Source organism: Spermophilus citellus (genome assembly GCF_964194105.1).
Source record: "Spermophilus citellus genome assembly, chromosome: X".
Classification (NCBI taxonomy): domain Eukaryota; kingdom Metazoa; phylum Chordata; class Mammalia; order Rodentia; family Sciuridae; genus Spermophilus; species Spermophilus citellus.
This window is the reverse complement of record NC_138190.1, coordinates 129,414,038-129,558,216: the sequence shown is the minus strand read 5'-3', so window position 1 is coordinate 129,558,216 and position 144,179 is coordinate 129,414,038. Positions and strand designations below refer to the sequence as shown.

Sequence of the window (144,179 nt, the reverse complement as noted above, 5' to 3'; positions counted from 1 at the left end):
GTTGTGTCCACTGAAAACTAAAAAATAAATATTAAAAAATTCTCTCTCTCTCTCTCTCTCTCTCTCTCTCTCTCTCTCTTAAAAAAAAAAAAGAAGAGTTTATAATAAGCTGGGCACGTTAGTGCACACCTGTAATCCCAGCTACTTAAAGGCTGAGGCAGGAGGATCACAAGTTCAAGGCCAGCCTCAGCAATTTAGCCAAACCCTGTCTCAAATATGGCTGGTGATGGAGCTTAGTAGTAGAGTGCCCCAGGGTTCAATCTTCAGACACACATACAGCAAGGTACAAAAAAAGTGTGTGTGTGTGTCTACATACTGAGAAAGAACTGAGAAAAAAGTTACCAAAATCCTACCAGCTTCTGTGTTTAAGAGATGTGAGCATGAATAGGGAGGTTTTTAGTCCTCTACTTTTCAAAATTTGTGTAATGTGGTTATATTACTTTTATAAATATATAAAATTAAATATGTTCCTTTTATAAACATATATCTGAAGTCTCCCTGGAATTCAGGAGTTCTGACAAGGAGTTCATTTCCCAAAGCAGGGCTACCAACTAGCAGCCCTCTACCCATGCCGCATTAGTTAAGCCACCCAGAAACCTCAACTTCCAAAGTGATCCTAGCTTTTATTTATATTTTTGCTATTTTTTTATTATTTACTTAGTTATTTTGCTGAGCGGAAAAGAAACCCAGGGCTTTTCACATGCTGAGCAATTGCTCTACCACTGAGTCACATCCCCAGACTGGGACTCTTGGTTTTGAATACACTAATCCCCAAGCCAGAGAATGGGAAATGGGCAAAGGCTGTGGCTGTCAGACCTAGTAAACATATGCTAAATCTGGGGTTTACAGCAAAACACCTGGAGGGGTGGAAATGGGAAACTCAGAGGAATCCTGTCTCCTGGGTGGTGCCCTTGCCTGTGACAGCCTGCAAAGGGAAAGAACTGGCAGTCCCTTTTGCCCTAAACTTTGCTCAGCTGCAGCTTTGGAGGAGGGAAGTTCAAGTAGAGTTGGGGAAGAAAAAGCCCTGTTGATCAGCTTTTTAAGAGATGATGAACTGGGGCAAATACTTCCCAGGAACAAAGTTTTAGTGGCAATTTGGAAAACTGAAAGAGGTAATTCAGGTGTGTGTGTTTTGCAGAGATTGAGAATTGGGGATTTCTCTAAGATGTGGACTGGATTTAGCAGATGAAGGAATTGGATCGGGTCCTTGTTTTTTTTCAGACCTTGAAAGGCTAAAAAAAGAAAGCCCCCCCCTCTTAAAAAAAAAAAAAAGAGAAAGCCAGAAAGAAATCAAAATTTTCCTGAGTGTTGCCTATTCATTGCCAGACACTTTAACACATTGTTCTTTTTCTTTTTCTTTTTATATTTTTCAGTTGTAGATGGGCACAAGACCTTTGTTTATTTTAGTTTCTTTAAGTGGTGTTTCTTTAAGTGCTCTGCCACTGAGCCACAACCCCAGCCCAAAACATTGTTTTTTTTTAATCCTCAGGGTAACAGAGGCAGGAAGGTATTACTATTTTGATTTATAGAGGAGGAAACTGAGGCTCAGAGAATAACTATCTACTCTGGCCAGTGGCAGAGCCAGGAGGCAGCTCTCAAACTGCCAGACTCCAGAGCCTGTGCCCATTCTCCTAGTCTAGGCCAACCTCTTTCTCTTGAATTTGAAAGGCTGAGTACAGAAAGAGGGTAGTATGAGAAGCCAAGTCCTCCAATCCTCAGCCTGGTGCTTTTTCCACTACCTAACAGGGCTAATCACCCACCTTTGCCCAGAAACCTCTATCTTACCTGCTCCTTCTGTGGAGTTCTCCTTTCTGGAGTAACTTCTGACTGATAGGAAAGCCTAGATTTATGCTTTTCTGAGTTGTTTGTAATTTGGGACTTATTGTTATTAGCATCACTATTATTTTTATTTCACTTGATTGTTGATTTCTGTATTTACTCTCAAGCTGAGAGTATTTGTTGAAAAACATTATCTGTGAAATAAAGAACATGTAACTGAATATATAAAAGCTGTTTGCCCTGGGGCTTTATGTTTAAAACTGAAGTAGGCACGACCATTGAGTGTATTGTCTGGATGATATCTAATATCACCACTTCAGAGTGTGAGAATGAACCCTTTTCTTTTTTTAATATATTTTTTTAGTTGTAGATGAACACAATACCTTTATTTTATTTGTTTTATTTTTATATGGTGCCAGGGCTCAAACCCAGTGCCTCACACATAGACAAGAACTCTACCACTGAGCCACAACCCTGGCCTGAACCCTTTTCTTAAAAGAAAAAAAAATCAGAAAAGAATATTGACCTTCCTAATGTTTCCCAGCACAAAGAAATCCATCTACTGTAGATTCCAAGACACACCAGACCAATATGTTGACATGCTGAGCTCAGATTTCATTCCTGAAAATCTGGAACCTTATGCTGTATAAATAACATGCTCTTTTCCTTCGTTGGAAGCAAGGGGAGAAACAATTGCTGGCAGATTTCAGAGTTTGCCCTCCCCTAACTGTCCCCACAAGTCCTAACTCACTACCCACAAGTCATGACTCGCATATTTTCATTTGAAGAGTTTTGAAATGTTCTGGAAATCATAGGGGAAAGAGAACCAAATCCTCCTGAGAAATAGAGTAAGGGGAAAATTTTTAAAAAAAGATAGAGAACATACAGGGAAATGTCTTGCATACATAAGTTTATATTGAAATGTTTAATAAGATTGGATAGTAAGTTTTCTAGCACAGTCTCCTCAGTATGGAAGCACTGCTAGATCTGTCCCTATATTTTAGAAGAACAAGCTATTGACAGAGAAGGTGTGTTCAGGATCTTAGAGGAAATAGGCCAACTTTAACTTCTTGTAACATTCTCATTTTGTTGGTCCAGTCGCAGATCTAAGTACCATATTTTAATATTGGTAGAACAAATTTTTACCTAAATTCATATCATTTCCTTGTGAAAGCATTCAGAAGACCAAAGTTATTATTAGAAGTCATTATAATTTTAAACATACATAGATGTCTTACAATAGCATTGCTTTTGCTATTATTTAAATTACAGTCAAACCCTCTGATGTTTTCCTAGAATATTCAAAAAGCAGGAGAAATGAGAACAGTGGCTAAAACTTATTCTTCTTTACATTTCTCAAATTGCTTAGCACTATGCTTTGCACCCAGTGTCATTCATATATTTGGATTAAATTAATGGAAATTAGGTTATTGGCTAATTCCTGGGCCATTACTCTTTTTTTTGGTGGGGGGGGGGGTTTACTGGGGATTGAACCCAGGGGTGCCTAACCACTGAGCAACATCCGCAGCCCTTTTTAATATTTTAGTTAGAGAGAGTCTCACAGAGTTGCTTAGGGCCTCACTAAATTGCTAAGGCTGGCTTTGAACTCATGATCCTCCTTCTTCAGCCTCCTGAGCCACTGGGATTACAGGAATGTGCCGCTGTGCTTAGGTAGGCCATCGCTTTCTGAGAGACAATGGAATGTAGAACTGGGTTGAAGGCTGAGTAACCGTGAAATAAGTGACTTCAGGAAGCGAATTGAGAGAAGCCAGGCCCCTGGCTCTCCACTGATTTTTTTCCAGTCAGACTTACTCCTCTCCAGTCCACCCTGGCCAGTATAAGTTCTAGTTTGCTCTCATTGTCAGGATCAAGTCCAAATCTTCCCAGAGATCTCTGTGATCCTTCCTGCCAACCCCATATTCCAGGTGTCCCCCACTCGTGCCAGCCACCACCCTGTATTATATCCACAGAAAACTGTTTGGGGTCTGGGCTTTTCCCACAAAGGACATGAACCACTACTGCACGGCTCCATGCTTTTTTCTGGAACACCCTACTCCCACTCTTTGGCTGGTGAACTTCTGTTTATCTTTTTATTTAGATTTTATGCCTCCTTCAAGAATCTCCCCTTGTTTCTGCAGCCAGAATGCAGCTTTCGTGTGTTTTTTTTCCTATTCTCCCATGACACCCTGTACATGTCTGTGCATAACGCTTACCACATTGGGTTGAAATAAATTGCTTAGATGATTGGGGGTGTGGCTCAGTGCTACAGCATTTGCCTAGCATGTGAGAGGCCCTGGTTTCCATACCCAGCACTGCAAAACAGTTGAAATTTTAAATTCATTGCATATATGCCTGTGCTCTGCTAAAATGTGAACTTCTTGAGGGCAGGGACTGGACTGGGTATTGCTCATTTCTGAATGTATGGTGCCTAGCACAGGGCCTGGCCAGAGTAGCCTAATCCATTAAATGTTTACGTGCCCTCAGGGGGTTTAACAGGTGAGACCACAGCACCATGCCAGTAAGGGTTATCTCTTTTAGTTGAAAAGTGCTCAAAGAGACTAGGAGAGCTGTAGACTTCCAATTTCGTTTTATTTTAAATTTATTTGTTCTAATCAATTATACATGACAGCAGAATGTTCTTCATTGTACACAAATGGAGCACAGTTTTTCACTTCTCTGGTTGTACACCCAATTTCCTTTTAAGGAAATTGTTTTTCATTTTCCAGAAGCATTAGCATATTCATCAAACAAATGCCACTATTGCCTGGGTTTCTACTGGTTGGCCACCACCTCACTCCACTTCCATTCCATCCCATACCACCACTCCACACTTATAAGGCCAGATTTTTGTGAGTATGGTATGTAAGCAACAACAAACTTTGTGATCCTATCAGGCATTTCAAAATCTACCCACATGTCCCACACAATATGCCAAATAGTGACTTCTCATATGGGTCAGTTTTCTTACAGAGTGATAAGGAAAGCTGGGATTCAGAAAGATGAGCCCAGGTCAGTTGCAGCCTTAGAAGTAGGAGTCAGGCTTTCAAGAAATAAAATTTTATTACTTTCAATCATGCAATCACAGTAAAAACTAATGCATTATTGTCCAAAGAGGTTGGGTTTACCTCTTTAAATGGATATCAGAAAATAATGTTACTGGGCTGAGGATGTGGCTCAAGCGGTAGCGCGCTCGTCTGGCATGCGTGCGGCCCGGGTTCAATCCTCAGCACCACATACAAATAAAGATGTTGTGTCCGCCGAGAAACTAAGAAAAAATAAATAAATATTAAAAAAAAGAAAATAATGTTACTATAAGCAAAGGATTCCAAGAAAGTGTTTTAAAGATATTTGGTCTCTTTAATAAGGATAGTGCACTGTCAGCACACTTTTTTAAAAAAATATTTATTTTTTAGTTTTAGGTGGATACAATATCTTTATTTTACTTTTATGTGGTGCTGCGGATATAACCCAGTGCCTCACACATGCCAGATGAGCATGCTACCACTTGAACCACATCCCCAGCCTGAGCACACATTTAATATAATTTCACCTTTGAAACTATTCTCACAGATGTTTCAAAGAGATTCTGTCTAGTTGAACTTCATGAAATAATGGAAATATTCTGTACCTGTGCTGTCCAATATGGCAGCCATTGACCACATGTAGCTGCTAAACACTTGAAATGCAAATGAAGAAGTAAATTTTAATAAGTTTTGTTTGATTTTAATTAATTTCAATTGAAAGAGCCACATGGAGTTGGTGGTTAGCCTATTGGACAGACCAATTCTAAAGTAACTCTCAGCTCAAACCCTAGTCACCTTGCCACCTAGAAAACTTCCTTTTAGCAAAGCAATTTTTAGAAAAATCAATAGAACTGCTTTCCTAAAAAGTCGGGAACTAAGGGGAAATGGAGGGGGGAAATCCATCATGCTTAATCACAGGATTATAACAACGACTGAAGCATGTTGATACATTTCCCCCCACTTTACTTAATTTGCTCACTAGGATCTTGGGCCTTTGTCAGTCAAAAGGTCTTTTCAAAGCAACAACATAGACATGTGCTCTTCATTGGGCTTCAGGGTCCCTCAGAGGCAGATGTTTCCTCACGCATGCTTCAGGAAGGTTAGGCTGTGGGCATTCACCATGGTGTTCCATTTGTGATTCACCAGAGGCAAAGGTCCTCTGTGTGTTCCAGTCTTACATGCTTCTAAATTTCCAGAAGCTTTCCTCAGGAGATAAGTTCTGGAATAAGGGAAATGGAAAGCTCCCCAGCAACTCATTTATTACAGATGAAGATCCAAGGCCAGAGCCTGAAAGAGATTGGCTTCCTGGCTTTTTACTCCCTATTCAGTGTTCCTCCTGCTCCATCAGGGATCCTTTAGGCAGCCTCCCAGTTCCAGTGACCAACGTCCTCAGTCTCCTTCTACTGGTACTGCCACACCACCACAGCTGAGGAGCTGCAGGAGACAGGTATAATGTAATATGGTGTCATGTAATGTAATGTCCTTATTCTCTCCCAGATGTTCTTCCTGTACCATTTGCTCAGCAAAGTAGGAGCCAGTGCTTCATGGCTATACTCAGCCTACCTTCTTTAGGAAGCCCCAGCCAGGTAGCAAGGCCACCATTGCATTTACTCCCCACTTGCCGCCATTACGAAAGGCCCTGGTTGCCTGTGTCCCATTCCCTTCTTTCTGGGCTTTCTGGGAATATCCAAGTAGCAACTTGAACCCAGTTCTTTCCTACACAGGAAAGAAAGTCTTCCACCATTGGAGGTACATAGTGGGAGGGCCACACTCCTCCAGGAGGCTGGCTCTGGTCCTAGGGCCAGTTTGCCCATACTCTCCTGCCCCCTTGGAGGATCCCTCTAGCTGGGGCACACATACACCCCTTTCCTGTCGGTGCCCTCCTGATTTCTCTAAAAGAACTAGTTTCCAGTCATTTGGAAGTCGGGACCCTATTGCTACCTCCCAAATCCCCTAGCCCCATTTGCTACCAGTAAATTTAAACAGCTGCCTGAGTGGGTCTAAACTCCCCTTTGTGCTATAATTAGGCTGGAACAAGGCTCACCCCAGGACAGAAATACTGTAAGGGGCGGGTTATAGACTGCTGCCGGTCCCCACAGTAGGGAAGTAGCGACCTTTTGAATAGGAGGATTAACACATTAGCACATAGATTCTTGCTTCCGGGGAGGGTTGAATTCTAGGATAAGAGCTCCATCTTGGATGTGAGGGGGGAGGGAAGGGGCAGCCACACACACTAAAAACTTTGTATATTCCTGGGAGATAAATACTAGAAGAGCTGACAGGCACCAATCAGAGGAGCAGGGTAGCTCAAGACCCTCCCAGGCTCAATGTGTGCATGGCAACAACCAGATCCCAGGAATGAGAAGCATCTCCTGGGGTCTCCTTCCCTGTCAGGCAGTGGTGGGTAAGCCAGAGGACATAGGCATTCAAGTTAGAAAAACAGGAGCACCTGGAGAATCAGCTACATCATCTCAGGCAGTGCTTCCTCTTCATTGGGAGGATTAAATGAGATAGCATAAGAAAGCATCTAAGAACAAGTAACAACAAATGGAAATGCCTCATTCTCAAAACTCTCTCTCTCTCTCTCTCTCTCTCTCTCTCTCTCTCTCTCTCTCTCTCTCTCTGTACTTGGGCTCAAACCCAGATTCTTGTGTGTATGGTAGACAAGTGCTCTACCACTGAGCTACATCCCCAGCCCCTGAAAGTCTTATTTTAATTCATTTTGAGTTTATCAGTTATTAGATGAGACAGAGTAGGAGTGGCTGTGGCAGCCAGGCTTGGTGGCACATGCCTGTAATCCAGGTGATTCAGGAGGTTGAAGCAGGAGGATCGCATATTCAAGGCCAGCCTCAGGTACTTAGGATAACCTGCCTCAAAAAATAAAAAGGAGGGGCTGAGGTTGTGGCTTAGTGGTAGAGCGCTCACCTAGCACATGTGGGGTGCTGGGTTTGATCATCGGCACACATAAAAATAAAATAAAGGTATTGTGTCCAACTACAACTAAAAATATTTTTTTAAAAAAAGGAATGGGGATGTAGCTCAGTGGTAGAATGCCCCTGGGTTCAATCTGCAGTACTGAAAGGGTAAAAAACAAACAAACAAACAAAAAAAAAAAACTTAAAAACCTCTGGAAACCAAAAAGAACCTGAAAATATTAAAATCTGTCTCAAATTGAACAAAAACAGCAGACTCAAGAAAATCACCAGTTCCTATGCAGCTGATTTGGCAGTGGAAGAAGACATCTCAGACCCCTAGACAGCCACACCTCTGTGGCTTAGAGATCAGGCAGGGTGTAAAGCCATATGAAAAAAATTGGGATGAAGCCTCCCTCCCCCCATAACAGAATCTGCCTTACACATTAGCACGCAGAAGAGGTCAGTTCATCTTCATAGCTTTTGCTTTCTCTGTTAAGCTTAAGATTGGCAGATGAATCTGGACATGGTGGCACATGCCTGTAATTCCAACTACTGTGGATGCTACAGTGGGGGTTGGAGGCCAGCCTGGGCAGTTTATGGAGACCCTGTCTCAAAATGAAAAATGAAACAGGCGGGGAATGTAGCACGGTAGTAGAGCACCCCTGGGTCAACCTCCACTACTGTGTGCACGTGGGGCTGTGATATCTGAAATTTCTATTGAAATCTTAACATTCGTTGAACACACGATCCAGGAGTGCATGGAGTCTTTGTGACTCTAAGTCCAGGTTCTGGAAATTTTGCTTTGGGAATTGTAAATAGATGACCCCTCCCCACTGATGTAAAATATTATTATTGAAAGTAGGATTCAAAAGTCTTAAACACAGCTGGGCATGGTGGTCTATGCCTGTAATCCCAGCAGCTCAGGAGGCTGAGGCAGGAGGATGGAGAGTTCAAAGCCAGCCTCAGCAAAAGTGAGACACTTAGCAACTCAGTGAGACCCTGTCTCTAAATAAAATACAAAATAGGGCTGGGGATGTGGCTCAGTGGTGGACTGTCCCTGAGTTCAATTCCCAGTAACAACAACAACAAAAAAAGTCTTAAACTCTTTCTTTCTAATGAATGCATATTTGAGGGCCAAGATACATTTAAAATTTAGACAGAACTCAGGAGGACTCTAAAACTGCTTCTTAAAAATGGTTGTGTCTATCAAGCCAGAAATGCTAAAATCTGCTTTGTGACTAGCCACTCTTTCAGGAGAATGATGATTTGTGTGGGGTCAAAGGTTAAGAATGCTAATTTCATGTCTTTTACTCTTAGAGTACCTTTAGGGGACTGGAAAGCTAGTGAAAAATGATTTGGAGTTTGTAAACATCTTGTATTTCCTTGCCAAGCTTGCCTGGTGGAAGCTCTCCCTTGGGGGCAGGGGAAGGGATTTGCCTAAGAGAATAGCTGAACAGCTGGGCTGCAGGGTCCTCCTGTCACCTGGAAAGCACCTACAACAGAAGTTGTAGGCCAACACCTGGAGTGACTTCCTGAGGGTCAATGCAGCAGCATCCAGGAAGCACTGGGTCTGGAGCTCTGCCCACACCAACCAGGACACCTGCTTGGGGGCCCCTCCTTTGATTTCTAGGGGAAGAAATTCTCATTGTGCCAACAAGGTTTGGAACCAAGTTTAGGGATCTGGGGTCTCATACCTATTTTGAATCATGGGTATTTAGGGCTTTGGTTTTGCAAATTTGGGCAGGGAAGCAGGATGTGTGGTTAGGAGGAGTAAATCAGAAACTTAAACACCTCCCTGCAAGGAGAGCTCATTACCTTAGCAGGCAGCTTATTTACACTTTAACAAGCTTTAATGGGTTAGAAAGCTCTTTCTGATATAGAGTTGAAATGTGCCTCCTTGTAACTTCTTCCTTTTGTTCTCAGCTTGACCTTTATGAACCTTCTGGATGAAATCTACTCTCTCTTCCTCCAAGAGGCTTCAGCAACATTGTTTCTGAACTCCCAGATTTGGCTGAGCACTTAATATGGTGATATTTAACTTGATTGCATACCTCTTGGTTTTTATATTAGGTGGGAAAGAAATTGATCCTAAGCAAGGATATGACTGCCCACCAAGCCACACAGTATCCCTGTCTTTCCATTAGGACTCCCTCCTGTCTCCAGGTAGCTTTCTTCTACCTCCTGCAAATGAGGCCACCCTGAATTTCCATTATCTACCAGAAGGCTCTGCTTTGAAAGGAATCCTTAGCATACAGAAGCAAATATCATGTCAAAGCCCACAGAGTTCGTGCCTTTGCTGTGGTGGTAGCAGTCGCATCCAAAAGATGTTTTCAGGATTAAATGCAGCTTCAAAGGTCAGGCTTTTCAAAATAGGGCCCCAACCACCTCACCCCCACTCCCTTTGGCTTCTGTCACTTTTTAACAGGCGGTTTACTGTCAAAGGCTCAATTTCACAGAAGGTAATCTGGGCACATGTTGTAGAAGTAATTACATCCAATCTATTGAGGGAGATGACTAAGCCACCCCCTGTGCCACCTCCCCCACCCCCCATCTGCTCACATCCTGGCTTTTCCTACTGAACTGTCCTTGGCAGGCTTGGACTTTGTGGTCCCCTTGGCTCTGTCTGTACCAACCAGCCACAGTCATCAGTAAATGCCACTTAACACAACTTAAGCTGGGGCTTCTAACAAGCTTGTTGACCAAGTCCCCAAGGTCACACAGTCAGCAACTTCAATTGAGGCCTTGGGTTGTGCTGAGTACCTTTCTAGTTGCTGTGAGAGGGAGAGCAGAAACAAAAGGAATAAAAGCCCAGGGCCCTTGTCCCAGTGGATTTACAGGCCTAATTAGGATCTCCCTGCAGCTCTCAAGGACACTTAAAATACAACATCCAAGTGGGTCTAATCAGGAGGGGAGTGAGCCCAGGAGAGATTTTAAGTTCGTTGAGGGGAGGGCCCTGCCTTTGTGTCTCCTGAGGAAGGGCCTCTCCATATTGTCTTTAACTTTTGTTGGCACCAATTAGTAGGAACTTTAGGCTGCCCAGTCTCCTCTTTCTCTCTGGTCTCTGGCTCAAGGACTGAATTGACGAATCTGGAGATGTCAATAACTTCAGATGGGAGAATTTTCAAACCCGACTGAGATAACCAAATAGGCCTTTGATGTTGTACATATCCATTTGGAGCTCAGCCTTCTGTACAGGGACAGGAATGACAAGGTTCTCATATGAGTGTCTTCCCCCTTTACCTCCTACTTCTTATTAATGATAGAAGTAATAATAGCAGCTAATTATTGAATATTCTCTGTGTCAGGCACTTTACCCGTAGTATCTCATTTAACACAGCTTTATATAAGTCATCCAATGGAAATGATTCTTTTTAAGTTAAATGAAGACAATTAGGACTCTCAGTTTTATAAAAAAAAATTGTAGTTGTAGATGGACACATGCCTTTATTTTATCGGCTTTTTTTTTTCAGTTTTCAGTGGACACAACATCTTTATTTTATGTGCTGCTGAGGATCGAACCCAGCACCCCGCACATGCCAGGGAAGCACAGTACTGCTTGAGCCACATCCCCAGCCCCTTATTGGCTTATTTTTGTGTGTGGCCCTAAGGATCTAACCCAGTGCCTTGCATGTGCTAGGCAAGTGCTCTGCTACTGAGCTCCAGTCCCAGCCTGACTATCATTTTTTTTATGTGCTCAAAAACATTTATCAGCAAAAATAAGAAGTCATTCCTCCACTTGATGTGGTAACGATGAAAACTTACCCAGAGTTGTTGATCCTACTTGTAGCTATTCTGCAGGTTTATGCAAATGAATCTAAAGAGGGTCATAAGTAAAATCACTAAAGATATGAAAAGTTCTTAATATACAGGTCAGATCCTGCTATAAGAACTGCCATCACAACTGCATGTCTCTGTGGCAGATAGCCGGCAGAATGCCTACGTAGTGTCACATTTATTTAAAGCATTGTTTAGATCAACAGAAATTGAGACAGACCCACCATGCTTTTTCAAATGCTGTTTGGTTTGGTACTGGGGATCAAACTCAGAAGCACTCTGCCACTGAGCTACTTCCCCAGCCCTTTTCCTTTATTATTTTTATTTTGAGTCAGGGTCTCACTAAGTTGCCCAGGCTGGCCTTCAATTTGTGATCCTCCTGCCTCAACCTCCCAAGTTGCTGGAATTACAAGCATGCATCACCATGCACTGGGGAAAAAAATATTTTTAAGCTGTATAACACATCCAGACAAAGAAATAAAGGGAGCTAATACTTAAATCATCTCCAGACCATGTTTAAGGTACCTTTATTTATTTTTATGTACTAGGGATAAAACCCAGTGCCTTGAACATCCTAGTCAATGGTTCTACCACTGAGTGACTCATTTTTTAGAAAAATTATTTTGAGACAGAGTCTTGCTAAGTTTCTAAGGTGACCTCCAACTTGTGATTCCCCTAAACTAACCTCCATAGTCACTGTGATTATAGGCATGTGCCACCATGCCCAGCTAGTTTAAGGTACCTTCAGTCTTCACAATCACCTTTTGAGAAGGGTCCTATTTTTATTACCATTTTATACCCAGGGAAACTGAAAACTCAAAAACTTAAATTACGGGGCTGGGGTTGTGGCTCAGTGGTAGAGTGCTTGCCTAGCATGTGTGATTCTCAGTACCATGTACAAATAAATAAAGGTCTATCAACAACTAAAAAATATTAAAAAAAAAACTTAAGTTACTTTCCCAAGGCCACATAAGAACAAAATGATAGACCAATGATTCAAACATGAGTTTGTCCAATGAAAGAGCAAGGGATTGTCCAGACTCAGGTCAGCACTGAAATGGCAGCCCTGTCCCAGGGAAGATGCCCAGGCTCACCTTGGCCTCAATGTGGGCAAAGTGTGCTTTTTCTCCAGTCCTTCTGTAGTTTTTGGCCACTACCTCCAGGCCACAAAGAGGGTCAGGAGCCTGCTCCTTCCATGGGAATTGGGGAAACACTTCCTTCCTGGCAGGCTGGGTCAACCCTGGGCTAGATGCCCAGCACAGCTGGTGGCCTCTCCCTCTCTTGACACATTTAGCCTTGTCTGGGAGGTCTCCTCCTGGACCTGCCTGGTAGCAGGGGATTGGATCTGGAGACTCTCTGAAGCCCATACCAGTGCATGGGGTCTGGGCTCCCAGAAAGTTCTATGGCTCAGGGGGTAGGCATACCCACTGGGACTGGGACAGGACAGGAAGTTGAGTCTGGAGGCAGCTATGCAAGATGGTGCAGCCAGAACAGAGGACACCTGTCTGCATTGCTTCTCCTTATGCATAATGGATCATAATTATAATACTTGGAATGTATATTAGGGCCTGCTTTCCAGAAGCTCAAAGCTCAATAGAGTACTTTAGTTTTTTAGTCTCACACACACAGAGGCGCACACATACACTTTAAAGAGCAGGCCAAAAAGTGTTATAAATAAAATTCTAGAACATGAGTGGGAGGAATAAACAGAAAGAGATGAAAATGCACGAACTCCTTGTGGATGGCTTCACTCTGACAAGCCACAGTTGTGCTATTAATCAGAAATGGGGCCAGATATTTTATTGCTTTGCTTAGGCTTTCTCTTCTCCTTGTCAGTACAAGTAAAAGGGCTGTATGGTAAATAGGGCTGGGGGTATGGCTCAGTGGTAGAGTGCTTGCAGAGCATGTGTGAGGCCCTGGGTTCCATCCCCAGAACCACATATATACGTGAAAAGTTGGTATGTTGACACCAAATTCACATTTTCATACATGTATTTTGTATAATGATGAGGGTCTCCTTTCACCATCCACATGTATGAAAATGTGAATTTGGTGTCAACATACCTTATATATAATCAGAGATATGATAAATTATGGTATAATGGTGAATTAAGAAATGTAATGCAAAAATAAATAAATAAAAAAGATCACTTACCAAAAAAATGATGGTATAAATGCTGTTGGTTTTCATAATAAGGCTAATAGTAAGAGAAAGAAGATAGTCTTCATTGGCAGAGCAAGGCCATGACCAGATGGGGTGTAAATTGCTGTAATTGCTGTTCATCCTTTCCTTCCTGCCAGATAGGACTCTATGCTGGTGACCCATAGGTTCAGAGTGTGCGCTTGTGCGCTCTCTCTCTCTCTCTCTCTCTCTCTCTCTCTCTCTCTCTCTCTCTACCAGGGATTGAACCCAGGGGTAGTTAACCACTAAGCTACGTCCCCAGACCTTTTTTTTTTTTTTGGTACTGGGGATTGAACCAAGGGCACTCAACTACTGAGCCACATCTCCAGCCCTATTTTGTATTTATTTAAAGACAGGGTCTCACTGAGTTGCTTAGCATCTCGCTTTTTGAAGCTGGCTTTGAATTCTAGATTCTCCTGTCTCAGCCTCCCAAGCTGCTGGGATTACAGGCATACACACACACACACACACACACACACACACACACACACACACACACAGTTGTAGTTGGACACAATACGTTTATTTGTTTATAGGTAATGCTGAGGATTGAACCCAGTGTCTTGCATGTGCTAGGCGAGAGCTCTACCACTGAGCCACAACCCCAGCCCTCCCTCTTCAGACCTTTTTTAAATATTTTAAAATATAGAGACAGGGACTCAACAAGTTGCTGAGGCTGGATTTGAACTTGCCAAACTCCTGCCTCAGCCTCCCAAGCCTCTGGGATTACAGGCATGTGCCACCACTCCCTGCAGGCTCAGCTCTCTTGCTTCTCTGTTTCCACTCTTTCTTCAAGCTGAAATGTCTCCACTCTTCTCCTTTTGCCCATCTCCAAATGTTCCTTATTCTTTATGCCTTGGGTTTGGATTTAGTTGTTGTTGTTGTTGTTGTTTGATGCTGGAGATGAACCCAGGGGTGCTCTACCACTGAGCTACATCTCCAGCCCTTTAATTTTTTAAATTTTAAAACAGGATCTTGCTAAGTAGCTGAAGCTGGACTTGAATTTATGATCCTCCTGCCTTCAGTTTAGGCCTTTGTGTAAGGCATCTGTTTATGTGGCATGTCCTCAACCCCCCATGCACCCTTTGAGGCTTCCCGGGTGTGAATACCTGCCCTTGCCTGGACCTACCTACAGCAGTGCCAGTGAACTCAACCCTCCTCTGATCACAAAGACCACTTGCTATCAGTATCTAACTCACAGTGCCTGCCTTGCAAGTTAATGTTCAGGTTTTCACCAACTGTGGATGCTCTTAGAGGAAAGGTCGAGACTGTGGTTTATTTTCTGTTCATAATATATGCTTGACATATGACTTATTTCAAAACTTCAATAGCAGGGGAGTTGTCCAGGAGGTAGTTCTAGTTTTGATGACTTTCACTGAAGCATCATTTACTAAGTGTCTGTGAACATGAATCATAACTCCTGTGACAATTCCTGTATCAATTCATTCCACTTTTATTTCTTTCTTCCTTTCCCTGTAGATTTTTGGCTTAGAATTTGTGTTGGGCTAAAAGATATTTTTCAGGCCAAGGTGACATTTTCTCTTCTTACTTTGTGGTACTGGTGCTCTACCACTGAGCCACATTTTTTTTATGTTTATTTTGAGACAGGGTCTTGGTAAATTTCTGAGGCTGGCATTGACCTTGCCATCCTCCTGCCTCAGCCTCCGAGTAGTTGGGATTACAGGCATGCACCACCATGCCCAGCCAAGGCAACATTTTCTAAAATAACACAAGAGCCAACTCCATAGCTCTAGAACAGCTTTCAGCTTTCAAATTCTAGAAGCCAAGAAAATACACAGATATGTTGTTAGGAAGTTGAGAGACTTTTTAGTTGGATGCCCACAAATTAGAAATAAAAGAACCCATGGCAAAAGACTGATTCTGGAAGGTTCTTAGAGAATCTGCTAAATAATATTTTTGTCTGCTGTTTGTAAATGTGACTCGCTTTGAAACCATCTGTCATGCAGCCCTTTGGAGAGAACTGAGAAGTATTTAAATCTGTGAAAATGAGTATATTTTTGTATCTACCAAAGCAATGTTTTAATGGGTCCCTGCTGCATGTTGTCCAGCACATTCTTCCAATTGTCAAGTAATGTTGAAATGGAATTCAAAGAGGGGACGTGGCAGGGCACAGAGAGGCTATGGCACAGGTTGTGGTGGAGTGTGTCTCCATGGAATGAACACAGGGGCTGCAAGGCAGGTGGCCAGGCAGTGTTTCTTCAAGGGGGTAGGCTGGGGTCAGATTTGGGGCTGCTGTTCCTTCAGTTTAGGGAAGCAGCCATTCTCCAGATGGGGGAAGACAGCTGCTCCTCATTTCCTAGGAAAGAGCTAACTTTGTGCAGCCAGAATTGGGCATCGCTGACAGCTCAGCAATTCAACCTTTATAACGTTTCTGTTTTCATAGCTGCCCTCAGTCCCTATGGGTAATATCACAGGCTTAGCAGTGCCCAAGATGTCTAAATTATTGGTGGCAGCAGGAGCTGTTACAGTAAGAAATTTGAAAATCATGTAAAAAGGCTTCCTCATGTTGCCTGCAGAAGGCAGACTCAGAAAAAAACTTCTTTCCCCCAACACCTGTAAGACTAATTACTGCTGTGGCGGCTGTGGGTCACTAATTGTGTCTTGGGGGACATGTCTTCTCTGCTCAGTAAAATTGTAAGTTTCTTGAAGTCCAGGTTAATTAATGTTTAGTGCAAAAATTGAGTGATGGAGCTGGAAGGAACTCTGGAGCTCAAAAATCTGGAAATGAGAAAATTGGGGACAAGAAAGGCGTAAGTGACAGAGTTGAACTCAATCAGAACCTTTGAACTCAGAGCCCAGTGACTTCTTACCATGTCATTCTCCAAAGTCAGTCACAGATGGACTACTCAAGTACTGCCCCTCAGGGCTGGGGATGTGGCTCAAGCGGTAGCGCGCTCGCCTGGCATGCGTGCGGCCCGGGTTCGATCCTCAGCACCACATACAAACAAAGATGTTGTGTCCGCCGAGAACTAAAAAATAAATATTAAAAATTCTCTCTCACTCTCTCTCTTCTCTCATTCTCTCTTTAAAAAAAAAAATTTAAAAAAAAACTGTTTAAAAAAAAAAAAAAAGTACTGCCCCTCAGAGGGAAATGGCAAAGGATTTTGTCTTACATTACCCAGACCCATACAATCCAAATAAAAGAAAGTCAGTACAGCAAAGAACTGAGAATTGGTGCTCAAATACATGTGCACACGTGTTCACTGCACTATTATTTATAATAACCAAAAGATAGAAACAGTCTAAATGTTTATTTCTGGATGGCTGCATAAACATAGTGTAGTATATAATACAACAGAATATTATTCAGCCATAAAGAGGAGCAAAGCTTATATATGTTACCTATGGGAGGATCTTAAAAACATTATGCTAGCTGGGTTGGGGATGGAGTTCAGTGGTAGATCACTTGCCTAACATGTGTGAGGCCCAGAGTTCCATCCCCAGCAGCACATACAAAGACATATGAAATGGAAATAATTAATAAGTTTTAAATTAGATATAGTTTTCTTGATTACATGAACACAAGCTCCACAATACTGCAACCATTGATCTGATAACCTAGACGGCTTCTGAGTGACTGACAGGAAGGTAGCAAATATAGCTGGAATGATGGACGAAGGGATAATTCATGTCCAGGGTGGGATGGAGCAGGACAGTGAGACATTTTATTATGCTACTCAGAATAGCTTCCTGGAGCTAGATAGAGAAGGTAAACAGTAGCCTAAGGTTACAGCACAATGCCAGTCACCTCACTCACCTCACACCACCAAAAGAAGGGTAAGTATAATACTATTAGGTATTTTGAGAGAGAGAGATTGAGAGTGCATTCACAAGACTTTTATGGCAGTATATTGGTATAGTTTTACTATTTTCTTATTAGTTGTTAATCTCTTACTGTGCCTTATGTATCAATTATACTTTTGAATTTATGTATAGGAATCAACAGTAAGGGCTGGGAATGTAGCAAGTGGTTGAGCACTTACCTAGCATACCCAGACCCTGGGTTCCATCCTCAGCACTGCAAAAACAAAACAAAAGAAAACAACAAAAATGAAAACAATACCACCTAGTATGTGTAGGGTGGGGTACTATCCAGTTCCACACATCCACTGGGTGACTTGGAATGTGTCCCCCCAACAGGGTATACAGCAAGTATGTTGGTTAGAGTTAGGCTTTAGAATCAGAACTGGACACAACTCTTGGCTCTGTCAATGACCATATGGGTGTGCTTGGGCAACTGATTTAACCATTTTATCCTCAGTTTCCTCATCTATGAAATGTGGATGACTCTAAAACCTACTCATGGATTGAATAAAATGTAAAGAGTGCTCAAAAGGTGATAAATAGTAGTTTTAGGGAGGTGCATAGGTGACAAGAGCTTATAGGGTTGGACAACTACCTTTTCCACCAGCCTGAAAGGAGCACTAAATGAGCCAAACCAGTAGGGGCCTTGAAAACGCAACAGCATGCAGTACTCAGCTCAAAGTAGATGACCATCTCAACTTATTATCTGTAGGCAGTCTGCTAGCCAGGCACCCAGATTCTCCTGACTAGTGAAGAAGGGATAGGCCCCTCAACAGAGTTTATATGTGTCTTTCACTGACTTTCCTCACTAGTTTCTCACCATGTTTTATACTTATCTGATTTCCACCTGGTTCTCTACTATTGGATCTACAGCTGGTTATGTCCTTTAGTAGGCTGCCATGATGTCTGTGTTCTAGTCACTTCTTCTTCTCAGTTCTCCCTTCTTGACTTGAATCCATTCACTTTTCCAGCTTTTCCAGCTCCTTAGCTCACTGAGCAGGCGCTGATAACTAAGCTCTTGATTCTAATCATTTTCCATACTCAAGGCCACCCTAGAGCCCCAAGACCATGGCTTTGGAGAGTAGCTGCTTGGTAAATAAATGAAGATAATGCAAAAAGGAAGAAGGTTTTTTGAGATGAGATATAAGTAAAAGACAGGAAACATCAGATAGGTAAGAAAAAAGCAAGTAGCTGAGCACAGTGGCATACTTCTGTAATCCCAGCTACTCAGGAAGCTGAGGCAGGAGGATCACAAGTTTGAGGCCGGCCTCAGCAACGTAGCAAGACCCCATCTCAAAATAAAAATAGTTGAGGATGTGGTTCAGTGGTAAGATACTTGTAGCATGTATGATGTTCTGGGTTTAATCCGTAATACTAAAAAAAAAAAAAAAAAAGGGAAGTAAGAAAAATGGGAACTTTTCTTCAACAGGACAGTGATATTAATCTAAATTTATATATATATATATATATATATATATATATACACACATATATATACACACATACATGCATATGCATATGAACACATATATGCATATATAGTTTACATATATACACATATATGTATATAAATATATCATTTTATTTATTTATATTTTTTGAAATGAAACCTTACTCACTATGCCTAGGCTGGTTTTGAACTCCTGAGATCAAGCAATCCTCTGCTTCAGCCTCTAAAGTAGCTGTGATTATAAGCCTTCACCACTGTGCCTGACTCAAATATATAGTTTTAGATGGTAAAACATATATAATTACCATAGAATGCAGAAAAGTCCCCAAATTATCAAATTATATAATCAATAAATTATATGTTTATGTGCATGTGTAGATGCCACCTCTTGCCCATCTACTAAAAAACAATCATAATATGGTTTGTTATATTTTACCCAACTTAGAATTCCAGTATACCATATATACAGTAAAATGAAGACATGACTTTTTATATATGTATATACCCATGTAACCACAACCTAGATCAAAGATACAGAACACTTTTAGAACCAACCCCAGAAGGTTTTCTGGAATTTCTTTCTTCACAGTAACTCAAATATCACCTAATAAAAAAAATTTCATTTCTACATATTTGTTAAAGGCAAGCAGACTCATGAACTCACACTAAAGGAAATAAAGGCGAGAGTCAGAAATCAGACTAGATTATTTAACATTGGAAATTTGAGTATGAAAAGAATTTTTTGTGAACACATTTTTTAGTTACCTCCTTTGCTTGGCTCTGGGAAGTCAAAGGAAGAAAAACTGGGATTCTTTGGAGGTGGTAAAAGGAAGCGCCTCTTCCTCATTTCTGCCCATTTTTGTGTTTTCTCCTCTCTTTCCTCAAACATGCTGGAATAAGGTACCACATACTCAGAAATACTAAGAAAATGCTGGTTAGAATTATCATCAAATGTCAGCCTGGGTGAGGGAAGCTTGCATATGTTAGCAGAGAGGGACATGGGAAAAGCCACCCACCCCCTGCACTGTATTGTACAGCCTGGATTCAGCCCCACGCTCGGACTGTCTGTCCAGGTTTCATAGTTTATGTGCTCATTTGAATGTGTTATTGTTATAGCAGCAGTAACAGCAGCAGTTCCGCAGACATTGCCCATCAGTGGTTAGAAAATGACAAATGTCAAACTATGTCTGACCCGTTCTCCAACCCTTTTTATCTGTGGTATCTCTTTGGAATAAAAATGCCTGCTCCCTGCTGGGTCTTCTTAAAAATGCATATTGTCTCTCCATATAAAGCCTGAGGTTGACGGTGCTATGGAAAAAAAATGAGAAGAAAAAGAAGAAGAGAAGAAAAAAAGAAGGAATTCATTCCAACTTCTCAGGTTTGAAGTTCAAGTCCGAAAACATGTCAGATTAAATAGGCTCTTCAGTAAGAACTTTCTCATGTCCATTAAAAACACTCTGTTGCTTTCTAACTTGAGCTTTGTTTTTGTAGCTCAGCTTCCTGATCCTCAATGCAGAGGAGCAGGTTTCATAAAGTTCAGGGCCAGAGTTGGGGGGAGGGTGCCCTTCAGCTCCTTGGAGGCTTGGGAGAGTGAAGCTGACAGCAAATTACTTATCTTGGGGCCTGGAGCTGTGGCCTACATCTATAATCCCATTGGCTCAGGAGGCTGAGACAGGATGATTGCAAGTTCAAGGCCGGCCTCAGCAACTTAGTGAGAGACTGCTTCAAAATAAATAAAACAAGTCAAAACAAAAATGGCTGAGGATGTAGCTCAGTGGCAGAGCACCCCTGGGTTCAATCTACAGTATCAAAAAAAGTATTACTTGTTTAGGATAGAGAATAAAAATGTAATTGGGGGAGCTGGGGTTGTGGCTCAGTAGTAGAGCACTTGTCTAGCGTGTGTGAGGCACTGGGATGGATTCTCAGCACCACATATAAATAAATAAAATAAAGGTCCATCAACAACTAAAAAATATTTTTTAAAAATGTAATGTGCGTTGGGGTGGAGCTCAGTGGCAGAACACTTGTCCAGCATAAACAAGGTCATGATTTCCATCACCAACATCATACATACAGGCACAAATGCAATGTGCTGTATCACACATCACCTGATGTCCTTTGAAATCTTGAGCCAAAATGTATCTGAATCCTGGGAGCTCTTTTTTCTCAGATAAAATGGCAATTAGAAGACACCATGTTGGAAAATGCCATTACTGCCACAACTACTCTTGTCAGCCCCTGAGCATGGCCTCTGACAACCTTTCATAGGCTTGAAATTTTGAACAAAAAAAGCAAAGAAAGGTCAAGATTGAGGGGTATTGACTAGATGAATGCCAAAGTCCCTTGCAGATCTTTTTTTTTTAAATGTTTATTTCTTAGTTTTTTGGCGGACACAACATCTTTGTTTGTACGTGGTGCTGAGGATCGAACCCGGGCCGCACGCATGCCAGGCAAGCGCGCTACCGCTTGAGCCACATCCCCAGCCCACCTTGCATATCTTACATTCCAGTTGCTTCTGCTACTGAGTTCCCTGCCTTTTGCCTGTGCAATTTTCTCATCAGCTGGGTGAGATGTGGAAGAGTAATATAAATATGTTGGAAAAATGAGTGTTCCAGAAGTGCCTTCACAATCTAAGTGCCAAACTCACAGTGCGAGTGTTTTATTTAATCAAAAGTCTATGGGCTGGGGATGTGGCTCAAGTGGTAGTGCTCTCGCCTTGCATGCGTGCGGCCCGGGTTCGATCCTCAGCACCACATACCAACAAAGATGTTGTGTCCACCGAGAACTAAAAAATAAATATTAAAAATTCTCTCTCTCTCGGGCTGGGGATGTGGCTCAAGTGGTAGCGCGCTCGCCTGGCATGTGTGCGGCCCGGGTTCGATCCTCAGCACCACATACAAACAAGGATGTTGTGTCCACCGAGAACTAAAGAATAAATATTAAAAATTCTCTCTCTCTCTCTCTCTCTCACCTCTCACTCTATCTTTAAAAAAAAAATTCTCTCTCTCTCTCTCTCTCTCTCTCTCTCTCTCTCTCTCTCCCCCTCCTTTTACTCTCTCTTAAAAAAAAAAGTCTATGAAGAAACAATTTTCTTTCCATGAATGAACCATTTATGTCCAGTGGGCAAATTAGAAAAGGAATTCTCTCCCAATTACATTGAAATGCACATTTGACTTCTAAAGTTGTAGATCAAATTGTATGCAATAAGCTAGAATAATGAATATCTACGGCAAACATTTTGCCATCATATAGAAGTGTATTCACTGAAAAGTGGATTTTTTGTCAATAATTAGAAATGTTAATAGGATGCTGTGGCACATGCCTGTAATCCCAGCCACTTGGGAGCTGAGGCAGGAGGATTGTTAGTTCAAAGCCAGCCTCAACAACTTAGTGAGGCCCTAAGCAATATAGTACTCTTTAAATAAAATACAAAAAAGGGCTGGGGATGTGGTTCAGTGGTTAAATGCCCCTGGGTTCAATCCCCACTACAAAAAAATAAATTAATTAATTAAAATTAAAATTAGAAGGGCTAGGGATGTGGCTAACTAGTTGAGTATCTTAGGTTCAATCCCAAGTACCTCCCCAAAATGTTTCCTATAATTCAGACTATAAATAAAAACTTAGGTGCTAAGAAGACTAACCAGTTCTCTTCCTATAGCACCTTTGGTCTTTGTTCTTCTATGAACATGGACATGATATGTGATTTTTGTGAAAGAGATGAAATTCATGCAACCTTCGCCTCAGTTGTAAAGCATGAGAAAATATTGATAGCAGTAGATATGTGGGTATTGTCTAAGGATAGTCATGTTACTCTTTGGGCCTCATTTATGTCATCAAGGAAGTGGAGAAAAAAATACCTTCCTGGTAGTGAGAATCATACTATATGAAAGTAACTCAGTTCAAAGTTAGGCTCACTGGCACATACCTATAACCCCAGGGACTCAGGAGGCTGATGTAGGAGGATAGCAAATTTGAAGACAGCCTCAGCAATTCAGTGAGACCCTAAGTAACTTAGTGTGACTCTGTCTGAAAACAAAAAAATAAAAAGGGCAGGGGACGTGGTTCAGTGTTAAAGTGCCTGGGGTTTAATCCCCAGTACCAAATAAAAAAGTAACTCAGATACCTTTCATCAATACAAATTATGGATCAATAAAGATATGATTTATGTATCCCAGTACCCCAATACAAAATTATTAGACCAATATACTATCATACAAAATAGAATTTTAGTGCTGGCAGAGGTGGGTCTGAGTAAATTCTAAAGTAGGTAGAATTTATAATAATCATAATAGTGATAATGACAACTTCTGTTTATTGAGCCTACTTTTAGGCCCCCTTGAGAGAAGGGATTTTTTTTATTAAAGCATTATAGTTATACACAGTACTTGGGTTCATTTTGATGAAATCATACATGCATGAAATTTGATTTACTCCATTTCAGTCCCTGTCCCCCCTTCCCTCCTCTCCTCCCTCTCCCTATTCTCCTTCTTCTACTCCTAGTGAATTTCATTTTTCTCATTTATTTATTTTTTATTGCTGCTTTCTACATATACATAAAGGTGAAATTCCCTATGGTATATTTATATATGTACATAGCATGATTTTGTTATATTCATTCTTTATTTCCTCCCATTTCCTGTCTTTTCTCCCTTCTTCTGGATCTCCTTCTCCTCTACTGATCTGCCCTATATCATTGTTATCTGATCCAGCCCCAACACACATTTTTCCCTTATTTTGTTCTAGAAGCCTTTTTAAAGAAATCATAAGGGTATCTCCAAAGATTAAAAGAGTGCTGGCCCTCAATGAACAGTTGCTTGTTTGTTTTTTTAATCTTTTTTTTTTTGTCTCTTTTTTGGTCTTGGGGATTCAACCCAGGGATTCTCTATACTCCCAGTCCCCCACCCCACCTTTTTCTTTAAATTTTTTTTTTGTAGTTGTAGATAGATAGAATGCCTTTATTTTATTTATTTATTTATATGTGGTGCTGAGGATTGAATCCAGTGCCTCACACATGCTAGGCAAGCACTTTACCACTGAGCTATAGTCCTAGCCACACCCCGTATTTTTTTTTTTTTTTAATTTTGAGATAGGGTCTCACTAATTGCCCAGGCTGGGCTTGAACTTGTGATCCTCCTGCCTCAGCCTCCTGAGTCACTGGGCTTACAGGTGTGTGCTAAGTTGCCCAGCAACAGACACTTGTTGAATAAAAGAAAGAGTAATGGATAAATGAATGAATGCTTTGTACCCTGTAATGTGCGAAATGCTTTCCCATTACTTTAAGGTATATGCATATTCTACTCCATGCCTGGTGCCAAGGACACAATAATGATAGACAAGTGCTAGGCCAAGAGGAACACCTGTTTTTTCCCCCTGTGATGCTGGGGGTTGAACTCAGGGCCTGGCATATGCAAGGAAAGGGCTCTACTGCTCAGCTACATCCACAGTCCAGAATGCTTTTCATATATTTTCTTTTTAAATACAGTGTAAGTGTGACACAGGAGAAAAAGTGAGGCTCAGGGAGAATAAGTTACTTATCTAAGGTCACACAGAGAGTAAGTAGCAGAACCAGGATTTATCTCTCTGCCTAACTCCATAGTCTTTTACTCAGTGTGACACTGCCTTTCTTCTTTCTTTGTTTTAATTGCTTTTATTTTTGCCTTCAGACAGAACCCCTGGATGAAGAAATGTTGGGACTTTATCACTTTGTTGAGAAGATTGCAATTACCTGACTTGTGTCTCTTCACTGCATCCAGTGCCTCCCCACATCATTCTTTCCAAAACACTACTTCAATCTTCTCACTGTCTGCTTATAAAAATTTTTTTTGTTGTTGTTGCTGTTGTTCTGTTTTGTGTTTTGGTGCTGGGGATGGAGCCCAGGGTCTCACAGATGCTAAGCACTCACTCTACCACTGAGTTATACCTCCAGCCCTCACTCTCTGCTTATATATCTTCAGTGTTGATAGGATCAAGATGGCTTTGTGACCCCAGGTTCATGTGCTCCCATTATGTGGCAACTGATTTCATAATAGTCTCCTGGATGGACCTGTATACAGTCAAGATAATGTCTTCATTGGCCTCTAGTGGCCTCTTGTCCTCACCCTCTCTGTCTACCTATGGGACTCCTTCCCATCTTGTATGATCTAAAGGAGGTCCACTGTATTTACCACCCGCCTCGTACTGCTTTCAAAGTTTATTGGGCAAGTTTTGAGTTTAGGGCATAGTGAAAAGTGATTGTCATTGAACTGGAACTTTGATTGCTTCAGTTTAAATTTTGGAATGCATTTTCTCATCCATAATCTGGGGGAAATAATATTTTGCAGATAATAGTATATGAAAGCAATTCCTAAACTCCATATTACTAAATAAATATCAGTTATTATTGTGTGATACTTAAATATGATGCTGCAAGAAGATTTTGTGACCATCACTGGATGGTTCGATGAAGAGAGTTTTAGATGCTAAGGGACCTGGTAGGTGGTTAGCTTTGCAGTTCAGAGAAGAGGTAATAGAATAATCTTGAGAAGGGTTAATGACTATAGAAGGAAAAGGAGACATAAAGGATCCAGTGATTAATGAAAATTCAACATATCCTGGTGATTAATGAAGAGAAAACAAATGGGACAATTCTGACATTTGGTGAACAGTGGACAACACTGGAACATATTGGACAAGATAGTGATGGGGATCTGGAACTGGTGGCTACATCTGTAAACATGGATGAGCTCTCTACAGGGAAAAAAAAGTAGGCAAACTTCAGAAGTACAGAAAGAATACTGGAGGGAGATCATGGAATTTTGCAGATAGAAACAGACTACACACTTTAGTTCTTGGGAGGTGGCTGATCCTTTAATAACTGGTACAGTCAGCCCTCCATATTTGTGCATTCCCCATCCAGGAATTCAACCAACCACAGATCAAAAATATTTTTAAAAAGTCTCTACTAAACTTGTACAGACTTTTTTCTTGTTATTATTCCCTAAGCAGTATACTATAATAACTATTTACATAGCATTTACATTGTATTAGGTATTATAAGTAATCTCAAGATGATTGAAAGTTTACAGGAGGGAGCTGGAGATATTATTCAATGATAGGCACTTACCTAGCGTGGCTTGCCTAGCATGCATGAGACACTGGGTTCCAATCCCCAGCATGGCCCAGAACAAAAACAGAACACCACAAATATTCTGACATTTTAAATCTGTTGTTTTATAGTAGTGGGGATTGAACCTAGAGCCTTTCACATGCTAGACAAGTGCTCTATCACTGAGCCACATCCCTAGCCCTAGAACCAACCTTTGTCCAGCGCAAGTAGTCAGAAGATACAGCTTGCTTAGTTGCCTGAAAAAGTGAGGTATGGGCAAAAAAAGGAAAGCTAGTGGATGAAATCTGTGCTGAAGACATGCTAAGTTTGTCCAGCACAACTTTAAGCATTCTGAAGTAGTTGCTAAATTTTAAAAATCAGGAGATTTCAAATACAAATATAGGTTTTTATTCCCCTGGGAAAATGCCCATCTGGTAAACTGGTACTGTTGCAGGCAATAGTTATGCAAATAAAAATAGAGCCTAAAGGATCTCTTGGAGGCTGGGGGTGGAGGAAACCTCAAAGAAAGTATGGTTTCTGTTGAGGATCAAGTGTGGTAGTCACTTTGAAGACTGCTTTGAAGGCCTAGAAGCAGGAACCACTAACACTGCAGGAAAGCTTTCCGGAAGAGGTGACATCTCAGCTGAGTCTTGAAGGATGAATATGAAAGAATTGTCTAAGAAATAGAGGGGAATAAAAGAGCATTCCTAGAAGACATAGGGTAAGGGTGCCAGTAACTGTGCCATGATAGACAAGCACATGTTCTTATGTGGCCAAGCCAACAATGTATCCTAATTAAGGAGGGGATGCCATTATCTACTCCCCATGCTCATATTTGACAATAAGGGAACTTCCCCAGTAGGTCAGCAAAAGTGCCCCAAAAGTTGAGAGAGAGAGAGAGAGAGAGAGAGAGAGAGAGAGAGAGAGAGAGAGAGAGAGATCTGACTCTTTTTTCTCTTGGCTTTAAGGACAGCCACATGCAAGTGTGACCTTCTTTTTCTTCTCCTTTTTTTTTTTTTTTTTTTTTTTTGGATTGAACCCAGGGCCTTGTGCATGCAAGGCAAGCACTCTACCAACTGAGCTATATCCCCAGCTCCTGCAAGTGTGTTCTTTATTCCCTCTGCCCACCAGCAAATGTACCCCCTGACTCCATGCCACACCAGGAGAAATCCCTCACCTGGGAAAACTGAATCTACCATAACATTTTATCTAAGTGAGCCTTTACATATAGTATATGAACCTGTAAACTCCTTTTTGCTTATACACCCTCCCTCCCTCTAAGACTGAGCACTCTGGCGTGTAGTATGTGCTCAATGGACATTTATAAATATGAAGCAGGGACACTTCTGCAGGATCTGGGAAGTTGCACATCTACAGTTGACCCTAAATGAGAAGTAGAGCACTGTGCTTTCTGACCAAAAATAGCATGGGATTTAGTCAGAGACCTTAGATTTCAGTCTTAGTTCAGTCAGTCAAGAGCTCTGTGGCTGTAGATGAGCCACATAACCTTGCTTATCTATTTTTTTTAAATTCCAAATTTTATTTTGGGGGGATACGGGGGATTGAACCAGAGTATACTAAGCACATGCTCTATCAATGAGCTATACCCCCAGCTTCCCCCCAAATACACAAGTTTTCTGAATTACATGGGTGTACCTGGAAAAACTACAAAAAATGGAACAATAGTCATTTATAAAAAGGAATGAATTACTGATATATGCTACCACACTGATGAACTTTGGAAGGCATGATAATAAGTGAAAGAAGCCAGACATATTTATGATTTCACTTGTATGGAATGACCAGAATAGGCAAATCCATAGTCAGAAAGCAGATAGGTAGTTTCCAGGGGCTGGAGGGTACATGGTTTTGTTTTGGGATAATGAAAATGTTCTGAAGCTAGACATGGTGTATGGCTGTACAACATTAATTGTATTAAGTGCCACCTTACAATGGCACTTTAAAATGGTTACAATGGCCTGAGAACTCATTCAGTCTTGCATTCTACACACAGCCTCCAATCCAGAGAATTTATAAGGAGTAGATGCCTTTCCACTGAGAAGCCTCATAGGAAGAGAAAAGTTGAGTAGGCAGAGAGGGGAGGCAGACTAAGCGAGGGACACCTGAACAGCTTCCCTTCTGGATGATAGATATTTGTTTCCTTGATTGCCAGTTGTTCACCCTGTTTGTATTTAAATGAAAGGAGGCTTTGAAGTGGGAGCCACCTCTGAACAAGGCTTGGGGTTTCTGGCTCTGATGGTAAAGTTCAGACTTGTTGAGATCTGTTTGTAGTCACAGGTTACTGTTTCTGGTGGAAAAGCCTCAAGTTTTGGTTAATAATAAATTAGGAGGCATAGAGGGAGTAAATTTGAGGGAGGGGCAAGGAAAGAGTTCCTCCTAGACTTGATGTGAGAGGCAGTTTTCTAATTTGGCCCTGTGGTTTAGGAGAATCCTTTTTCTCTTATAGTCACTGGGTTTTATTTTATTATTAATGTTGGTTGCATCTCAGATCATATTCTCCTTGGTGAAGAACCTTTAACTTATCTTTAAATAAGCGCATCAATAAAAGTTAAAAGTGCTGGGCTAAGCCCTAGCAATGCCTTGAGGACCTCATGATTATCAGTTTAAGGAAAACTTGGATTATTTGAAAGTTCCTTGAAGATGGCTGGCGACTCAATGATAGTTTAGTTTGTGTATTCAGAAAAATTGCTCTCTTCAGAGTTACATGTTCTGCCAACCCACAGAAATTAGAAGTCCCAGTTACAGACTTCACAATCTGTTTATGCTGATGATCTCCAAGAGTTAACACAATGCAGAGGAGCCTGCAGCGGGCATTCAAAACAACAGCTAAGCTGATATCTACAACTCCTCATAGCCAACCATGTCAACGTGGTTTACAAACAACAGTGGAGGACTTCTCAACAAACCTTCTGAAGGCGATAATTGTAATGACGGTTCATATCTTCACCCTATGTAATTTTATGGGAATTGAGAGTCTAGCCAAATAATAAGTTCCAGCCCTTTTTATCTGCCCAGTTCCCAGCACACTCCCGAGGTGTCTGAGGCACTTCTCACCCTAACCTCTTAAAGCAGATTGTAATAATAACAACAGTAATGACAAGTTCCCAATCTGCACAGTTCCCTTCATTAAAGGAGCCCTGGGAGCTTCAAAAACACTCATTAATGGAATCTGTCAAAACTTGGAAGGTACTAGCTCATTCCCAGTTTTCTGGTGGCTAAGTGGTGTGAGGGGGAAGAAGGTTTAGGGGGTCTTCTGCTCCATTAGTCTCTGTGACCCTGCAGTCAAGAGTCTTGGGTTCTGGACTCACCTCCCCTAAGTGCTACTATCAAATTGCTTTCTTTTTCTGGGGTTGCAGTTCCCTTACATATGCAAGATGGGGTTGGACCTGAAGGTCTCCAAGTTTTCCAGAATTAACCCTAACTTTGTCCCCTTGGCTTGAGGTTCAGGAGTTGGGTGTTTTTCACGCTTCAGGGTTTGATTAGACTTTTTGCCGAACCAGGAGCGGGGTGAGGGTGACATGGGGTGGGGTGAGAGTGGAGAATGCCTGCCAGCGTCAGGGACATGTCAGAGATTCCTGAGCCCTTTTGATGGGAAGCAGGTCTGATGTGGTAAGGTGAGGTTCTAGGGCCATTTCGGCTTTCCAGGACCCTCTGGTGCCCGCAGCGAAACAATGAGAGAAACGTGGACGCCTTCCTCCCCCAGCCCAGGAGTTGGACGGCTTCGGGGTGGCAGCGGGGAGGCAGGTATCCCAGCGGGAGGGCTCCTCGCGGCTTTGGCTTGCGGAAGGCTGGTCAGGTGGCCTCTCAAAAAAGGCCTATGGCTCAGAAGTGGGTTTAGGGACAAATCCCAAGCCTCCCGGTTCCCCAGAACTTGGGCCCGTCATCCGGGAGAAATTGGATTTTCCTCTATGGGTGGGGGGCGGCAAACAGGCTCCCCGCCTCCGAGGAGGAGGGGAGGAGGGAGGAGTCCGACGGGGCTTGTCGCGCGAAGGAGCGCCGCGCGCCCGGTGCGGCCCCCTAGGAAGTGGATTTGGCTGCTCCGGATCCAACCCCGCTTCCAGGTTTTCTCCCGGCCCGGCCCTGCGTGCTCCCGCCTGTCTCCGGCCCCCCCCCCCCACCCAACGCCGCCCGCCCCCTCCCCCTTAGTGCCGCCCGCTTGGCCAAGTTTGCCGAGCGTCGCTGAGCAAGCCGGCCAGTCAATCAGCGGCAGAGCTGAGAAGGGCACAGCGGTGCGGCCGAGGGCAGAGTGAGCCGAGCTGACTCGAGCCAGGCGAGCGGACCAGCGCCAGGCAGCCGGAGCCGCGCTCAGGGAGCGCCAGCCGACGCTGCCCACACCCTCCGCGGTCCTGCGGCGTCTGCCACCTTCCCTTCCTTCTTCGCGCCCCTGTCCCTGCTCCGCCACCCGGTCAGCTTACCGGGTTCCCTGCCCCGCGGAGCCCTCGAGGTCACTAGCCAGTGCCTCCTTTCCCTTGGGCCGCGCACCGTCTCCACACCCTCCTCCTTCTCCTCCTTCTTCTCCCCCAGCCAGGAGCCTGGCACCGGGGACCGTTGCCTGAAACGAGGCCCAGCTCTACTTTTCGCCCCGCGTCTCCTCCTCCTGCTCTCCTCCTCCTCTTCCCCTTCACCAACTCTAACTCCTTTGCTCTTTTGCTCCATTTGGGAGCCACCGACTCCGCGCCCCTCGGCCCGCTCCCGCAGCGCCCTTTCCCGTCCCGTCGCATCCAGTTCCAAAGGTGGGGGAGCGTGCCTGTCCCTGCCCGCATCATGGCACGGCTCGGCTTGCCCGCACTTCTTTGCACCCTGGTGGTGCTTAGCGCCGCGCTGCTGGCTGCTGAGCTCAAGTCGAAAAGTTGCTCGGAAGTGCGACGTCTCTATGTGTCCAAAGGCTTCAACAAGAATGATGCCCCGCTCCACGAGATAAACGGTAAGTGGGAACCCCCCGGGCGGGTGCAGAGGCAGGCACCCTGAGAAAGGGCTGCGGACGCCCTCCCACGCTGGTGCCCGCGCGGAACCCAGGACCCAGGTAGTGGAGAGGGAGAAATGGGCAGGCGAGAGAAAGTGAGCGAGCCAGCCCCAGCGAAGAAGAATATGCCTCGCGAAGAAGAATATGCCTCGCGGGCACGGTGGCCCCCATGCAATGCGAGTGTAGGGGCGCCACCAGTTTGCCCAGTGCCACTCCCGCGCACTGCTTCTAACTCCCCTCGCGGTCTTTCCAGTATTGGGAAGCCACTCTGGCCCTCAGAGTGCGTGTCACGGCTCTCTCGCCTTTTCCGGGTTGCAGTCTTTACTGGCTCCCCGCTTTGTTGTGTGGGTGACTAGAGGCCAGGTGGGGGTGGGGGAACCTCCTAGAACTTGCAGATGCCGGGGGCGCAAGACGTGGAACTTGGTGTTTCATTGATGTTCTTTTAAAACCCCTCTCCCCGCCTCTCTTCCACTGCTGACACGGATTAGGAGTTTTAGTAGCTGCAAAGGCTTTAGAAGCCGCCTTTAAAAAGCGAGCGACTCTCCCCCGACTCTCTACCCCTCCAAACCCTGACTTTTCCAAACTCTCCTGCTTTCCGGAAGGTGCTGGACAAGAAGGGTATTTTCCCCCCTTTCTTTTTTTTTTTTTTTTTCCTCACCTCATTTTAAGGGTTAATTGCACATTCAATTACAGACCTTTGAAAGGACTGATTACAGGAAACCTGAATCTCAGTTTGGAGATGGTTATGCAAATGAAGACGGCTTAGCCTCTGAAAAAGTTCACCGGATTTCAGCGCTGGGGGCTGCAAGGGTGTTTGTGAAAGCCCTTTTCCAAGCGCTGTGGAGGCAGCGTTCCGGGGGGCGCCCTCGCCCTTCGTGGTGAGGCTGGCGGCGATGCCGGGGTGGGTCCTCTCCCGGTCACATTCGCACATTCGCCGCAGCCAACTGTTGCGCTCAGCCCCGCGGGCTGCGCTGGGGCTGGTGACGGCAGCGGCGGCGCAGGTAGCCTGTTCGCCCTGGGGGCTCAGAAAGAGCCACGAATCTAGCTGGCTGGTGGCCAGCACATCCTAACGGAGGAGTGAGCGATTCTTGCCCCAGGGGCCGAGCCTCCATTCCGAACCTTTCATGGAAGTGAGCACAGCCCGCCTTAGCCTCGCCTGCTGGTTGCCCGGGTGGGGCAGGCAGGGGGCCGGCAGCCAGCAAAGGAAATACTGTAATTTTAACTAGGCGCTTCCAAAGGCTTAGGAAGACTTGGGGGCCATTTTTTGGAAGGGCTATTAATAACCCTGGAGATTAAGTGCAGTCATCAATTACATATAAATTACAAAGGTAATTGAGGGAAGTTGCTGGGCACTTTCGGAGTGTAACCGGCATATGTCTAGAAATAGAACCGAAGAAATTGTTGGAGTAGCCCAGGCACCCACTGCACCTTGGCAGTTATCAAATAACTAGCACACTACTGATTAAAGACTGTTTGCCCTTCAGCTGCCTGTCTTTTTGGGAGCTCAAGTATGTCCTCAGAGCTGCACGATTTTATTGGTTGTAGAGCCCTGAAAAGCCCTCTTTCTTTCCCCTCTTCCTCCCGCCCAGCCAGAAAAAGTGACGTGAACCAGCAGCCACTGAAGCTTGGGGGCTCTGCAGGTCAGACCTGGGGTCTTTGTGCCCTGCACAGTTTGGGCCTGGGTGCAGTGGAGATGATTGGCGTGAAGGTTACAGTTGTCATTCCCACGTTTTGAAGGGACAGATGCAGCTATTAACTTAATGGGAAAGTGACAAGTTTTCATCTTCTGCTCATGCAAACAATATAAGCCTTTGAGATAGACTGGAGGCATTCAGGGAGTGGGCTGTGAAATCCCCCTCCCCAGTTTCTCCAACTTTGCTCTGTGCAGTCTAAAAATGGCAGGGCATCTTTCCTAGCCAGCATCTCAGGAAAAAGGAAGCTTGAAAGGTGCTCAGGGACACCCATGCTCTAGGTGTTCCCTTTGATTGTTGTGGTCCCTGTGACACACCTGAAGAGTATTTTTGCATAAATGTCTATCTGAACCCACCACCCCAGATAGGGGAGTTATTAGTGACCAGCAGCAGGAAATGGAAGCTAATGTGCTCCCACCCAAAACATTTTATTCTTTTTGTCTTGTCCTTCATCTCCCTCCCAGGGCTGCTGCTTTTATTTCCCCTTTTGAATGACCTACTGGACTGCATTCTCCTGAGGAACAAAGGAAGTGCCTTTTTAGCTGGAATCCTTGGAAGACCACCAAGGACTTTAGCTCATGCAGTGCAATTTCGCACCACTTTCAACAATAACAAAAATGCATGACTGAATGGCTCAAAAATGTGGAGTGTTAGAAGCATTCGTTTGAGTCTAGGACACTGTCACAACACAGACAGACCCAAGTAAATACCTTTAGAAGGCCAGTATAGAAACAGGGGTAATCTTCACCATTGCCTTGGCCTCTCTAGATGCATATATTAGCTTTATCTCCTTTTATTACTAATCTCATTTGGGTCATTTTGGGGGGGATAGTCAATATAGTGACCTGTATTAGGCCTAGGTGTGATATATATTTTTTCAATGCAAAACATCCAGGACTGCTTTCTAGGCAAAGGTCACAATGTCTGGGTGCCTGGCTCATTGAGTCCAAGTTTAAGGTTTTATTCTCAGTGGTCTTGCACTTGCCTTCTACAGGTTTGAACAGACTTTAAGAATACTCCATGTTGTGAAGGAGCCTCAGTCATAGATCATAATTAGGGTAATCTGATGTGTTCTCAAGGGTGTCAGGGAGTATATCATGCTGACAGGGCTTCTAACTGAGGTCCTGCATTGCCTGTTGACTTGACCCCTGTACTTCTCAAACCACGAGGAGCTCAGATACCAAGACTAAAAGGGATCATTAACAAAAAAGATGCATTTTTGTTCAGCTTTCATTGGCCATATCTTTTTTAGAGTGCCTACTATGTGTAGTATTCTGTGCTCAGCATCATGGAGGCAGCAAGAAGTGAAGGAGGGGCCTCTGCCACCAGGATCTTGCCTGGTAGTAGGGAGATAAGCCATGCACATACATCACTGGAAGACACCATGGGGTGTGACAAGTGCTATGAGTGATACAGATGAGAAGTGGGGGCTGGGGGTATGCTCAATGGTAAAGCACATGCCTAGCATGTGCGAGGCCCTTGGTTCAATCCCCAGCAACAAGGGAAAAAGATAAGAGGTGGGGCTAGGGCTGTGGCTCAGTGGTAGAGTGCCTTCCTTGCACATGTGAGGCACTGGGTTCGATCCTCAGCTCCCATAAAAATAATTAAATAAATAAACAAATAAATAAAATTTAAAAAGGGATTTGGGGTTAGGGTTATCAGTTAGATGATGCTAGTTCATTTGTTAAAAAAAAGTTTAAAAAAATAACCATTTGGGCTGGGGATGTGGCTCAAGCGGTAGCGCGCTCGCCTGGCATGCGTGCGGCCCGGGTTCGATCCTCAGCACCACATACAAACAAGGATGTTGTGTCCGCCGAGAACTAAAAAATAAATATTAAAAATTCTCTCTCTCTCTCTCTCTCCTCTCTCACTCTCTCTTTAAAAAAAAAAAAACCATTTTATTGTGACTTCCTTCATAATGACAGAGGATAAAGCATTTTTTTTAACTAATGTAACCTTTGTTGAAATTATGTTTTTGAGAGAGGAAATTGGTTACAAATCTTCTTGAGCTTGCCAAAAGTCACTTTTATATTGGTAGTGGTTGATACCAAGTAATATTTTGTGTCATTGTTGAGATTTTGGAGTTTTCACTTCCTATTCCTATTTATGTTCATGAGCTTGCACCTTTGAGTGGGTGTCTGCATATGCATACGCATACACACATCTCTATATCCCAGAGAAAGTGAGAATCTGTGTGTGTGTGTGTGTGTGTGTGTGTATACATGCATACACACTGAAGGGATAGCAATAATTTCTGATATTGATTTGATTATTGTATGTATGATCTTCAAGATTTCTACTCCCCCTTCCCCAATTCAAATAGCTTGTATTGGATTTTGCAATGAACTTGTTATATCTAGTTCTTTTGGAATCAGTTTTGCTTCCATGTTTCTCTTGAGGAGAGGGTCTAATTGAGCCATAGGACCCTTCACTTTAGAAATTGTTCCATGTGTTATAGAAACTATCTCAACATGCTCAAAAAAGAATTTAGTCAAAAGTTCTGGCTTACACAGCTCAATCTGTAGTTAGAACATACAAATATAAAATGTTTGATTCAGCATAATTACTATTTTCATTTTTTATTTGATTCACATTGGGTTGCATGCAATTTCAGGATTAGCTGGAGACTAGACTGAGGAATTTGAAAAAGGAAGTTTTTTGTTATCTGTACAAGGGAAACAACATCGGTGTTAATCTGAGTCAGTTGGAAGTGTGTCTTTCTGGCTCCCCAGTAACATTAACTGTTTTAGCACTGAGGTTTGTTCCCATATATGTTTATAAAAAATGCATTTTGGCCTTATGATACAAGCTAGTAGCTGTTGAGGGCTTTCTCTGGGTCTTGCCCCATACTGAAGACCTTACGTGACTGTCTCATCTGAAGGCCACAGCCACCATTTGAAGTCAGAATTATCATCATCCCCATTTTACAGAAAGGCAAGGAAACTGAAATTCATAGGGATTAAAAAATATATTCATAGTCTTATAGCTAGTGAGTAGCAGAGGTGGGCTTTGAACCCATGTCTTATTTGACATAGAATATAATCTGTGCTATGGTGTATAAATGGTGAGACAAGAAAGTACCTTTTCTACTTATAGAGGAGTGATACAGATGTAAGTTATGGGATGACCTTCAACTGACTGGTAGAAGATTATAACAGCACCATCCTCACACTGTAGTACAGAGGATCCAGACATATCTTCTGCAGGCAAAAATGCCAAAGCTAGACATAGACAATGTAGTGTTAAGAGCAAAAGGAATATGAATGGGCCAAGGGGAGCCAGAGAGGATTTCTGATGTCATAAGTCATTGTTTTAGGTAGATAACTAATGGCACTTGAAATTGATGAGGCAAGAAATAAAGACAGGGGGATCTATTAACAGACTGTTTTAAGTAGTTTTTAACTGGTCTACCTGCCTCCTGTCGTGTCCCTGCTCCATTCCTAACATTGCCAGCTTAGTTTCCTTATGATGCCTCTTTGAATGGAGCCATTCCCTTGGTTTGAGCTTCAGTGGCTCCAGGTGTCTCAAGTGATCCTTCTTTCATTGGCTTACTTAGCTTTCTGTACCCTCTTCCTCCAAATTCTCTGCTTGAACCTGCTGCATGTTCTGTCTTCTAGTTAACCATGTATGCAGGCATATGTGTGTCTTCTCTCCTCAACCCAAAGCAACCTAAGGGCAGAGATGGCAACCTCTCTGCCCACCAGTTCTAAGTGTGGTAGCTCAGTGCAGTAGTGTTAAACAAATGAGAGGATGACATAGACAGTTTTCTCAGTTTCTTTGTCAGAACTCCAGTGATGTAATGGATTATATGGCTTTCATGATAGAGTTTGAGCCCATGATCTGTTGATCTCCCAGGAATCACTGGATCTAAACACTTGGGAAGTGAAATAAATTGAGAGTAAATCTCCATGATATGTTGGTATAACTGTGACAGCATTTTTATTTGAAGGGAGTGCTTGTCTTTTTTTGCTGCTTCATTAATAACTGAGTGCTATAAGAATTTTTCGGAAAGATTCAGAATTCTGTTTTTCTTCATACTTTGAGATAACCTTCTTTAGCAACAATTGAGATGGTTGTGATTAAGCAATTTATAGCACATTTAGGAGAGTATTTTACCACATTAGATTCAGAGTATGGAGCTTATTCAATGCACATCAGATACCAAAAAAAAAAATTCTCAGTTTATCATTTTACCAAGTAGAACACAGGCTTAAGAGTATCAGAATATTTTATATAAATAAGCAGACACACTAAAATACAGGTAAGAGCTAGCATTTTCAGTTCCACTTGGTTAAACATCTGTTGCTTGCTATAGAGACATGAAAGTGCAAAAAATTCATGAAGTGATTCCATCCTGGAGGTAATTTGAAATATTATATTTAAGTTCTGATGCATTTAATTTAGCAATCTGGTGGGAGAGAAAAATCAAAGAGATCCATCAGCCAGGTATTCAACTTTTGAAAAAGAAACTCTAACAAATGTTAGAAATTAGGAAAAAAAAATTGAATGGAAGAGTTAAAAAAAAAAAAAGTCAATAACCTCCAGGAAGCCTGGAAACGATGTAAAAACATCTTATTGGAAGCCCAGATAAATGTGTGCCAGACATCAAAAAGACCAGCTGCTTGGGGGAAGAAAAAAAGAACCCGGCATGACTAACTGGCAGAGCAAAAGAGGCTGCTTCAGGGAAAAAGACATCTTTTACAAAATGGAAAGAGTTTAGGCTGATAGGGAAGTCCACTAGGTATGGTAAGGAAGGTACAAAGTTGAGATTAAGTGGTCTGAAAGAGAATTGGAAGTGAACCTTGTGAGGGGTCTGAAACAAGCTCAATGAAGGTGATGATGATGATGATGATGATGGTTAAAGGATAGGCTGAGTCCAGCCTATCAGAGGAAAAGCAGTATGGCTGTTGCTTTTTTTTAAAATTTTTTTTGGTACTAGGGAGTAAACCCAGGAGCACTTTACCACTGAATTACATCCCCAGCCTTTTTTTTTTTTTTTTAGTTTTTGATAGACCTTTATTATTTTATTCATTTATTTATATGTGGTGCTGAGAATCGAACCCAGTGCCTCACACATGCTAGGCAAGCACTCTACCATTGAGCCACAACCACAGCCCTTGATTTAGTTTTGAGATATGGTCTTTCTGAATTGCCCAGGCCTGCCTCCAACTTGTCATCCTCCTGACTCAGCTTCCTGAGTTGCTGAAATTAACAGGTGTATGCTACTGTTCCTGGCACCATATGGCTTCCTTAAGGGGAAACCATGCATGATTAATCTCCTAGAATTCTTTGCAAGGGTAGCATGTAGCCAGGGCTGGGAGTGTAGCTCAGTGGTAGAGTGCATGCTTAGCATCCATGAAGCCCTGAATTTCATGTACACACACTCATACACACAGGAACAGACATAAATATTTTTTTTTTCAAAATTTATGCAGTGGGATTCCAAGACAAAGAATATTTAGGGCTGGGGTTGTGGCTCAGCAGTGGAGCACTTGCCTAGCATGTGCAGGGCCCTGGGTTTGATCCTCAGCACCACATAAAAATAAATAAATAAGGGTATTGTGTCCAGCTACAACAAAAATAAAATGTTGAAAAAAATATTTAGAGTCCATTTACTTTGGGGTTGGTAGGGGTGTTGGTGTATGGAGTTACTGAGGGCAGAAAAGTAATTGAGAGAAAGAAGAGCTCTCTTGCAATGAGTAGTTCTAGCCTAGCTCTGTGACACTTAGTTGTTTGATACCTTTGAAATTCTACCCTCTTTGAAAAATGGGATGGCAGAGTGCTATAATGCTGAATTGGACCAATGGTTCTCAGCCCTGGTTGTCCATTAGAACTACTTGAGTAGCTTTTAAAATATACTCATGCCTGAATACCACTCCACACCAATTATGTCTTACCTTCTGAGAGTGGAGTTAAGTAATGGTATTTTTAAAACCTTGGTGGTTCTAATGATTTTGCACAGTTGATAACCATTGTCCTAGATGATGTCTAAGGGTCTTTTCCTCTCTGAGATTCTGAACTTTGCAATGAAATTCATCATAAAGTGTTGGCTCAGGTGAGAGCTTGAATTTTAGACTCTGTGCATGCTTATTTTAATTTTGGCTTACTTGGATTTAAAAGAAGGTCTGTTAAATTTGGGGATAGATATTTTAAAATCAAGATACAAGTACAAACCATAACCATTGATGCTTTGCTGCAGGTAGAGACCTAAGACAAGGACATTGAGAGTACTTTGGAGAGAATTAGAAAGGAATTCAGCTGTGCTGTCATTTATTGATTAAATGTCAGTATGCTAGGTGATATTTTTTCCCTTTCTCTTTATTGGTAAAATAAAAAAAAATCTCTTTATCCCTTACTTTAATGCCCTCTTTGCCATGTGTTTATTCTCTTCAAGTATCTTATCAAGAAATAGAAGTACAGTAAATCCCTAGGCTTCTGCCCGGCACAACCATCCAGAACACAGCTGGGAATGTGGAAGTAAGTTGAAAAGCTAAATGATGGAAACAGCTGTTATAAAACCCATGCATTCTACTTGGAGAAAAGGCCTTCATAAATGTATCATCAGCAAGAGGTGTAAAACAGGATTTAAGCTTTTGAGGAGTTTACATTCAAATTAGGTAGATAGGGTTTATATGGTAGAAGATAAAGCACTTTGGTTATCTGGTTTCCCAATCCATGGCTGATAAGTAGTAAGTGGTACTGGGGGGATGGAGGAGTTACAGGAAGGGATAATTTTAGAGACAGGTGAGACTTGCTATCTGGGTGAAATAAGGGAGGACAGTGTGAAATGGGGTGAGGTGGTGGTGCCCAGAAGTTGCACACAGTACCCCTGAACTTGCTGATTCATCTTGGGAGTGTGAGACCCTTTAGTATCGAGTGAATTCTCAGAGGCATCTTTGTAACCCTTGAGCACTAGTATATTTCAGGGAAGTAGTAAAGAATTATATTTCATATATTCTGATTTATAATTTCAGAAAGTATATTTTAGAAAGAATTCTGTTGGAAATATTAAAAATATAAAAACTACTCTTAAAAGGGGGAAAGTTCAGTTACTTCACACTTTTATCTATTTAGAGTATGAGTTTCCCAACAGTGCTGAATCAATGAGGAGCCATTGTGTGTGTGTCACTTTGTCTTTTTATTAAAAATATAGGTTCAGGGCTGGGATTGTGGCTCAGCGGTAGAGTGCTCACCTCACACGGGTGGGACCTGGGTTTGATCCTCAGCACCACATAAAAATAAAGGCACTGTGTTGTGTCCATCTTCACCTAAAAAATAAATACTTAAAAAATATATATATATAGGTTCAAGGGCTGGGGATGCCACTCAGTGGTAGAGTGCTTGCCTAGCATGGCTAATGCCCTGAGCTCTATCCCTAGTATTGACAAAACAAAAATGAAAAAAGTTAGACTGTATATCATTAATTTGGTGGCTTATCCACTTGAAAGCCTTTGATTTATGATTTTGTTCTTCTTTACCTTTCTTTCAAGCCTTCTGGAACACCTAAGTTAGATGAACTGCCTGCTGTGTTCACCTTGGAAAATTCACATTCTGACCTGAAGTCACAAGAGGCAAGAGAGTTGGTTCTTAGTTAGGGGTGACAGGTTTTAAATATTTGAATATTGGTTTCCTTTTTAAACATTTACCAAACTAAGTGAATGTATAATCATAAGAAAAGGAACAGGAGAAGTTAAGGATACTGTCTGACCAGGTAGCAATTTGAACATTAAAAAAAAAGAAGCAGCCTCCTTGCCTTGATATACCTAATCTCAGAGAAATCCTTAATTTCTGTCACACTGCATGACAGGTGGCAGGTCCTTCCTTGAGAAATGTTTTTGTGGTTCAAAAACAAGTTCAAGAATTATTTTCTATTTTTGTATTCTAAGAATATAGATTTGTGTTCATCCCTGTTATAGTGTGGATATTGGTATCCCATGCCCCTCCCCCCAATTCATATGTTGAAGTACTTACTTCTGGGCACTGATGGTATTAGGAAGTCTACTTTGGAAGGTGATTCCTCATGAATGTCATTAGTGACCTTATAAAAGATCCAAGAGCCTTGATCCTTCACCATGTGAAGTTACAGTGAAAAGATGACTATCTCTGAACTATGAAGGAGGCCTTCATCAGACACGGCATCTGCCAGCACCATGATCTTGGACTTCCAGGCTCCAGAACTGTGAGAAATACATTTGTGTCATTTATAAGCCACCCAATCTGTGCTATAATTTTTTTAAAATAGTAGCCCGGACAGACTAAGACAATGCTTTTTAAAGTTAATGAATTTAAGCTATTTATTTTTGAATTTCTAGTAAACTTTGACCTAGATGCCTAAGTTTAAAAAAGGGAAATGGAAAGTATCATTTTGTTCCCCTTAACCTAGAACACAGTGCTTGGAGGAGAGAGCTCAGTGTTTCATGTGGTTTGTTTTAAACTGGGTAGAAGTCTGAAATTGGTCTGTTTCAGCTGTTAGGCTGTGCCTGCCTAGGTATTTAGAAACTTTGCTCCTGCCTCTTCCCTAGGATCCTTGGTCTCAGGTCCTGGTGTCCACTTCATCTTGGTCATTCTTTTCTTGCCAGTCCTTCTCACAGCTACTTTGTCAGCTTGTCTTTTGCAAGCCTCTTAAAGCCTGGCTTCATTCTTAAACATCCAGTCTCTGTCTACAGGAGCTGGCTGCAAGTGGTTTCTTTTGGACTACAGAGCTTTTCTTAGTTCACTAAACCCTTGATGTCTGCATCCCAGCAAGCATTAAGCTCTGGAATATTTTTTTCTCCTTAAGTTATTGTTTTTATTCTACCACACATTTGACTCCATTGAGTTTTCAGTCTGGTGTTTGGTTAGAGATGAAAACAAAGCACTGTGTCCTTGCAAACTGTAGTGTAAAGCATGTGGTTAGCAGTTACTACTTGCAGTGGTCCAGTCTGAGTGGGAGTATCATTTTTCTTGGCAGTCACTTCACAGAAAGTCCTGTTTTTTTTGGTGCCAGAATAAGCAGTCATTACATTCCTTCCAATTTATAGTCAAATTATTATCTACTATTGTTAAAATTGCCTTAATTATAGAATATTTCCCCATATTAAGATTTTTTTTTGGGGGTACTGGGGATTGAACTCAGGGGTGTGGCACCACTGAGCTATACCCCCAGACCCCATTTTTAAAAAAATTTGAGACAGGGCCTTACTAAGTTGCTGAAGCTGGCCTTGAACTTGCCATCTGCCAAGACTGGCCTTGAACTTATAGTCTTTCTGCCTCAGCCTCCTGAATAGCTGTAATTATAGGTTGGCCCCATGCTAAGATTTTTTTTTTCTTTTTTTGCTACTGAGGATTGAATGTAGGGGTGCTTTACCATTGAGGTACATCTCCAGCACTTTTTATTCTTTATTTTGAGATGGGGTCTCACTAAGTTTCTGAGGCTGGCCTTGAACTTGGGATCCTCCTATCTCAGCTTTCTGAGTTGCTGGGATTACAGGTGTGGGCCATTGTGCCTGGTCCAAGCTAAGAGTTTTTAAAAAGCCAAATAAGATGACTTTTTACCAGAGTACTTTTAAAAATAGTCCTTAAAAGTCACCCACTCATCAGGATGTCAGATGCTATGGTTAGGATTATAGTTCTTTGTGTTAATGGGGAGATTTTTTTTTAAGGGAAGAAGGAAATTAGTTCCCTTTAAACTGAATTTGAATAAAATGCCCCCAGCTGGCCTACTGGTTAATATTCTGCTTTGTTGTTTACTCAGTTGGGAACTCTACCCCCCAGGTCTGATGGGCCGGGAAGCTCTTCTGATGGGAGGTCAATTGATCATTAAGCAGTGTGGCAATCTTAGACAACATTTTTGTGTTCTTTAGGTTCGAGGGCAAAGGAAGAAATGACAACCTTTCAAAAGAAGGGACTCCATCTGTTTTCTTGTATTCTGAACAAAGATTGAGATAGCTGGATGAGCAGTGTTTCAGCTTAGATGGCCTTTCATAAACTCATACGATTGGTTCATGCTCTTGAGGTGGGTCCAGAATTTGCTGTCTTCTTATTGTCTCAGCAACTACCATCACAATTTCAGTGCCCATTGTCTCTTGCTGGATGCTCACAGTTGCCTCTACTAGTCTCTCTGCACTGGCTCTTAGTGCAGCAGTCATTGTGATCATCTTCTCTTAAACTTAAATCAGATCACATCACATCACTGCCCTTCTCAAAAGGCTCCAGTAGCTTCCCTTGCCACCAAGAGTTCATTCATGCAGCCTTAAAGGATGTGACCAGCAGCTCTCTCACTGTAGCCATGTTGGTTTCTTTTCCTCCAAGTGTACCAGGTGCAGTTGGGGTCTTTGCACTTTCCTTTCCTTTCCTTTCTTTCATGCTGGGCTCCGATTTCAGGCTGTAAAACCAAGTATGTTAGGCAAGGGCTGTACCACTGGGACATATTCTCAGCATATTCACAACACCTGGGACACCCTGCTTCCAGATAGCAGCATGGCTCCCTCCTTCATATTTCAGGGTTTTGATTACCTATCACCTTGGTAGAGAAGCCTTGTTTGTTCCTCTCCCTCACCACTTTCTTTTCTGGAGTTATCACCATCTAACTTGGAGTCTGAGACTTTGTCTTCTTTATTCACTGCCCTATACTCCATGTCTAGCATATTGTCTGGCACTCAGAAATATTTGTTGAGTTGCATGAATTGAGTACTCCTTGCAAGTAGTATGCTCTTAGGAAAAAGCCTGCAGAAGGCATAGTTGATTTCCTCAGGACTTGTATGAGACTATACATCTGAACTCCCATCTGTAGAAAGGGGGTGTCTAGGCTGAAGATTCATTCATTCAGAAAATATTGAATGACTGTTCTTTGGTAGGCACCTGGGGTAAATCAATGAAAAGGGAAGACTTAAGCCAGGCCTCACACTCATGGAGCTCACAGACTAAATGGTGAGATGGATATTGACTCAATAATTCTACAAATCAGTATTTAGTTAGTTGTGGTAACTGCTTCTATGGAGAAGCCCTTGGAATTGAGTATGGGGTTGGTGGAAGGGGATCAGGCCAAAGTATAGTTTTTTTCTCCTTCTTCTTCTCCTTCTCCTCCTTCTCCTCCTTCTCCTCCTTTTCTTTCTTTCTTTTTTTTTTTTTGGTGGTCCTGGGGATGAACCCAGGGCCTTGTGCATGCGAGGCAAGCACTCTACCAACTGAGCTATATCCCCAGCCCAGAATGAATTGTCTTGTGGTGGAACCCTTGCACGTGCCAGGCAAGTGCTGTACCACTGAGGTATGCCCCTAGCAGCAGAGGAAGCTCTTCTTTTTTCTAGGAGCAGTGCCTTTATACCATCACAAGCCCCTGTCCCTCTAGTGATTGGTCACAGTTCTTGTTTCTGGCAGTGCATCCTGAGGTAGATTCTAAAGTACATGTTAGAGCAATGCAAGGGAGATAAACCTATTTCAAGGCTTATAAGAAGCAGTTTTTTTTTTCTGGTTTTATACTCTGGCCAGTTTTATAAATGTTGGCTTTGCATGGGAACTGGAAAACACAAAAGTTAACTGTTAGGCCACTTTGTACTGTTTTCTGCTATGGTCTGCAGAGGAACTAGAATTTAAAAACTAGAATATAAATATGTGTTTTTTTGTGTGTGTGTGTGAAAGGGCAGCGTCCACTTTCATTACTATAGAGACCACAGAAATACTGATCATTTGAATGGTGAGGTATTAAAAAAGATGCCCTGTGGTCCAGCAATGATTGTTAACAGTAGAACTCTGGCTCATGTAAATATGGATGGAATATTTCTTGGCAACTGGTAATAAGATTCCTTTCCTTCTCAAGCCTTTGTTAATGGTGACCCACTGTGCAGGTTGCCTCTAGAAGAGATGGGGACCCTGGCCACCAAGAGCGAGTATAGAGACTGGTCAGAGAGATTAGGCTTGCAAACAAATGCAGCCCAAGTGATAAGCATTCTAGCACTTGCTGTAACAGGATGGGAAGGAGCATTCCTTGCCACATGGTCCTGCCATGAGAATAGGACTTTCCCTATTTCAAGAGAGATTGCTTTTCAGAATTTTATTTGACTTTATTATTAACTCCTTTCTTCTTTTGAAGCTGGGGATTGAATCTAGGGCCTCTAGCACTGAGGTATACCCCCAAGTCCGATTTCCAGAATATTAGATGAATATTGTGGGTAAAATATGTTCCTGTTTGTTAGTTTGTCCAGAAATTCAGTTGTAATGAGGAATTCTTAAGCTTATGTACAAACACCAGCTCACATGCCTGGCCCTTGTACATAGGGGTACATGAATACCCTTGAGATCCCTGTATTCCCAGTGTTTCCTGGTTACAAGCAAGGGTTTTTGGCTTTCTGCTCATCCAGATCTTTCCCCTTTGAAAGGTTGCACTGTGTCACAATGGCACAGGTTAGAGCTCCGAGCCTTCCATTTAATGTCATGATGAGTCTGTGTAGTAGTAAATTGGATGCACAAGTTTGTCTGGAAGGACTGTCTTGCTTAACTATGAAGATTGAGGTGTGTGCTCTTCTAAATATGCATTTAAATATGATTATAGCATATGCCCTATTTATAATACTATAAGCTTGTACATCCACAAGAATGGGGTTCTAATTAGAATAAGATATATTCTATTCTCATATAATTATATCAAAATGGATTCTACTGTCATATATAAGTAAAAAAATCAACAAAAATAACAAACTAAAAAAAAAGAATAAGTTGTTCAGTTGAGAATAAAAGTGTTTTGTTTCTTTGAATTGAACCATTCAGATGGTCTGTAGGTTATGAAGCACTCATGAGATGGACTAAGCTGAATTGAGTTATTGATAGGGAAGGAGATTCATGGTATCTGCTTTATTTTTAAACATACATTTACCACTTTCATCAGTAATCTCTTAGTGTTTCTTTTGGATTTCTGAGATTTTCTTGGTTGCATCTAAGCTCAGGAATGAGATAAAATACAGTAAGATTCTGAAGACAAGCATCTCTGCTAGGTGTGCAGTAAAAGGGTTTACTAAGCAAATGAGTCATGTAAATTCGAAGACGTTTAACACCTAGACTGAGTAAAAGACTATTCCTGTACACCCCAGGAACCATCATTTGAATCAAAACCATTGTGTTCATTACAACAATATCTCTGTTTATTAAAGCAGGTCTCTAAGTTGCTGTAGCTGCAATACTTCCTGGAGCCACTTTGCATTTCTTTAAAAATACTGTATAATTCAGCCCATATTCCTTCAAATTAGTCAAATCTATGGACAGCTTTTCTGTAATTGACCATATTAACATGAGAGACTAATGGCAGTTCTGCTGTTAGGACAGGATATTTGTTTTCTTTCTTGAAGTCCTAGCAGCTGTTGTACCTCATATTTTGCAGAGAGGAAAAACAACTAAAATATTGAGATGTGTTTTTAATGTGAGGGGAATGCAAGCTGATCACGAAGAATAAAGGGAAATGATTGCATTTGGCACAGTTATTAATTTCAGAAATGTCTTTGAATCTGTGCTATATGCTTGAGTATTATGCCAGTGCTTTGTGGCTTCCTAGGGTGACATTTAAGAAATGTAGATTTGTATTTGGCAAAATGCAGGATCTAAATTGCCTGAAGTTTAAGTATTTTTCTTAATTGAACATAAAGGGATTTTTTCACCATTTTCAACAGTTACTAGATATGTGATCAGAGAGTTGTGTCAAACCTTGAATTTTAATAATACTGTATGTTTAGTAGTATAAGCTCTTATTGAAGAAAGTATTATCTGAACTGCAGGCAATTTCCAAGGGGGCATTAATTTGTTCTTTAAGTATTTCAATTGTGATAGTCATTTCTTGAAGTGAAGGAATATTTTGATTATTTAATTAAAAAAAGAATAGCAGCATGTTTTACTACTAGTAAATGTAAAAATGTTGGAGATTTCTTCAAGTACCACAAAGTTAGGTTTCTTGTACTGGACTTGTTCACTGAAGAAGTTGCCTTTGTGCTCATGTTCCTTTTTAAGCATTTTATTGTAACCTTGACCTTGCCCTTCTCATTTGCTATCTTTCTCCCCTTCCTTCCCTAATATTTGTTTTCTTTTAATCAGTCAACATTGATCATTTTTTCCATTAAAATAAAACAAGAAGAGACTAACATGATTTCATCAACCTTCTAATTGCTTTACTAATGGAAATCTGTTAGTTCCTCAAACATCAGGGGTGCAGTTTTAAAAGGAAACTGGTAACTGATTCTTGAACCATATGTCTTTAATTTTTAAAAATCTGGCAGGGCCTGAAACTTTTTTTAAAAAAAATCACATCATTTTCTTCCAAGGCTTAAAAAATTTTAATTGTAACATAAACTCTATATACTTAAAATTATTTTATCCATGTTCAGAATTCCTATAATCATAGCGAGAACTTACTTTTTTTTTAACAGCAGTGATTTAAATAGCAATAGATAACATTTACTGAGCACTCACTCTGCTCTTATTTTGAACACATTATGCGGATTAACCCATTTAATGTAAGGAGAAAATAAAAAGAGGGAGAATGAAGTAGAGAATTTAAAATGGAATAAAACCTTTTAAAACCAAGGTTGTTGTAGCAAATAAGCTGTGGGCTTCCAGGTAGCTGAGGTAAAACAGGACACCCAATTGGTTATGCATTTTTTTCCTTATCTGATGGAAAGAAGCATAACAGTTCTCCAGGCAAGATATTTTTTTGGTGTTGCTAAATCTAGAAATAATTTATTATGGTAGGTTCTTTTTATAAAAGATATTAAAAAGGGTAATCATCAGTGTTGTCAACATGATTTCACGTGGCCATTTCTTTCTTCTGATCTTCCTAAAAGCCCAAAGAAGCAACATTTTAGAAATTCAGTCAGGCTGTCAGGTCCATGGTGTTGTCTTGAGTCTTTAGACTAAACAATCAAGTTCTTCATGTCTTTACTGGTAGCTGTGTCCTTTGTGTGTATGAATGCATATCTTTTGGTGTCTGAGTCAGAGTTCTCCTCATAAGTAGTTATAAAACACTGTGATAACTGCAAATACAGCCACCTGCAATGGCCAGAAACCAGAAAGAGTTGCACTCCCGGGAAAGTGAGCATGTGTGCTAAAGCCACTTGAGAGCTTTCATTTTATTTTATTTTTTAGTGCCGGGGATGGCACTCCTGGCCTTGTATGTGCTAGGAAAACACTCTACCACTGAACTATACTCCAGCATACCCCTTGAGATCTTGGAAGTGAAATGATTTGGGAAGCCTAGACAGCATCTCCTTTTTCAGCCGTCCCCCCCGCCCACCACCACCACCACCACCACTCTGATTAATAATTCTGCTCTCAGGACTTTGTACCTGGCACTCAAGAGTTGTCACAGTGACATTTGACCTCTAGAGATTATGGTTTATGGTAGGTGAAATACTTTCCAATTGAAGAAATGATATAATAACTACAGTAAAGAGTCAGTTCTGTATTATTTGCATATCATGGTCCAATCCTTTTCACATGCATATGTTTTTAAATGGTTTAAATTGTAGTACACCTGACTTGAAATATCTGCTATTTTCATATAGAATTACAAAATGCTTCTGTGGTTCTATACAGGTAAAAATTTCAAATAGCTCAACAGTATTCCCTTAAGTCTCTGTATCATGATTTCTTGTATCAGCCACATATGGATGTTAAGTTATTTCTGGTGTTTTGAATGTATGAATGTTTGTGTCTGTGGTTTTTTGGTTTTTGTTTTTGTGGTGCTGGAGATGGAACCCAGGGCCTTGCACATGCTAGGCAGGCACTCTACCACTGAGCCCCAGCTCTAGTCCAGTGTTTGATTTTCTGTTGAAACATAGCAATGATCATCTTCATTTCCATATGTTTGGCTTCTGTTGAATAACTTCCTTCAATTCAATTTTACAATAAATTTCTTCCTTTTCTACTTTGAGAAGGTGTCAAGGAGGGAAACTTCCCCTTTGTGCCTAAGGCCTAGTCTGACCACAGTACATGCTAAGTGCACCTGTTATAGGTGTTCAGGGAAGGAAATTTGAAGTTTAACCTAGGGAGTTAGCTCCAAGAGTTCAGCAACCCCCATCCCTGCTGCATTTCCCACATTCTCCCTCTTTGAGCTCTTGCCAGGAACCCTCATCTACTTTGATTTCTAAAAACCTAGTTCAACAAAATTCCTACAAAATTCTAAAGCATTGGCTTGTGGGAGGAGGAATAAATTGGAAGGTTGGTATACTTGACCACTTTCTGTCTTTTGATTGGAGGAGGGTTTCCCCACATGTCTGTCTGTCTCACTTGTAAAACAAAACAAAAAGAAAAAAAAAAAAAACAAAAACAAAACCCTTCCTAAAACATTTGTCATCTGAACAGAACTTCCTAGAAAGCAGTGTCATTGTTTCTTAAAGGAGGGGCTCATCATCACCCTCCATTCTCCCTCCTCTCCCAGTTTTTTACAATGAAATGATTCTATGACTATTAGTTGTGAAATGGCTTAATTCAGCTTCTTATTCTTTATTGAAAATTACTTTGCTCTGCCTAGTGTCTGTCTCTGGTCAAAGGGCGTTTCCTGTGTCATCGGCTTCCACGGTTTGTCTGCTTTGAGCTTTGTGATCGAAAGGGTACAGTCTCGCCTTTTAAATTGTCTGCTTCATCTTTTATCTTTCAACAGGTCCTGGAAAGCAATCATCCAACGGCTTCTTTGCAGCACCAGTTTTTGAAAGATCCGAGGCTTGCTTTATTTTGACAGGTGGCTGGTGAAAGAGGTGCTTAAAGGGTGGGGTAAAAGAGGAGGGGTGGATAAGTGGAAGGAGAGCAAAGAGGTTAGCTGCTTCTCTGGGGCTCTCTCTGACAAATGGGGAGTGATCTTATGCTCTCCTTTGCCTCAGTGGCACCTTTGAAAAAGCAGAGTTTGCCAAGGACGTCTGGATCAAAAGATGGCTATAACCCTTTTAGGACATTTCTGTGTCTTTTCCTTATAGGCTGGGCACCCCTAATGTGAACAGAACTAGGATGTTCAAGATGCACCCGTGTAGATTAATTTTCTGTAGTGAGCAAGAATGAGAAATCATTCAAAAGCTAGGTGTCCTTATTAGTAACAGTGGATAAACCAGAGTCCCAGGAGGTCCCAGGGACCCTGGTGTTCAGGGATATCTCCCAATACCCTGCTTTCCTTTAGCCATGTGATCTTTAGTTTATACCACCTCTGGGGATGGCAAATAACCGTTGACTTCCTACTAGATTATGCAGTGCTTCACTTCATTTTAACTGAACATAACTCCTTACCTCTTTTAACCTTAGATTTTAAACTCTAGATTGTCATTCCTAGGGTTAATGTGCCTTTATGATGCTTAAGAGTTACAACCATGTATATATCCCTTTAAATCTTCTGATCAGACTCCCCACACTTGTCATCCCACCCTATCCCCTGGTCCTCCATAATTTCAGCTGCCCTTTGGTGAACCCTCCATTCAGTTTATTTCTTACTTGATGTGTATAACCCAGAATTATACAGTAATATTCCAGCTGGTTTGCAGAAAAGTAGGAGAGTTTTGCTTTCATCCCATGCCCCCTCCCCCTGTTCATGAAGCAAATTTTGGTATTGTTGACTCTAGTACATTTAACAGATTAAAGCCTGTTAATAATTAAGAACAATATGTAAGGTTCCAATCGATTTAAAGAATTAACTAACATAAACCACTGAAGCTACAGCAATACAGAACTAAAAGGATTTGGGATCCAGGCAGTTCTTTTTCATACCTTTTTTTTTTTTTTTCTCTAACCCACTCCTGGCTTTATAAGTGGCCTCTTGGGAGAAAAGGAAGTGCTCAGTAAGGGTAGACACAGGGAGCAGAGAGCAGTCTACATCGCCTTTTTATACTAGAACTGTTGTAACAAAGACTGCTTGGAAAGAGGGCCATCTGCTGAGGCAGAGAAAGCATTCTGTCAGGAAGGAGTGTTTGTTGCATGGTGTTTTGGGAATCCACTGTAACTTACAGAGCCATCATATTAGGGAAGGTGTCTCAAGCTCCTAAGTGAAGGCCAATGGTGACAAATACCATAATAATAATAATAAAAACAGGATTGGGGTGAGTTTCTAGAAGCTCAACAATACACCTAGGTTTGAATTCTCTTTATTAGCCTCTTCAAAAGTTCTAAGATTATTTCCTAGTTTGGTGTTATCAAATTTCAATATTTACCTTAGACTTCAGGCCATTTTTTTTCCTGTTCTCTAAGTAGGTATAAACATATAGCATAAGCACATCAACATATTGGGAGTCTAGAAACTGGGGTGCTAGTTTATACCCAACCACTGACTGACTGGAGGATGGGCCTTGTTCCGGGTGTTCATGAAATGAAGGCATTGAACCCAGTGATTACGGAGGTCTTTTCCAGCCCTGATGTTCTTTGTCTCACCACAAGTGTGTTGAGAGCTGAGGAGATGATCTGTAAAGATAGGGGAATATGAGTTAAGTCCTCTCCTCATTGCATATGTATTCTTGAATACAATAAAACCTTGAAATGAGCAGTTCTGGGTAAGTGAGCTTTCTGAATGGTTTTTGTCTCCTTCCCTGCTGTCAGCTGTCATTCTGTACTGCTGTTAGCATGCTCGCTTTTAGCAACTCCTGTCCCTCCTTCTTGGCTGCTTCCCTGTGGTCTTTGGAACCGTAGCATTAAGCTCATCAAAACTCTCTGCCAAGTGAGTGTACATAAGTTGTGTGGGGAGGACCTTTCGTACAGCTCCAGCCTGTGGATTTGGGCTGATCAGAACCTTTGGGGGCTTATTTTTAGGTTCCAGATAGATAATGTGTTACTTTATCTTTGTCACAGCCTAGACATTTATATAGTTGATATGGTAATTCATTAAGAAAGACAAAGGTGGATGAGAGGAGGTAAGGAAGTGCTTTGATTGGGGAGGAGGCTGATGCAATAGTATGTACACACACACACACACACACACACATACACACACACACACACAAACATATCAGAAAAGGCCTTATTTTGTAGAAGATCAAACAAGCTGTATGAAGTGAACAGCTAGGCTCTGGAGTTTTTTGAGACAGCTGGAGTCAGATCTGTAGCTCGGATTCTAATGAGCGAGCTGGTTTGGGTGTGCTTCTCTGCTTGAAGTTGTACTGCCTCAGCCAGCGTGCCTGTCTGCTTGTCTGGCTGGTTCCTGGAATGTTGTGTATGAACTTCTGAAAGGCCACAGAGATCCTGTCCCCCTTGTCTCAGTGCCTAGTCATAGAATGTGAATTTGAACCCAGTTCAACGTCAAGGCATTAATATTCAGATATGCTCTCTTATTCCAACTTTGCTCTCTGTTGTTCCCTGTATGAACAACAATACAACTGACAACAATCATGTTCAGAACAGTCTTTCAGGCCATCAGGCTAATAGCCTGAATTGAGTTCTGGCCACAAGTGTCATTTTGGTTCGTGACTGTGTGTTATGTTTCCCCATCTTTCTACCTGTCCTGTCTTATGTCCCCTTTCCCAACTTCCTGTACTTTACATGTAGTCAAACTAGACTACTCATTCCCCAAAAGCAGTTGGGACTGTCTTCTGCTGGGCCTTCATGCATCTGTTCTTCCTAATGCCTAAATTTGCCCCTCCTTACTTCTGCCAATGAAAATTTCTGCTCATCTCTGCTAAATATTTATATCTGTTTTCTCAAGAGACCTATGGTTGAAAATCTCCTTTTCTGCCTAAAAGCATTTTGCTATGAATGAATAAATGTATCAATGAATAGATGTTACGAGTAGTGAATTGTTCATTTATTTATTCTGTAAGCATTTATTAAACATCTATGTGCCCAGCTAAGTGTCTATTGCTAGAGATCTAAACATGAATCAGACAGACACAATGTCAGTCTTCAAGGAAGTAATATTTGCTTATATTAAAATTGGCTATTGGTTTTACTGCTTCTTCAGGGATGTAAGCTACTTAAAGTCAATGGTGTCTTGCTTAGGTTTATAATCCCCCATGATGCCTTGCATATAGTACAGGAACTCAATAAATGTTTATCAACTTGATTTGAAAAACTTCCAGTTTCTTTTCCATTAAAAGAAAGGAATCTGTTTCTGGTACCAAAGCCCCATCTTTGGCATAGTGCTTTGATTTAACAACAGTGGAGGTGTCAGGCTTTGAAGCACATTCTTCCCTTCATGTCCAGTGGAGGACAGTTAATACTGGTCACTAGCAGGTACTGGAAGGATCTTTTCTTCACGAAGCCTCAAAAGTAAGGACTCCTACCCATTTGTGCTCCTAGGCAAGTGCACATTCTAGCCTACCACCTGTCTTAGGGCTGGAGTTGCTTCAGCAGCAGACCTGCAACTCTATGAAAAACATTTGAGGTTGTCCATACCCTACAACAGCCCAGTAGAAGAGTTGTCCTAGGAAGATTAAGGTTTTTATAGTCCAGACAGGGGGGTCAGGGAAAACTGTTTTGCATCATCTAGTTCTTGGGCTTAGATCTGATGTGAAAATAACATAGCTAAGGATGACTTATATTGGGTGTAAATGGATGCTCCATGTTAGAGGCTGGAGAAGTTACTGGGGAACTCAGTTGAAGCATGGGGGCCCTTATGTATCAGTGCTGCACTTGAGTTGAGAAAATAAGCCAGGACCTCACAAGTTTGATGTGGCATGTGATGAATAATCAACAGACATTTTGAAGTATGATTATGAAATTAAATCCAGCTCTCATTTACAGGAAACCCTGCTTCTAGTACAAATTATAGACTTATTACGTTTAACTGGCAATGCCTGTCCTTTAAGTGCTACATAATTATCCCTAAACCTTTCAGGAAAGAATTTGAGAATAATATTTTAAACCCATAAGCTGTAATTCACTAACAAGGTGGGAATCTCATTTAGTCTTCTGGGTGTGCATGTGTGCTTGCTTCTTTCCAAAAATTAACCTTTGCTCACCATCACCAGAATCATTTCCAGTTCTCTACTATTTGCATTCTGACAGGTAAATAAGAAGGAATTAATGCTACTGCAAAATGCTCTGGGACAACTATTTGTAGCATGTAGTTGAAACTTATCCTCTGTCTTTTCATGTAATAGCACTACCAAAGTACAGCCTCTGAGCCCACCCCAAGGATAATTGTCAGCTTTTGTCCATAAAGCCACTTTATGTTTGTGAACCAAGGCTGATGTACTATGGCCAAGTAAGATTTAGGGGATGTATATGAAAACAGGATCTTGTCAGAGTAAAGCAGATTATAAATCAGTGCAGATTTAAATAGCCTGTTCCCTAGTGGTGCAGCTATTTCTCCTTTATGTAGTGGAGATTCCAACTTCACTGACACTAACGTGCCAGGTGGCATGAAATTCTCTGATTTAACCCTCAGAGAAAGGGGCAGGGGCATTGGATGGTGGTTCCTTCAAGTTTTACAACAGAATCTGGTCTCTAATGGCCATGAGAATTAGCTTGGGGTCCAAAAGCACCAGGTGGATTAACATGTGGGTTATTTTTTTCTAAAATCTAATTCTGCATAAAATTGGCTCTAGTCTCAAGAACATAAACTGAAACGGACTAGAAACCGAGGGTGGGATGGGAGTGCTTTGTACTCAGAGAATAGGTACTTTTACTTCAAGTGTGTCAGAGTGAATTAGGACTATTAGTGCTTTAACAGCACTGCTAGTTATTGAGCTGGTCCTTAAAACAAGGAGGCGAGTGGGGATCTGAATAGACAGATCTCTGACTTAATAGCCACCTCTCAGGTTGTTCTTTAGTCTCTGAAAATATGCACCTGCCTCCCATTTCCATTAATGTCATTAGGAACTGCATATAGAATGTAATACAGGACCATCAGGGTCTTTATTGCTATTCTTTGAAAGGGAATAAAATCATGTCCCTTTCATTCTCTGAAGACATTATGTGTTAAAATTAAGAGCCCTTGTACTTTGCCCAATTACTTTCCAGATAAAGTTCCCTGATAATGTGCCTAGAATAATTTTAATTTGAACAAGCAAATATGTATTCTTTGTTTAAACATTTTTCTATTTCATTTGTGCTCTGCTAGAATCATCTGAAAGAACTGCTCAGAGTTTGAAAAAAAAGAGTTAAATGGGCTCCAGTGCTGTTACTGCTATTTAAGAGACCCCCACCACTGGAAAGCTACCAAACAAAAAAGAAATACCAGTGCCCTCAGCAGCGCCTAAATCCCAGTTCTTTCCCCCCTGCTGAATGGGTATTTCATGAATGTTCTTTCACTGTAGCATCAGCCTAGTAATACATACACATATGTAATACACCCACAAATCAAACGTTAGTTTTGGCTGCCTCACTGTTTGGTATGGTGATGTGGGACAGCAGAAAGAGCTCAGCAGTTAGATGACCTGCCTTGTAACTAGACAGGAATTCCTGTCTTGCATTAAGCTCAGGGCTAGGAACTTTATTTTGATGAATCTTTTATCAGCTTCCCAAGCATCTTGGGGAGTTTTCTTTTTCCTTTTCAGTTTTCTTTTTCTTTTTAAATGCTGGATATTGAACTCGGGGTCTCGTGCAGTGCAAGGTACCCACTCTACCACTGATCTACACCCTCAGCACATCTTCTTAGGATTAGATCACAAATAAAGCTTCTGTTTCTATAACTGAAAAGTAGGATAACACCTTCAAGGGCTATGGTGATGACAAAAGATAATGACAATCCATGTGAAGATGCTTTGTGTGGCATTGCTATTATTATGATAGTTACTTCTTTTCTGATGATAAATACTTTCAAGTAAAAATCAAAACCAAGTTAGCTTGATTATTCAATGGCTCCTGATATTTTATACCAGAATTCTTTGGTGTTTCTGACATTTCTCCTGAGACCACCTAGATGACACACACTTTTATACCCATTCTCCCCATGTGCCCCCTCCACTGATGCCACATAGCCTCAAATATTGCCTTGAAAAGTTTATGACTTGCAAATATCATGGCAGGTCATCCTGTTTGCAACTCCAGGCAACACTGAGTCCTTGAACTAAATGTTCTACTACAAGTCTACTATTATTCTGTGAGACAAAGGCACTACTGCACATAAATACCCTCATTTTATTCACTTGCAACTGGAAAGGTGCAGGGAAATGGTAAGGAGGTAATTCTAGACTTCTGGAGGCATCCGTTGCCTGTATTAAGATGCTTTTTTTATAGTTTTGTGCAAACAGATGCATGTTAATTTTGAGTCCTGAGTTTTCTGGCCCTGACTAGAGGCCTGTGAGAGTTCTAGTGGGCTTCTGGGGGGATTCTAAGGAACAGTGCTTCCCAGCTGGTTAAACACTGTGCAAAGAGGGCCTCTCCAGTTTTCCATCTTGACAGTACAAATACTCTTTCTGTTTTGGTAGGATGCAGTAGTAGGTCAGAAAGGGGAATGATGGCTGAGAAGAAATTTGTAGAGGGTGGGTAGGGATAGGTATGCCTGAGATCCAAAAATGCTGGTACCTTCCTCTTTTTTATTTAATTTTTTTTTTCATTTTTTGCTATGTTGGGGATTGAACCCAGGACCTCATGTGTGCTAGGCAAACACTCTGCCACTGTGCTACATTCCCAGCCCAATTTTATTATTTTATTGTAATTTTACTTTTTGCAGTGTTCAGGGTCAACCCCAGATCCTCACACATGCCAGGCAAGCAGTTGTTCCACTAAGCTACATACCCAGATACTGAAGAAGATATCAGCACCTGTATACTCTTGGGCTTTTTGTTTGCTTTTCTTTTCTTTTCTTTTTTTTTTTTTTTGTACTTGGGATTGAACTCGGGGGCACTTTATTATTACTTAACTATATCTGCAGCCCTTTTTTAATTTTTTGAGACACAGCCTAGGTAAGTTGCTGAGGCTGGCCTTGAACTTGAGATTCTCCTGCCTCAGCCTCCCAAATTGCTGAGATTACAGACTACAGATGGGCACCACTGTGACTGGCCTACTCTTGACATGTTTGATGACAGCCTTAGAGACTGATGTCTGCAATTTCAGGGTTCCCACTTGGACTTGTAGTTCTATTAGCCCAGGGCCTGAAGCCTTCTGAAACCACGTCACAGAAACACTTCACATGTACCAAGGTCAGTGTGTGGAGTCTACTTTTGGCTGGTGCTCTCACTCCTACTCAGGTAATTGTGCATCCTGACATAATCTTTCAAACTGAAGATTGAGACATTTATAGCAACCCTAAAGTTCCTTGCATCTCCTGTCTCTTTCCTCTTTCAATGTTTGAACTTGAAGATCCTCAGGGAAAACCATTTTTTAAAAAAAGAAATTAATTTACTTCAGGTTTTAACAACAGAGTATGGCTCCTGTCCTGTCTTTAGCGGAAGGATAAGGCTTTGTTTGACAGAGATCCTTGAGACCTATCAACTTTTGAAAAATCAACAGCACTATTCCTTCTAGGGGAAAAAGAAAAAGAAAAGATCATATGGTTCCTTTTTACAAAGGAGTCAGAATTGTCAGAATTAGTTAGGCCTTTTACATTTTTATCTTGTGCATGACCATTTGCTCTGGGTAGTAGGGATTGTCTCGTTCAAAGTGCACTTCTCTGTTCCTTTTCAGTTCTCTGAAGAAAATTCTCATGTTTCATTGTTATAATAATAAGCATAAATGATTTTGAAAAGGCTTTTGAACTTTAAGAGTTACTCTTAATATATTTTAATACATTTTAATTTTAGAGTAGTTTTAAGTTCACAGCAAAATTGACCAAAAAGGACAGAGTTCCCATATATTGCCCCCCTCCACCCATCCCACAGGCACATCCTCCTCTACTGTCAACATCTTTCACCAGAGTGGTACATTTATTACAATTGATGAACCCACCTTGTCCTCATTTTATTTTTTGGCAATACTGAGGATTGAACCTGGGGTATTGTGCCATTGAGCTACATTTCTAGTCCTTCTTAATTTTATTTTTTAAATTTTGAAACAGATGCTTGCTTACTTGCCCAGGCTTGCCTGGAACTTGCTATCCTCCTGCCTCTGCCTCCCATATAGCTGGGATTACATGCCTGCACCAGCTTGCCTGGCTGTTGACACATCGTTATCACCCAAAGTTCATAGTTTACTTGAAAGTTTTTTCTTGGTGATGTATTTTCTGTGGGTCAGGATACGTATATGATATATATCTGCCATTATAATATCATACAAAATATTTTCATTGCCTTAAAGATTTTGTGTATTTTTCCTATTTATTCCTCCTTGTATCCTGGCAGCCACTGATCTTTTCACTGCTTTCATAGTTTTTCCTTTTCCAGAATGCCATATTGTTGGAACTATATAGCATATAGCTTTTTTAGATTGGCTTCTTTCACTTAGTAATATTCATTTAAAGTTCTTCTATATCTTGTCATAGTTTGACAGCTCATTTCTTTTGAGTGCCAAATAATATTTCATTTTCTGGATGTACCAGAGTTTACTCATTCATTTATTGAAAGGAGTCTTGGTTTCATCTAAATTTGGGCAGTTATGAACAAAGCTGCCATAAATATTTCTGTGTGAGTTTGTGTGTGGACAGAATTTTTCAGTTCCTTTGGTCAAATACCAAGGAGCATCATTGTTGTGTCATATGTTAGATGCCTTTCAGTAGATGAATAGATAAACTGGTATATACACACAATGGAATATTACTCAGCATTAAAAGAGAATAAAAATATGTGATTTGCAGGTAAATGGATTGAGTTGGAGAATATCATGCTAAGTGAAGTAAGCCAATCCCCCCAAATCAAAGGCCAAATGTTTTCTCTGATATGTGAATGCTAATACATAAAGTGGGGGTGTGGGGAGAATGGAGGAATTTTGATTGGGCAAAGGGCAGGGAGAGGGGGCATAAGGGTAAGATGGTGGAATGAGATGGACATCATTACCGTACCTACACGTATGACTGCACGTGTGATGCTACTCTACCTTGTGTACAACCAGAGAAATGAATAGTTGTGCTCCATTTGTGTACAATGAATCAAAATGCATTCTGCTGTCATGTAGAACTAATTAGAACAAATTAAAAAAAGAAAAGGAGTATTTTTAGTTTTATAAGAAATTGCCAGACTGTCTTCCAACATGGCTATATCATTTTGCATTTCCACCAGCAATGGGAGTTCCTTTTCCCCTACATCCTTGTCAGCATTTGGTGGTGTCAAATTTTAGATTTTGGCCAATTTAATAGGAGTGTAGCAGTATCTCTTTAAATTTTAATTATTTAATGACATGAGATGTAGAACAAGTTGTCATGCTTTTTTGCCACTTGTTTATCTTCTGTGGTGAAGGTGTATGTTCAGACCTTTTCCTTGTTTCATAATTGGGTTTTTCATTTTGTTACTGGTTTTAATACTTTTCCATCCTATGACAGATGTTAATTTGGTCTCTTAACTGGTAGCTGGGAATTTTGACTTTGTGTACATATTCCACTTAAGTGTACAGGGCTTATGCCACATCACACTTGGTATATGTTCTCCTAGACTTGCTAATGAATTCACTTTAATTAACATGATTCTTGTGAAAGGGCATGTAAAATGTTAGAGCCATCAACTAAGGGAACACATGCAAGTTAACCTACTGAATGTGAAAAAAAAAACTTACAAGAAAGTGCAGTAAGTTCAGTTATAACATGCATATTCATTACTAAAAGCTGGGGGCTGAGGTTCAGCTCACTGGAAGAACATGTGCTTAACATGTGCAGAGCTCTGGGTTCTATCCCCCACAACAAAACAAAACAAAATCTCAAAATGTCTGTGCTATACAAAATTTTGCAGTAAAACCATAGGGCTTATGGAAAAAGTAGAGTTAGGGCACAACACTAAAAAACTTTGCCATTGACACATGAAAAGTAAGGAATTAAGAAAACACAGGAATACAGTTTAGCACATTCTAAGAAATAACATTTATACTATTATAACTGTGGCACTTTACCCCGAAAACATCTGAAGTTTGCTTGTGGATGTGGGTTTTGGAAGTGTTGTGGCTGCTGAATTGTTGTGAAGTGTGGGAAGAAGTTTTATCTGAAATCAGATGGAAAGATGTAAGAATAATGTGGATGGGAGTGGCTCATACCACACATGGAACTGAGGGCTTGAAGCCCACAGTCAGCTGGCAATTGTTTGATGTATGTGTTGTGTGAACTCCTCCATTGCTCAGTACAGCTTGTTATAGTTTTTTTGCATTCACCTCCTATTTTGCCCAAACAACATTATGCATAAGCAAATGTGAAATTCACATTATGCTCAAATTGTTCTCTAATATATCAATTACATTGAAACAAATTCACATTTGCAAAATAAATGTTATAGCATAATGAACTGTAATTAATGTCCTTTGTTGCATTCTTGAGCATATTTTCTTCTCTTCCTCGTAGTAGCTGCTCATGTGTGACCTTTGCAAGTGCTGCTCAGAAGTGTTGGTATTTAGGGTCCACTGATGAGAGCTGCTTTTAACAGTCCATCCGTACAGCCTGGGGCTTTTGTGCTGCTTGGGACGGTTGGTTAGCAAGCAAGGAGTAGACTTGTGGTTTTATATTGAGGAAGGATTGCTGGGCTGTTAAGAGCTATTGCCTACTCAGAATTGCTGGTGTGGATAGAACATCGGCCAGTACTGAATTGCAAAAGGCTTTCCTGTAGCTGGGCTAACTGGAGCTGGCTACTTGTTTGAGCCCTCAAATGGACTCCCTTCATAAAGTAATTAAAAGTATACTGGAAGTAGGTTTTCGTTCCAATTTTTTGTATGGGTAGCAGGACTGTATTCAGTTGTCTGCATTTCTGTGCAATATGGCCCTTATGAATTACAGGAACCAGCTCTTGTTGGGGAAGCATTCAGTCATGTCAAAGGCATGTTTACTAAAGTAAAACAACACCTTAAAGAAGAATTGATTTTCAGCTGGGCACAGTGGCGCACGCCTACAATCCCAGTGGCTTGGGAGGCTGAGGCAGGACGATTGGGAGTTCAAAGCCAGCTTCAACAATTTAGTGAGGCCCTAAACAACTCCTTGAGACTTTGTCTCTAAATAAAATAAAAAAAATAGGGCTGGGGATATGGCTCAGTGGTCGAGTGCCCCTGAGTTCAATGCCCAGTACAAAAAAAAAAGAAAGAAAAAGAAAAAGAGGAATTGATTCTCAAAAATAGATGTGGGTTTGTGGCTCATTAGAGTGCTCGCCTAGCATATGCATGCCCTGGGTTCAATCCTTGGTACCACATAAAAATAAATAAAGGTATTATGTCCAACTATAATTAAAAAATAAATATTAAAAAATAGATGTGAAATTCGTATTGCATATAGATATGTTAAAATACTGCCCTTCTGTTCTGGGAAATAAATACTTTATTTTCATTTAAATTTTTTTCTAAGAGAGGCTGGGATTGTAGCTCAGTGGTAAAGCACTTGTCTTCCATGTGTGAGGCACTGGGTTCAATTCTCAACACCACATATAAAGAAATAAAATAAAGGTCCACCAACAACTAAAGAAATATTTAAAAAATTTCCATAAGATTATTTTCAGTTTGGAGGGAGAGATTCTCCTCAGTGAAAATGCTCTTTTGTATAAATCATTGCCTATTTCCACCCCTCTAAAGATGCTTTACACTCAGAGTAAGTAGCTCCATTAATTATTCTTGTAAAGGTTTGGACTTTTTTTTTTTTAAGATAGAGTGAGAGGAGAGAGAGAGAGAGAGAGAGAGAGAGAGAGAGAGAGAGAGAGAGAGAGAATTTTTAATATTTATTTTTTAGTTCTCGGCGGACACAACATCTTTGTTGGTATGTGGTGCTGAGGATCGAACCCGGGCCGCACGCATGCCAGGCGAGCGCGCTACCGCTTGAGCCACATCCCCAGCCCCAAGGTTTGGACTTTCTAATAGATTGGATGGGATAGATCCTTAGCATTATAACTTCTTGCCACCCAGTAGTTTCATCAGATTTATGGAACTGCTGTGATAGAATAGAAATGAGATTTTGGAGTTAGGATCTGATGCTTTGAAAGGTTTTTAGAAAGAAAATTTAGGACTCCCCAAACTTCAGGTCCAGTTTTCATAGAGGCCTAGTTTTTTTTTTTTTGGGGGGGGGCGGGGAGGGGGTACTGGAGAGTGAACCCAGGGATGCTTAACAACTGAGCCACATCTCCAGCCCTTTTTATTTATTTTTTATTTATTTTTTTGGTACTGGGGATTGAACTCAGTGACACTTGACCACTGGACCACATCCTCACCCTTATTTTGCATTTTATTTAGAGACAATGTCTCACTGAGTTACTTAGCATGTCACTTTTGCTGAGGCTGCCTTTGAACTTGCAATACCCCTGCCTCAGCCTCCTGAGCCACTGGGAGATTACAGGCATGTGCCACTGTTCCCAGGCCCTTTGTATTTTTCATTTTGAGACAGGGTCTTGCTAAGTTGCTTTTGGTCTCATTAAGTTTCTGAGACTGGCTTTGAACTTGCAATCCTTCTGCCTCAGCCTTCTGAACTGCTTGCATTACAGGCATGCACCACTATGCTTGGCAGATGCCTGGATTTTTGTTGTCTGCTATTTTGGACCACTGGGGTATGCAAAAATGTCACTGGTTTAGGTAGAGAATGGGAGATAGTAATGGTTTAGAGAGCAAGGGCCATAGTTGATTTTTGGCTCGTAACTATTCCTTTATCTTGAGTACTTCCTATGTGCCAGCACTGATTTTCATGGGTTATTCCCTTTGCCTCTCACAAAACGTTTCAGAATGACTCACTCCCATTTTGTTTTTCACATAAGGGAATTGAGACTTCTGTAAGTCACTTGCACTGGGATAATCAGTATGTGATTTGAATCTAGGTCTTTCTTTTTGAAGCTGTTTTTTTTTTTAAGTAAAATTCATATCACAAAAATTTTATCATTTTAACCTGCTTAAAATGTACGATTCAGTGGCATTTAGTACATTCACAGTGTCATACAACCATCAACATTGTGTAGTTCTATTTCAAAATGTAAAGTCCTTTACCCATTAAGATACTCCTACTTCTCCTCTCCCTTCAACCCGTGGCAACAATGAATCTGTTTTCTGTGTCTCTGGATTTACCTGATTTGGATGTTTTATACAAATAAAATCAATATAGTATATCATCTTTTGTGTTTGATTTCTTTCACTTATCATAATTTTTGGAGGTTTATCCCACTGTTGCTTCTTGGAGCATTTTATTATTTTCGTGGCTAAGTAATATTCTTTTGTATGGACAAATCACAATTTTATCATCCATCCATCATTTGATGGACATTTAGGTTATTTCTGTCATTTGGCTATAGTAAATAATTCTGCTATGAACATTTACGTACACACTTGTGTTCAAACACTTATTTTCATATGTCTTGGCCATGTTCCTAGGTATTGAGTTGTTGGATCTGTGGTAATTTGATGTTCAACCTTTTGAGGAAATGCCAAAGTGTTTTCTGTGGTAGCTGCACTATTTTACATTCTCACTGTGTGAGAAGAACACAGTTCTTTCTGACTCCAGAGGCTCTGCTCATTTTCTTAGGCTACACCATCTCTTTAGAACTCCCTAAGGGCTCCAGCTATCTCCTGCCAAGCCTTACCTCCAGCCTGTAACAGAATCACCTCGCAGGGTATCTTATGTTGCAAGGGGAAGTTGTTGGTAATGTGACTTTTTGGCTTGGGGAAAGAACAGCTGTTAGAGATTTGTCAATGGACAATCCTCTTCCTCCGCATCAGGTATTGGTTTATGGTGTGGCTCTGCAACTACATTTTGTAGATTCCAATTCTATAAAATGTCCCAAGTAGGCAAGTCCATAGTGACAGCAAGCAGGATCAGGAGCTGCCTAGGATTTAGGGAGTAATGGTTAAGGTGTGGGATTTCTTTTTGGGGCAATGAAAATGCCCTAATATTGGTTTCAGTGGTACTTGAAATGACTCTAAATACACTACAAACTTTTGAATGCTACACTTGAAATGGATGAATTGTATGGCATGTGAATTATATCCCACTAAAGCATAAGAAATTATAGACTCTAGAACTTTGCTGCCATTTACTAGATCTGAACTTAGACAAGTTTCTTAATGAATGTGTTCCAGCGTTCTTATGAGAAATGGGGAGGGTGGTACATCAAAATTTAATTCTTTACCTATCTCATGGAGTTGTGATAATTAAGCAGCTAATACAGATAATATAGTGCTTGGCATGTTGCCTGGCACATAACAAATGCTCAATGCATGTTGCTGACTATTACTGTTAGCATCATGCATTTATTTTGGGGTACTGGGAGTTGAACCCAGGGCCCTGCACATATGAGGCAGGCACTCTACCGCTGAGCTATGTCCTCAGACCATAAAATACTTTTTGAAGTTTCAATTGATAGATGGTGTTTGTAATAGGGCAACGAAGAAAGAAATAGGTAGAATTTTCCTTAAATTTTAAATTCTTACTTCAACCCTGCTGCCAAGGGAAATGAGCAATACAGGATAATGTAATTAATTAGGCAATAATTTGGATAGTAATAAGAGATGAGGTCATATGGGAGAGGGTGTTGGGTATACCTAAAGGCTAGAAAAAGAATATTGGGGCTGATGTGGGAGAGGAAATTGTAGTAAAAAGGCTGCTGTGCCCTCACAACAGATGTTGGGAGGTCTTGGGCTCTGGGCTCTAGGGCTTCTGACTCTCTTGAAATTCCCTCTAGTTCCTTTGGAAGTCATGATCCTAAAGATGGTAGAACCCTGGTACATATTAACTTCCTTGGGTGTGTTTTTCTCTCTTTTCCTTATCCAGGGGCTTGAGGATGGGTGCTTATGCTATGAGCTGGGAGCCTGTGACTTTGAGACTTGGCCCTTTTCGGTTCTATGTGCACCTATCTACAGTTCCTCAAGCCCCTGGAGATGGAAAAGAACAGCTTTCTGTGGGAAATGAAGGAAAGATCTGGGACAGGGTGGAAGATGGATGTCTATGAGATTAATTTATTAGTGAAGGAGAAAGAACAAAACACTAAGCTGCTCAGTTTGTCCAGTTGCTTTTGGGTTGAAGGCCCTTCTAGAAGAACAGCCCCACTATTGCCTGTGTCTATACTTATAGACTCTGGACAGTGAATATCTGCCCACTGCCTCCCAGGCAGTGTCCCCTGTGAGGGGAAAACAGAAACAAAGCCAACTTCCTCTCTTCAGGTCCTTGAGGAGACCAAATCCAAAACAAACACATGAAGGGACTAAGGGACACTTCCAGAGAACAGGTGCTTGAGTACAAGTGGTTGAGTCTACAAACCAAGCATGAAAAGTGCCCAGGCAATATGGTTCATGGTTGCTTTTCATAGAATGTTTTACTGCTGTTTCCATGCCTTCTTTCAATAACTTGCTGTAGTGCATGAACTGGTTCTGTTTAACAGCTGCCCTGAGTTACCAGCATGTTAAGTCATTCATCTTCAAGAGAATCCTCAATATTAATTTCTGCTTCTGCAGGGATGTTTATGTTAGATTCCATCAAGGAGGTGGAAATGCTAATATCAGCTGAAACTCTTGTAAGCATATGGACACATGAACATATGTGGGTCTATGTGGCCTGGACAATCTATGTCAAATAGGAAGATTAATTGCCAGAAGTTCAATGGGTGTGAAATGCCTTTGGAAAGGACTGGGGTACAGACCCTGTGGCCCTGGGGCTTTTTCCTGGGTGGTAGGAAAGAACTTGGGGTGGGTCATATCTCCTTCCCTCCCCCACCCTTCCCCCTGCCCTTGTCAGCCCACACTCTGTCCATCAGTTGCAGGGCTGCTGGCCTGAGTACACGGGCTCTTCTTGGCTTTGAGCCAGTGGCGAGCTGGGAGCCTGTGACTTTGAGACTTGGCCCTTTTCAGTTCTCTTTGTTCAGAAAAAAGTTTCATCCTGGCTCTCTTCAGTGGCTGCCGAGGATTAGGAGAACCCCAGGGAGACTTGGCTATAGGACAGCTCTCAAAGCTGTGCTGGGAAATTTGAAGAGAGCCCGTTTCTCTCTGTATGATTTCAAGTTACATTCTTCTCTCTCTTCCTAAATGAGCTTTACTGTTACAAACCCTATGGCACAATCCCTTAGTGTGTTTTTGTGATTCTGTAGCTATGGGGAGGGGGATTAGACTAGTATCTAGAGCAATAAAATATTTTAAGGAGTATTAAAATGGACAATATGAAGGAAGTTTAAATCTAGATTCTTGCTTTGAATAGTTGCATCAATTTGAGCCACTATTTGCTTTCCTGGGTGCATTTCTCATTCTTAAAAAAAGAAAAAAAATGGGCCTGGGGTTGTGGCTCAGTGGTAAAAGTACTTGCCTGGCATGTGTGGAGCATTAGGTTAGATTTTCAGCAACACATATAAATAAGTGAATAAAATAAAGGTCTATCAACAACTAAAAATATATATTAAAAAAAGGAAAAAAAAAGGAGCCTGTTTTTCAGTAGCTGGAAAGAAAAGGAAAAAAGGTGACTTGGCTCCTCTAAGCACAGCCTGAGAACAGAATTGCCGAATGACCAAAGGCCATGGTATTCCCAAGTACAAGCAGTTCATTTTAAAAAATGTGTGACTTTTTGTAGTTTTCCATCATTAAGAAATGGAAATTACCTCAGTTGTGAAATGGTTCTCCATTTAAGGTTTCTTTCTTTTTTTTTATGTGTGTGCCAATGTGTTTTTTCTAAATCTTTAAAAAGTACTCTACTTCATGATTATGAATAAATTGATTTTTAGAATTTCATTGCATTACAATAGCTGGACAGATTTTTGAATTTTCCATAAACTACCCTCTGGTATAAATTTGCACAAATACCTTTATCCATCTTGTTACCATGTTTTTTCTTTCTTTTTTTTTTTTTTCCTTTTTCTTTCTTTTTTTTTTTTTTTTGTACTTGGGAGAACTTTATTGTGAAGTGCTTCCATTAGAATTATTTCCCAGAGGACACATTAAGAAATCTAAAAGCTGTAAACTACTACATGTACACATACCAGGGTTTGGGGCTTCAGTTTCTGTAATCCCACAATACATAAATGTTGGCAAAATTTCAATGATGGTATTAATCCTGTGAGATACTTTGTCATGCATGATAGATGATATTTATAAATTGAGGTCTGAAAATGGTCAGAAGCTTTGAGGATGCTTTATTCCATATGTAGAAGTGGAAAAGTTTATATTGCTTGTTTTAGTCTATATTGGCCAACCAGGCAGAAAAAAAAAAAAACAGTCTCATAATAGACTGAAACAATTTCATAACAAACCTGAAGGTTCCTGGGGAGTTTCTCCAGTCTAAACCAACAAGGTTCATCGAAGGTTTGCCAAGGTCTTAAAAACCTATGTATATTTGAAGGTCTCATATGCAATACTAGTCCATTTAAATGTCATCCACATACCTGCAGAAGAACTGCAGAGTAAATTTCTGTATTGTGGATTCAGAATGGAGTATGATAGCCCACCTAGAAGAAGCTCCTAGTTTTTTAAGGGCTCCATTTAATTAATTAGAGAGGATTTGGGCATAATTGAGAATCATATTGCATCTGAAGACTGGGAAGTGGAAGCCCAAGAAATGTCACTAATTTGTTCTCAAGGTCATAGAGTCAGATTGATTCACCAGGCCTTGTTTCCTTTCAACATGTGTAACAGGCTGTAGGTTGCTGTTGCCCTCCCTTCACCCCCTGTTGAAAACTTGGAAGTTTTTTTAAAGGTTTCTATAGTGAAACCTTTAAACACAAAGAAGTTCTTGGTTCACCCTGGCCATGTTCTTTGTGATTTTTCACAGTTCCCTTTTCTTTCCCCACCTACTTTCCACCTTTAGCCTGTTTCTCCGACTGGGCTTCTCCCTTCTGTTTCTTTTCATTTTTGCTACCTTTCTCTAGAACTTTCCTTCTTAGTGTCTGTGAGCCTTAGAATAGTGTGTGGTATTCTAGGGATAAGCAGATTACTCTTTGGTATAAAGGGTAGGGTTTATTTTGTTCTTCTGGCATCAATCGGAGGGTTTTGTTTTGGTTTTTCAAATCCTTCCACATGTTGTCAAATACTCACAGCTATGCTTTATTGAGATATCATTCATATGCTGTAAAAATTGCCTTGTTAAAGTGTACAATTCAGTGGTTTTAGTATATTCAGAATTGTGCAACCGTCACCAAATATATTTTAGAACCTTTTTGTCATTCTAGAAGGCAATCCTGTACCCTTTAGCAGTCACCCCTCATTTCCTTCTCCCTCGCAACCCTTGGCAACAACCACTAATCTGCTTTCTCTTCACAGACTGATGTTCTGGGGCCCATTCCATCTTCACTTTCCCATGATAAAAGGAGTCACACAGCTGCTCATTTTGCTCACCTGGCCTGTTTGATATATATATTTTTGCCCATTTTCCTCCATTAGCTTGATGTGTTACTCATTGCATTAGAATCTAATACAGGCCTGAAATGGGGTTACAGTGCACTTTGATTCTTATTCTAGAGATTCCAGAAAAGGATGATGGACAAGCTATAAGTGAACTCCTTTCCAATGTCTGACTTTCCACAACCCCATTTTTGTCAGACAATTGTCCACCCTTTGCCTGTGAGCCCTGGAAAAACCACAGGGCAGGAATTAACTACACTAAGCACTGAACCCAATGCTTGTCTGTCCCATAGACCCTTAAAGTGTTCACTGAATGGTAAATTTATGCACTAATATTTTAAAAAAATTTAAACATTTTTTAGTTGTAGATGGACACATAGATAGATAAAATAAAGCTATCTATCTATCTACATGTGTTGCTGAGGATAGAGCCCAGTGCCTCACAGGTGCTAGGCAAGCGATCTACCACTCGGCTACACCCCCAGCCCCTTATGCACTAATATTAATGATGAAAGTACCCTGTCCTTTGACACCATTAACTAATTGAGCTTATTTATGCTTGTGTGTGTGTTTTTAATGCTCCAAGTGTAGAATCAAGTAAAGGTGATTCCACAATAAATTCTTGGTGTGTCCCAATTTATATTCTCAGCTGAGATCAATACTTTTCTGCCCACCTTTTGTGTCTTGTCAGGAGATAGCAATGCTATAGTTTCTTTAAATTAAAAGAAGAAAAAATAGAAGGGTTAGAGAACCTTATTTATTCTTCCTTCCTAATGCTACAGAAAACAGTATTCTGAGTTGCTGCTTTGATTTTTCCCCCTTCTTGAATTCTGTGTGTGTGTGTGTGTGTGTTTGTGTGTTTGTGTATGTGTGTGTATACTCATGTGCTAGGGCTGGAACCCAGGTCCTTGAGCATGCTAAGCATGTACTCTACTACTGAGCAGTACCCCCAGCCTTAGCTCTTTAATTTATCTGAGGATGAGCATTTGGTAAGGAGTGCATTTACTTGTAATCCACTACACTCCTATTGTGGAGTCAGAAAATCAGTTCAAGTAAAGAGATGTTATCTCAAATCCTTCCTATTCCCATAACAGTGAGCCTGGTAAAGAAATTGTGAAAGTGTCATTAAAGTGTTAATGGAGATACTCAAGGAGTTCAGGACATTTTCAGGCACCGCACATGTTTACATCCCTCTGGGATCAGCAAAAATTCAAAAGTGAAACCTGTAGGGTCAGTTGGCTTTAATGTTGCCCAACAATAGGACATTAAAAGCCACACACTAAGGAGCAGAATATTGAAAATTGCTTTGAACTTTCAAAGCTTACTATCTACAATATCCTAGCAATTTTCAAAAAGCAGTAAGCAAGAAGTGCAACAGTTCATAAGACATGTGCTTGCTCTTATGCAAACGCCTAAAATGCTCTTAATTTGTACCAGAGACCTTATCAAAGGGCTTTGCAAAACTTCCAGTTTGGCGATTATGAGTATTAGTTGAGCTTAACCTCTGAGTCATAGGGTGGTGAGTGGCGAATTGTCATTTCATTTGACTGCAGCCACCAAGGCAGGTGGACCTTGTATGCAGACAGAGGGGGAAGTGGATACAGAATTGATAAGAAAAGGGAGAGAGTTTTAGAGGACTCTTCCTTTTGGAGCTGGCATGACTCTCCCTCCACATACTGTTCCTACTGTAATCAATGCATCAACCCCATCAGTGAAAACTGGCTTCAGCTTAGACTTTGGATTATCATTGTTCCCATCTGCAGGCTCCATTTAGCCATAAAACAATTAGAAATTAGGCCACCCCCTTATTAATGATTTTTAATGGTGCAGAAGACAAACTCCTTGTTAGGAGAATGAGTAACACATTTCTGAGTGTCCACAACCTTTAAGTAAAAACCCCATTTTTGTAGAAACAGGATCTGTTTCTTGAGAAGAAGCTTTTAAATAGATTGTAAAAAAAAAAAAAAAAAAACAAAACCAAAAAAAAAAAAACAAACAAAAAAAAAACATGGTGGCAACAGTGTTTTAGAAGATGCAATGTATTTATCTTTGTAAACACAACAGTCTGCAACCAGGAATTTAAAAAATAATGCCGTCTTCCTCAGGGAAGGTGAAGGGATAGTGTTTTCTTTATCAGAAAATGGAGACCACAGCTTTTTTTTTTTCCTAAAAGATGTGGCAATAAAGTAAAAATCTCTTACTATATTTTGGCCTATAGGAAAACTCTTAACAATCTACTTTTTTTTTTTTTTTGAGATGTGAAAGAGAACACATTCCTCTAATGCCATGTGTCTCTTGGTTTTCAATCATTCCCAGAAAACGGAAGACACAGGAAGAGTTCTGAAGGAGTACATGAATAGTTCTTATTGAACCAGAGACTGCATTTTTTTTTTGTACCAGGTATTGAACCCAGGGGTGCTCAACCACTGAGCCACATCCACAGCCACTTAAAAAAAAATTTAATTGTAGATGGACAAAATTCTTATGTGGTGCTGAAGGTCAAACCCAGTGCTCCATGGCAAGCGTTCTACCACTGAGCCACAACCCCAGCCCTTCCCAGCCACTTGTGTGTGTGTGTTTTTTTGTGTGTATATATATACATATATATGTATATATGTGTATATATATGTATATGTGTGTGTGTGTGTGTGTGTGTGTGTGTGTATATATATATATATAATTTTTTTTTTTTAATTTTGACACAGGGTCTCACTAAGTTGCCTAGAGCCTTGTTAAGTTGCTGAGGCTGGCTTTGAAATTGCAACCCTCCTGCCTCAACCTCCTAAGCCACTGGGATTACAGGTGTGTGCCACTGCACCTGGCCAGAGACTGCAGGTTTGGTATTTTCTCTGTGAATATCTGAGAGTCCTGGCTGTTGGGAGAGTCTTGAAGTTGGTTGGCTTTGGAGGTCCTTGGCCACAAGTAGATACAGATGAATCTAGAGAGAGCATTCCAAGTGTTAAGCTTTAGGGCGTGTCAGAGGATTTATCTTTCCAGAAAGCAAATGCCAGCATGTTGTGATTACCCTTAATTTATACCCTTGGGGACTCCTTACAAAACAAATACTTTTTGAAATTTAAGAGAAACATGCGGGTATCGCATTTTGAAATTTAAGAGAAATATGCGGGTATCCCATAACCTCTTTCAAGCTGCTGACCCAGGATCTGGGTAGGGAGGCTTGGTGTCTGTGCTGAATGTTGAAGGAATGAATGTCCTCCTTTACCATTTTTGTGAAATCACCTGCAGCCCTTGGCTCAATTTTAGAGTGACATTTAGACTGTCCTGGAAAGTCAATGGTTTATCCGTTACCCCTTTCTGTTAGATGAGTTCATTGCCTGTTTCTATGAAAAACAACATAACTGGTATAATGGCCTAAGATTTGTTATATTTATGTTAACTAATTTTGAAAAAAAGGAATGAACTCAAGCATATTTTCTTTTCTCTCAAAGACATGGTATATCCATTAAGGGCAAATTTCACGTATAAAGATGGCGTTATTTATATTTAGAAATGATGTCTGCAGGCTTTTATTTGATGAGTTTGTTTAGATTACAAAACCTGAGCCATATTTTAGCATTGGGATGGGGGAGGGGGCCTGCTGATTTCCCCCCAAAGACTCAGTGATTTGAATGAAGCAAAAGAGTTTGTTGTTGTGTATCTATATGTGAGTACTTAGTCCTAAAACTGAAAGTAATTTAAAATAATGAACACCAGGATTCAAAGGACTCCATATTTGTCTTAAGAATATAACAGAATGAATTGCTTCTTAGCAATTTGTAGTTGTACCCTGACTTATTTATTCCATTGGCCGTGACAAACTGAGAGAACCTTTGAGGCAAATGGTCCTAGGCCTAGAAGTCAGCTTTGAGTCAACATTTTAAACTTTGCCATAGTTTTCAATTACACTTATATTTGAACAGGAAGAAAGCTTGGGATTTTGCTTAATTTCCTAATTGTGCTCATAAAACATACCGAATGGAAATTTGCTTAAAGACTAATTTCATATGTGTGTGTATATATATACATATCCAGAGCTGCAGAGTGGCCACATTGGGATGCCATAATTTGATGAAATTTTCAAATATTTTAGCAAAGGTTTCAGAGCACTCATAAAACAAAAGCATTAAGGATTGCTTGTCATAGCTAATAAAGTTTGCTTAGATCTCACTTAATTTTTCTGCTTCACTTCACAAAGTAATTGAAACTTCCTTTTGGCTTCAAGCTCACTACCCCACCCCAAGAGCTACAGTCTTTAAAGGACATCTCTTTTGGTTAGCAGTTCTATGGATTTTTTTTTCCCGTGAATGTAGGACTAGGCCCTCAAATGGTTATTGAGCTAGTGGTCATTCAATCCTTAGAAGGGAAATTAGTTAAATCTGCAAGTGGCTTCTGGAGGCTGAAGAACATCCAAGGAGGGAGGGAAAAAAAGCTTATTATAACTGGAGCACTTCAAGCATCACTTGTGTAAGCCTGGAAATGTGATCCAAGTTGAAAAATAGAGATGATGGAACTGTCCTACTGGGTCAGTTGAAGGTATGAAAAAATGAGCTCCAACCTCAAAAACAAACACTCAGAACAACTTTGTAGGTATAGGAACTGTAGGTTTGTGAAGATTAGCCAAAACGATGAGGTTTTCCAGTTCTTCGACTCTACTTGTTTGCTTCTTTATTTCAAGTGGTTCACTTGAAAATTGCTTTTCTCCATCAAATAAAATAACCCCGGAACTCTTAACCAACTCTTGCAAAATAGCTCCCACCTCCCTTCCCTCCAGCCATGTTTTGTTTTGGGTTAACAGTAAAAAGACAAAACAGATTGTTGACTTTACCAGATAATTTTGGGGACAGATTTTGCTGCTGTTGCTTCTGACGTGAACGAAAACCTCAGATTGCATATCTTCTATTCTCAGGGCAAAACTTATTTTGGGAGCAATGTGGGTGGGTTTTGAGGAGCTCTTCTGTTTTTGTTTTAAAGCATTTGGTAAGAAGACACTTGACTTTGAAATTTTATTTTCATATGTACCAGCTTGAGAGAGCTGACCTCCCACCTCCCCTCAATCTACCTTGTCAACTTTCATTTTTAACTAAGTAATCAACTAGTTGACATAACTTGCTTATGTTAAGCAATCATATGGGAGTGATTTGGCCTTCTTTTTTTTTTTATCAAGTTGAGTGTTAATTATTTTGATCTGCCTCTTGAATGGTGGGTTGTTAATAGTAATATTAGTCACAGCTGGTCTCTGAGTGCTCCACTCCAGATTCCTTGGTTTGATGTTTCATAGGTCACTAAACAATTTTCTGATGAAAATGATTTATTTAAGCCCTAATTCTTGACCTCTTGCTTTGCCAATCCCTTAGGATAATTAAACGCTTTATATTGTACCCTTAACTAGTTTCTTGATGTTCAGGACTCCTCATTTAAATGATCATATCATATGCAGAAATAATTATTTATCTTGGGAAGAATGCTTTGTAAGGACTATAGTATTTAATTCAATTTAGATTCATTATGAAGAGCAAATACCATGGGTTGAATGGCTGCATCATAATTTACCATTTGAGTGGAGTATTTAAGAAATATGTGGGCATTCTTGATTGGTCTTCATGTCACTCTTTATCAAATGCATCAAAATACTCTAAAGTTTCTTTGCTCAGCTCATATTGTCTAATGGGAAAAAGCTCAATATTAGGGGGCTGTGGCTGTGGCTCAGCAGTAGCACACTTGGCCTGGCATGTGCAAGGCACTGGGTTCTTTTCTCAGCACCCCATATAAATAAATAAAATAAAAGCCCATCAACAACTAAAAAAAAAAAAAACTTAAAAAACTCAATATTATTTAAGACAGACTAGCTATCTCGTGTAAGTGACAATGGTTCTGTGAGAACTGTAACTTAACAGAAATATAAGAAAAACAGGAACTAGGGTCAAAAGCCCCACAGGGTATAAAAGGGTCATAACCTCTCTCAGAGAAGGCAAGTGTAACTGATATGCTATTTATTAAAGGGCACTTGATTGCATGAAGGAATGCACTAACAGGATTTAAAGCAAACATACAGTACTAACAAGGATTGAATCATGTGCCTCACTTTGTGGGATAAAGGAACAATTTTATATAAAATTAATGTTAAATAGAATACCATTAATTTCCTGGTTTTGCAGATCATAAGGTACTGTAATTTACATCTGCCATATTAAGAAGCCATGCCAATGAATGAAAGTGTCACTCACTATTGAAATTAATTTCTTATGTTTTCTTAGTGAAATTGCCATGCTCTTAGAAATTCTTTGAAGAGTAAAAATGAACCAATAAGATCTTTTAGATGATATGTCATGACAGTACAAAACATGTGGAAAGGTGGTTAATTTTATTAGCAATGCTTTTTTTGATTAAATGGAAACCAGGACCTGTGCAAGATAGACACAAATTCTACCACTGAGCCACATCCCAGTCCAACAGGGCTTTTATTAATTAATTTAGTTAGGCTTGTTTTACTGGGGGTAACCTAGTGGTGCTCTACTACTGAGCCATATACCCAGCCCTGTTTCATGTTTACTTTGAGACAGGGTTTCTCTAAGTTGCTTATGGCCTCACTAAGTTGTTGAGGCTGGCCTCAAACTTGGCAATCCTCCTGCCTCAGCCTCCCAACTTGCTGACATTATAGGCATGCACCACTATGCCCAGCTCCAACAAATCTTTTATGAACTAAAAACAGCTGTTAGACTTGGAAGTGGATAACAATGAGAGTACAGTCAGCATGGACATGTGGAAAACTGTTGTAGAGCTGTGTAAATGTAGAGCTGAGTTGCAGCATTCAGGGTGTCTTGTTCTGAGAGTCCTGCATCCTTAGTGAAGGGCCTAGATTGGCTATCCAGGTCATCAAGGTTAAATTAAATCTTGATATGCTCCTAAGGGAAAAAATACATCCAGTCTATCTCCAGTCTTGTTTTGGGGTGATTCACAGTTGGAGAGAGAAGGAGTTTAACAGGTATGTATTCTCTTACACTTTTATTGAAGAGAATCTCAGCAAGTAGATGCTTTTCTTAAAAGGTTATAGTTAAGGTAGGGGCTCATTGTTCTGGTCTGCCTGGCACACTTGGGGTCCCAGCATCATTGTTAACAACAATAGTGCTTCCTTTCACTTTCCAGTGTATTCTGATTTGTACAGTGTGGTCTAGTTAAGGACTGGAAATGGTATACTTACAAAAATATTTACAATAATTTAAAATAGTTTTTAACAAGGTTAATAGAACTTAACATCCTTTGCTAGATATTCCTTAGGTTGAGGAATGAGTTACCACCAAGCTGATCTCCTGGCTTAGCAGGATACACATGCTGTCAGGGAGCAGAGGCAAGAAAGCCATATACAAGTTGAGCATCCCAAACTGAAAATCCAGAATTCTGGAAAATCTTGAAACGTTTTGCATACTGATGACATTGCTACAAGTGGATAATTCCATACCTGACTTCACTTGACAGGCCACAGTCAAAATGCAGGCCCACTAAAAATACTATATAAAATCACCTTCAGACTGTGGTTATAATGTTTATAAAACAAATGGATTTCATGTTTAGACTAGGGGTTCATTTCCAAGATATCTTATTAGGTAGATGCAAATATTCCAAAATCTGAAATATTCAACCTATATCCCAAAGTCTAAAAGGAATCACAAAGAATAGAATTGAATCTGATGGCACTTCAGGGCCACATTATGACCACCATTTGTCACTTCTCTAGCTACACAGATGCAGTAAAAGGCAGGGCCCACACCCTAGAAGGAATCCTGTAGATGGACCCCTAGATATCTGCCTCCCTCTAAATACTGCTTCTGCATGAAAGTTGAATGCAGAATACATAACTGCATTCCTCCAGGGCCTGTCGATATTTGTTTTTGATATAACTGATAAAGTGAATCTTTTATTCTTTGTGAAAGAAAGAGACATTCTTTTTCTGTCTTATCAGTGCATTTTCTTTTTATACTGATTACAGTGCTATGGGCTAAAGTATGAAGTATAATTTTGTGTCCAGTGATCAAAGATTGTCACCCAGAGAACCACCATAATGCCCATAAATGTTAAGAAAAAGAAAAAAGAAAAAAAAGTCTGGATACTGTAGAATGGGTGTTCTGGAATCAAATTTTATGTTTATGATTATGGCATGTGGTTTAATGGACTTATTAAGACTGATTTCTGGACTATATTGAATCACCTTGGATAAGTCACTTAATCCCCGTGTGCCTTAGGTACCTTTTCTACTTTCTGAGGCTTAACAAGGCCATGTGAAATCCTCTCCTGGGGTTGAAGCAGTGGATTGCTGGTTTCCTGAAGATATATTCACTTGCTTACCCATGTGTCTTACAAGATAAAAAAAATAGGAGTGCTTATGGAGGACTTTATAAGTACCTTCAGCTCCAACTCTTGCCCTGAGCATAATGAGACTCAGAATGTGCAGAGTGTTCTTTGGCAAGAATGTGCAACCTAAGTCTAGTGGGAGGCAAAAAGGCCTGAACACTTCCCCTGCCTGGACCCCGCCAACTTGAAGAAGTACAAGGGATATTTTTAGTTCCAGGGGCACTAGGGTGGATCAGCTTCCTTTCCAGGGCAGTGTTTCGAACTGGAGTCTTGAGTGGCAGGGCCCTCTGGGCAAGCTTTGAGTTAGGTCAGGATAGGGTCCCAGACCAGCCCTGAGTATACTAAAACTTAGCTGTTTGAGCACTAGTGGTTAGGACAGCTAAGTTCCTTACTTACTGGTAGAATATCACAGTCAAGATAAGTGGATTACCTTGTAGCAGTTGGTAAGTGCTTCCTGAGCAGTCTGGTTCAGAGTGACAGTGATAGAGAACAGAAAAAGTGGTAAGAATGGAACCGTGCATCCTCAGGGTTTAGAAGTAGTTTTTACAGTCCCTGTTTGGTGCCTAGACATTTCTGGAATATCTATGCATGCCCTTCTAGTTCATGGTCTCAGGGATCCTCAGCACCACATAAAATAAAGGTTTTGTATCCATCTTAACAAAAAAAAATTTTTTTAAAAGATTACAGTACATTAAGAGGTAGAAACCGGGTGTGGTGGACCTTACCTGTAGTCCCAGCTACTTGGAAGCCTGAAGCAGGAGGATTGCATGTTCCCAGGAGTTGGAGACTCACCTGAGCCAAATAGATCCTGTTACAAATAAACAAATGTTAGACCTGGAGGTAGTACATAAGATGTAGAAACTGAGACCTGAAGAGTAAATGCTTTGCTTGGGTACAGTTTATGAAGTTGGTCCCCTGGGCTTACTTCTATCCTGCTAGTCCTGTGCTGAGGATGAGTTAGTCTGGCAGTAGCCATTGGAAGAATGTTTTGCTTTAATTTATTACTGTTTTTCATTCTTTTACTGTTTGTCAGTTTGGGAATCCTTCTATTTGTCAGTGCTGTAAGGTTAAATTGACTTCTGAACCAAAAATCTGCAAAAGGGCCCTTTTTGTTATCTCTAAAATATGTGCCTCCCCCCAACTGGCCTTGGCAGGATTCAGCCTTGAAGACATTATGGACTGAAAATTGGTCAACAGCTTTTACCACCCATAGATTGCGATGTGCAGATTGAACAACCCTACAGAGGTAGTCATGCAGTTAACATCATGATCTGTAAAAATATAGGTAACATCTTTGGCCTCCTACTAAATGCATAATACAGGAATCAACAGTGACCTTGGATAGGCAGAATTAGGAAAGAAAAAAAATACAGCATAGAAGGAATCAGAAAGGATTAGAAATCCTTCCGAAGAACCAGTAAAGACCTCAGTTAACCAAGAAATGAGTCAACATGTGCTTTGCAGGTCCTTGCCAGCCCAGACATTCATCTGACAAGTAGTTATTGAGAGCAACTCAACCAGGTGCCCTAGCTTTTAGGATGCTCAGAGTGAGGATGGGGGAGATCAGGCCTTGGCTACTGGAGGAGAACCCAGTCTAGGAGCTCACTTGAACTCATCAGCTTTGCTCTCCCATGAGAGACTCCTGAGTAATCCTGAGGAACAGAATCATGGGAACATAGTATATTGAAGCTGCTGTGGGTGTTAGAACTTAGAAGTCATTTTACAGACTAGGTCGCTGAGACCCAGAGAGGGAAATAGCTCAGCCATTTTTTGGCACTGTCAGGTTTGAGGCCAAAGTTTCTGATCTTCATCATTGTTCTTTAAATGATATGCTCCTTTTGGCTCCAACAGTATATTTAGTTTGGTGTCGTCTATGCTGACCATTTGCTGAGTACATGAGAGGAGGATTCACCATCCTATCCTAAATCATTTTGATAATTGTTCTTAAGTATGCTGGCTCACTGAGCTTTACCTGCCTCTTTTTTCTGCCCACACATTCTCATGAACTGGCCTGTGTGTTTTACTCCCTGAAGATCCCACGCACAGTGGTGGTTAGTGTTGGCTTAAGTGCATCTCAACCTTCTGTAGTTGGAGAAAACTGGCATATTCAATCACTGAGCAATATTCAGGGTGCAGAAAGTACTTAACAGACCTATAAATCCATATACTTTTTAAAAAATATTCTTTTAATTGTAGATGAATTTAATACCTTTATTTTATTTATTAATTTTGATGTGGTGCTGAGGATCAAACCCAGTGCCTCACATAGCAAGGAAAGTGCTCTACCACTGAGCCACAACCCCAGCCCCTCCATAGACTTTTGGGAATACCTCTAACTATCCACAGGCTGAGCACCACTGAACTGAACCATTTAAAACATGCATGTTTTCATGTAATGATAACATTTAGAGCATTGGTGTTGAAACTTTATATTATGGTCTGAAATGCTTTGGTGCTTGAATCACTCACTGTGTAACCAATTCATGCCTTCATTATTTATTTTTGACCTTTGAAATCCATGAAGCTGATAAAGACTTGAGAAGGCTGTTCTGAGAGTGTGTATACACCTGGACGGTTAGTGAATGTTCTGCTATAGTATTGTGGCTTTTCTGTCCCTCCTGAGGGATTGCTTATTAACATTTCATTATCTAGTCATTTGGCATTTCTGATCTACTGACTAAAAAGCATGCCCTCTAACCTAACATCCAGCAGAGGATGTTGTTCCATCTTTTTGCAGAGAAAAGCATGCAAAACAGCTGCAAGTATTTAGGAAAGATGAGTAATTCAGAAAATAGTACATATTTGCAAGTTTTAACAGGCTTATTTCCTTTATTACTCCCCCCCCCCCGCCCAAATCCAGTCAGTAGGTCTGGAAGATCTTTGAAGATAAACTCATTCTAAGTTCTTGTTTATTTAAGGAGGGTGGAGATTGCTAAAATGTTAGTCTAAAGAAACTTCCCTATCAATGTTTGTATCCAGCATCAAAATAAGTTGAATATGATAGAGTGGTTGAGAATGGACTGTTAGGGGTGGGAGGGTCAGGATGGCCACATCTTAAACTCGGCAGGCTTTTAGACATGTAGTCTTGATTCGGAAGCTGGGTAAGATAATTTCAAAACGAGGGTGGCAATGGAAGTGGGAAGGAATGGATGGGTGGAATGATCTACACTAGACTTTGGGCTTCTTGAGAGTAGAGGGTGTGTTAGTTTTTAATCTCAGCATTTGGCACTTTGCCTGACATATTTTAGTTAAACAATAAATGTTTGTTGAGTGACTAGAGAAGGAAAAAAAAAGCTGGTAAGGATATAGGAAAAGCACACATGGTCGTGGTGAAAGGTTCATGGAAATGTGATTTAAAAAGATGAAGCTTTAAAAATTAGGTGGAAACCACAGGGTATGTCCATAGGCACCCACCCAAAACTGCAGTTAAAATTAAATGTTCAGAAAAAGAGAAATTTGGGAAGTTTTTTTTTAAAAAAAATAAACTTCCTTGGCTTTGGGGCTAAAATTCTGCAGCTGTAATCAGGGAAAATGCTCTGCCCAGCAGCCTGAATAATGAATAAAAAGAATTTTCAGAGTGAAAAGAAATCAACAAGCTCTGTGACTTTCCCCAGAAAGGCCAATTGCTGCATCATCTTTTCCCAAGATGGGTATTTTACCCATCCTTGCCAGGCTTCTAAAATAAGTTGATAATGTTTACACTCATGGTATCAGTAGAATGTCCTGATACAGACTGAGACTGTCTTAAATGTCTTAGTTACCAGGCAGCACATTTTTTAGCCATGTTCGGAACAGTAGGTATTCTTAGATTTTTAGCAGCATTCACGTGTAGATATCTTTGGTATAATTTGTTGTGTTCTGATCCTGAGAGTTGATTATGTGTTCCCTTGACCATTTCTGAAAGATGTAATTCACATGAAAGTTATTAAAAAAGGGGCGTTATCTGATTCTTATTTACTATTTCATTCTACTTTTACAATTATGTGTGTGTATTGAAGTTCAGAAGGCTCTGTCTAAAATTTTAGATTGAAAACAGGAAGTAGTAACTAAATTTAAGTGTGTTTTCTTATTTGAGAGATTTAAACTCTTGTTTTGGAGTTTGTTTTGTTTTGGTCATCACTCCCAATTTAAATGTCACTGTTGTTTCTGGTGGCCTGAGGAGTAGGAAACGTCAGTTTGTACAGACCAATAATAATGTGTTGTTAAGGTTCTGTCTGAGGCCAGTCCAGATAGAATCTTTACTCCAAAATGTCTATGGATAATCTCAAAAAGACCAGTTGGCTTATATGACCCAGCAGCCCACTCCTAGCTATATAACCAAAGAGAATTACACTCATTCTGACTTTGGAGACTTAAGATTTGAGTGTTCAAAAGAGGTTTCTTTATCAATATTTGTATCCAACATGAGAATAAAAGATAATAAATATCAACATATTAATAACAGGATTACTCACAGGTGCCGAAAGGTGGGAACAACCTGATCCATCAACTGATGAATAAACAGAACATGGTATGTCTGTGTAGTTGAATAGTATATATCCATAAAGAGGAATACAGTACTGATACATGCTACAACTTTTGAAAACATTGTTTTATATGAATTTTTTTTTTATGCTGGGGATTGAACCCAGGGCCTTGTGCATGTGAGGCAAGCACTCAACCAACTGAGCTATGTCCCCAGCCCCTGAAAACATTGTTTTATTTTAAAAAATGTTAAGAAGATTACAGTATGCATGATCCCTTTTATATTGAATGTTCAGAATAGGCAAATCCATAGAGACAGAAAATAGTGCTTCCCCATAGCTCTGTGTGTGTGGTAAGGGATGATGACAGCTAATAGTACAGGATTTCTTTTTTGGGTGATAAGAATGTTCCTGTATAGACCTAGGAATTTACCAAAACTCACTGAATCGTACATGTTGAATTGGTGCATTGTATGGGATATGGAATTAAATCTTAATTTTAAAAAGTTGGGGGGAAATGCCAAGGGTGGGAGCAAGAACACATCCAGCAACACATGGCTCTCATAAATTTTTAATTTCTAATATTCTTTTTTTTTTAAAGAGAGAGGAGAGAGAGAGAGAGAGAGAGAGAGAGAGAGAGAGAATTTTTAATATTTATTTTTTAGTTCTTGGCGGACACAACATCTTTGTTGGTATGTGGTGCTGAGGATCGAACCCGGGCCACACGCATGCCAGGCGAGCGCGCTACCGCTTGAGCCACATCCCCAGCCCCAAATTTCTAATATTCGAATGGTAAGTGTCAGGATTTGCTGTGGCTGCTAAGATATGGAAAAAAGTTACAAAGACACAGGTGTGAACACAGGAGACCAAGGTTCTCATCTTAACCAAATATGTTTCCAGTGTGCAACCTTGGATAACTTCAGCTGTGCTTCCAGGGTCTTCATCTTCTTTTCGGTAAACTGAGAAATTTAGATCTAAAGATCTTAAGTTACCTCCATTATTTTATCTCCTCTCCCCCCCCCCCCCCATGATGGGGATGAAACCAGGGCCTCCCTAGTGCATGGTAGGCAAGCGTTCTACCAGTGAGCTACAACCCAGCCCAAGTTTCTTCAATTTTTTAGTGTTTGGAAACCTTTATAGCAAAGTGATCATTGACTTGCACACAACATTATTTTCCACATCCAGAAAAGGAGGGGTGATGTTGGGAGGTTAGAACTGGAAAAAAAGTGTATATCCTTTTCATATTAAAAGGTTTGAGGCTATTTAGGGAAGGGTAAGATAAAAAAAGAGCTATGTCTTTTAAAGCCAATAAAGCATTATAAAATTTCTTATTCAGACTGTTGGATGAGGACACGCATCTGTGGTTAATTCTTGCTACTGATCCAGGCAGGGTATTGACAAGTTAGCCAGGCACCCTAGGCCACTCTGCCTTGGCATTCCCAGCTCTCTTGTCAGAATAGCAAACTGTCGTGGACATTTGTTTTTCAGGAAGAGAACCATTTGCCCCTGTTCTGCCACTAGCCTGGCTTTCCTGATCAAACTTACCTGTTTTTTTTTTTTTTTTTTTTTTTTAGTGGGAGATAGCTGCATGATAATTGGGAAGTTGAGGGGGTCCAAAAAGCTGTTCTGAGAGCACAGCAGCACTCATTCATCACTCAGAGAGGAAACAAGGAGTTTACAGGCTTTCATTGAAAAGTCATCATTGTGTAGGTTTTCATGAAATAAATATTGTGTGCCATCAGAGAGGGCTGTGTTCAGGACAGCGCTCTTACAGAGAATGCTTGTTCCTTCCAGAAATGCTGGCAGTATGGTAAGCTTTTCATCCCTTCTTTAGCAAGGCATTACTCGGGGATTTTTAGTGTCTGATCCTGCTAAGAGGTAGGAAATGTTAAGAGGGCATTGTTTTAAAGAGATGATCTCTAAATATCAGTGGTAAATGCTATCTATGACCCCACACATGTCCATTTATCAAGTGCTTTTTGAGATTGGGAGCACTGATGACTTTATATCAAAGTTTATTCTTCACATTGAGGCCACTTAAAATTGTAAAACTGCTCTTGTTCTTTCAGATGTAGAATATTTGTATTTGGTGTGTGTTATATGTAGGGTACCGATATGGGGTGTGACATTTTATACATTGTGGATTTTAGAATGAAATAAGAGTGACCACTGTTTTTTTTTACCCTGCTTCCATCCATATTATTTTAAGTCTTTGTTTCCGTTATGGTATTTCATTTGTTTTGAGGCCTTTTTCCTTACTCAGAACCTTGTATTATCCCTTTTTGTGTTTTGTGAAATAACAGCAACTTTTGGGGCACTCAAATTTACAGGAAAATGAAATAATTTATGCAGTTTTGTTTTCCAGAAAACTTTTGTGAGTTTGGTTTCAGTGTTACCCAGGTTTTGTCCCTTTTTATTTCCCTGCAGTACTTAATACATTTTACAACAATGACTAGTAACAGTGCTGTTCTGCTGTGTGCAGGGACCGGGTCTAAGGCATACAGTTTGAGAGTTGGCTCTACTCGAGCATCATATTTTGGTTTTCTTCGTGGATGTTTCAGCTTTGTTTCCTTCACTGAAACCAGTTTATCTTGAGAAATAAAGAATGGTGTGAAGGTGTGAAATGTATTTAGCACACTGTCTTCCCAATTGGGAAAGCATGCATTTGAAGAAATAAGTAAACCCATTCTACGAAACCTTATTTTCAAGTCTATTTAAATCTTTTCTCAATCTTCTGGGATTAATATTTTTGGTAATATGGACTGGCTGAGCTGATTTATGGCCTTTGAAAGGAATAATAGGCTTGCTAAGTGAGTCAGTCTTCTGGTGTTGTGTCTCTGGCAAGAATACCTCTCTCAGGTGGAAGGAAAATGAATGTTCTCTTTTGGAGCACTTCAAAGATTATACATATATACCAAACAAACCGGTTTTCCCTAATAAATCTCATATGGTTCTCCCTTCAATATATCTAGAACTCTTGTGAGCTCTTAAGTTGCAACCTATACCAAATAACCATTGACCTTATGTGTGTGGCTTTGAAATAATGTCTTAGTTATCCTGCATCATCTGAAAAGGAAACATTTAAAAAAATATTTTAGCTTTTAGTTGTGGTTGGACACAATAACTTTTACTAATTTATTTTTTTAAATATTTATTTTTTAGTTTAGTTGCACACATATCTTTATTTATTTTTATGTGGTACTGAGGATCAAACCCAGATCCTTACATGTGCTAGGCGAGCATTCTATCGCTTGGCCACAACCCCAGCCCCTTACTTATTTATTTTTATGTGGTGCTGAGGATCAAACCCAGGGCCCCAAGCGCTAGGTGAGTGCTCTATGCTGAGCCACAACCCCAGCCCATGAAAAGGGAACAGTTTTAGTACAGGATCTTTCCAGATGATTATCCTTTTATATATCAAACCATCTTTTAAAAACCATTTTAAGCATTTCAATGGAAACATTTCTAAAATATTTATTCCCCTGCCATTAGTAAACAAAGATAAAAACTATAATCAGTTAAAGAAGTCCCAAGGTGATCACTATGAAAATGATTTAATAAATGGCATTTGAATGTGGCAATGGTCTTAGGGCTCTTTGAAGTATGAAGAACTATTTGCCCCTAAGCTAAATGGCCCCAGACTATTCTGCTGCTGTTGACTTCTGCTTTCCTTTTCAGCTGTCACTTCTACTGTCATTGATTTGGGTTCACTCTTTGTCCCTTTTTAACCCAGGGCAGAACTGAATGTCTAGAAATCAGACAGCAGAGTTGGTTAAATATGCAGCTGGAGTATTTGTGTGCAAAATAAAATGTCCCAAAGGTGGCTTCCATCTTCTACAGTAAATTTCACAGGCTGAATGTTTCTTTTCTTTTTTTCTTAAATCTGGTATGGGGAGGTGACAGTTAGACCAAGGCTTCCCTTGCTTATCAGGTTGTCCAGAAATGTGAAGCAATGCATAAATGAGCCATTGATGTACTTACAGGGTTGTTTATTGATATATCCAGAGGTGATGAAAAGAATATTTTAAAAGTCTCCCCATGAGCTTGATTAAAAGAAATAATATTCCCATGCTCAGTCTTAATTTATTTCCATTTGTCTTCCCCACTGTCATTGCTCTGATACATTTATCCAACTTCTGAATTTTCCTTCTCCTTTGTATCTTTTAAGATTCAGTTACAGAACATAGAAGTATGGGTACATGGCAATGTTTTCTATTGTGTTTTTAGCACCTTTTATAACTTCTACCCTCAGGATCCCTTTTATTCATATATTCTCCTTGCACTATTCACCCCAATAGCTCTGGTTTATTAAATGAGCCTGAATTTTCTCCTTTTCCATAATATTTGATTTCCTCTCTTTCTTACAGGCTTTATTTTTGTAAATATACAGTGATTTTACTTTTATTATAAAACTGGCCAGCCCGCTTGATATGGAAATGAGTTGTACTGGTTTCTACTTCCCAGGGTCCCTTATGGAACCCTTCTTATAAATAGGAATCACATTGACAAGCACCAGTCTCTTGGGCACAGTGGTTATTTGTAAAGACGGCCTACACATGTTGGCCAAAACAATTTCACCCTTGAGTTACTTCAGAACTGGCTGGTGGATACCATCTGGTCCCAGTGATTTATCTACTCCAGGCTTGTTGATTAGATGCAGAGCATCATGTTTACCACTATTTGATCTAGTACCTCTGACCTGTGGAGTGCACTGTTCTGGTTTGGGAATGTGAATCTCCTTACAAGACAAAGAATTCATTCTGTCTCTCTCTGCCATCTCCTTTTTAGGCCTGTGACGGTGATTAAGTGGTTCCTCTAAATGGCTCCCTCCCTTTGAAACAGCAAGAGAGCCTCTTACTGTTGGCTTTACAGTCTCATAAGTTGCTCCTGTCTAGGTTTTATTCTGTATTCAATCTGCTATACCTTCTGGGGTTTTCTCTATTCCCAGTATGGAGTACCTTTTTATGTTATCAGAGATACCTTAACTGTTTGTTATTCTGCCTATTAACCTCACTGAAGTTTTTTTCTTGGTGTGTGTGTGTGGGGTGTGTGTGTGTCTGTATGTGTATGTTGCTGGGGATTGAACTCAAGGGCACTTTACCACTGAACTATACCCCTAGCCCTTTTAATTTTTTTGTTTTGAGATAGGGTCTTGCTAAGTTGTGGAAGCTGGTCCTGAACTTGTGATCCTGAGTGGCTAGGATTACAGGAGTGTACCACCTTGCCCAGTTGTTGAGAGCCATAGCCAAAGGGGCCCCAGCAAACTTCCAGCTGCCAGCAAACTTCCAGCTGCCGGCTGATGATTGGCTCACAGCGGCCCCAGCAACATCTAGCTGATTGGCTCCTCTGTGGTGATGTTCATTGGGCTGTTTCCCCGCCCTTCAGACTGCCAGCTGATGATTGGTTCACAGCGGCCCCAGCAACATCTAGCTGATTGGCTCCTCTGCGGTGATGTTCATTGGGCTGTTTCCCTGCCCTTCAGACTGCCAGCTGATGATTGGCTCACAGCGGCCCAAGCAACATCTAGCTGATTGGCTCCTCCACAGAGCTGCTTATTAGGGGACTTCTTTGGCTCCGCCCACACGACCCAGCCAATCAGCCTCAAGAGCAGGAGGATTGTGGGAGGTGGTGAGGTTTGTGTGGGGGTGAGAGGCTTGGGGAAGCCGGTGGTGGCAGTTGGGCTCTGAGGGTTTTTCCTGAGGAGCTGTTTTGTTTGGCGTTTGTAGTTCTAAAAATAAAGTTAGTTTCTTTTGACAAGTGGCTCCTGAATTGTGCCCAGCCAGACTGCGGCACCCAGTCTAGTCTGCAAGTTCTCTTTCTAGATCCCTCCGTCAAAACCTAAATAGTTAGGAACATTTATTTGGGGATAACAGTGCATACTTTTTCTTCCCATCTTTCTAAACCACTCTCCAGGTACCACCAGTGTTGTTGACTTTTTGAATTCTTTCTTTCTCCCTCCATAATACCCTTGTTTTATCATAGCTTCTTACTCAAAATGTAGGAAAAACCACATAATGGATTTTATATTTTTCTTTTCCTCTCCCATCATGTCACTGAATTTAATAGTACTGTGATCACCATTACATAATTATTTATCCATGGTTTCTTGGTGCTTTTAATCCTGGATCAAGGCCAGGGGTTCTCTTGTATTACCTGTCTTTCCTTCCTCCCCTCTAGCCTTCCTCATCCACTGCATTCTAGAAACACTTGTTCAGGAAGCGTTTTTTTTTTTTTTTTTTTTTTTTTTTTTTTAATTTGTAATTGTAAATGGACATCATGCCTTTATTTTATTTGTTTATTTTTATGTGGTGCTGAGGATTGAACTCAGTGCCTCACCAATGCTAGGCAAGAGCTCTACCACTGAGCTACAACCCTAGCCCGAAGCAGTCATTTTTCATCTCTCCAAATCTGGCCTGCACATTTTGGCAAGTAAGCATTATACTGATATATATTTTGTTGTTGTTGTTCATGTCTGTGAGTCTTATGCACAAATGTGAAAGGATAATGGAAGGGAATCTGTGGTATCAGTCTAAAACTGAGTAGAGAAACACCTATTTGACAGAAATATTTAAGACATAAAGAGAGTGTAAGGAGGTGATCAGGTAATAAACTGACAGACGCTCTGAGGTCGATGTACTCTCATCAGCAACATCAAAAAATCAGCACTTAAATGCATCCCAATTGTGCAGGGAGCTGTCATTTCTATCTTTGTTCTCCCTTCCTTTGATGTGATAGGGAACAAACTCCCTTCATCTCAGGGTGGATTTTCTTTTCTTTCTTTCGGATTTTTTTTTTTTTTTTTTTAGTTTTTATTTGACATCCATTTATCCTTAGACAGTCTAAATTTCTAAATCATCTGTTCTTTCAACAAAATGATTGACTATTAGGAAGAAACTGATCATTTGTTGGGACAGTGCAGTAGGCATAGTACATATTCTGGGCACACAAATTTTAGAAAAGGTCAGATGCATATAGAAGTAATAAATAATATTTTATTTCAATCTTGAATTTTGTTCATAAATTCAAGGACACAAATTAATCATATTTTATATGTAGAAATATTTGAATATTGATGCAAACTTGAATCAAAGATATTTGGTTAGATATGTGGAATGACTTGATATTTGACTTAAAATAATGTCAATTTCCTAAGAATCAACATTAATTTATTTATTCACTTAACTTTTTTTTACATTTATTTTTATGATGCTGGGGATTGAACCTAGGGCCTAACGCATGCCAGGCAAGTGCTCTACTACCAAGCCATACACACCTCCAGCCATAAATCAACCTTTAATATTTTCTCATTTACTTTCCAAATTCTGAGCAGCTGTTTTAAAACTAAAGAAAAGATTATCCAGCCTGTAATCCCAGAACACTATTATGGGCAGTAGTCTAAATTTTTATCAAGGGACAGTTTGTGTGGTCTTTAATTTATAGAAATAAATGCTTCCTAACACTAATAGTAATAGTACTGATAATACTAGCAAGAAGAAACCCAGACACCCTTCCATTGGTTAAATATAGTCAAACCCCGAAGCATAAAAAAGGATCCTCTCACTGAGAACTATATATTAAATTCTGATTTTAATATTCATTGTTTATTTATTGCCATGCTGGGAATAGAACCCCGGGCCTTGTGCACACTAGGCAAGCACTTTGTCCCACAGAGCCACACTCCAGCCTATAGATGCTATTGACTGAGACTAAGGTAGATTCTGTTCTTGTCCCCATTTTACTGAGGGTGAAGTAGTTTCAGAGAAGGCAAGAGACTGGTCCAAGGTCACCCAGTAAGCAACCAAACAAAGCCCAAACTCGGGCATATTCAAAGCTAAATCCTTTATGCTTTCCATATTACTTGGTGCTTCCCTGGCTCAAAGATGAAAAGAAAGTATCTAATCAGAACATTTATTTTTTTTTTTTGAGAGAGAGTGAGAGAGGGGAGAGAGAGAGAGAATTTTTAATATTTATTTTTTAGTTTTTTGGCGGACACAACATCTTTGTTGGTATGTGGTGCTGAGGATCGAACCTGGGCCACACGCATGCCAGGCGAGCGCGCTACCGCTTGAGCCACATCCCCAGCCCACTAATCAGAACATTTATAGCTCTTTTCTTACCTTGTTCTAACATGTATACAATGCATATGAAGTTAGATAGCAAATTATGCTCCAAACAGGCTTTTCTGTTCTCTTTCTTGAATCCCCTGCTTGTTAGGACTTTGTTTTGTACTCAGCTGCTCTGATCGAGGATCTGTGGTGGTGCTGAGTGAACTAAAGCTATTGGTTCTTGAAGAGCCTGGCCCTTTCCGAATTGCTATTTACTGGTAGGATAAAAAGAAGTTTGGGTTCTATGTGCTATCCCAGAGCTATTAATGGGTCAATGCTATCAGAAGAATTGTAACCAATAAGCCAAATGTATTGTGATTTAGGGAGGTGGAGGTGCCAGAGATCAAATCCAGGCCTCCTGCATGCTAATGCCTGTGCTGTACCACTGAGCCACACTCCCAGCACCATCTGGATTATTTTTAAAAACATAGTCTAATTTTATAATAGTCACTAACATCCATTCTGTTATGTTTGTAGGCACAAATCATGGAATTGTGAAGGTTCATCTCATAATAATGAAACAATGCCATTTAATAAGATTATACCACTTATTTATACCTGTCAAGTCATTAGGTCACATAGAAGCTTGAACTTGGTGTCACAAGTACCTCTTTCAGTCACTGTAAATTTATGAGACCTGAGATTGAACTGTGGTTCTTTTTAAAGTTTACTTAACACTAGTTTATTCATTCTGTGAGATTGAACATAACCTAATAGTGTGTTTGGGTTACGGTAGTATATTAGTCCATTTTTTGTTACTATAATGAAATACCTCAGGTAGGTTAACTTTATAAAGAAAAGAGGTTTATTTAGTTCATAGTTCTGAAGACTCATAGGCATGACACTACCATAAGTTCAGCTGTGGTAAGGACCTCATGGCAGATGACATCTGAAAACATGAGAGCATGTATAGGAGGAAGAAGTCATATCTCAAAATGGGAAGCCAGAGAGGCTGGGGTCCCATGGTCCCATAGTCCTTTCTGAGGGCACCGCCCCAATAAACTTCCCATTAGGGTCCAGCTCTCAAAGGTGTGACTCACCTCTGCTACTGTGGAGACTAAGCCTTGTGGGACAAATTCAAACAATAGCAGCTAGTTGATCTTTTCATTGGGCTGTGTTTATTGTCATGTGTTAAAAATAGGAACACTCATGAGCAAAAACATAAGCATGTTTTCCAGATAACCTGTTTGAACTCATTCAAACTTAGTTCATTTGCAAAAAAACATTAGGTCTTTATAATACTGGGTGTTTAGTTTTGCTTCAGCTTTTGGAATGGTCTCTTTCTCTCACATTGAAACTGATTCCAGAATATGATTAAAATTATGTGCTGCTGTAACAGCGTATGAAATTTAGGATTATGCCATTACGACTGAGACTTAAAACATATGATTAGGTAGATTAAAAAAAATAAAATGTGACCTTGCAGAGTTTATGATCCTGTGAAAGATAAATGGAACAAATAGGCTATTCTCTGTTCTTTCCTACTTCTAGTCACTGATACTTTTCAGAGTACACTACAGTGTTTACTAATTCAAACAGATAAGTGTAGCACTGCCAACTATTATCTTTAAAACAAGACCGACATTTAATTCGGTTGTCATTTGTTCTCATCCTTGAAGGCAGTATTTTTAAAAATTGCCTCTGTTTGGCTATTGTGGGACCAGGAAAAACTGAGAGCTTATGTAACCATGCATGTATCTACAAGGAGAAGGTAACTGTATTTTTTTCATTCTCCTTTGAAGTACCTTAAGTATACTCTTAAAATATATCTTGAAGTACATACCATTATTTGTTTCCCACATAGGATAAAACATCTTCAAGGAGAGAAGCCAAAAATAAGTATATTAAAGTGACTTTTTCTTTTCTGGCAGAAAGTCCTGGTATAAAATTGGGTCCTTGAATTTTCCAAATGAGTCTGTATTTATTGCCCTTCTTCTCTAAGAAGGGCCATTTTAATAATTTTTGCTATCACATCAAAGACTCTTCATGATAATTATAGTCAATAATTGCAGTAGTAATGCTGTGTGCCATCTGCAGCCTCTGTGTAATGGAAACTAGGGAGAAAAACACATCCTTCTGCTTATTGGGAGTTACCGTGGAACCTGAGACTCTAGTGCCAGATCACTACTTACATCAGTTGTAGGTGACCTTTCCATTACTGGGGCCTAGGTCATATACCATCTTCCTTTTCTTTCTCCCATCCTTGGCCCATTTCTTTCCATTCTTTCTCACTCTTGCCTCTTAGTGGCTGCAGGCCTGAACTACCTACCCTCCAGGGTTTTTGCTTATCCTAAAGTTGTTGCTGGGCCACATTTGGGAATAGAGGAATAATTGGAACTTAGTGGATTCAACAGTTATCCTATGACCCAAATGAGTTATGGAAAGCAAACTGGATATTGAACTAGTGGCATCAACACCCATTTACCCATTTGTTTTAGGCCATAGAAAGCTGATACTTTGAATTTCTAATTATCAGGTCTAACACTTGTCTATTGGCCAGATTTCTCTTGGGTACTATGAAAGACAGTCTCTCTTGGGTACTATGAAAGACAGTACCATTCTATAGCAATTCCATTGTTAGCCCTCTGAAAGCAACCTTTGGTTCTTATTAGAGGCTCAAAATCAAGTGGTTCCTTTCTTTTCATCCCTGCCCAAAGAAAAATGGCAGTAAGCTGCTCCTTCATTCTTGGTTATCTGATAGTTCTGCTATTGAGAGTGCAGGCTACTTCCAATGCACTGTTCAGAACATTCATATGATTCTCTCTGGCCCCATAGTAAATAAGAGGCCTCCAGTCTGGCAGGCCTATGTCCAGAGATGGTCATGAATTGAAAAGATTTATAGGGAGTAGAATACATAGTAAATGACGGCTTTCATTTTATTCCTCATCACTTTTTGGCAAAGGCAATTACTTTTCTATCTAGGAAGAAGATGGAAAGGGAGATAATTTTTTCATGGCATGAATAAGTAAACACATTAATAGTTTAATTTAATACCCCAAATCTGTCTTTATTTTTCCCTTTCTGTAGCATTTAAGAAACCAGAAGAAAATAATATATGGCTGTCATAGCAGCCCAGCTCATGAATTAATACTTTGACTTGACTTCAGGAACCTTTTATATATGTATGTATATATATTTTTTGTGATACTGGGGATTGAACCCAGGGGCACCCTATCACTGAGCTATTTCCCAGACTAGACTTGAACTTGCCATCCTCCTGCCTCAGCCTCCCCAGTAATTTGGGTTACAGGTATATGCCACCATGCCTGGCAGGGACTTTTTAATCCACAGTTTCCAGAGCCAAGAACAAACAGGGATTATTCCTAGTATGGTGGAGAAAAATCAGGTGGTATTTCCATTGCTTTGTCATTTGATATTTCAGTCACTCTAGGGCATAGAAGCTCCTCTGGTGGGGTGTCAGCTGCAAAAATTGAAGTTAGCCACTCCAGTGATCTGTTGACTATCCAAGTAACAATTTCAGGCAAACTCATCATCAAGTGACCAGATTTAGGGCTCTCAAAAACCAAACTGTTAACATGTTTGATGTTTTTAAAATTAAGTTGAATGTTTAGTCACCATTGGTCAGGCCAAATGAATGAAATAGCAAGAAGTCTCATTATTAAATTCTGCTCTGAGGCCAAGCTAATGTCTTCTGTAGTTTTTAGATGACTCTAAAATTGGACACAACATACCTGGAAATGTATAGATTACATTCAAGTGTGTGAATCTTTTCCATTTTGTCCAAAGGCACCTCTGATAACATATCTGTTCAAGACCTGGAATGAGAACCATGGGTTGGAGGGATTTACCTGATGTAGTACAATCTCACCTCCTGTCTTTTGGACTTGAGTTTTCCCACAATAAGATCAGAGAACCTCAGAAATATATGAGCAGGGATGGTGGCAGAATTCAGATTACAGAGTAAGGACAGAGAAAAGCCTATAGAACAACAATAAAATCTATATCTCTTCATCTTGTGAGTTTCAAGAGGGCAGAAACCAGGCTTTTTGTATTTTTGGCACTGATAGATGGCATCTGGCATATAAGAGGTACTTGATAAATATTGCATTAAGCACCAACAATGTTTTTGTGTTGTCAAATTGGGTCAAAGATTAGTTTGGGAGAAATAAATCAATGCTTTGTAGATTTGGGAAGAATGTTAGGGAAGAGAGTTCTATTCCCAGATAATCTCTTGAGGTGGACTAGTTGAAGGAACTAGGTCAAGAAGTGGTAAATGTACTGGATTTTCTAATTTTAATGAACAAATTAATCAGCAGGTCTGATTGTAAAGGAAAGGTTCTGAAAGTTGGGATTGGGGTATCGAATGATATCAAGGAGCTAATAGATAAATCCCAGTCAATCTCCAGCAATGCCAAAAGAAGAAAAATCCCAATCAAATATGGAGTGCCTCAGTAATAAAGGCAAGCTGGTAAAATCTATACTAAATGTTGAGAACATGGAAAACTTTAACTATTTCAGTCTTCTGGGAAAAGCATCCTGATTTCTATGTGGGGAATTTATGCTTTGTTAATGTCCTTGTGTTTTTCATAGGGCTAATGGATATATAGACAAAGGGAAACTGGTACATGTGATCTGTTTAGGCTTTCAAAAAGCTTTTCATGGGCTTTCACACCAAGTGAAGGAAACTCAGAATAACTGGCATCCCTACCAAATTCTAAGATTGTCCATCAAATATTATGATTGACTTTGAAGTAGGAAGTAAAGGGGAGGGGATAAGTAGGTAATTCTCTGGACAGCAAAATCAGCAGTAGTGTTCTCTCCAAAATTAGTACTGAGACAAGTTTTTCTTAAAGCTCCTGGCAACTACCCAGAAGAGAAAGTGCATTGAAACCTTTATGTGTGTCAAGAAAACCTTGATTTCAAGTTGTAAAAAGCCCATTTAATGGGCATAATTCAAGGTGTGCACCCCAGGGGTGGGAGGGGGTGGAAGGCCTAGGTACTAGGGTGGTAGATAGTGGTGAGGAGAAGGGCTTTAAAAAAAACTGGAAATGGCATGATTCATATTGGGTAATAAGCTACTTAAGAACTTTTCGTGGCCAATTGGGAAGGTTGGGGAAACCCAGCCTTGCAAAACCAAGGGGGAGTTTGAGGAAGGCTCTGCCTCTTCTCATCTGCTCTTGCTAAGGTTCAGAAGATCTTTTTTTCCCCTCTGTTACAAAATTCAGCCCTGTTCAGCTGTGGCTCATGTCCACATTCATGGGAACTGGGATTAAATAAGAGTCCCTCAGTACAGATCTGTACTAGAGAGAGCTATAACTTTGCCTTTTAACAAGAATTTTGTGAAAGTGGGTTTTAAGGGATGTAATTAAGCATAAACATTGAAAACAAAAATGTTTTTCCCCCTTCACCATTTCATTGATGCCTGGCTAGAATTCTAAAGAATTGTTTGTGGGGCTTGAAATTTGATGTTACGGAATTGTTTTACTTTACATGGGCAAGCTAATTTTGCTATCACTGTGTGTAAAACTTGCTATTTGAAGAAATATCTTGTAGAGAATTCATGATAGATGAATATGTTATTCTTTTGGTGTATTTTTTCTAGGCAGAATACTGAAACTCTCTTCTCATACTATATTGAGGGGGCAGAATTTTAGGTATATAATGAAAGCAAGGATTAAGAGAAGTCAGGGGCTGGGAATATATCAGTGGTATAGTACTTGCCTAGCATGCACAAGGTCCCGGGTTCCATCCCCAGCATCCAAAAGGGGAAAGAGAGAATTTAAAGGCAGTTTTTTAGCTTCCCTTTTCCCAAGCTGAAACCAATTACTAAAAAACAAATGAATTCAATGTTAAAAATTTTCATGCTCTCACAACCCTTGAAAATGTGTATAAAATGAAATGCATTAGTAATTGCACTGGAGCAAGTGTCTGACATCTGTGCACCATCTCACATGCTCACTACATTTTCTTCTACTCTTGATACAGTAAACTCAGCTGCTGACCTTTTCCCATCTTGCTGTGAAACTTACATGGCGATGGAATGGGGATCCTGGGGCTTCTTTAGAGACTATTTGGAAATAATAAGGAAAATCGCTCCCTGTTGGAAGTCAGTCAGACCCCTGCAGGGAGGAGGGAAGGAGTGTCTCCAATGTTTTTCCTGAGAATACTTTCTTCCTTTCCCTTTCTCTGAAGTCTTCTGGGATTGCACTGGAGACCGCCCACAGTGGCAATCACAGGGGATGCAGAGGAAGTGCAAGTTGCTGGTGACCAGCCTCCCACCCCACCCCCTTGACCCTCTGAGACTGGTCTGATCAGCTGTCTTAAAAATGGCCCTGCACAATCCTCCATCTACCAGGCATTATGATGTATGGGTTGGGGACACTGATTCAAGGGATACTGTTGGGCACCAAAGGAACACATGTCCTAGCCAACAGTGTTTTCTCTCTAGGCTGTTTATTTGTAGTTGCTATAACAGATGTGATCAATCTTGTGAATTTCAGTCTCTCTGTGGCCTCTCTATAGAAAGGAAGTCTCAGAGATGGGGGGGTGAGGAACATGAAAACAGTGGAGAAAATAAGAAATATGTTGAGTAGAGTTGTGGAAATCTTAATTTCACAAGCACCATGTAACACATATTCTCAGTCTTTGTATTTTCTTTTCCCCTTAAAGGAATGAAATTCACATGTGGCTCTTTCAAATCATTTGTATGATTTTGAAGTCCATTGAGGCATTTGGAATCATTTATTTATTCCCAGGCATTCTGTTAAATTATGAACTCAGTGAAAACTATAAATTAGTATTTGAATGAAATTCTCAATTGATGCCAGCAAGGTATGCGCACTTGAATCATTGACAGAAAAGATCTTTCCTGCCTGCCCCTGGCTGTATCCCAAAGGAAGGTCCTCTATGCATTTCTCTGGGCCTTTATTAGCACTGACTGTTTAGGAATTATCTATCAGAGTCTGAGAATTGTTGAGGAGTTTGGGGTTAATAGCTAGAATTATTCTTTTTCTTCAGTCCTGGAGGAGGTAGTGGTTCGTATACATACACAGAGAGAGATAATTTTTTGCAGATGGACACAATACCTTTATTTTATTTATTTATTTTTATGTGGTGCTAAGGATTGAATCCAGTGCCTCACGTGTGCTAGGCAAGTGCTCTACTACTGAGCCACAACCCCTGCCCTGGAGGTAGTGGTTTTAAGTGTGCAAAATAGATGCAGTTGCTCTAGCTGCTCAGAGGTTTTGGAAACACAAGGTGCCTGAAACACAGAAGTGTGCATTTCAGGCCACTCACTTTCTTTGGTTTACTCATTCAGTAAACCTTAGATGCAGTTAAAATGGAGATCTTAGATCAACAGATAATAACCAGCTTATAATTCACTTATCATTTAAGAAGCAGTAAGAAGCCCTGCTTGATTTCTAACTGGAATGCTATTGTAAGCTTGCTGAAATGAAGTGTGGAGTTTTAAAGTAATAGCCTTACCTTCCAACTATGCTTATACAAAGTTATTCTTAGAAAAACATAATAAAACCGATTTTTGAAATGTATGTGTTTTGGATTGGCCTTCCTTAGCCTACCTTGCAGGATTAGTGGACCTAAAATAATTGGCAGTCTTAAGCCCTCCAGAGCTATATTTTGGCAAGGTTTTGCAAAATGCTAACTAGCTGCATTTCTCCTACTGATTGGTAGGTGATCTCAAATCATACATCTGCATAATGACTGTAATTTATGCACTTTATTATTAAGGTTTAAGTCAGATGACTTCAGGCTTTCGATGTGCATAGCATATTATATGCAGTAATTTCACTCCTTTTTGGAAGTGGGGAAGATGGATTAATGTATACGTTCCCCCACCCCCTGGGATTATTCAAAACCTTCAGAGATTTTCTTTCTTTGTTCCCATGAAGCAGAGCATTGTATATTCCTCATGGGGTTCTTAGGTAGCTTAGAGGGGCTGGAGTTATATAGCAACCTGCACTTTAGCTCGCTTTGTAGCTATGTGAATTTAGTTCTAAGAAGTGAACAGAAACTATTTTGGTAATGCTTTAGACCCAACAACAAGGAATTGTTTTACTTTCAAAACAAATAAAAAAAAATTAGGAAAAGGGTAAAGCAGCAATTGATGGATTAGGAAAATTGCCTCAGCAAATAATAGTTTGATGTAGCTCCCCAATATTAGAATTATGTTAAGTATTTTTATTTTTTTGAAAGTAGGATGAAAGTTTTTTCCCCCCCGGCCACATAGATTTATCCTCTTTAACTTTGAAAGCCAACACTTGCTTTTTATTTTTATTTTTTTTAAAGTTTGAAAGCACAGGAAGTACCCCTTTTTTTGAGAGAGAGAGAATTTTTAATATTTTATGTTTTAGTTTTCGGCAGACACATCTTTGTTTGTATGTGGTGTTGAGGATCGAACCCAGGCCGCACGCATGCCAGGCGAGCGCACTACCACTTGAGCCACATCCCCAGCCCGCTTTTTATTTTTAAAATAAACTTTTTATATTAGTTGAAGAGGTTTATATTTACAGAGGTAGGAAAAATAGCATAGAAAGTTTTCTATATTCACCTCTTAAAATTAATCCCCATTATTAACACTTCACATTTGTGCAGTGCATCGGTCACAATTGAAGAATCAGCATAGAGGCATTATAATCCATACTTTCTTTTAATTTTCTTAAGTTTTTTGATTTGTTAACAATTTTACTGAGATATAATTCATAAACAAATAATTCACCCATTTATATAGTATGCGGTGGTTTTTGATAAACTTCTAAGATGATGTTCTAAAATTTGATTTTACTTCCATCACCAAAATCAAATTTTAGAACATCATCTCAGAAGCAAACTCCACACCTTTTAGCTATCACCCCCCACTTTCCTCCCATCCCTCCTCCCAGCCCTAGGCAACCTTTAATTGACCTTCTCTTTTTACATTTGCTTATGCTGGACATTTTTATGCAAATGGAATTATACAATATAGATTTTGGTGACTGGCTGTGTGTTTGAGGTTCAGCCATGTTGTAACATATCAGAACTTCATTACTTCTACACTGAATAATATTCTATTATAAATGTCATATTTTGTTTATCCATTCATCTGTTGATGGAAATTTGGCTATTATGAATAGTGTTCCTAGGAACTTTCACATACAAGTTTTTGTGTGATTTCCTTAGATTTTTCCCTGATGTCATTCTGTTCCAGAATCTCATCCAGGACACCACATTATATTTCATTGTCATGTCTCCTTAGGTTCCCGGGACTTTGTTCTTTTTATTTTATTTCTTTTTAATTTTTTTGTTGTTGCTAGAAATGAAATCCAGGACCTTGTGTAAACGCTCTACTACTGAGCCACACCCCAAGCCCCAGACACTTTGCTTTTAATGATCATTTAAATATTATGTTTGGTTGCCATCCATTCACCATCACATACGCATACTATTCAGTTCCTGCTTGGTATGCTCAGATTCTTTGCATTCTCATCTTCAATCAGAAATCACCCTGAACCAGCTGCAAAAAAGAGGTACTTTACTTCTTCCCCCCATCTGACACTTAGTATATGTTTTCGGAAATGTGTTTTTGTTCAGAACTTTAGGAGCTGATCAGAGTATAAAAGATGCTTTTTCTTTGTCTCATAAAAGAGCCGGATTTTTCTTCATAACCCAAGTAAAGCTTGGGTTACTTCAAGAAAAGCCAATGCAAAATCATAGCCTCTTACATTTGCAGTTTACAAATGTTTCCAGACTGTTCTCAAATGTGCCTCACTGTAGCCTCTTCCCCTTAGGGTACAGTTTGCGTCTCTTTGTTTCTCAAAGGCATTTGGTTGCCTTATTGGTGAAATTGATTTGGGTAAAGAGAACGTCTGCCCTACAAATCACAGTGGTGCGAGCAAGGCTGAATTCTCTGCTAGTGTCTTGGAAGGATTTCTGACTGTCATTTTCTCCATGTAAGACACTGGAGGAATAATCCCTAGAGATTTACTTTGTCTCCTGCAGGTACAGAAAGCTAACACCTTAGTGGCAAATCTAAGTATTCTTCTATTACTGTCTTCCCTTATACCACAAAAAGTGTGGGGATTGGAGAGCTATTTTCGTGGCATTGAGCTAGATTTGAAAATGAATTTTCTGGAAGAGATGTAGAAAATGGTGTGTTCAATAGAGTTGAAAGAAGTCACATTAGTAGTCAATAAGCTGAAGGCCGACTTGAGAACCTGACCACCATTTACAACATTTTCTAAGGAGAGCTGGGTTATGAGCAACTGAAAATAAACAGACATTAGATGCACCCCATTTGTATATCAGATCCAGCCTTTGGTGTGAAGAGCAAATGAGATAAAGTGAGAAAGCACACTTGTACAGAGCATTGTTAAAGGAATAGATTCCTCATATTCAATGCCTTCTTCTTTAACCATTGATTTGAAGTCCTTCACAAAAAAAAGAACCAATACACACTCAGCAGGATCGAATAGTAATTTATTGTGATTGTCTTTGTTCATCTTTGAAAACTAAGGCATTGATATTAAGACTAAAGAGAAATTACATAGAGCTGGCGCGATTGAAAAAAGTTTGGCTCTTTCCAGTGATTTTTTTTTTTTAATGCCATAGAGTTAAGCTTTAAAAGCACGCTTCATTGAATCCCATCCAAGCCTCCTAGGACAGGGCCGGGGGACCTTTTTTCTATTGAGGGGTACTGACCCACAAAGTAAAAAACTAATCAAGGGCCATGTACAAAAAGCAACTTAATTTAGGTGCTTCCTTAGAAAACCATAAAGCATTCAATTCACCTGCTTTTAAAATTAAGAACAAGGAACTCTCAGCAAGTACAACAAATAGAAAAAAAAAAACCTTCAGTTTCATATTATGTGTAGTTAAAGAGGTGGGGTGGAGTAAAAAAAGAACAATGTGAGTAAAGAAAGAGTGGGAAGCAGACAAGCGAATTAGAAGGGACTAGAAGAGCTACATGGATAATAAACTATGTATATCCAGCAGGAGACTGAATTAGGGAAATAGGGGAGACAGATGACAGTTATAGATCATAACCAACTGTTCACTGGGTTACTGGATTCAGTGGTGAGCTGCTGTTCCCAGCTCTTCTGTGGTTCAATCCCTGAAGCTTCCCAACTCTCTATGTGGTGTGTGTGTGTGTGGCTTTTGTTGTTGTTGTTGTTGTTACTAGTGATTGAACCTGGGGGACTTAACCACGAAACCACATCCCCACCCTTTTAATATTTTATTTAGAGACAGGGTCCTGCTGAATTGCTTAGGGCCTTGCTGAGTTGCTGAGGCTGGCTGTGAACTTATGATCCTCTTGCCTCAGCCTTCTGAGTCACTGAGATTACAGATATGTGCCACCATGTCCAGCTCGGCTATAATTCTCTCTCTTTTTAATTAAAAAATTTTAAGTTGTAGATGGACACAATATTTATGTAAATTTTTAAGTGGTGCTGAGGATCAAACCCAGTGTCTCACATGTATGAGGCAAGTGCTCTACCACTAAGCCACAACCCTAGCCCCTCAGCTATAATTCTTAATGAAAGGTGTATGTCAGGGTCACCTAGGTCCCTTCTAAAAAGTGCACATGGACTGAGAATACTCATTGGGAGGGCACTTACCTAGCATGCACAAGGCTGTGGGTTTTATCCCCACCACCACCACCAAGTAAATAACTAACTAATTAAGTAACTAACTAAATAAACAAACAAATAAATGTGCAAGCCCTGTCTGATGGTGCCATATTGATTCCCTTGTCCTGGTGTTCAGCTCTTGGCCTAAAGGAAAAGTGGTGTCATTTTTCTTAAATACATCCATAGGATCACTGGGTTTAGAAAGGAGATCTCCAGAAAGATAAAACATTTTTCATTCAGACACTGCCTTCAAAAGCAGTCTCAAACACATAGAATGTCTTTCAAAAAATATGTGAATTTTGGTTCTCAAAATAAACCCTTTTGGGTGCTTAAAGTAGAAATACTCAAGGTTTTTTATTTTTATTTTTATCTTTGCAGTGCTGGGGTTGAATCCAGGGCTTCATGCAGACTAGGCAAATGCTCTGCCGCTGAACTACACCCCCAGCCCTGAAATATTCAGGTTTTAAAATAACTCAGGTTACTTGAGTTCTCAGAGATTCTTACCAGAACATAGAGCTGTAATTCCGTTTTCAAATGAACTATAACTCTTCCCCTTTTCCTTCTTGTATATCTCATCAGCAGTAACTGGTTGTGGCACCGAATCCCCAGTAGCCTAAGTATGTCTTGGGATTTAATTCACAAGTGTGTCTTGAACTGCATGTCTCAGGGCTTTTGACAAAAATGGCAAATTACATTTTCAGGTAATGCTTCCAATAAATGCAGACAGAATAAGTGGTGCGCTTGAGGCTCTGTGGCCAAAAGTAGCATGTTGGAGTGAGAATTTTGTACTGAGAGGAAGATGACTTTGCAAGCTGAAGCAGCCAAGTACCTACCCTGTTGTCATTCTTTACCTGGGACAAGCCTTTCACCATGACACTAAGTCTTCCTGGGAAGATCTCTTAGATGAAAGTGCACTGTTTTCTTTTCTGTTAGGTATTGCCAAAACACAGATGCTCTCCAGTGTTAAAGTATAAGCAGGTCTCCATAAAGTCCTCCTGAAGGCCTTGGTGGATATGAGATGGGTGGAGTGCCCTGGGCCATGCTGGGGCCTTTTATGTGTGCCAGTGTAAACGGTGCTGTCTGCTTTCAGCAGGTTACCAGTAAAACTTTTATTGCTTTTGCCCATTTTTGAAGGGTGTATCCTCAGTGTAAAATTCTGTGGGTAGACTTAAACCTCTCAGTGTCTAACACCTAAACTGAAGAAAATGATTCTTTCCTGATGTCGTTTAATATTTTCTGACTTCAGGTTGTGTACACGCCCTCATGCACGTGCATATTAGGAAGGGAGATCTTTTTCCTTGAACTTAGAAGCCTATTTTCATAGTTTCAAATAAATGATCCTTTATTATATGTGTGAAGTCTGTTAAGATTTGGTGAACATAGATGACTTTCTAAACTCATAAATTGTTTTGCTTTGGAAATTCAATACATTTCAGAATGTAAACTTTGCAAGGAATAGAAAACCAACCTGTACTAGAATGAATTTTAGCCTGTGACAATCATTTTTTAAAAATATTTTTTGTAGTTGTCAATGGACCTTTATTTTATTTATTTATATGTGTTGCTGAGAATAGAATCCAGTGCCTCACACATGCTAGGCGAGGGCTCTGCCAGTGAGCCACAACCCCAGCCAGTTGCCTGTAACAATCTTAAGAAAGTATCTACTCCCTTTTGTGAAGTAATTTACTTTAATTGCTAAGTTCTCATTCTGAGCATCCTGTTTAACTTTCTATGTGGGATATGAGTGTGATATTTATTATTTAATACAGCTACAGCACTATATGCTTGGAGTCCTTGATATTGTTTTATGTGTTAAGACTAACTAACAGCGGAAATTCTTAACCCTGAAACCAAGAGACAACTGGGTATTTCCCTGTTAATTATGTGGCCTGGGCTAAAGTCCTACTGCAAAGTTGTTAAGCCAGAGAGGAGGGACTTTTGTTTTGGTTGTAACAAAGGTGTGTCCATAAAACTGAGCTTTAGTAACCGGTCTTTCTTTTACCAAGTCTTTTACCAAGGAGTTCTGAGATATTCTGTAACTTCATAGCTCTAAACAGTACCTTTTTCTCATTCATATATATATATATATATATATATATATATATGATTTTTTTTTTGTGGGGGTGGAGAGTTAGTTGAATTAGCTGTTGACCAAAGTTTTCAGAAATGCCAAAAGAAACTTAGAAGTTTCTGGATAGGGAACTTATTCAAATATTAACCTTTAATACTGAATACTCATTGTTTCTAGAAGTAACATTTTCCCTACTTAAAAAAATTTATTCATTCTTTTTAGTTATACATGACAGCAGAGTCCATTTTGATAAAATTATCCAAGCATGGAATATATTTTATTCTAGTTAGGACCCCATTATTATGGATGTACAGGATTCATTGTATTTTCATATATGTACATGGGGAAACTGTTGGATTCATTCCACTGTCTTTCCTTTTCCTGTCCCCCTCTGTTCCTCATTCCCTATTATCTAATTTACTGCACTTCTATTCTCCTCCTGCCCTTATTGTGTTAGAAGTAAGAATAATGTGGAACACATATGATTTTATAATTATTTGCATAAGTACTGTTGGTAATCTGCTTATAATAAGTTGCCAAATTAATCTTTCCTGATATACCCTCACCCAGACACAGAGCTCCTTTGGCATCTGTGTTAGGTGAAGGCCCAATTCCTGTAAGTACACACAGCCAAGTGGCAGTAATGGCCAGTTTATGTCCCATTTTGTTCCACATGGTCAGTGTTGTTTGAAAGATATGCTCTTCATTCTGTAACCCTTTATTTATTAAGCACACTTACCATTGACAGGTTTATATGTCTTCAGTAAACTCATTATTGAGATTTTATTTAGGTGGAGTCTTGCTACATTTCCTAGGCTGGCCACAAAGTCCTGGGCACAAGTGACCCTTTTGCCTTTGTCTCCAAGTAGTTGGGACAACAGACATGCTTAACATTTCTAAGATCTTGGTTCTTTTCAAATCACTTTTGTCTTACATGGAATATGGGTAGCAATAGCAGAAGGCATGGTCAAAGTGAATGTTTGTAAACATGTACAAAATTATACTATGCCAATTAGTGTTGTTTATTTTAATTTTGTGGTACTGAAGACTGAACCTGGGGAACTCTACCACTGAGCCACACCCCCCAACCCTCTTTATTTATTTATTTTTAAATTTCGAGACAGGGTCTTTCCAAGTTGCTGAGGCTAGCCTCAAACTTGTGATCCTCCTACCCTAGCCTCCAAGTATCCAGGACTACAGGCATGCACCACCACACCACGTCCAGCTGTTGGGGCTGATTTTTGATTAGTTACTATGAGGAGAGACTCATTGTCTCTTCAAAATACAATTTTTGTTTTGTGACAGAGGAGGAACAGTGAGGGAACTCTGGGGCATATAGAAAGAACCTGTCCAAACCTTTAGCTACAAACTACAAGCATAATGCAGTTGATGTAAAGGAGGGAGGTACTTCATGGCTTGGGCTGCTGTGAGGTGATGTGTCTTTGACATTTTCCTTGACTTTTAGGGCTGCATCACTATAGAAAGATTTACATTTATTAGAATCTACTAGTCTATATTGGGATGAGTGGCTGCACCATACAGAATTGTAAGATAGTCTTTAACATTTGTACAGATGCTGGGCAGAAAATCTTGAAATCAAGGGCCATTTACTATCACCTCTTTGTGATTTATCATAGACTCAGATTATCTTGCTCAAATTCCTCTGTGCTGACAACTCCTTGAAATGTACAAATCCCTTCACTTCCCCATTTTAACTTGTGCTCATATATTTGCTCAGTCTTTGGCTATTATCACATATTGTCTCTTTTGGAACATAAACTCCAAAATCCAGAAAAACCGTGTCTCATTTTTGTATTTATATAGTATTTTTCATAAAATCTCAGCAAATACATAAAAGAGACTTTGATTGATAATGAATGCTGTTCCTTTTATTGGTCACACTGAGTGGTCTGTGGTTTATCCGTCTCCCTGATTGGAAGGCTCTTGGGTCTTTTGGAGTGAGTTTTATTATATTGTTTTCAAGAAGGAAATAAATGCTTTTAGGCATCATGAGATTTTTTTCAATATACATGATGTCTAGGCCTCTGCAGAAACCTCACAGACTGAAAAGCAGCAGCATGAATGCACCTAAATCAAACCCTTCCCTCTTGGACTTGATGGATGATGATAGAGACTGACTGTCCTACTTTTGATCTTCCAGGTGATCATTTGAAGATCTGTCCCCAGGGTTATACCTGCTGCTCTCAAGAGATGGAGGAGAAGTACAGCCTGCAAAGTAAAGATGATTTCAAAAGTGTGGTCAGCGAACAGTGCAATCATTTGCAAGCCGTCTTTGCTTCCCGTTACAAGAAGTTTGATGGTATGTTATTCAAGTCACACTTAAGAGCTGACAGTTCAATTTGTATGATTGCTTTTTCAGAGCTCCTCTGTTCCCTTGGTGCTTAAGTTTTATCTCAAGATGTTCTTTTTGTTGGCTTCCAGGTGCAAGTAAGCCCTGCAGCTTTATTGCTAGAATCATTTTGGATGCACATGAATCTGTATAGTAGTCATTGTGGAAATACAGTCACAAGAAACCAAAAAATAGATTTCTTTAATTTAAATGCTTTATTTTCTTGGGTAAACACAGCATAGTGTTGACGCAAGTCACTTATTAAAAAAAGAACTTCCTAATAAAAAGCAGGCATCTGAAGACTGTCAAAGTGGGCATAGAGAGTCTACAGATGCTAGTCTTCAAATTAAATGGATCCTCAAAGACAGGTAGGATTCTAGAAACTCTGCAGAACACAGGATTAAAGCTCAGTTCCTGAGTGTCCATGCAGTAGCAACCAAGAGGTGGTTACCATACTATGGTCTTCATTAAGATAGGCTTCCTCCCTAGCTTCATTATTAGCAGGGGTCTGGCACACTCTTTCCATGGAAAGCCACAACAGAGCCCGTTCTAATCCCTTGTGCCAGACGTGGCTTCTCACAGGCACACTTTCCTTTAATAGTGAAAAAAATATCCAATATGAGCCAAATGAGAGGTACTTCAATCTGATCTGAAGCAATGTTATAGAAAACAGACTTTTAAAAATAGAATATGAGGTCCAAAACACCTCAGGATTCTTTTCTTTGGTGCTGCTCACTCAGTATGAAGATTGTTGTGAAGTAGATTTAATTTTAATAGGAATGATTTCCTTTGTGCCTGTTTTAAAGGCCATTCTAATTACATAGTACCTTTGAAGCATGCTTTTCTTGACATTATGTGTGGTGAAGAAGTACAAGGCAAATTTTCTGGATGTGAAATGTCTTTGAGTATTTCTGCAAAGGGCTCGTTACCATGGTGAGAAGTTAGACTAAATTAGATTTGATATAGCTGATAAGACAGTCCCTAGCTATAGAACAGGTTGTATTTCAAATGTTGGCTTTGAGATTCGTTATTTGAAACTTATAACTGATTTAATAAGTGTTAGTTAAATTTCCAGGCTAGACCACAACAGCACATTTAACCTATAATGTAGTTGAACTAAAATATTGTCTGTGTGTTTTAGTATGTACCAGTGACCCTACTCATTTTCTCAAGCATACAAAAGTGTGCTTTTTATTAGTTCTATTTCCTTTCCCTGTGTGGATGGTAGTAAATTTATATATCCTCCTTATCACTCCAGCCTCCCTACACATAGGCTGTGTGGAAATATCTTAATAACACCCATTTGAAAATGGGTGTTATTGGCAGAATACATTATTAGACCACTTCTATCTCTCGATCATGAAACTATTGTTAAATTATGTTGGGAAAAATGGTATGTACTTGCATTTCTCATTCAAGCTAATAACCTAAATGTTCCCTTTTATTCTGGGGAGCAAACTTAGATAATTAGATGGTCATCTTTGAAAAACTTAAGATTTAAAAATTACCAGTTGGAGGCTTCATAATGGAATTCAGAAGGAAACAAAAATCCTGCTCTTTAGAAATGGCTCTCCTCTTGGCAGCATGGTTCAGTAGAGATAAAGTTGTTTCCAAGTTCCAAGGACACCTTCTCCAAGTCACTCTATTTCTTGTTAGACATGTCTCTGGAGTGGAGCCCACAGTCCTAGCCTATGGGCCTGCTGGCTTAGCTATTCTTCCCCCGTCTCCATAGTTTTATAGCACTACTCCTATGATTCCAATGTGTAGGGTTTTTTTTGGAAAGCCATACAGAGAAACTTTATCAGTAAGTGTTAGCATATGTTTTTATAAAGGACAGAAAAACGGTTTCTCTTGCCCTTTCTTACCATGCTTCACAGTTAACAAATATGTTAAAATTGTGCCTTTATCAGTTTTAGAACTTATCAAGAGAAATGATTATGAAACTTCAGTTTGTTTTTTTTCTGATTTCTAGTTAAAATATGGCATATCCAATAAATTTAATGAGCATTGTTTAAATTTTTTGACAGGGTTGTTGCAGAAATGTGTTTGGTTTGGAGATCAGAACAGAGCTAGAATACTTCACACATTTTCTGGAAGTTAGATTTTTTTGAGATGATAAAATAATTTTAAATGGTAAAACCTGACTGGCACCCAGCAAACCAAAATCCTCTCATGGGTGCTACGTGGATTGACTGACTGATTTTTAAGACTGGCTATTAGGACTTGCCAACACTTCTCAAGGGTAAAGTTCTAGGAATGTTGAGTTCAATGCTTTAGGTATGTCTTGACGGTCAGAAATCCAAGAGTGGGTGCTTTTGGTCAAAGAATTGTCTAAACTATTATAAAAGCCAAACCCTGGGTCTGTAATGTGAATGGGAGAGGAAGTTGGGCAGACTAACAAGATGGCAGATGGGGAACCAAGATAGGGCAAAAGTTGCACAAAGCTGTAATAAGGAATCTGTAGTGAGGAAATAGCCAAAGGACACACAGAAACATATTAGATGAGACAACTTCAATGGAGAATCTGTAGTGATGTCTAACCTATGGTGTAATTCCAAGTGGTAACCCTGAGCTAAGACAACTTCCTATATCATCAAAATCTATCTATGCCTATGAGATAATTCTCCTTTCTAAGGCAAGAAAAATTATTTTTTTAAATACATGTTTCAATAAAAATAAGGCTTATAGGCAATTAACCTTCTGTTTCTAGAAATCATCCCATTGCCCTAGTTTTCCATCAGTCTGCCTTCATTGACCCCATGCCAGTGTTCTGGTATCAGCTCCTGGCATGTTTGATAGTCATTGGATTTGAGAAATATCTCTGAGTTTATTTTTTTTTGGTTTTATACTTTAAATTTTCTATTATTTGCAAATTATCAGGCTACTATACAGTCTACAAATCAGGTTTTAAATTATAAACCATGTATGTGTGTATATATGTTTAGACCTGGGTGAAGTACAAGGAAATGCTTCCTTTGGTAGGCCTCCTACCCCCATAACCCAACAGAATTCTCAGGTTTCTTATGTTCTAAATATGAACCTCTGAGTTTAAGGACTTGCTTAAATGTTTTTCTATATTATAAACTTTCTTAGCATGTTCATAAGCTGTAGACATACAGCCAGAACATGATAGTGACAGAGCTAACTGCTCCCCCTGTTGGCCAGTTCTGGGAATTTGTTTTTGATAGTAGAATTTCTAATTAGCATAGCTGAGTCAGTTGTCTCATGAATATGTTAATCAAATACTTAGTTCAAGAGGGTTAGGAAGAATTGCTTGGTAAAAGGAATAGAAATAGTAGAAGTGAGGCATAATCCATGTTTTGAACCACAGCAAAAGGACTCATCCCAAAATATCTGGGATTTTGTAAGAGTAATTATTTTTTTAAAGTAGCATAATTAAATAAAAAACCTAAATAAGTTATGGTGATTAAAGTTGCTATATTAAAAATGTCTGAAATTTATGATAAAATGATATAACAACTATGAAGAAGTATTATTACTAAATATCTCCCTGAATCAAAACTGTTTCCTAGATATTTTGCATTATAAAAGAAGAAAATAGAGATGTTGTCAGATACTAGTATACTGGAGAAACTTTTAATTTGTCATCAGAGCAAATTTAGCACCTTTGGATGGGTGGCAGAACACAATGGATTGTCAGGCTGGTTCTGCAGTGAACCTTCTGCAACCCGGGGCAATTAACTGGGTCTCAGTTTTTCCATCCATAAAATGAGGGGGTTGAGCTAGATGCTCTCTAAAAACCCTTTCAATTCTAAAAATTCTCTCAATCTTTTAAACATGTAACTAGACCAGCTGCTTTAGTGAAAGGTCTTACAAGATGTTAATTAGCCATCTGTATGGTACCCTCTCTTTTTGCTCTATCGTTTCTTAACCCTCAGCTACTCTCACCAGGTCTTTGAAACCCTCCCATGAGCCTGCAGCTTGTTAACTTGAATAATAGTAGAAATTTTCTGAATTAGCTTAAAACACACATAAAAGAAATAATTGTCTATCCCATCTATCTACATGGGCTCTGTAAACCAGAGTGGTTACCCTTCTCTTAAGCCCTCAAGCCCGCCCCCATTGCCTATCATTTTACAGAGGCAGGGAATGAAGCACTCTTCAGACTTTTAGCTGAATCGTATTTTAATCATTGATTGAATTTTTTTCTGTAGTTCATATTGGCCATTACTTCATTAAGCCAGTAGGAAACCCAGTGTGGGGGCTCAGTGAGTTGAAGGCATTTGAATTCATAGTCCTGTAAAAGTAAGGACCTCAGTGGAAATGAGGTGTCCGCTCACCTTAAAAGACAAAACATGTCCACCTAAGTAAGCTTCATGGTCATCAGCCAAACTAAAATTTGTGGAATTTTCCAGACCCCTGAACTTAAATATGTATTTTTAAGATGTATTATTATCCTTTGCACAGCTATAATTACTGAAGACCATTTGGGAGGTTTTTAGGTTGAAAAATGTCTAAGATGTCCTCAAAATAAGTGTGTCATAGAAATGTATAGCATAACATGGATTGGTTGTTAATCTGTGATTCAGATTTTGTTTATTAAGACTTTTTTGACTTGTTGCTTTATTAAACCTCTGCTTTAGTGTAGTGAGCAGCATTTCACAGGCTGAGTAGTCACCAAAATACAGAGAAAGACATGAGGTTGCCTGGCCTCTCTGCAGATGCAGTGTTCCTTCCAGATCATGCTAATTCTCTTTAATTTAGTTGGAAAGTGCTGCTACTCTTTCCTTTACAATTCTATTTTCATTTCCTTCCATGTGAAAGAGACTAAAAAACAGTATTTTTGCTAATTCTTTTCTTTCTGTGAAACTTGATGAGAATGAGCCACTGCCAGCTTACTTTAATCAAATCAAGAGCTCAGACAACACGCACACATTTCTCTATTGACAAAGGTTTTCTCCCTTTTGAGTTGTTATCTGAAGTGTGACCAATTGTGGCTCTAACATTGGCTGTCTCTCAGATTGAAAGTCCTTGAGCAGCTCCTCTGGAGCCCAAAGTACTTTTACTCTTTGGGTCTCTGCAATTAGCTTGGAGTTTTTCAGAAGTCGTGACATCAGCAAGAAACTGCCGATCTGTTTGCAGGAGAGTAAATACATAGTAGAGTTTCCTCTGAACTGCTTTTATTGACTCTGTTGGTTTGTTGTGCTTTAGACTGGGAGTTTGGGATGTTGTTGATCATCTCTTCCCACCCCTTTCTGTGCATTTTGTCTGTCCTGAAAAAGAAAAGGCTTATTTAATCCACCACTGACTTGAACTGTTTAACCTAGAGAATTTTCCCAAGCCAGTTGCACTTCAGTTCCTTTTCATTTATTGTCCCCACCCATATCTCCATCCTCTTAGCAGAGCAGTTAGAACACTCATAATAAATATGACTCAAACATGCATTTTCAGGCAGCGAATTTGGCTATATGTCTGAATGATTTAGTAATTCTACATCTGGATATGAATCCCAAGGAAAGAAATATCTGCATAGAGATGAGTGTTAACAGCACGGCTATCCCAGCATTATTTATGATAGTTAAAAATTGAAAATAAGCATAAACACCCTGCAGGTATTATACTTTGACCTGCCCTTAAGATGTCATAGAATGTAGTCATTGAAAATAACATTTCTGAAGAATTTTTAATCAATGTTAGCAGTGTTACATGAGAACAGGATATAAATAATATAGCATGATGTCACCCATGTGACAAGATGTTTTTATAAGAAAAAAACAGGAAGGAAATCTGATAAGCTATTGTTGTTCTCTTTCAGTATGGGATTATGGGTAATTTATATCATACTTTTCAGTTTTATTACAAGGAGGGGTATTTTAAAAACTATATTATATTCTGTTTTTAAAAAATATTTGACACCATAATTTATTTTAATTTTTTACTCATTAATTGTACAAATTAATGGGTGTCAAGTAACATTTACATACTTGCATGTGTTGCACCCTAATTGTGTTTACCCCTCTCACCCAGTCTCAATGTCCTTCTCCCTTCTTTCAGGTCATCTTTTTTTGTTTTGTTTTATTTTGTTTCCACATATGAGTGAAAACATGTAATACTTGTCTTTCTGTTTGGCTTGTTTTACTTAATGTGATGTCCTTCAGCTCCATCCATTTTTTTCTACAAATGACAGCGTATTGTTCTTCTTTATGGCTAAATAATACTCTATTGTGCATATATTCCATATTCTCTTTATCCATTTATTTTGACAGATATCTAGGCTGATGCCACATCTTGGTTACTGTGAATAGTGCTGCAGTACACATAGATGTGCAGGTATCTCTTTTGTATGTTGATTTTTATTGCAATTGGGTAGACCCAGGAATAGGATAACTGGATCATATAGTAGTTTGCTTTTAGTCTCTTGAGGAACCTCCATGCTTTTTTCCTTGGTGGCTATACTAATTTACATTCCCACCAGTAATTTATAAGACTTCCTTTTTTTCTACATGTTCATCAATATTTGTTGTTGTTGTTGTTGTTATTTATAGTAACCATTATGACTGAGCTAAGAAGAAGTCATATTGTACCTTTCTCCAGTTTTTACCTTTTCCCTTATTGTGCATTTCTCCAATATTAAAGATATTGAGCATTTTTTTTTTCATATATTTATTGGCCATTTTTACTTCTGTTGAGAAGTGTCTGTTCAGATAATTTGCCCATTTATTGACTGACTGACTTGTTGTTTTGTTGTTTTCATCCTCTGCCAGATGAATAGCTAAGATTTTCTCCCTTTCTGGATGAGCTCAGTGGCACACATATGTAATCCAGGTGACTCAGGAGCCTGAGGCAGGAGGATTGCAAGTTCAAGGCCAGCAATTTAGTGAGACCCTGTCTCAGAAAGTGAAAAGGGCTCTGGCTGTATCTCAGTGGTTGAGCAATCCCCCATACTAGGGAGAAAAAGGACTTTCTCCCATTCCTAAGGCTGTCTCTGCATTCTGGTGATTGTTTCCTTTGCTAAGCAGAAGCTTTAATTTCATGTCATCTCATTTGTTAATTCCTGCTTTATTTTTCTGAGCTATTGGGGTCCTATTTAGGAAATTGTTGCCTGTAGCAATATCTTGGGATGTTTCCCCTATATTTTTTTCTAGATGTTTCACTGTTTCAGGTCTTACATTGAGACTTTTTATAATTTATTATTTCTCCCTTTATTAGGTTTATTTCTACATTTTTGAGGCTATTGTGAATGGGATTGGTTCCCTGATTTTTTTTCTTAGTGAGATCATTATTGGTTATATAGAAAAGCTGTTTATTTGGGGGAACTTTCTACTTCAATGAATTGGCTTATCTGATCAAGAGTCCTGTGGTGCAGTCTTTGGGGTTTTCTAAGAATAGAATTTCATCAGCAGCAAAAAGGAATAATTTGACTTCCTCTTTTCCTATTTGTAGCCTTTTTTTTTCTCTTGCTTAAGTAATCTGGCTAAAATTTCTGTACAATATAGCATAAGAATCATGAGTGTGGCCACCTTGACTTTTTCCTGGTTTTACAGAAAATCATTTTTCCCCATTCAGAATGATATTGGCTATAGGTTTGTTATATGTGGGCTTCATTATGTTGATGTATGATCCTTCTGCACTTAATTTATTCAGGGCTTCAAAATGAAGTGATGTTGAACTTCATCCATCAAAGGTGGTTTCTGCATCGATTAAGATGACTATGATTGTTTTCTCTTGACTCTGTTTATATGCTATACTATATTTATTGATTTATGTATGTCAAACCATTCTTGTATCCATGTAGTAAAACTACCTTGGTCATGATACATGTTCTTTTTAATATACTGTTGAATTCAATTTGCAAATATTTTGTTAAAGATTTTTGCATCTATGTTCATCAGGGATATTGGTCTATAATTTTCTTTTATATTGTGCCATTGTCAGGTTTTAGTGGGTAGTATTAACTTTGTAGAATGAGTTTACAAGGGTTCCTTCTCTATTTTGTGGAATAGTTTCAAAAACTTTGGTATCACTTCTCCTTTAAGAGTAGTAAAGTTCAGCACTGAATCCCTTCAATCCTAGGCTTTTCTTTTTTGGGAGACTTCTTTTACTGCTTCAATTTCATTACCTGTTATTGACCTATTTTGTTTTTTTTATTTACTCTTGACTCTATTTGGATATGTCATGTTTCCAGAAATTTTTTCCATTTCTTCTAGATTTTCCAATTTCATGGCATATAAATGTTCAAAATATTCCCTAATGATTCTTTGAATTTGAGTAGTTATCCATTGTAATTTACATTCATTGTTGGCCTAGGGGTGTATATTATCAGCAGAACACTAGCCTAGCATGCACAAGGTCTTGGGTTGGATTCCAGCACCAGATACACATAATATGCATATACACGCACATGTTCAAGGTTATTTTGAAATATATGTAGTTGTTCTCATCACTTTGTTGATTTTTCTTCTGGTTCTTTTGAGTACTCTGTTTATTTCTTCCAGTTTTATGCTATATCAATAATGTGTGATTCTTTACTGTTTCTCATTTGTGTTTCTGCTCTTCTTTATTTCTATTCTGTGCTCTTTTTTATGTTAATCTTATTTCTTCTTCTGGATTAAGGATTGAGGATTCCCTTAAGTATCTTCTGTAATGGTGACCTAATTGTCATGCATTTCTTTAGTTGATGCTTATCTTGGAAGGTTTTTTCCCCCTTTTGGTACCAGGGATTGAACCCACTGAGCCACATCTCCAACTCTTTTTATGTTTTTTATTTTGAGACATGGTCTCGCTAAGTTGCTTAGGGCCTTGCTAAATTGCTGAGGCTAGTTTTGAGCTTGTGATCCTCCTGCCTCAGCCTCTTCAACCATTGGAATTACAGGCATGTGCCACCACACCAGGTGGAAGTTCTTTCTTTATTTTTCTTGTTTTCTCTCTCTCTCTCTCTCTCTCTCTCTCTCTCTCTCTCTTTTTGATCCTGAAGAATAGTCTTACTGGGTATATTGGTTCCATTTGCTTTCTTTCAGGCCTTGAAGTTCACAATTCCATGCTCTCCTAATCTGTAGAGTTTCTGGTGAGAAATCTGTTGTTATTCTTGTGTGTTTACTTACAAATATGACTTGGTGCTTCTCTTTTGTAGCTTTTAATATTTTTGCTCTATATTATAATTTTTGCAATCTATAATATAATCATAAATTATAGAGGTTCTTTTTATGGTTATTTCTACTTGGGGTTCTGTGTATGTGTACCAGGGATTGAGCCCAGGGCCTCATGCATGCTAGGCAAGCACTCTAGCACTAAGCTATATCCCCAGCACCTATTTCCCAAGAGTTGGGATATTTTCTGCCATTATTTCACTTCATAGATTTTCTGTATCCTCATTATGTAGTTCTTTTGCCAAATATTTGGACACTTGATCTTTTAATAATGTTTCAGAGATTTTCTGTATTCTGTTCATTCATTTTTATTTTTTCTTTGTTGTGTTCTGAATGTGGTGATTCATCAACTTTATTTTCAAGCCTGATTCTTTCTTCTACTTGATCTAGTATATTGTGAGGTTTTCAACTGAGTTTTTAATCTGATTTACTGAGCTTTTCATTTCTAAGACTTTTTTCTCCCCCAAATCTCTCTTTATTAAAGTGCTCATTCATATCTTGCATTATCCTCCTGAATTCATTTAGTAGTTTATTTGTATTTTCTTATATTTTATCATGCTTTATAAAAATCATTATTTTGGTTTTTTTTTTCCTAGCATTTCTTCCTTTTAATATCTTTGTCATCCATGTATTAGAGACTTAGGAACTTTAGGAGGTGTCGGAGTACCTGTTTTTTTTTTTTTTTTCATACTTCTTGTGTGTCTGTGTTGTAATTTGCATGTGTTGGGATGTATGTCTCTTCCACTTTTATGTGAATGACTTCTTAGTAAAGTTTTTTTGATGTGTCCTGGGGTATCAGTTTGTTGTGTTGTATTGACTTTATCATAAACTTCTTTGGCTGTGATTGGTGAGTTTTGATATACTGTGTTAGAGCTTGAGGGACTCTCTTTCTCTGTAGTTCTTGCGAGAATGGGCTTCCTCTGGTGGTTTAGGCAGGAATGGTATAGATAGTAGGGTACATGGGGTACACACTCTGTGATTATTGCTACAATGGGAATGGAAGCCCCTATCATATGTTGGGGGTTTCCTGGGCTCTGTTGTTATTGGTTCTATTACTTGAAAGCAAGTCTGCTACTAGCTGGTTCAATTGTGGTGATGGGTATGTCCAAAGGAATTGAAATCAACATATTTAAAAGATACTTACCTTCTAGTGTTTATTGCTGTATTGTTCACAGTAGCCAGAATATGGAATCAAACTAAATGTCTGTCAACAGAAGAATTGTTAAAGAAAGTGTTAGTGTGTGTGTATGTGTGTGTGTGTGTGTGTGAGAGAGAGTGATTTACATATATACATCACAGCTATGGAAGTCCTTAAGTAAATTGCTTAGTTGGTGACGGAAGTGACCTTCATAAAATGGAATGATGCCCAGCAGAAGTACTGAGTACACAGTACTAAGCCTGTGTCCCTGGCCATGTTAGCCAAAGATAGGAGCTGGGAGATACAAACATTGTACTTTCCCCTTAGAGCTGAGGCACTCAAAATGTTTTCAAGGAATAAAATTAACCTTGGAAAAGAAGGGTGATCCTACTTTTGCAAGATCTCCTAGCATACTTTGATATGCGAACAATCCCTAATGAGGGCCACAGCTGGCAATTGGCCTGTCAACCTAGGAGCAACCTATTAATTTTCTCTCCACTGATAAACATTAGTTGACTCTGTGACCTTTTGGCACACCATACTTTATCAGGCACTCTTGAGGAGTGAGATTATGCCATGATAGAGGAAAGTGCTTGTTAAAAGCTTTCACACACTCCCAAAAATGCAAGTCAGAAGAGGAGATTATAAACCAAAGTTTCAGTTTCTTAGTAAAATGCTTTCTGATTCTTCTTTCCCCTTTACTTTTGTAGATGCCTGTATTAGCTGTTCTTCATTAGATATTTGATATTGGGTGAAAGAATAGCTGAGTATAACTCCCTTTTATTAACGGTTTAAAAAGTATGATTTGTAGCATTTACAAAGAGGCTTCTTTTCTTAGGAATTTTGTTGATATGGTGACTTAATGTTTACATGCCACTCCAGGGCTATGAAAAACAGCATTTATAGTAAAGGGGAAATTAATCCTTGTATGTAAAAGGCAACTTCCTAATAATGTAAATACAAGGTGGTAGTTAATAGCACCAAGCAAATGGATTGAATAGAAAAGGTTTCCAGTCTCTAAGGTCACAGGTTGATTCTAGAATACATTCTAGCTCGTTAATCAATGGCTAGCCAATTGTTTATAAAAAAGTAACTAATGGCATTTAATAGCAGAACTGGAGGTCCTTTGACCTTTTTGAAGAATTTTGAATGTTTATTTGATGCAAGACAAGTGGCTGCCGATGGAAGTTCCAGAAGTACACGATGTTCTTCTTCTTTTTTAAAAGACAGGATATTTACATAGAAAAAATTTGTATGGAAAAGTTTTGTCTTTTCACTCTAGTTTTTCCCATGTTAAATCAGTACTGCTTCTACTAAGAATAATTACATTTTAAAGCTAGAAAATACTTAACAGTCCTCTAACTCAGTCTTTGTATCTAGCAGTCTTTTGACAAACAAGGTAATATGCAAATGTAATACATTGAAGGAGGGGGTGAGAATTGATCTGATGGCTACTTCTTGATTTTTACATGTGTATGCTGTGTATGGTGTTCTTTCTTTTAATGTAATGTAAGCTGTCTTTCCAGAATTGAGGTTTGTCCATTCCTTATTTTTCACTCAGTAGTTGTTCCCACCCTCTTAGATGTCTGGGACACTTCACAGGCTTGGAAGGTAGAGCCATTAAACATTTCCTTTGGGATAAACAGCTCTCAGTTTTATAAGGCCTTGGGTCTCCTCAGCAGACCTCCAGCAGCTTTGAGCTTCATTTATTTCCCCTGATGGATTATGTTTGACTCTACTAGGAAAGATAAAAACCAGTCTTAAAAGATTATTTTTAAAAATGATTGTTCCTATAAAGAAATTCAAAGGGTTGCAACACATTATTTCCTGTACTTCTAGAAGTGTTTGCATATTGAACATCTACTTCATGCCAGGCATTAGTTAATATCCCTATTTTGTGGATAGGGCAGTAGAGACTCAGAGAAGTTTGTCCTTTTACCCAACTGTGGTCACACAGCTCCAAGTAAGAATCTTGTGCTTTCCCCACTGTGTCATGCTGCTTCAGATTCACAGCATGTTATTGTGCTTATTTCCTTTCTAGTGTTAAGTGACCATTCATGAGCTCAAGGAATGGCAGCTGCTTGATCTTCAGAACACATATACTTATGCCTCCAAACTGAAAATTGAAGAGTGAATAAATCCTGATCACAGGCACTATCTCTCAAATGCTCGTTAAACACCTCCTTCTTGACTTACTTTCACTTAAATCAGACTCTTTGAGCAGCATTTTTTTTTTCATGAATACACTCAACAGCTGCAAGGGAGATCTAACTTCCAATTAGCTTGGCTTCTGAAATGTGTGTTACTCTGGTTTACACTATTCTTGGCTGGTTCTCTTATCCACCATATACATTATAATTGGTTTCAGGCATAATGATTATGAAGGAAGATTGCTAGGTGTCTTGGACTAGGCAGCTTTTATTTAGCAGTTAGAATGTAATGCAGGGTGCGAATGGAGATGAGCAACACTGCGGTTGAGGAAGTGGCTATTGATGGCTGTGCACCAGGACCTGAACATCTAATTCATGGTCCATTCACTATAGAAGGAAATATCATGGAAAGAAAAGGGGTGAGGGAGCAAGGATATGAAAGTATTATGCAAGAACATATGGGAACTGCTAATTTAATTGAAAGGAAAGATATATTTTTTCTTTTCTCTAATAAGAAATTATTAAACTCTGACATTGTACCTAATCAATATGGATTTTATAATTTAAATTATGTGTGCCATCCATGTGAGGTATCCTTTCAGACAGAAAGTATAGGCCAAAAAGCCCCATTTAACAGTGCTAGTGAAAATAAGTCTAAGGAAAAATGAGTTTGAGTCTTTTGGATCCCATCATTTTTGTTCTGTTGACTCTCATAGGCAAAAGAGATGAATATTTAAGAACTTTCTACATGAAATAAAGGATTAAGAAAAAAATTTTTTTGGGGGATGCTGGGAATTGAACCTAGTGCCTTGTACATGTAAGAAAAGCATTCTACCAGCTGAGCTATATCCCTAGCCCAAGGATTAAGAATTTTATAGATGTTTTTAAAATCTCTGGTGCACTCATAAACCATATGTGGAAAGTGGTGGTATAGTAAAGGTGAATTGGATGGGGGAAATTTGTCTTTCTAGAAACTTTCATTGTAGTCTGATTGGGCAGAAGGAAGGTTGAGATGCATGGTTAAACTGTATGCTTTGATTTGAGCCCATAATATCCACTCAGTACATACTTGTCAAATTGCATAGCCATTTAGAGAGATTAAATTGTGAGGTTTTAGTTTGTTATATCAGTTTTATAGAATTTCTCAAGCATTTATTAACCACATGTCCATTCAAATGGTTTTTATATTTGTAACTTATATGTCCACATTAAAGACTCTTTTAAAATGTGAAGGAAAGGAAATAAAATTTCAGAATGATGAAATGAATTAGGATTTAGTATGCAGATAGCACCAAGCTGCTTTTTAAAGTACAAACTAACTTAAATTCACATACTCTTAAGATTTTCCCAGATAGACTGTGAGTTGTGAGAACAAGTGTAAACTCCATGGTGGTGTTCATATTAGCTTCAAATCAGTCTCCTCTACATGGAATCATTTCTCTTATACTGTGAGTAGCTATATTTTATGTAGCTATATCAACTGCTAAACTCCTGACCTGTACAAGGAACTGTAAGAATGTTTTACTTTTTCCATAGAACGTTCAGTGTCTTCATGCTTGTTTGGCCTGCAGCATTTTGAAACCTAAAGGGGATGAACTTTGACATTTTTAGAAGTTCTAAATTAAAGCTAAGCTAGATGTGCCATTCTGTATGTTTCTCCCTCAATTAAAAAAAAAAAGCCATGACTGTAGGTGCCATTCATTAAAAATGTAAGAAAGTATTAAGAAAGATTCATTAAATGAATTTGAAGGGAGAAGCCAAAAAATTCGTAACACCCAGTTTTTCTGATGTGTACCAATTTTATGAGCAATATAATGAAAATGTAATACAGGGGAAAACCTGTGATTGCTGTTGGAACTCGCTCTTTTAGGTCATGCAGCGTTAACAGTGTGGCGTTAACACAAGGCTTGCATATTGTTCTCAATGGCCAGGCTTTATTTTTCCAATATGTGAGTGCTATATATGCAACACACTGGATGTGTCACAACACAACCCACATGCTCCGTTAGTTTCCTGATTGGCAGACAACACTTAGCATGGAAGCTGGTGATTCAAGCACAGTATGAGACATAGATCAGATGACATTTAAGGTTCCTTCTCATCCACAGACTGCCCAACTTTGAATTGTAGAAAAGTGCTGCATGCATTTAATCATTCACATTAATACTTAGTTAAGAGGGTCCCATGTAAGAAAATTTGTCCCCAAGACACCATAAAAATAACATCTAAGGCTGTAGCAATTTTTTTAGGTGCAATTTATTCGAAAGACTTTTCGCCTTGATTAAAACAGTACTGCTTGTCCCAAATGCTCTACAGTCAACACAGTAGTTGCTGAGCAGCTGGTGATTGCTAGTGAGAAATGAAATGGGAGAAGTTTTATCAGGTAGAACAGTTGTTCTCCAACCTCAGGCTACAGCAGAATCACACAAGGCTAGATCCAACCCCAGGGTTTCTGATGCAGTAAGACTAGGGTGGAACCAAGAATCTGTATTTTTAACAAGTATCTAGCTGATTCTGATGCAGTGCTGGTCCCTGGCTCGTGCTTTGAAAACTCTGCAGGATTTTGGAGAGAATAAAAGGATAGTTGACTACTTACAGGGTTCCTGCAATGGTTAGTTTTGGTTGTCAAGTGAATTGAGGGATGCCTAGAGAATTGATAAAGCACACATCGTGGTGTGTCTGTGAAAGTGTTTCCAGAGAAGATTGGTATTTGGGTCAGTGAGCTGAGTGGTGGAAGCCATGTTCTGAATGCCAGCAGCACCAACAAATAGTCTGGGCCCAGATGAAACAAAAAACATGGAAGAAGCAGGGAAGCCAGCTCTTGGTACTGCTTACACTTGACCCTTCTTGTGCTGCTGTGGCATCAGACTCTAGGTTCTTTAGCTTTTGAATTCAGACATGCACCAGCGACACTCCTGGGGACTTTCAGGCCTTTGTCCCAGGACTGGGGCAGTATCATTGACCCCTCTCTCATTTTCAGGCTTCTGGCATTTTGGACTTAGCAGTTATCAGATTCTGAGGCTCGCCAGCCCATATGTGGCCATCATGGGGCTTCTTAGCCTCTGTGATTGTGTGGGCCTTAGGAGAACCCTGACTCATGTAGTTCCTCTAGCTCTTTTTTTCTTTTTCATTTTCTGCCCTCTCACTTGAAAGAAGAGAGCTTTGGTAAAAATGCCAATGGGGATGGGTTGACCTGCCTGTTTGTTTACTCTGCAGAGAGAATCCAAGCCTAGGAAATAAAAGACCAGCAATAGTAGAAAGAAAAACTAGATGAAAGGAGGAGAGAGCTCCCCCAAAGCCAAACAAACAAGCATATTCAAAATTTGAAAATCTAGCACTAGAAAGAACTATGGACTTTATCCCTAAGTCTCAAGGAAACATGAAGTGATGAGTTAGGGGCTTGAGAGACATAGGTAGAGAATCTCTTGGCACGAAAGGGTTAGTCACACACACTTCTATCTTTTTCCAAAAGGCTTTAGGTTACTCAGTTCAGGTTTTGTAAAAATGTATTTGGAGTTAGTTGTCAGTCTCTGGTTTGTCCACCCAGCGTGAGAAGAGAATGGTTTTGTAGCTCTATTGTATTTTGATAAGCTTGCCAATGTTCTTGCTTTGAAGTATGTGGCATATTTTCTTTCTGCTCCATGTTCACTTAGAGACACTTTCTTATTTGATGTGGTCCTTATATTTTGCTCTGGTATTTATTATATTTCCTGCTTATAAACTTGATATCATGAGGTGTTTATTTTTATACCAGGCAAAAGATTCTTTAAGAATGATTAATGTTACAGATACTCTGTTAGCTCCTCTTTTTCATTGAACTTCCTGAGAAAAGCTCCAAGAGGAGAAAACCAATTCATCATTTGTACTTGAGAGATTAAAATTTTTAACACTTAGTCCATGGCTGTGTGGTGGCCAAAATATAAATCTGAAATAACTAGGTATTCCCGTTTGTATTTTTTCGGTTATTTTTCCATGTCCTCTTATAAAAGCTATGCTTAAAGTCCATTATGTATTTATATTTATTTTTTATGTGGTGCTGAGGATAAAGCCCATTGCTTCTCATGTGCTAGGCAAGTGCTCTACTGCTGAGCTACAACTCCAGCCTTGCATTTATATTCTTATTGTCTATGTCTCTTTCTTTTTTTCTTTCACATACAAAGGACACTGTATGAATCTTTTAGGAGCCCAAGATTAATTTATATTAATATCACAGAGGACCCAAGAACTTACTTTCAGAACCCTTCTGTGCTTGCTTCTAGGGCTATTTCATAATGTTTCTTAGCCTCAAGAATTTCTTACTACATAGATATGTAAGGAGAAGAAATGAAAAACCTCACACCCAAGTAAAACAACTTTTGAGAATGCCTATCCAGCTCTTAGGTTACAATTAGGGGTTAGATTCATGCTGTTGAAAGTTCCTCAAAACTTGATATTTTAGACATTTGTTTATTTTTGTTCAGTTTTTCATTCAGAAAGAGAATGTGTGTATATTATACTGACTCTTGAGTAGTTGCTGCTTTAAAATTTCATATTTTTAATTAAATTTCATATTTTCCATCTCTTAAAGGTAAACACATGTGTAAGTGACTTTGTGACATAGGTTTTTTTTTTTTCACTGACAAGTGATTGGAATTGATAAATTCCCCAGAAAGCATTCACTCTGTATACAAACATGTTTTCCAGTTTAATTTCTTGACGCTTTTCAGTTTTCAAATTTATCTACAAAACATTTTGTTCTTTAATTACTAAAAAAAAAAAAAAAAACCTTCTTCCCTTCTCTCATTTTTTGTTTTGTTTTTAGAATTCTTCAAAGAACTACTTGAAAATGCAGAGAAATCCCTGAATGATATGTTTGTGAAGACATATGGCCGCTTGTACATGCAAAATTCAGAAGTATTTAAAGAGCTCTTCAAGGAGTTGAAGCACTACTATGTGGTAGGAAATGTGAACCTGGAAGAAATGCTTAATGACTTCTGGGCTCGCCTCCTTGAACGGATGTTCCGCCTGGTGAACTCCCAGTACCACTTCACAGATGAGTATCTGGAATGTGTGAGCAAGTATACTGAGCAGCTCAAGCCCTTTGGAGATGTCCCTCGGAAATTGAAGCTACAAGTTACTCGTGCATTTGTGGCAGCCCGTACTTTTGCTCAAGGCTTAGCAGTTGCAAGAGATGTAGTGGGCAAAGTCTCCGTGGTAAGTGCTGTTTGCATTCTATGTGTGTGTTTTTGTTTTGTTTCATTTTAAAAGCAAGTTTGGGAAAGGTACAGAAATGAATCACTAGAATTCCATTGGCTCAAAAAGTCTTCTCTCTCTATCTCTTGCCTCCTCTTCTCTCACACTTTGTTCTCATACTTGTGCTTTTTATAGTTGCTAAACAAAACCATGATGAACATCTTCATATATCATTATTCTTTTCTGTGGTTTCCTTAGCAACCATTCTTAGAAGTAGGATATGTATTTGCTCTGGAATCTTAACTTCAAAAATGAGCTTAATAACCTCCATACTCTTCAGTTCTTATTATTCCACTCCCCATCTTGGAAAAGAAACTTATACACACAGGTTCCACATTTGGTTATTTTGAGTGACTATGTTGGAACCTACTAGTTATAGTCTAGAAAGTCATTTATAACCAACCCATGAGCCCATGCTCCCTTATTATAAGTTATACTCAGAGCCTTTTAGAAGACAGAGCTTTCCATGATAATTAATGTGGGCCCCATTGCTCTTGACCATGACATTATTTATAGGATTACCATTACAGGAAATAAAATTGTAGTGTGTAAGCAGGATGATGAAATGAACCTGATTCCTCAATTGTACATTAAGCAAATTGGACTAGATCAGTGTTTTTTTTCAGATTATGGTCCTTGGGGCCAGCTTGGAAGGTGCTTCTAGGCTTCCACAAAGATAAAGGGATCTGCTGTTTTTTTTAGTGGGTGAGACTATGCATTTGTGCCTTTACCTCCCTAGTTTCACCAGAGAAGCTTTGCTTTTTTTGCTTTTATGCAATAGGGTTTTGAGCAAGATTTCAAAGGGGAAAAGGTTCTATTGCTATTTCCCCATTCCTTCCTCAATGAAGCTTGTTGTTGTTGTTATTATTGCTGCTGTTTTGTGTGTGGTGCTGGCAATGGATCCCAAGATCTTGCATATGCTAGGCAAGCACTCTACCACTGAGCTATATTCCCATCCCCTGAAAAATTTTTGCAAAGCCATTCCACCACTCCCCTTCCATGACCCCAATACCAGGGAAGAAACAGATATACTGGGGCAAAGTTATGTTTGCAAGACTGATGTTAGTGTTACCTTTAGGCTCTCAAAGGAAAAGCCAAAGTGTAGGTCATTGCTAAAGAGCCTATACACACAGGATAGCAGCCTCCAATTAGGCCATTTGGTTGTTTTAAGGACTGGTCAACAGAAACACTGGACACTGAAATAGTCACCTGACTCCCTATCAGAGAGTTCATCTATAGTTAATGTGACCATATAATATAGTGTCCAAACTTGGACATGTATTGTCTAAACCAGGAGGTGCTTATTGCTAATAACTATATATAGGCAACAGGTGTCACTATTAATAAGCAATGAGGACTGCCCAGGACGTACAGTCATCCCAGTTAAAGAGGAAGATTTTATTTAGCAGAATGAAGAAAATGATTCTAAAGGATAATGTGTTATGAAAAACAGTTGCTTATAGGATTTTTCACATTAGAATTGGATAATAATAAGGATTAGTTAATTGATTGCATTACATTATTGTTTTTTTTCTATATCATCTTCAGCCCATCAACTATCAGAAAATAATTCTTTGCACTGTTTTTGTTCATTCTTCTTCCTTATGATATTTTTATTGTACATTCCAAGTATCTGTGGGGGTATATGAGGCTGTGGTTGGGGTGAGGGGATGATTGTTATAATTAAAGGAATAATTTGGTTCCTCAATTTCTGCCAATCCCAACAACCATTATTAATTTTGGAGACACTTATGTCAGAGTCCCTAAAACAGTGCATGATTAATCCAGATCAATTATTTACATTTGACATTTTTTCAACAGTTCCTTGTGTTTACCCTAAGCTGAAAAGGCAGTAAGGTTGGAAATAATGTTTTACAGCTACTTTAAGTATCTAAATTTACAATAAGAAGACACATAGGCATCATATCAGTTTCTAAAGGTACATAAGCAAGAATTGTATCCAAATATACCATCAGTGGAATGTTTGTAAAAACATGCCAAGCATACTTGCACACTTGAGAAAATATTACATGAACTGTTGAAATATGACTACCAGTTAAATAGAATTTAAGGTACAGTGACATGAGGAAGACAATGAATGACCTGGCTTTCAAAACCTATTTGAAATTGAAAATGTTGAAAAAATCCATGTGACTAATTTATAATTAAAATCTTCTACCAGTTTGGGCCCTGAAGCAATTTTTTTTCAGATACAGGGTCACCCCTTCTAACACCTGCCCACCAGCAATTTCCATGTGGAACTAGAACAACCCAAGAAATAAACATACCTTCTTTTGGTGCCCAATAAAATTAATTGCCTTGAGCTTAAAAAAGACATTTTAGAGTAGGAAATGTGTTTCCTAATTGAAGAGACCCACCTTTCCCACTTATCTACAAAGAGATCCTTAAAATCAAATATGACAAGCATCCTAGTCTTGGGGCTACTGATTACATACTTAACTCAGAGATGTTCCTACTTTCTCTTTATGAGTGGATGCCCTACTTTTACAGTTTACTTCTGCAACAAAATGGTTGCAGTTTTAAGTTGAGCAATGATTTGATCACAGCCAAATCTTTGAAAGGCCATTAGCACAATCAAGTTTAAGTTACTTCAAGATAAAGGCACTGCTTCGCTGAAGTAAATGTGCCTTGCTTCAATTTTCTGGGCCCAAACATCCAGTGATTTCAATGCACTCCATTGAGCTTTCTACTCAAACTTCAGAAAAGTCCTCTTAATTAGTAGCAGATGGTTCAAGAATACCCTAGTGCTGCACGTCTTTGTATTACTTATTCCATCTTTATTTGCCATGGTTCATGATACATTTCTTATATACCTGCTTGTAGCAGCAGTTTTGCCTGAAAGGGTGAAGTCTGTTGTGGTCTTTTGGAAATACACAAGTGGTTACATGCACCATGAAAATTAATAGCTCCTACGCCAAAGAGAGTTGCATTCTCATGGTTTCAATTAACACTGACATAATGGGACTATGTCTACACCCCACCCCAAACTACAAGGGCTATAATTAGAAATCATGTGTCTTACCATTGAGATGTCTAAATGACTGTCCTGCCTTGAAAACAGTGCATCACTCTCCCATCATTTCTCTCTATTCGCAATGCCCTGGCACCTACAAGAATACTTAAAAAAAATACTTTGCCATTTCTCAAAATCATTATATATAAACTTAAAAGGCAATCAATATAAAAAAAACTTAAATTTTTTTTTAGTTGTCAGTGGGCTTTATTTATTTATATGTGGTGCTGAGTGTCTCACACATGCTACACAAGCACTCTACCACTGAGCCACAATTTTTGGAATGTAGACTCACTCCAAAAATGTGAGATTCTGGGGATGGGGCTATAGCTCAGTGGTGGAGTGCCTGCCTTGCAGGTGTGAGGCACTGGGTTTAAGATACCAAGTGCAGACATATAGTCAACCCTTAATATTACTTTTTGCTTATGGTCTTAAAGACTAGGTAAGATTCAGACTACAGTGGGGTTAGGAATGGTAGGTGTGCAGGAGGTGCCAGAGCTGAATAAATTGAGATTGCACATGCTCAAAACAAAAATAGAGCCCTCTTCAAGGGGGCAATATGATGATATTTCAACACACAGTTCATAACTGCATCCAGTCACTTCAGACAAAAATTAGACACACTTTCAAATATTAATGCAGCTTCAATTCCATCTACAATGTGCCCACAAAAGTTCCTGAATGAATCCTAGTTTGTTCCATATATTTTGTTACATTCTCAACATTCTATTATCATATAAATAGGAACTTCTCATCCTCCTTTCTGTGCATTGAATTCAAAACTATCTAGGAAATTGCTGAATAAACTCATCACATCCCACAACAAGTGTGGGTTCCCTATCTCTTTCTCTTACCATAATTTTGGGAAATATTTCCTGTTATTTTTATTGAGTACTTATGTTACCAGGCAACAGATAAAATCTAGACCTTTTCTGTTTGTTTGGTACTATTGGCTGTGCAAGAAATAAGATTACTGCAACAAATGTATGTTAGGAACTGGAATAAACTAAAAGGAAATGTGTTTCTAACTTGAGTGCAGCATGTTGACTGCCATCACTGTGTAATGTGGCTTAAGGCTCGTTCTGAATTACTGAAATGAAATCCAGGCTGTGTGAACAGTTCTGCTCCAGCATTTTTCTTTTTGCATGCTGCTTGCAGTAGTTTTTAAAGTGGAGTTTGGGAAATGCAGGTTATTTGGTTAAAAAGCTCAATGTATGTTAAAAGTCTTTGCAGAGAAGGAAACTTTTCTGCAAAGGTTTTTTAATAGCAGATATGGCATGCAGATGTCATGTTAAATGTGTATCATTGGGAAGGCAAAAAGGAGGTGTAGTTTGTTGTGTTATGTTTTGAGATACTGGGAATGGAACACAGGGCTTCATGCATGATAGCCAAGCACTCTACCACTGAGCTGTATCCCTAGCCCACAGTGATTATTTTAAAAAGAAAATGAGAATTCTTCCCCCACTGACTTTTACCATGGAACATAGACTCACTCCAAAAATGTGAGATTCTGGGGCTGGGGCTATAGCTTACTGGTAGAGTGCCTGCCTCACAGGTATGAGTCACTGGGTTCAATCCTCAAGACCACATGGAAATAAATAAATAAATATTTTAAAAAAATATGAGATTCTAAGTCACCTCCTAGAATTACCTTAACATTTAGAAAGGCCTTGATCAAACTCAAAGGGATTTATAACACTTGGAATTGAGTATCAGCATATTGTCATTATGGGTCAATAACTCAAATTCAGTCCAAATGACATTCTCTTTCTATCATACCTGCCTCCAAAGGTAAATATATTTCTCATTTTTTACATAAATAATCTGAGACCTTTTTTCTTATGTATATCAGGCCCTATTTTTTAGTAGGAATTGATAATCTCTGTTATAGTTAGCTGCAGTTCATTCAAAGCTTCAGAACTTTCGTAAAATATGAATTGTTTTCCAAGAGAACTCTTTTTCTCTCCAAGTCCTGCAGTGTTTTCTTGAGCCTTTGAATTCTTTATGAGCAGGGGCTAGTGAGTAATGCACCATAATTGTATATTCTTCCTTACTCTATAACACATTGAGCAGCTCTAAAGATATAGGTCTGGTACTTAGTTAAGTCATTATTATTTTATTACACAATGTGTCCTCTCATTCAAATGTTAGTATTGCTCCACGTAGAACAGGTATGTCCTAAATTGCCCTCTAACAAAAACTGATTCATTTGGTCAGTAAACTTTGAAAGCTACAAATTATCACTAGAAGGCATCCAGCTTCATAGCTAAGAGGTGGAAATACTATACTAGGTCTGGGAGCTGTGGAGAGGGACCAGACCCAGTTGTTACCCTCAAGCTTCCTACAGTCTACAACTCAAAAGAAGCCATTTAGATACACATTAAGGTGGCTGAGGGTGTGTAACTCAGTAGTAGAGCTCTTGCCTGGCACATGTGAGATCCTCATTTTAGTCCCCAGCACTGCAGAAATAAAAAAACAAACAAATAAAACTAGACACACCTCACGAAGGTACACATGCTCTGAAAACAAATTCCTTGGTTTAAATCTTGGCTCTGCCATTTACTGGAAGACCTTGTGTGAGTCCTTTAATTTCTTTAAGCCTCCCTCTAATTCATTGTAAAATGAGAGGATAAATGCCTCATGTTATTATTTGGAGACTTAGATATATTAATAATTTGCAGTCCTAATAACAGAACCTGACACATACTAAGTACTCTATAATGGTATCCCATAAATCGGTAAAATCCAATAAAAGCTATCAATAGTAACTGTCAGAAAAACAATATTTTTCTCTTGCACCTTGGCATCAAGAGCCTCATAGCCACAAAACTATGAAAGCTAAATAAGCATTTTCTCTCTGAGAGCATTAGGCCATTTTTTTGTTGAAAGTGGGCAGTGGAGGAGTATAAAGTTTTCCTTTTCTGGTTCTTTTTGAGAAATAACTATGAAATCTCTAAGATACATCCAAAAAACATGGCTTTTGTAAAAGGCAGTCATAATCCCCAGCCTTAATGAACCTGAATGTTACTGACATGTGGACTCAATAGGCCCTTCTAAATAAAAGAAAAGCATATCAAATGTTAGTCAAGAGCCATGCCCCAAAGTAACAACCAAATTGCATGTTTTAAGTGGCAGGCCATGCTATCCAGAATAAATGCCGAATTTTGGATTAAAGGAATGCCTTGGAGTATAGTTACCATTTTTGCTAATCCCCCTGTGTGGCATCATCTACTACTTGGCCTTTGGTCTTCCAAAGTAAATCTTCTTCAGTTAATAAGTTTTGAGGGACTCAAAGGAAGTAATTGATTTTGATAGTTACCAGGGAATAGAATTTGAATGAACTTGAATTTCTATTCAAAATGAATAAAGCCCTAGAACAAAGTATGACTTGGTCTACTGTTGAATTTGCTTACGGGTGAAAGATTTGTCCCTGGGAGTGTAGAGAGACCACTGGGAACTTATATAGGAATACCCAGCAATGTGTAGTGTATCAACATGTGATAGCAAGAGCCACCACTAGATCAAGGAACCATGGACATTTGCCAGAAATTCCAAAGCATTTTAAATTACAGTACCATATACCATTGTTTGGCTCTTTCTTCCCTATGGTAGTTGGCACATCTTTGGTTCTTTTATAACCTACATTGCTTCTTACAAAAAAGCCCTTGAAGATTCCAAAAGAGAGGCAGCCATTTGGTTTACTCACTGGGGAGTCACACAGTCAGAAGGTAGAACTAATCCTTGGCATTCTGCATCGACCATCCTGAGCATGGTCAGGTTGGTGAGGGTGGAGCCCCAAGTCCTGGAATGCTGTCATTATTGACCCCTTCTTCTGAGGGGCCTTGCAGGACTCTTCTTTCTTTTGGTTTTGTGACATTTTTTTTTGGTTTGATTTGGTACTGGGAATTGAACTGAGGGTTCCTCCACCACTGAGCCATATCCCCAGTCCTTTTTTTTTTTTTTTTTTTTTTTTTTTTTTTTTTTTTTTTTTTTGAGATAGGGCCTCGCTAAGTTGCTGAGACTGGCTTTGAATTTGAGATCCTTCTTCTTCAGCTTCCTGAGGTCACTGGGATTACAGGCATACACCACTGCACCTGACTTCTTGACTGTTTTAAAATCCTTATCTTTAATGAAATGGAGAAAATTATGTGCATGTATGAATATGTCACAGTGAATTCTACTGTTAGGCATAATTAGAATACACCAATAAAAACTAAAAATTTATAACTCTTCTCTTGGGCCAGGAGGCTGAGGCATGGTGAGGATGACAAGTTTGAGGCCTTAGCAACTTAGCGAGACCCTGTCTCCAAATTAAAAAAATAAAAAGGTCTGGGAATGTGGCTTAGTGGTTAAGCACCCCTGGATCCATTTCCCAGTGCTAGGGAGAAGGGCATTCCCTATATATTCAGACTTCATTCCACACATGGGATTTAATTCTCAGGTTCTGAATTCCCTTCATGCATGGTGGTCTGATTTGTGATTGTGAGACACAAGATCAATTTTCTCTAACATTGGTATTTTATATGTCCTTTCTCATCTGAGTTTTCTTATAACTTCATCTCTCTTTTCAGTTATGATATTATTTGGTGTTCCCATAGCATTTTATAGCCAAGTTCCTTTTAATCATTTTTAGTAGTTGCACAACAAATTATGAGCAAAGCATGAGTCAGTACAAAACCAAAGAATGAAATGGAGCCGGGTGGAGTAGCATTTGTGTGTAATCCCAGTGGCTCAGGAGGCTGAGGCAGGAGGATCATGAGTCTCAGCAACTTAGTGAAGCCCTTTCTCTAAATAAAAAATAAAAAGGACTGGGGATGTAGCTCAGTGGCTAAGTGCCCCGGGTTTTATCACCATTACCTGCCGCTCAATGAATGAAATAGAAAAATTCCACCAAACCTAGGTTCATAATCTTCCTTTAAGAAAATTCTACTGTATCATTTCATTTGGTCTCTGATTTTCAAACTTAAGCCATCATTAGCCTGTTTTAGTGGGGGATAGTGCAATATGTAATGCACATATGATTTAACTTGTAACTAAACTATAAATACACTGTGTTATTCTCTACAGTTGCATACCTCTGACTCCCCATGCCAAAAAAAGAAGAGGAATGGGAAAAGGGCTTGTTTGAAAACAAAATGTTTCTCAAATATGACTAACTTGAATTTAAAATTTTTGCTCATTTCCCAAATACCCATGCTACTTTGTGTTTTGTAAAACAGGTTTCATATCTCAATGCAGAAATTCTTACTTGCCTTGCTACCTAACACAAATACCTTGCAGAATAATCGTTGGCACAGAGTAGTGCTCTGTAACTATTTGTTGGCACTTAGATTTTTACATTTCTTCTTATCAGGGCATTGTCTGCTCTTAAGCATAACAGTCAACAATGCCAAGTGCTATTGTGTGATTTTTCATAGTCATCTATATAACTCTTCACCTCTCTTAAGATTCAGCCATTTAACAGATTCACCAATGTGGAACATAGCTAAAATAGGAAAATAACCAATGCCTAAGAATAGAGTTTCCTATCTTCTGTTTAAGAAGGCAGGGAAATGTGATACATCTGGGAAATCTTTTTGTCACAAAAGTTTGATAAGATGCAGTACTGGAATCAAATGTAGCAGGGTGACTGTCAGCAAGTCTTTGGCTTCAGTTTTCTTATCTCTTAAATGTGAGCATAGCTTACAGTGATCTTTAAGGCCCCTTCCTACGATCCCATGATTCTCTGGCTACCTCCCTTCTTGAGGCCTGTTTGCTCATCTGTAAAATGAGAGGTGGACAAATATCAAAGTCCTAACAATCTGTGACTTTAAAGCATAAACTTTTAGCTATCCAGAAAATCTGGTTATCCAGAGGGTCATTCCTCGAGGGTATTGGTTAGCCAAGATTTTACTGTACATTAATACATAGTTAAAAGGACTAATTTAATTCCTAGGAGAACATTTGGGACTGATTAAAACTGTGGAAAAGTTCTAATTCTTTATAGGGAATGTTGACTTTAGTGTATACAATTACCATCTTGTTGTTTTGTTTTTCCATCTTTTAGGCTAGAGTTCTGTTTGGGATGAGGGTGTGTGTGTGTGTGTGTGTGTGTGCGCGCGCGCGCGTGCATGTATATACCACATAGGAACCTGACAATGTTAAGTTTTTCTCCTGACAGTACTAATCCCCTGTTCCTGTTCCTAAGGGCACTGTTGATAAGAAGTATTCACAATAACACAGCAGAGCAGGTGAAGTACATTGCCAGCTACCCTGCATCCCAGCATCTGTTTCCTGAAGCAGTATCTGCTTCTGAAAGTCTGTTTGTAGAACTGGTTGATATGGATAGGGAAGAATGCAGTAACCTTTGATAGACACTCCAAAAGAGGAGAGAGGGACAGAAAGGATAAGACAGGAACTTTCAGTCAGCTGCCAACCAGGGATACCTAGCCATGATCCTTTCTAAGCATTGATGGACACAAGGGGCAGAATTAAATGAAATCTTCTATGCCCAAGACAATTTCACCTTATACAACAAGAAAGTTGGAACCAAGTCCCTTTTCTCTGCAGAGAGTGGCTAGGCTAGTCTGACTTCAGTACTGTTTTCATCCAGGATGCTTCCCTCCCTCACAAACTTTGAGTAGCCCTGTGTGGTGCCATACTGTGTCTTAGTTTCTGCCTGGTGTTCAGGCCCCTCTAAATTCAGGCCACATATACTATGCATTCAACATAATTTCCCCAAATTTCTCAACTCTGTTCTGAAATTTCATGATATGACCGGTATACTCTCTAATGGCTTTTGTTTATTTCATTGTCTCTACCTGAAAGATCTCCTTCTGTACCTAAATCCAATCCCTTTTTCAAAATTTAACAGAAGCCTCTCCTCATCTGTCAGCTGTTCCCTAAGCACCTTGTGCTCTACTGCTCCCAACCCTGGAAGGCCTTCACATGCTCTCAAGTTTAAAGTTATTCATATTCTGCCTCGTAGAATACATTACTCGTCTTCTGTGCAGCTTTTGGCATAAAACGGTACACCCATTGTACCCTTCTCAATCCATCTTGTTTCAGGGGTTAAGGTTTAAAAGGTGGTCTTAGAGTCAATGTGTTTATAAAGAACATGTGCCTGTGTTTCAATCTGGTGAAGACCACTAATTGTAGTGGCCATAGCAGGTCACCTCCATGACTGTGTCTCATAGCTGATTCTGGAAGGTTATTTATAAAAGAACTTTGAAGTAATTGAGCTATTGAAAATGAGTATGGAGAGTGTGTGTATATGAGAGATTGGGAAACAGGAAGGTGGAGATTAGGGGAGGAATGGTCATTTATAGAGTGGGAGATAACATGCAGCTTGGTTGTTGACGGTCCTGTGATGTTCATTCCCACCTCCATCTTCCTCTTTTCAACACAGATATTCCATTTATCTGACCTCAATTTCATTTATTTCATTGGAGGCAGGCCAGGCCTGCTAACTGTGATCAGTTTTAACTTATCCATAAATGAAATTCATGGCCAAGCTTTCAATGTCACTTTAGTAGATTTGCAATTTCTTTGACTATTTTAACCCCTCCTCTACTAATTTTCTTTTTGTACCTTAGGTAAACCCCACAGCCCAGTGTACCCACGCCCTGTTGAAGATGATCTACTGCTCCCATTGCCAGGGTCTCGTGACTGTGAAGCCATGTTACAACTACTGTTCAAACATCATGAGAGGCTGTTTGGCTAACCAAGGGGATCTTGATATCGAGTGGAACAATTTCATAGGTGAGCAAGCGATTAGCGTATTTGTGTTGTTGGAAATGGCTCCACTTCTGGCCACAAAGAATGCTGTAATTGCCAGCTGTGAAATTTCTGTTCATTTTAGTATTAGCTATTTAAGGGTTTGCCAGAGCACTGACCATGCTGACCATTCTTCAAATAAAAGTTCCCTTGAGCTAATGGTGGCATATCTCATTGCATTCGATATAGTGACTACCAATTTTTAATAATGAGAAAGTGCTTTTTTGATATTTTCTGTCTAAAGGTCAGTTTTAGTTGTATATCATAGGTTTGTATCCATGTAAATGCTGGCGTACAGCCCTCTCAGAGCTATGAAAGTGTCTTTTCAAATGGTCTGTCACACTGCAACCAGGTCTCCTACACTTTTCCCAATACCCATTTGTTCTTTGGATCAAGAGAAATATAATTATGAAAATGTAAGGGTTTTGTTTCTATAGCGAATTTAGCAATAATAGACTGCTCTGGTGACTATGGAAGCACCTTTGCCTGACAATTTAAGGAATGAGTGCTCCTTCATAGGCCTTCCACTTGGGAAACCATTATTAGAACCCGGACCACACCCAACCATGGTCAGTTTCTGAGATGGCTAATTATGATTTTGTGGGAAAGACAAAATAAGCATAATTTAAATAGCCATACATCAACTACCTTGATACCTACTTATTGCATATTAGCCCTAAAACATCAGTGACAGTGCTGAAACTCCTAATGCTGCATGTTAGTGGGACCTTTCACACATACTAACACCTCACAAAAACAAACTCATTTTTCCACTCCCAAGTCACATTTGCATAATTGCAGAATTTGAATGTCTTATAGGCACCTATTTTTCAGTTATTTGTCCTCATGGGAACATGTGCGCAGTTTACTGCCTTTTTTTTTTTTTTTTTTTTTTTTTTTGGTGGGGAGGGTTGTGGTTGGGGAATGCTTTTTAGTCTGTGTGAGAGCTAATTACCATATTAACTCTGTTTGAAAGTGCATCAATAAATTGGCTCCAACAGATTCTTGAGAACACTGACACAGGAAAAAAAAAAAGATGTGAATATTAAGCACTTCAGCACAATTGTAGCCTAAATAGCTCAAAGCTGGAAGACCTGAAAAAAAAAATCTTCTACACACAGAAAAGCAGAATCCCATGAAAGGGAAAGCATAAGACCAGCAAATACACACAGGAACAAATGGCACATCATGAAGCTACAGGATAAATTGTTGCTTCCAAATATTTTTCATGAAAATAATAGCTCATGGCATTTCCAGATGTAAAGTTGATGCCCCCCACCAACACCACCCATCCCACCCTTATCCCCACACCAAAATGTCAGGTTTTCAGTTCACTTTTGCTAAGTTGGGTTTATAGAGAAAGATGGTAAGCCTTTCCACATTCCCTATAATCAAATGTTTCTCTGGGCCAAAGAATAGAATTCACCATACAGTACAAACTGCTATATGTCAATAGCAACCCAGCTTTGCTAATTTCCTACATATACATCTGATATGGAGAACAGAAGGGAATTTCCCTCATACTGTTCCGTTATTCTGACATGTCCAGCCACAGTCGTCACAAAAGTCCTCATGTCCTTGTATTAAATACAAATTCTTCTGTGTATTTTTCCCAAGAGTTCACAAATCCATATCAAATCAGAACCATACTCTGGCTTTGTAATTAATGTTTACAGCCAGTTACTCTTAAACAAGAAGGCCTTAGTTGCTGATGTTGTTCTAGTAGTGTATTTTAAAAATCCCATGTGTTATCTTGAAGAAGTACAATTAAACCCAAGTGGAAAATGATGGGATTTCTGAATTGATTTTTCCCCAGTCATTTTCAGTGATACCTTTTGGAGGAATGAGGTATGTAATTGTATCTAAACTTCATTTTTAGTGCGTACACTAGTCTTTATTTCTAATAAGCTGATATAAAAGGCCAGGAGTAATAGCCATTGTTAATCTCTAGTGCTTTTTCATGAATTTTCCACAAGGGTTTAATTAATCTGCTCTGGGTTGTAGAATTCAGTCCCAATTTACATGCCTCTGCTGTAAATTCTCTTTTTTCCTTGTCGTCTTCTTCTCCCCTCTCTGCAAGGAAGTTTTCTTTCCCCTTTAAATGACTGCAGTTAATGAATGGTCAAGGGCCTTTTTTTTTTTTTTTTTTTTGCCCCTTCTTTAAATCAGATCTTGGAGTTAAGTCGGGAAACTGCCTTTTGTTCTTCCAGTCAGGTCGGGAGGCTGAAGATGTGGGTTTCTGATTATTGGCAGCACAATACAAAAGGAATTGCTTTCCCTAGTGAGAAGGGGATGCTTTGTTGCACGGCAGAGAGTGGGGGTGGTGGCAGCAACTCAATGCCAGTATCCTGAGCACTGCAACTCTGCAGTTGGACTAGACCCATTAAAAGACTAAGGGAGGATTTTCCAAGGCTGCCTTCTTGCTGCCATGCCCGCTCTGTCCTCCCAATTGCATCTGCATATTGTCATCAATGGTGACCCTTTAGTAAACGTGAACATCTTGTTCATCTTTATCAGGATTGATCCAAATAGTTGAAACACCTTGGAACTCACCTGAAACCTTCAGTTTGAAAAATAAACCAAATTCCTGCCCCCTCACTCATAAGACTCACCCCAAAAAAAATCATTTCTAGAGAATCACAAATTATTCTTAGGTGCAACTTGTTCTCCATCAGGTGCTGAAGCTGTGTTACATTCATTTGACTCAGAGCCAACCCTATTAATGTCACATGTTGCTGCCAGTGGGTATTTAGTATTGGGGTTGCTGGCAGGGACACCAGCCAGTTCCTGGCAGGAGGCAGGAGCCAGTCAGAGATCCCACAAATAAGAGACCTGTAGTTTATATCAACCAGAAGAAAACCAAAACACCAAGCTAACCATCTTTGAATTTCTCTTGGGGCTTCTTATAAGGGCTGGTTGCTGTTACGGAAGAGCCGATTGATAGCCAATCGTGACTTCCCGCAGGGGTTAGCAGCAGCTTTGGCTCCCAGGCTGTGGGGTGCAGGCAGAATGCATCCTCAGTCGCATTCTTCAGCTGCGCAACACACAACGCCATGGCACCGGCCCCGACAAAGGCCCAGCTTCACTTTCCATTCCCAGGCCCTTGTGTATGGCCGGCAGGCTCAGAGTTTACAAAGACACCAAACAGCCAGAAGAATTGGGGTTTATGTTTCCTTTCAGTCTTTCACAAACACATTAGTGATCTGGCCTTTTCTTGCCACTAGGGGAACAAGTAGTTACCAAATGCACTGTTTTTTTCTTGTTTAAACCTCTGCATTTTGGATGTTTATTATCTGTCTATTCATAATATTTTTATTTGGAGCCAGCGATTTCTTCTTGGCTTACGAAAGAATGTGCTTTCTGTACGTGGCAGCCCTGATGTTTGACAATGATGAACACATTTAAGTTGTGCTCCACTTGTTTACAAAAGTCTCCTTTTGCTCATACATCAAAAGCATTTTTCTCTCTTCTAGCACAATGGTATATTCATGCTGTCAGCCTTTACTTCAAGGTTAGAAGCGTCACTTTATTGGCGCTTCCCACAATGCCATCTGAAACTTCATTTGTTATTACTTTTTAAAAAATGCATTTCATGGAAATCTATTTGTTGTTTCTGACATCAGAATTGTAGTTCAGAGAAATGAACTCACACTTTAAAATGCTGTGTAGCATTTGATCTAGGTGGAGGGTAAAAGGTTGATGACCAAATTCAGTTTCATCCATGTGCTGAGCTTAAACTCCTTTCCATTAGAAATCTCAAGTAGAAGCTCAGCTGGGGGCTGCAGTTGAGAAGGAAACACAATCTTCTGGAAAGTAGCCCTTCATTCTATTAGTTGACCTTGGACTACCTGAAGACAGGGGATCATGGGGGTCTACACTGTTTTTCTTGCCATGCATTAAGCACTAGAGTGTCAAAGAGGAAAATGTAGTAAAAGTTCACTGCTTGTCATTAATAAAATGTCCTTTTTCTCTTTTGGGGGTTTCATTTCCACGTTCTTCTAATTTTTCACAAACAGGTATCAGGCAATAATACTAACCCTCCTAATCCCAGCAATCGTGAATGGTAAGGAAACAAGTACAGTATAATTTGGTTAAGGGATTTGAATATTTACCAGAACATGCTAGGCTCCTCCAAAGCCTAAAAGTGACTTGCAGGTAATTGGAGGTATACATTATGAGCACACAATCTTTATGTACTCTCTTACGTTGTCTTTTCACTTGAATAAAAAAGAGGTAAATGTTTTACTTTAAAATAAATTGAGGCTTTTATATTTCAAATGGGAAGTTTATCTTAACATCAAAATTGCTTTATTTGAAGTTTCATTATTTGGAAACTTACTAAAATGCCTAGAACACTTTCATTTGTATTTTTTGACTATGCACTTGAGGATCTGAAAGTTTTTATTTAAAAAAAATAAAAGCAAATAATTGGTATGCCACAATTTTAACTGATTTGTATTTTCAATATTTGTAAATGGAACCTGAAATGAAAAGATCCTAGGAAAGTTTCTGGGAGAACTGACATGTTATTCTCCCTCAAGCCTTAGGTTTGTCAGCTGGGTGCTAGCTCAGAGCCTTATAGTGATAGCTGTTGACACATGAAGGAATAAATAATCAATATAAAGGAAGGTTCCTGATTGGGTTACCTTGCTATAGAACAAAGCATTCATCGGTCCATTTCACACTTTAAGGAGCTACTGATACTTGATGACTCAATACAGTTTGGTGTAATGGAAATAGATAGAAAAGCAAGAATTTATTATGATGAGTGCCTTCTCCCACCAACCCCATGCAAGAAACAAAGGCAAGAAAATTATTAGATGTATCACCTAAGGCTGAACTAATGATTTACTTTTTATCCTGTGCTATTCCCCAAATCTCTTATTAGATGCCATGCTAATGGTTGCAGAGAGGCTGGAGGGTCCTTTCAACATTGAGTCGGTCATGGATCCCATTGATGTGAAGATTTCTGATGCTATAATGAACATGCAGGAGAATAGTGTGCAGGTGTCTCAGAAGGTAATGAAGGCAGGATACTGAGGAGGAGAGCTGGAAGTCCCCCTGTACTCGCCATATGACTTCCCTAATATGACCACGCTTATTCCAATGCAGGTTTTCCAGGGATGTGGACCCCCCAAGCCACTCCCAGCTGGACGAATTTCTCGTTCCATCTCTGAAAGTGCCTTCAGTGCTCGCTTCAGACCATATCATCCTGAGGAACGCCCAACCACAGCAGCTGGCACTAGTTTGGACCGACTGGTGAGTGCTTTGCAGGGATGGACATGTTTAATGACAAAGAACTGAAAACATTTGCTCAATGAATTTTTAGTTGGAAGGCTTACAAACGTTTTTTTCAGGTATAACTTTTCAAGAAAATTGTATGAAGATGGCATTTTCTAGCTCAGAAAGTTCCTATATAGTCAATAAAATAGGATGCAGTAAGTCTCATCTCAAAACTTCCCTTCAGTTTGGCTGTATTTATTTACTGAGCGTCTACTATGTGCCTATCACTAGGCTACACACAGGGAGGCTCAGAGGAATAAGTCCTTTTCTCAAGAAGCCCCAACAAAGGGGAAGAGGCAGATGGACCAGGCTTTCTAACATAAGGTGATATATGGTAAATGCTATGATAGGAAAAGAGTAGTAGAATATAGGCAGATTGCTTTATCACAGCAATGTGCTATAAAAATATAAGAAAGTGTTAACATAGTTGAAGGAGGGAACACACGGGCCTGGGGAGATATTAGTGGGTGGAGAGGAAGAGCATTAATGGCAAGTTTCCCCAGAATGGATAATACGTAAACTTGATCATGACTGTACAATCCGTGGGTGAAGAGATTGTGTATTATCATTGTATCTACAGGGCACAGGGCATGGTGGGCCTGTAGTTAGGAGGTAGAGTGGGCAGTGGCTGTAGGCAACTCTTTGAGTTTACATTTCAAATATTCATTCCTTTGTGTGATTCTGTACTTCAGGCTACAAATTTGATCTGCATATTTTTCTTCTGACTACAGTTGAAGTTGAAGTGCATAGCACTCTGGAGATAGTTAGGAAAATCAGAAGGCACATCCGTAGGGAGATTTGTGCGGTTTTACAGAAGTCTTTTTTAAATGTTCCTAATTAGGTTACTGATGTCAAGGAGAAACTGAAGCAGGCCAAGAAGTTCTGGTCCTCCCTCCCTAGCAATGTTTGCAATGATGAGAGGATGGCTGCAGGAAACGGAAATGAAGATGACTGCTGGAATGGGAAAGACAAAAGCAGGTGAGCCACCACTGAGTACTCCTCTTCCTAGGAGGCTAGGTGATCTTCAGAAAAGGGTCTCCCAGTTTATAGTGGAGGCATCAGGAAGCAGTTCACAGTAGGAAGCAATAACATGAAAGGTTTCTAGATGTTCTTAGAAATGGGCTTTGCAGGGGCTGGGGATGTGGCTCAGTAGTAGAGCGTTCGTCTAGCACATGCAAGACCCTGGGTTTGATCCTCTGTACCACATTAAAAAAAAGGTATTGTGTCCAACTACAACTAAAAAATAAAATATTAAAAAAAACAAATGGGCTTTGCAGTAGAAGTGTTGGAAAGGTGATCAGCTACTTACAAAGACTACTGGGTCAAAAGTTTGACAGTGGTTATATTCTAGCTTTAGGCTGTTCCAATTAGTCTTGTTATTTAAACAAAAAACAAAAAAACAACAACAACAACAAAAAAACAAACCATGCAATCCTCAATGGCCTGGTCTCATAAAGTTCCAATTCTCAAAAGGTCTCCTCCTCTTTGCGATGGCCTGTGTACCCTTTCCCCCACTCCACCACACACCCACACACTCTGTAACTTAGATAAGTACCCATTCTGAAGGCACTTTACTCTGACCCACCAACCTCCACGAAGAAGACAACTTTGAAAAAGGCCATGGTCAAATTAGAAAAAGAAGATACACACACAAGATAAGGAAAAATTAAAGTTCATTATGAAGAACTTCCACTTAATCATACTCTGTGTAGATACTAGTATCTGGCAGAAATCTTGGCCGATCTCTTATCTTTTGCTTTACTGATCATCTTAATGGGGTCATTTCTCATTTCAGGTACCTGTTTGCAGTGACAGGAAATGGATTAGCCAACCAGGGCAATAACCCCGAGGTCCAGGTTAACACCAGCAAACAAGACACCCTGATTCTTCGTCAAATTATGGCTCTTCGGGTTATGACTAGTAAAATGAAGAATGCTTACAATGGGAATGATGTGGACTTCTTTGATATCAGTAAGCCTTTGCAGTTTGAAAACATGAGTTGTTCTCACATGCCTTGTGATGAGAATAAGTGGAATGAAATCTCTTATTTATTTACTTTTTTATACACAGGTGATGAAAATAGTGGAGAAGGAAGCGGAAGTGGATGTGAATATCAGCAGTGCCCTTCGGAGTTTGAGTACAATGCCACTGACCATGCTGGGAAGAGTGGCAGTGATAAAGCCGACAGTGCTGGTGCCCGTGCAGGGCCACAGCCCTACCTCCTCATCATCTTCTGTGTCTTGTTCCTGTTTATGCAGAGAGAGTGGAGATAATTCTCCAACTCTCAAAAAAAAAAAAAAAAAAAGTGTTCCTCATCAGAAAGTTAACCAAGGCACCAATTATCACTTTTATACCATCCTAGTGACTTTGCTTTATAAATGAATGGACAACAATGTACAGTTTTTACTATGTGGCCACTGGTTTAAAAAAATGCTGACTTTGTTTTCTCATTCAGTTTTGGGGGCAGAAGGGACTTGTACGTTAAGCTGGTCCCTGCTCCTCCAAAATCATGTTAAACGTGGCTAACAGTGTAGGTACAGAACTGTAGTTAGTTGTGCATTTCTGATTTATCGCTCTATTGTTTGTTTGTTTGGTTTTTTTCCTCATTTTGTTTGTGGGTTTTTTTTTTCCAATTACAATCTCACCTTGTTTCTTACAAGAAAACCAGGGTCATTTCTTGGCATGTAACATGTACGTATTTCTGAAATATTAAATAGCTGTACAGAAGCAGGTTTTATTTATCATGTTATCTTATTAAAAGAAAAAGCCCAACAAGCAGTAAAATTTCCATTTATCCCTGTTATTTTAGCTGCCTTATTTGGAGAGAAGCAGAGGTGATTTGAGGATTTTTGTTATTATTAAGTTAGGACAGAATGTGAAGGCACAAGTGGGTGTCTGGGCCACTTGTCAGATTGTATTCAAGCATCTGTACAAGAAGAAGGTTATACTTCATTTATAGCTGGTGATTGGAAGAGACTGCAGACTATCCATTTTGGTTGAGTTGATTTGCCTAAGTTAAGACCACATGTCACTCTGTTTCATGAATCTTATGCGTAGAGTGTAGCCTATCTAAAAAAGATTCTTGCTGTAGTCTCCCTTGAAAGATAAAAGGCATTCATGGAGTCACAGTTATCACATGTTCACACTTGGGTTTGTGGGGGAGTCTATTTTTCTTTCAATCAGGCAAGTTAGCAAACCACCCTGTACAAGTTTTCATGTCCACACTGACCTTCTTTAATTTTTTATCCCAGGGGCAGCAGTAAGTGACCCACATTCTCATTTGGTGCCCCCTTGTCAGAATGATCCAAGTTTCAAACCCAGCTATATAAGGAAGTTTTCTGGGAGCTAGCTAGAATTGGGGTACAGCCTGGGCTCAGGGAATACCTGTCAACACTCGAGCAAAGATTTTTTGTCTGTGCATGTGTATTTGCATTTATTTTTGGATTCCATTTTTTAAGTAAGGGTGTCTGATTTGAGCCTTTTTTCTTGCCCAGCCCCCTCTGATCAGTAAAGCAAGGACTTGCCATGGTTTGCAGCTATTTGCTCACCATACCATCTAAGGAGCCCCCTCAAGGGGGGGTGTCCAGATTTTTTTCATGTTTTTTGGGGGAGGCGGGGAGGGATGGGAGTAGGTAGAGCTAAGAAGACCATATCTTAGGTGTGACTCTTAGCCATGTGGGTGAACTGGCAAAGGCCATATCTGTCGTCCCAGGCCAAAGACTGACAACTGCCTTGCCCCCTTAGGACCCCTTTCCTTGTGTTTTTACCAAATGACAGCTCATAAAACTATGAGAATGTAACAAATCACTTTAAAAGGGGTGCCCTTTCAGAAAGACTGAAATTCTGCAAGTCTCTTCCTGCTCTACACAGCCATTAAGATCCCAGGTGATTCTACAGAACCGAAAACCCACAGAGAAGTCATTTGTGTTATTGTTCAATCTTCAGTTGTAAGAGTAATTCTCTATTTTTATATTGAAACATAATTACTTGATAGCTCAGGGTCTACATTTCATTCAACTTTTTACACCAAATTCTGCAGAATGGTCAATAAAATATTGGGGGCTGTTGTAAACAGAGGCTTAATTTTATTAGAAGTAGCCAGTTATTTATTAAAGCATGATGTTAATAAAATAGGCATATTCTGGCTGGTGTGTATAAGTGTTTTTTTTTTTTAACAAATCACAGAGGACATAAAATTGAAAAGGCACTCCATTTATGTATGAGGAAAAATAGATTGTAAATAACTAAGCTGCCTTGAGAGAACTTGGAAAATGTGCTGATACTTAGTAACTACCTCAGTTGTGAGGAATTTCCTTTTTAGCTTAGACTGCTATTACTTTTACTTGATAGAAATGAATCTGGTCTCCAAAATATGGCTCAAAGAGTTATCCCCATAGACCTTGTTAGATTGTTTTTAATTTAAAACCTTGAACTCTGTCCAGCTGTTTTCTTTCAGTCAAGTTCTCTAAACCAATAACATTTTCCGAATTAAATATTCTTGAAGGTTCTTTTGGACTCTTACTGATTTGTTTTCTTTCTGTGCATTTTCCCCTGTTATCCTTTTATTATTTAAATTGTCTCTTGCTTTTGAACTTGAACTATGAAATAAACAAATCATAGATTTTTCCATTCAGGTCTGACTGGATAACTCTTGGCTTCTAACCAGCTGGCAGGCATACCCTCACACCCCCCCCCCAAAAAAAAAAAAAAGAATAAAGGCAAGTTGAATGTTTTAAAGCCTTAAGAGTTTGGAGTATGAGGTAGAATAAAAGCCTTGTTAGGAGAGGACCTAACTTCCAAAGTTAATAGCATGCGAATGGGTTGTGTTTTACAAAGTAATTTATAAATTATTTTTCTTTCAAACACTTCACCCACTCTGTACCTTCAGAAAAAGCATTTTATGACTCTTAGATTTATGTTTTATTTTAAAAATAGTAATTAACACCTTTTTTTGTGGTATTGGGGATGGAACCCAGAGCCTGTGCACGCTAGGCGAATGCTCTACCACTGAGCTATAGCCCTAGCCCTAACACCTATTATTTTTTAATAAAAGAAAAAGAACTGCAAGTATTTGATTGGCACTTTTAAACTTTAGAGTGTTAGAAACCTAACAACAGTTTACATGACTAAAAATTGTCATTTGTGATCACAGAAGCAAAATTAAAATAGGTGTATAACACTGCTACTCAAAATTGTACTTCCTCTTTTGTGTTAGCAGAATATGTCTACTTATATAACTATTAAAGAGTAATAATAACAGCAGTATCAGCTAGAGGTGGTTTTGTGTGTGTGTGTGTGTAATCTCACTATTAAGCAAATATGAAAATACAACTTCCTACCTTTTTCAAAATGAGACAAACTCCAACTTCAAATTTAGTGGAGAAAATGTAAATCTGTTTTCCATGATATACTTTAGGAACACAGGTTTTTCTATATTTAAACTTCAAATTCTTCTAAAAGTCATTTTGAAGAAAATCCTTTGAAAAATATCTGAAAGATAACATGGCAATAGGATTCAAGTCCATCGCTGAGACAAAGGGCATAAAATATTTACTTGTCTACTTGTTTTTTAGTTAAGTAATATATTGATAGGGTTTTAAAGCCAAAACACATGTAGCCACTGGCCCAGTTTCCCCACATTCCAAATCAGT

At 39.5% G+C, this 144,179-nt stretch overlaps 1 protein-coding gene across 1 annotated transcript; it reads left to right on the top strand.

The window, feature by feature from the left end:
• Positions 1–30,194: 30,194 nt before the first annotated feature.
• Positions 30,195–142,700, top strand: GPC4 (glypican 4). Its single transcript, XM_081276855.1, has 9 exons — positions 30,195–30,977; positions 104,641–104,799; positions 122,026–122,417; positions 133,065–133,230; positions 138,134–138,264; positions 138,358–138,504; positions 139,370–139,506; positions 140,324–140,499; positions 140,599–142,700. The coding sequence occupies exons 1-9, from the start codon at positions 30,818–30,820 to the stop codon at positions 140,799–140,801; spliced, it is 1,671 nt and encodes a 556-aa protein (XP_081132981.1). The 5' UTR covers positions 30,195–30,817; the 3' UTR covers positions 140,802–142,700.
• The last annotated feature ends 1,479 nt before the right edge of the window (positions 142,701–144,179 follow it).

Bases quoted from the DNA above. Each gene is read 5' to 3' on its own strand.
- GPC4 (XM_081276855.1), top strand. From the start codon at position 30,818: ATGGCACGGCTCGGCTTGCCCGCACTTCTTTGCACCCTGGTGGTGCTT. The intron at 138,265-138,357 runs GTAATGAAGGCA...ATTCCAATGCAG, and splicing joins GTGTGCAGGTGTCTCAGAAG to GTTTTCCAGGGATGTGGACC. The intron at 139,507-140,323 runs GTGAGCCACCAC...TTCTCATTTCAG, and splicing joins AATGGGAAAGACAAAAGCAG to GTACCTGTTTGCAGTGACAG.